Source organism: Pholcus phalangioides, unplaced genomic scaffold, assembly GCF_987345545.1.
Source record: "Pholcus phalangioides strain wild (caught in Gottingen) unplaced genomic scaffold, Ppha-v1.0 ptg000028l_1, whole genome shotgun sequence".
Classification (NCBI taxonomy): Eukaryota; Metazoa; Arthropoda; class Arachnida; order Araneae; family Pholcidae; genus Pholcus; species Pholcus phalangioides.
The window spans coordinates 12,012,367-12,156,545 of record NW_028301618.1 but is presented as its reverse complement, the minus strand read 5'-3'; the positions used below and the strand labels follow the sequence as shown (position 1 = coordinate 12,156,545).

General features: G+C 37.7%; 4 protein-coding genes across 4 annotated transcripts; 1 reads left to right on the top strand and 3 right to left on the bottom strand.

The window, feature by feature from the left end:
• Positions 1-23,393: 23,393 nt before the first annotated feature.
• Positions 23,394-24,088, bottom strand: LOC149067978 (uncharacterized). Its single transcript, XM_089252249.1, has 2 exons — positions 23,894-24,088; positions 23,394-23,771 (listed from the first exon to the last, which is right to left on the bottom strand). The coding sequence occupies exons 1-2, from the start codon at positions 23,900-23,902 to the stop codon at positions 23,409-23,411; spliced, it is 372 nt and encodes a 123-aa protein (XP_089108375.1). The 5' UTR covers positions 23,903-24,088; the 3' UTR covers positions 23,394-23,408.
• On the bottom strand, positions 24,021-26,059 carry LOC149067977 (uncharacterized). The gene is made up of 3 exons (XM_089252139.1): positions 25,667-26,059; positions 25,399-25,590; positions 24,021-24,287 (listed from the first exon to the last, which is right to left on the bottom strand). Exons 1-3 carry the CDS (start codon positions 25,868-25,870, stop codon positions 24,021-24,023), a joined length of 663 nt encoding a protein of 220 aa, XP_089108265.1. The 5' UTR covers positions 25,871-26,059.
• A 16,140-nt stretch (positions 26,060-42,199) lies between these two features.
• Positions 42,200-42,724, top strand: LOC149067976 (uncharacterized). The gene has a single exon (XM_089252138.1). It carries the CDS (start codon positions 42,200-42,202, stop codon positions 42,722-42,724), a length of 525 nt encoding a protein of 174 aa, XP_089108264.1.
• An 11,018-nt stretch (positions 42,725-53,742) lies between these two features.
• On the bottom strand, positions 53,743-131,263 carry LOC149067975 (ATP-dependent RNA helicase DDX3Y-like). Its single transcript, XM_089251994.1, has 16 exons — positions 130,783-131,263; positions 124,015-124,063; positions 119,106-119,288; positions 116,230-116,376; positions 116,030-116,126; positions 113,520-113,651; positions 91,870-91,969; positions 83,956-84,091; positions 80,174-80,253; positions 76,577-76,848; positions 71,127-71,271; positions 70,862-71,027; positions 70,497-70,678; positions 64,388-64,505; positions 63,291-63,456; positions 53,743-61,652 (listed from the first exon to the last, which is right to left on the bottom strand). Exons 1-16 carry the CDS (start codon positions 130,891-130,893, stop codon positions 61,445-61,447), a joined length of 2,292 nt encoding a protein of 763 aa, XP_089108120.1. The 5' UTR covers positions 130,894-131,263; the 3' UTR covers positions 53,743-61,444.
• Between the last annotated feature and the right edge of the window lie 12,916 nt (positions 131,264-144,179).

Below are 144,179 nucleotides of genomic sequence, written 5' to 3'. Positions count from 1 at the left end.
ATAAATCACCAGACACTACTTTACAAACTCCGTTCTTTCAATGTGTCCGAGAACTCTATCAATTGGTTCACCAGCTACTTAAATTTGAGAACATCCCAAGTAGTATTTCATAACGGAATTTCAACAAAGTATGTTAGTGGATCAGGTGTTCCCCAGGGTTCGAATCTTGGACTATTGCTGTTCTTAATATTCGTGAATGACCTTCCTCGATGCTTCAGTGCATCAAAGTGTCTGATGTATGCTGACGACGTGAAAATTTATCGCGAAGTTGGGAGTCTGGAAGATTGCATGGCTCTACAAAGAGACCTACAGTCTCTCCATGATTGGTGTGGGGCTAATTTCTTCCACCTCAATGTTCGAAAATGCCACGTCATCAGCTATACAAGAAAATTGTCATCGACCGAATTCGACTACACCATTGATGCTGTCTCGATCAGCCGTGTTTCCGTAATCCTTGGTGTTTTCTTTGACTCCAAGCTTGCATATATGATCTCACCAATAAATGCTTAAAACTGCTAGGATTTGTTGTGAGGAGCAGCAATAATTTCAAATCAATCACAACAATCGCGACACTTTCAGGACTTACGTGCTCCCGAAACTAGAGTACTGCACTATTATATGGAGTCCTCACAACAATCTAGACTCACTGATTCTAGAAAGAGTTCAGAACAGATTTCTACGTTACATGTTTTACAGGCAATTTCACGTCTACATCAATGACGTAAGTACAACTGAACTGCGACGTTTTTTCCATTTCCAATCATTGGAATGCCGAAGAAGAAGAAGTTACCTTCGCTTTTTGTATAAAATTGTCAATAATATAATTGATGACTGCTACCTTCTTCAACTTGTTGATTTTTCTGTGCCAATTGGAAATAGGCCTGTTCGGCGAACTTTTCGCCTCCCTAAACCCCCAACAAATATTTTACGACGGTCCCCTATTTTTGAGATGTGCAATATATATAATCAGTGCGATGTGAAACCCGATATGTTCAATTCAACTATAAGGGAATTTCTTAAAAGTATGTGTGAGTGTTGAATATTCATGTTAATATGCTTTTTCCGTATGTATTTCCATTGGTTTTTTTTTTTTTTTTGTAGTTTGTTGTATTTATGTTTTTGTATTTTTCTTCTCTTGTCCATCTCTGCAATTGGGCAATCCTTGCCTGTTGAGACGTAAATAAATAAATAAATTTAAGCGATTTGTAAATGCACCGCGTAGTTCATTTTAACAAAATTAGGTTTGAGGGGGGCAAGTCACATCAGATAACCTTCAGGGCCAAATTTGGTCTGCGTGTCAAGGGTTTACCATATATGGCTTAAAGGGTGGGTCGCAATCAATTTCTTAAAGAGAAATTTTGAGTTCTTACCCTTCAAATACGATTGAAATTAACAGAAATCGATTATAATAACATATAAAGGAATTTTCGAAATTTTAATTATTTTTAAAAATATTTTTTGCATTAAAAATATTTTTTTTCGTCTGGGGGGGGGGAGGCACACGAACTCCCTATGCCCCCTCCCGCGTACGTTTCTGATCCTACCAATATGCGTTAGGAGGTAGGGGGCAGTGTTGACGAAATCTTTCTGACAAGGGGGGGGGAGAGGGGTTAGAGCTTTGCTTACTTTTACTGATAAAGGAGGGAGGGGGGGTCAAAAATGGCTAAAAATGTTCTTACGTAATACTTGAACGGCCCCCTATATACAGGGTGTCCTGTAAGTCTAATGCGGCCTTTATCTCATCAACAACACATCGTATAGGTATAGTTTCAATTCAAAAAAATGCTTAAAAGGTGTTTGAATGATATTCGCTGCACAAGCTGGGCGTATCACGTCGCTAACAACAGAGAACAACAACTACGACGATAAAACTGGGAATAAAAGTGTTCAACGCCATCTGATGAACTCAATGCTTGCCTCAAATCATCAACACTCTGGCACGAAGTTAAAAAAATATTATTATCCACCAACATACGAGTTTCAACTGCAAAATTACTCAGCACTGCTATCATTTTCACATCAAATTTCGTCAAACTTGGCAATGGAAGAATTCCCATAGATCCAAGCACTGGACTGATTACGTTCCCAAATGGATTTGGATTTTGCCAGTTGTTAAACTCAGTTCAAGAACTTGCCAAACATTAAACAAAAGTACCGAAACCATATGTGGCTTTGTGAGAGAGAGATTCTGGCACCGAAAAATGACAGTGTGATCAAGATCAACGAAAAAATTATTCCAGGAGACCCCACATCTTACAAATCGGTTGACACTGTCACAGACACAGCGCAGATAGTTCTGTATCCTGCAGAATTTCTGAACTCTGGATATTCTGGGTGTGCCACCACACAACTTGACCCTCGAAGTCGGAGCACCTATAATACTTTCAAGAAATTTGGAGACCCCGAGACTCTGCACCAGACTCTAAGCGAAGAAATTGCACAATTGCATTGCGTTGCATTGAAGCAACGATTCTAATTGGATGTGCCAAAGGAGAAGAAGTCTTCATTCCACGTATCCCAATTATCACCGAAGAAATGTCATTCACTTTCAAGCGATTACAGTTCCCGGTTCGTTTAGCTTTTGCCATGACAATCAACAAAGCGCAAGGCCAGTCGTTAGCAGTGGCAGGTATCAACTTACTTGAGTCCTGTTTTTTCACACGGACAGCTTTTCGTCGCCTGTTCGCGTGTTGGTAATCCCAAAAATTTGTACATCTACACATCAGGTGAGAAAACAAAAGATATTGTGTATTCACAAGCGACTGCCTGAAGTTTTTAATTAAAATATTTAAAAATAAAAGAAATTTTTTCTAACTTGATGCAGAAATTTTTTGGATTAAGAAATAATTAATAAGCTATGCGTATATAATTTTTTACGAGGCGGGCAACGTCGCCGGGTATCAGCTAGTATGTAATATATTGAAATCTCTCCGCGAACATAATAAAATATTTATTTGCACAATTAATACTGTGGCGGTCGCCAATAACGTGTGCCGGTCGCCAATGCAGACTGGGCAGAAGGAAGATAGAGCTAGAAAACACACGCAGTTATGCTCTCCTAGTTGTCATGGTGTAAATATTTCTATATTTTAAGCGGAATAAATTTAATATGATGAAATAATCTGTTGTGTCAAAAAGGTGTGTACAATGTCTGAGACACACAAACATCAAACGACACAATTGGTGACCAGTTGAAGAAACACGCAACATTTTTCGTCGGCAACGCCTATGCATATAATACGACATAGCTGCTTCCACAGGCCAGATGGGTAAGTCTCATTTCCCTTAAAAGGCCCCTTGTAGTTTCCAACCACCCACGAAATTTATTGCCTTGTTTTTCTCCCTTATTATTCCGTCGCCCCTCTCTATCATTTGTGCGTAGTATTCCTCTCTCCCCTTTTCCCCGACCATCAGTATGGCAGACAGCTTTGGATTCTCAAACTCTGACACATATTTCAGATTTGGTTTTCCAACCTCCAACGGAGAATCCATTCACCGTTCTTAAGGATAGGTTAATTGGCGAATTCGATTTAACAGAAAATCAGAAAATAAAAACTCTTTTGCAGGATATTGAGTTGGGGGACTCCAAACCCTCATATCTTCTCAGAAGAATGAAGGAACTAGGGGGGGGGGGGATAAAATGACTGAAGATTTCATCAAAAACATTTGGCTGGGTCGCCTCCCTCCTAACATTCAGACAATCCTAGCTGTCAGTTCAGATACTTTGCCTCAGTTAGCCGTGATGGCAGATAAAATTATAGAGGTTACTGCCAGACAGCAATCTGCGCAACTGAATCCAGTCACACTTCGCGTCTCGAGCAACAAATAGCTGACCTGGCAGAAAAGCTCGAGCGTCTTAGCTGTAGCCGCTCAAGAGGTGGATATTATCGTAGACGACGATCTATCTCTTGGCAGCGAAAACACGACAGCCAGAATAAGAAATACGACGGAATTTGTTTTTATCATAGAAAATTTCAGGCAAAAGCACAAAAATGCACAAAACCGTGCACGTTTGAGGGAAACTAATTAAGCCTTCGGTCGACGCGGCGGACATCGCAAGGCCTAACAATAGTAGCCGCCTTTTCATTTTCGATCGCGCATCCAATTTGAAATTTTTGATTGATAGCGGATCGGATATTTGCGTGATACCTCCATCTCCTTCCGAGAAACGAAAAGCTCTTTCCTATCAATTAGTAGCAGCAAACAACACGAAAATTCAAACGTATGGTACAAAATTGTTGAATATAAATTTTGATCTCAGACGTTCATTCAAGTGGCTGTTCACCGTCGCAGATGTCAACAGACCCATCATCGGTGCCGATTTTCTTCACCATTTTGGCTTAGTAGTTGATATAAAAAATCGGAAATTGATAGACCCATTGACTAATATTTCAAAACAGGGAAAAATTCTTTCTTGTTCAAACTATGATATTAAAACCATTTCTCAGGAGACCGAATTTCATGCTATTTTGGAAGAATTTCCCGAAATAACGAAACCAAATTATAGGCTCGCTGATGTCAAACATGACACTCTGCATTTCATTCCCACAAATGGTCCTCCCGTTTTTGCGAAAGCTAGACGGATGCATCCACAACAGCTCCAAGCTGCTAAGGAAGAATTTAATTACATGCTTGAACAGGGCATCTGTCGTCCTTCAAAAAGCAATTGGGATAGTCCCTTACATATGGTCCCCAAAGGTACTACCGATTGGCGACCAACAGGGGATTACAGAGCTCTCAACCGAATTACTCAGATGGATAGGTACCCAATTCCTCATATTGAAGATTTTTCCCAAAATCTTTATGGTAAAAACATTTTCTCAAAACTGGATATAATTAGAGCCTATCATCATCATATACCAGTTAATCCAGATGATGTAAAGAAAACTGCCATAATAACACCTTTCGGTCTTTTTGAATTCCCATACCTTCCCTTTGGTCTGTGTGGAGCAGCACAGTTTTTCAGCGCTTTAAACATGAAGTGCTCAGAGGGCTGGACTTCTGCTTCGCCTATATCGACGACTTGTTGATCGCCAGTGCAAACATAGAGGAGCACAAAAAACACCTACGTCTTGTGTTCGACATGCTTCAAAAATATGGACTTGCTATCAATGTGGCCAAATGCAAATTCGGCCAGTCAGAAATTCCGTTCCTGGGATACGAAGTATCATCTGAGGGTATCAAGCCACTAAATGAAAAAGTGTCTGAAATCCTCAACTACAAGCAACCGCAAACGGTCAAAGAGTTGCGGCAGTTCCAGGGAATCGTCAATTTTTATCGACGTTTCGTGCCTAAAGCAGCCCATATTCAAGCACCGCTACACGAACTGTTGAAGGGAGCCGGAAATAAGAAAGATAAAGTGCCAATAACTTGGTCCACATCACTAGCTGCAGCTTTCCAACAATGCAAGCAAACTTGCCGATGTGTGTCTACTTGCACATCCGAATCCTGATGCAACACTAGCACTCATGGTCGATGCGTCCGACTTCGCCATCGGGGCAGCTTTGCATCAAACTACTTCTAAGGCTTTGCAACCATTAGCCTTCTTCTCAAAGAAACTTTCACCAGCGCAGCGTAATTATTCAGCCTACGATCGAGAACTATTGGCAATATATGAATCCATCAAGCACTTTCGGCACATGCTAGAGACACGTCCATTCACCATATATACAGATCATAAGCCATTGGAATTCGCTTTCTCCAAGAAACAAGACTCGGGATCACCTCGACAACAAAGGCAGCTAGACTACATTGGACAATTCAGCACAGATATCAGACACATCAAGGGCAGTGCAAACATACCAGCTGACTGCATGTCAAGAATATCTGCAATCCAGTGTCCATCCACCATCAATTATAACCAGATGGCCGCAGATCAACTAGAGGACGATGATTTAACTCAAACACTATCATCATCCACATCTTACAGCTAAAGAAACTGTCTCTGCCAAACACCACAGCTACTCTCTTCTGTGACACTTCTACAGGGACGATTCGTTCCTCATCCACATCGTCGGGCAGTGTTCGATGCGGTCCATGGACTCGCACATCCAGGCATCAAACAAACAGTTCAGTTAATTGGATTGGATTTTGGGTTTATTGGCGCAAGGACCAATTTGGTCAATCTGCGCCAAAACAAATATAAAAATAAGAAAAATGTCCCTTTGTGATGTCAAAAACAAAAACTGTGCATGATAAAAAAGCAACGTGAAACATAAAACAATGACATGAATTGTAAAAGCTATAATTTGTCATAAAAACCAATGGCTTTGATGAATTTAAAAATGCGAGATGCATCGCAATGGTCAGATAAAATGTCACGAAGTGAAAGATGATTCTGACCAAAAGCGGTCGTAAAATGATGACGATGATGTGAACAAGTAAAAGCATGAGCAATGGTAAATGGACTTTGACAATGAGGGCACTGCGGTTGACTCTCTCGTAGTAAAAGATACGATTGTGTGATACGACTGTGTCCTATGCGCAACCGGGCAAGCAGAACTTCCTCCTTTCGGTTAGTTCTGCAGCTCGAACGCCAATGGCCAAGTGTGGGCTTGATGGCATGCAATTTATTATTTATCTGATGGTTCCAATGATCCTGCCAGCGGTGATGCATCACTTCCCGGAGGATTGAGAAGTGGTCACTGGCAGGTACCAAAAGGTTATTGTCAATGTTAGTTGTTGTTCGAGCTGCGGTGTCTGCTTTTTCGTTGCCCGGTATTCCAACATGACCTGGTACCCAGTAAAATTTTACTGTGATACCATGATGAATGAGGTAACGCAGTTCATGAAAAATGGCATGAATGAATGGATGAGTGTGAAACGTACAGGAACACAGTGCTTGCAATGCGCTGAGAGAGTCGCTATAGATGATGCATCGTCGGTGGCGTTTGCGTCGTATATGACGTAGAGCCTGAAGGATTGCGTACAGTTCTGCCGAATATATAGTCAATGTGTCTGGAAGTTTGAAAGATGTCTCCTCACAGCAGATGTAGGCACAACCGACATGGCCAGGGCTCTTGGAGCCGTCGGTATATATGGGGAAGTACTTGTTGTACCTACCCCTGTGCCTAAAGAATATCTGTCGATATATGACATCTGCTGTGGTGGCTCTGGCGTATAACGATAATGAAAGAGAGACATCTGGCAGAGACTGCTCCCATGGTGCCAGTTGCCAAGCAACTGGGGCCACACGACTGATGTCTATTTGTATTTCTTCTACAAGTGCCCTCATACGAAGACCGTAAGATGGAACACATGAAGGGCGAGCAGCAAATAGTCTATGAAATGAGGGGTTAAAAATGACACGATGAAGTGGATGATCTGGAAAAGACTTCATCTTGATAAAATATTTCAAGGAAAGTTGCTGGCGTCTTGATGTCAGTGATGGCTCGTTGCATTCGACATACAGGCTCTCCATTGGAGACGTCCGGAAAGCTCCAGAACAAATCCGTAGGGCGAGATGGTGGACTGGGTCGAGCACACTCAGATAGCTCCGAGGTGCCGACCCGTATACAATGGAGCCGTAGTCGAGCTTCGATCTTATTAAAGCTTTATATAAGTGGAGGAGCGACTTACGGTCAGCTCCCCACGATGTAGAAGAGATGACCTTCAAGAGGTTCATCGTCTTCATGCAACGAGCTCTTAATTGCGCAATTTGAGGTTTGAAAGTGAGTTTCTTGTCAAATGTGATGCCGAGGAATTTAGTATTTTCTACAATAGGTATTAGATTGTTATTGAGAAACAATTGTGGGTCATCATGTAGGTCTCGACGCCGACAAAAGTGCATACCAACAGTCTTGTCAGCGGAGAATGAAAAGCCGTTATTATGAGCCCACTTGCTGATCTTGTTGAGAGCGGTTTGTAATTGTCTCTCGGCTGACCTCATATTCACTGATTGGTAAGATATCAACAGATCATCCACGTAGAGTGCGCCAGTGACAGACAACGGGAGTTGGTTCAACACCCCGTTGAGTCTTAAAATGAAAAGTGTTACACTTAAAATGCTACCTTGAGGTACACCTTGTTCTTGAATTTGGGGAGCTGATAACGTGCTTCCGATCCGTACCTGAAAGATGCGGCGAGCAAGAAAGTTCTTAATGAAAATGGGCAAGTTGCCCCGCAAGCCGCTATTATAGAGGTCGGAAAGAATTCCGTGCCTCCAAGTACGGTCGTAAGCCTTTTCTATGTCGAAAAATATGGCTAGCATATGCTCCCTCTTCACAAATGCTTGTCTTATTGATGTCTCAAGGCGTAACAAATTGCATGTTGTGGACCTGAACCGTCTAAAGCCGCTTTGATGTTTCGATAAAATATTGTTAACCTCAAGGTAGTGCGTAAGGCGATAGTTGACCATGCGTTCCATGAGCTTACATAGACAACTGGTCAAAGCAATAGGTCGGTAACTATTAGGTTGCTGAGGATTTTTGCCAGGCTTCGGGAATGCAAGAACAATGGCTGCTCGCCAGGTGTCAGGAAATGAATGACTGACCCAGATCCGATTAAATAATATGAGTAAATGTGAGAGTGATTCTGGTGAGAGATGCCGAATCATGGAATAATGAATGGCATCGGGCCCTACAGCTGAGTCAGGACTTCGCTGCAAGGCCGTCGTCAATTCATGAAGGGTGAACAATGAATTGTACCCCTCCGGTGTAAAAGGCCGGAAGGTGTACGATGTACGTTCGGCTGATGATTTAATGGGATGAAACGATGGGGGATAGTTCGCATCACTGGAAACAGCGGCGAAATGGGCGGCGATAGTGTCCGCAATATCCCTCACATCGCTGATGATAGTGCCATTGGTATTTAAAATGGTGATGGGATGAGACTGATAATGACCATTGATTTTTCGGATCCGGTCCCAAATGATTTTGGATGAAGTTGATGAATTGATTCCCGTCATAAACTTTTGCCAGGACTCGCGTTGAGCCTGGCGCCTGGTTCTTCTCGCTATCGCCTTTGCTTTTAAAAATGCCAACTTGTTGTCATGGGTAGGATACCGCCGGAACCTACTCCATGCTTTCTTTTGTGATTTAATCGTGAGATTACATTCGTGGTTCCACCAAGGTTTAGGAAATTTAGGAAGTTTCGAGGAGACTTTAGGTATTGTTTCATTTGCTGCAGAGATGATACAACTGGTCACAAGGTCGACACAGTGGTCGACGTCGGGTTGCGAAACCATATCCTCCGTGATTTCTGCCTTGACCGTGAAGTCTGCCCATCGGGCGGCCACAAGCTTCCACCGAGGAGGACCCTCAGGTATGCTATGGCTTCGATCAAGGCACTTAACCACTAGAGGAAAATGATTGCTCCCGTGGAGGTCCGGATCAACCGACCAGGACCAGTTGGGCAAGAGTGAAGGTGAGCATAACGATAAATCTATTGCAGTGAAACTATTGTTTGGGGCATGAAAATGAGTGAAACTGCCATCATTCATGATGGCGAGGTCCATGTCTTCTAACAGCCGTTCAACCATCTCGCCACGTGGGGTGTTGCTGTTAGAACCCCATATCATGTTATGTGCATTGAAGTCTCCAAGAAGAAAAAATGGTGGAGGTAATTGATCAATCAGATCTTCTAGATCTCTCTGTAAGATGGTGTCATTTGGTGGCAAATAAATGGAACAGATGGTAATTCTTAGGCCTGTAGAGATTTCCACCGCGATGGCTTGCAGGTTCGTGCGCAGCGTTAGAACGCGCGACGACACGTAATGTGGAACCAGCAAAGCAACACCGCGGCAGGCTCTACTCCCGTCATCGTAATCAATACGGAACAGGGAATGTCGCCTGATGTTCCATGTCTCCGAGGGCTTCGTAAAAGTTTCCTGGAGGGCCACGCAAACAGGATGATAGTGATTGATCAAATCCTTGAGATCTTCATAGTTGGATCTAAGACCACGAATGTTCCATTGGATTATGTTGGCCATAAATTAGGTAGAAGTAGACGGTTCGAGGTCTTTAAATTTATTCCGGTCTAGTTTCCGGCGAGTACCACCAGATTCTGATACATTATCAAGATCCATGTCACCAATTGACTTGTCATCAATTAGTGACACATTCTTGAGGGTGGGACATTTTATTGCTCTCTGTATCGCTTTTCTTGAATATCCGGTCTTTTTGGATTTATTTCCAGAATTAATCTTGGGTTTAGTAACAGTAGGTTTTTTGAATGTGTGCACTGTTGCTTTTCCTGCCTCTTCTTCGGAGGTAGTGGACTCCCTCCGTAATCCAGCAGAGCAACAGCAGCCACAACTATTACACGGTTGGTTAGATGATGATGTTTGAGTTGATGTATCAGCTATTGGTTCAGTCTGAGTTGTTACGGATGCTTTGGTGACATTGTTAGTCATATTAGCTGATGATGGATTTGTTACCATATTAGAATATGATCTATTACCTATTGGAGTTTGGTTAGAGGTTATACGACGGCGTGCTTCGATATATGAGATGTTATTGAGGACCTTGATCTTCTGGATCTCTTTTTCTTCATTCCATTTCGGACACTTTCTGTCAAATGCGGGGTGGTTGCCACCGCAATTGACGCACTTGAATGGTGAATTAGTGCAGTTGTCCGAAATGTGGTCCTTCTCACCGCATTTTGCGCAGGTGGGTTGACTGCGGCACGCCGTTCGTGAGTGGCCGTATTTTTGGCAGTTAAAGCATCGAACAGGGTTAGGAATGTATGGCCGGATTTTGAGGTTATAATAACCTATTTTGATATCTTTCGGCAATGTTGGTGATGAGAATGTGAGAATTATGTTTCGTGTGGGAGCTGGATTGCCATCTTTGCGGCTCATAATATGTTTGGCAGATGTTACGCCTTGAGACGCCAGCTCTTGTGTTAGTTCTTCTTCATCCATGTTAATTAAGTTAGTATCTGAAATGACACCACGTGAATAATTCAACGTGGGATGGATTTTGACTGTTATTGGAATGTCTCCGAGAGATGTGAGCTTTTGAATGAGTTCGGCTTGTTTGGATGTGTTAGTCTCGATGAGAAGGTCTCCTGAACGAAGGGCCTTCACCGATTTTAAGGTACCAACTGTGCCATAGAGAGCTTTATCTATTACAAATGGTGATACTTTGGCCAGCGGTTTTTCAGCATCTGAAGAGTGCAGAAAGAAAAATGAGACAGTTGATGAATTTGAAGCAGTTACATTGACATGTGTTTGGTTTGAAGCAGTTCTTTGACGTTTTGGTGCATTTTGATTTTTTCCCATATTTGAATGGGTATGGTTCCACTCCCACCCACCATGCCCACCATGGAGCCCTACAAGGGGACGCGCACACGTAACCGGTGAAGGTTAGTAGCAACGTCAGGTTAGGTGGGAGCTATACACCACCAAAGCAGGCGAGCAGACGCGTTCAAGATCCAAGATCGTCGTGAAGCAGCACCAACAAACCTCAACGACGTCCGGCAGGCCCGGCCCCTCTACCTGCCCAGTAGTGTAACCCCTTCAGCCACCGAGGCGACCACAGCCGATTGACCTGGACGGGGCTAATCCAAGCCTCCCGTTTCGGCTGAATCCGAGGCCAAAGCTAGCGCATCAGGCTAACCAGGATCCCCATCTCCAGCCTTACGGGTCTCCACGCACGGCAAACACGCAGGTAGACAGCGTCCCAGACAGAGCATACGCTAGAAGCAACGCCCCGTCTGGGAGGACCCCTCCCCGCCTAAGCGGGGTCCACAATGAGGGGTTGGACACAAGACATAAACATGTACAGGACAAAACAAGACGCAAGACAAGTACTGTAAGATGTGTAGAAAAAACATGTAATCTTGGCTATTGAAGGTGAAGTATATGAGCACAAAAAGCGATGACAATGACGTGTGATAGATTTGGCGTTACCCAGAGTGCACCACGAGGAGGCCTATCACATTACACCCCTTCAGTTAATTAAGCAACGATTTGTTTCGCCGGGCCTTCTGCGCGACTGTCGCCTATGGGCACAAACCTGTGTCCAGTACCAAAAATCTAAAGTTCATCGACATGTATCCAGTTTTCCCTAACGAACTCGAGGCGACCACCGATAGACAGCGCCTTCACTTCCTACCCATCTCACTAATGGCAGTAAATTGCAACATAGCGATATGGCCAGAGTTGGTGTTTGGTGAAGTAGTAGTAGAGGTACCGGCGAAATGTCGGTAACTTCGGCGATTTTGTCAGCGACCAAGGCCAACTCTGTCAGTTGATCTTTACTGACTGATAATATTTATTGCATGTTTACTGGGAGTCGTTGTAAAAACAATGATCTGAACACATCGTCAGAGACATGATCTTGTGCTAAATCTCATCTGTCGCAACAGCTGAGATTTCTTATCACCTAATTGTAAGTCTTGGAGAAGCGAACGTAATCGCGCATTTTCAGATTTTGCGTACTGGGCGATTATACGGTTTTTAATTGCGTCGTAGGCACCTTCGCTGGGGGGTTGCGTACTATATCGCTAACAGAAAGCAGTACATCATTATCGAGCACGGCGCCAATGTTGTGGAATTTAGGTTGGTCATTAGTTATACCAGTAACTTGAAATTGGGATTCAACCTGAATGAATCATAGTTCGGCGTTATTTTTCCAAAAAGGGGGTGCACGAAATGCGACTCTAGCGAGTTGAGATTGAGGCGTAATCGCTGTAGTTGAAGTTTCGGTTGGCATGACGAAAAATAAACTTAGCGGCGGCCAACAATAAGAAAAAAGCAACTCGCCCCTTAAAACGGTAAACGTGAGCGTTGAAATCCCCCAGCGAAGTGTCGTTCACCCGGTAAATGTATAGGCGTGAAGAATCAGCATCGGTGATAATCAGGCAGCACCATAGTCAGGAATGAATATCGTCGTCCATGCGATGTTGAGTTATCGTGAAGGCAGCGATGTTACAGGATTTTGGGTCACCAATGTGGCGGTAGAAAGAAGGGGGTTCGATGATGTTGACAAATATATTGAAATCTCTCCGCGTACATAATAAAATATTTATTTGCACAATTAATACAAATACAAATACAACGCCACAACAGGCAAAATGCCCAACGAGGTGGCTGATAAAAAGATGCCCATAAAAATATGGTTGTCATATGTTTCAAAAATACAGCAACCCAATTAAAAATGCAATTAACACAAATTACAAACAATATATACACATGATAAAATATTATACAATGCCCATAAAGAATACTTATGGTTGTCTTATTCTAAGAATGGATAGCTTCTCGATTTACCCCAACATGTTTATCGTATTTCTTTTTAAACGTGTCAATTGTGTTACAATTTACTACCTCCGGGGGTAAGCTATTCCATTTATTAACAACCCTATTGGAGAAAAATTCCCTGCGACACCATAACCTTGCATTGTCCCTCACCAATCGATACTGGTGTCCCCTTGTAAAAGCAGTCGATTGGCGGTGTACTAAAAGTTCATGGTCCATCCTATCCATCCCATTGAAAATTTTGAACACTTCGATCATATCTCCTCGACACCTGCGTTCATCCAATGTAAACATATTCAAAAAATGAAGTCTTTCTTCATAACTCAAGCCCTGTGTGCCAATAAGGACACGCGTAGCTCTTCTCTGCACCCCTTCAACCAAGTCTATGTCCCTCTGTAGGTATGGTCTCCAAAACCTTACAGCATACTCCAGTCCAGGACGAACTAAGCCTCGAAAAAGCGGAAGAATGACTTTAGGAGAACGCGAAGAGACCTTTTTGAAAATGAGACCAAGCATTCTATTCGCTTTTTTGACAACCGCTGAACAATGTTCAGAAAACTTAAGTCGCTCGTCAATGAGAATTCCCAAATCGGTGACTCTAGTTGCATCCGGGATAGTGACACCATTCAACTCGTAAGAGAACCGTGGGTTGTTCGAACCAAAATGAGCGACCATGCACTTATCTACGCTAAACGTCATGCTCCATTCATTTGCCCATGCTGCAATCTTGTTTAAGTTGGTCTGGAGCAACTCCCTATCGCTTTCATTTCCGATTACCCCCATTAGCTTCACATCATCTGCGAATTTGCTAGTAATTCCATCGATACCCTGATCGAGTTTGTCGATAAAAAGTGAAAAAAGTATGGGGCCAAGGACACTTCCCTGAGGAACTCCACTTGTGACGTCTGTCCAACCAGAGAATTCCCCGTTCACCATAACTCGTTGCGACCTATCTCTTAACCACGATTCTATCCAATTCAGCAAGTTGCCCCCTATTCCAATCTCGTGTAAACGCTTCAAGAGTTTGCCATGTTGGACCCGATCGAATGCCTTCTGGAAATCAAGGTAAACAACGTCGACATTTTTGCTCTTACCCAAAGCCTTAGTCACGTAATCATAGAAGCAAAGGAGGTTAGTTACACATGACTTCCCCTTCCTGAACCCATGCTGATTATCCGACAATACATTATTCTCGTCTATCCACTTCACAAACTGCCTTTTGACGATAATTTCCAAAATTTTCGAGAGGGAGCTCGTCAAACTCACTGGACGATAATTAGACACCACTTCTCTACTACCCTTCTTAAATATCGGAACAACGTTAGCCAGTTTCCAATCTCTCGGGACGATACCCTCAGCAACACTACTCCTGTATATCTGTGCGACTGGCCCCAACAATTCATTAGCACCTTCCCTGAGAACCCTGGGATAGATATCATCTGGTCCTGGTGCTTTGCTTGCACATACATTTCTTAGAAGATTTAGGACCTCCACGTCTTCCACTTGAATATCGTTGAGCGTTTTATTACCCCATGCAACACCCGTATATCGAATATCATTATCTCCATTAAAAACCGACGCGAAAAAGTCATTGAAAGCACTACACATGCCTACATTGCTCTCTACTTTTGAGCCTCCTATCGAGAGGGGGGCCAACTGTCCCCTTACATCCATTATTGACGTATCGAAAAAATGATTTTGGGTCAGAGCCAATGTTATCTGCCAACCTAGATTCAACTTGCTTTTTACTATCCCTTATCGCTTTCTTCAACCGTCTTCTTTTATCAGTAAACAATGATAGGTCACCTCGTCCACTTTTATACTCTATGAATGCTCTTTTCTTTTCAAGATAAAGGTTCCGCACGCTATCCGTGAACCATAGAGGGTGTGATGTACAAACACGCTTTTTTCGAACAAAGGGTATGACGTCGTGCAAAACAGAGGACAGCTTCGTACTAAATTCTTCCCATTGACATACCACCCCTACTGATTCCAACCGGTCTTTGAAAACTTCCGCTAACCTTCTTCGCAAAACATCAAAGTTAGTTCTCCGAAAACAAGGAACCAGTCTTTTGTTATCAACCTTACCCGAGGAAAAGTTACAGTGAAATCTGACGATACGATGATCACTGGAAGAAAACTCTTCCCCCACCGAAACATGTTCAACTAGATCCTCAGAACTAGTAAGAACTAAATCCAAAATAGCAGTACCCCTAGTGGCTTCTGATACATGCTGATACAAAATATTTTCGAGCACCAACTTAAGAAAGTCTCTTTCATACTGATTTCCAGATGAAAGGTTCTCCCAATCAATACCCGGGTAATTGAAATCCCCTAGTATGAGAACCCTCTTTCGCTTACACATGTAGGAAATTTCATCGTGCATTTTGGCGATGTAGTTTTGATCCCTATTCGGTGGATTGTAACAAACCCCAACAATAAGCTTATGACGTCTTTTGTTCTCAAGTTCAACCCATATGGTTTCAATATCACTTCTCTGCACGTTACACTCTCTAGCCTTCAAACATGATTTCACGTATATCAACACTCCACCCCCTTTCCTATCAGATCTATTTCTCAAAAACGTATCGTATCCGGAGATGTGTAAGAAAGATTCATCCCCATCGTTTGCCCAAGATTCTGTAATGGCTATAAGATCCAAGTCCTCCACAACTATCATAGTTTCTAAAAAATCTTTCTTGTTACCCAAGCTCCTGGCATTTATTAACACACATTTTAATTTGCCCGGTGGTTTGTTGTCAATCGAGAAGCCATCCAAGTCAGAGGTGGGTAATTCCCCGTCAGTACTGTTGTGATTATCATTAACTAACCCGCATTCCCGACTACGATGAAGACAAAAAAAGGGTAATGGTAATCGAGAACATACGAGCGAGCTCTGCTGGCCGTGTCAGCCACACGGTTTCATGTATAACAGTGTCTGGCTCAATTATACAGGACATTCGGCTGTCTGGGCCGAAACATGCTCTTTAGTAATAATACACTGGATCCCCACAGGGTGACCCAACTGAATTTATATATGTCCATTATGTGTTTTTTTAAAGTAGGGATTGATATGTCGCTATCCAAATTGAATTTAAATATATTGTTAGGGGTGACCAAAATGTATTTATGTGTGTGTGATTAACAGAAAAAAGACACTTTTTTTTTTACTAAAAGCAAATTTCGTTTATTTCAATACTTTTCGAAGCACCATATACATCTGAGAAGTTGAGAGATTTATCCCTTTAATAGTAGGGGAATGGTTTACGAAAACACGAACATCGTATGTTGCATTACAGCGAGTTAAATATACATTTCCACCTAGTGGTTCCGAATAGGTACAATTTTCAAATGTTTGGGATACATAGCCATAGGAGCTGTGACATAGTAATACGAATAAGATAATTAGCATCGCTCCTTTTTGCATGCGATTTATTCGTTCTCCCCCAAGTTCGTAAGATTATGGTAAATCTATGGCGGCATCTTCGTTCAGAACGTTAGCCATCGTTTCCTCAGGTGTTTGTTCTTGATTAATGTCTCGGGTATAGTCCTCAGATCACGAGAAGAGTTACGCGAACTTCCCTCTCTGGGGCTGGATTCTCCCCTTGTCCTTAGCGAGGTTTTTCTCCTTAAGCCCGCTGTTTGTCCTTAATAAAGGAAAGGAGAAAAAATTCCGTATTCTCCGCTCGCTTTTCCTTAAATCCTTAAATAAGGAAAACTTTACTTCCTTAGTTAAGGACAAAGATGGCGCTAGTGAAGGAGTGAGGAGACCCTCTCCTTGAGCTCGAGGACAACCGCATTTTCCGTAATGGCGGCGTCCATGATGTACTTGATTGAAGATGTCTTCAGAATAAAAGATTATTCTCGGGATATTCCACGCCATATATGTACCACCGATCCATTTGAAATAACCGAAAAAGAATTCGTGAACTTATTTAGGTTAACGAAGAAAACGGCCAAGCTGTTATGCGAAGAATTGCGGCCAGTGTTGCAACCCAAGTCCGAGGTGAAGACAGCACTCACTGTTGAGCGGAAGGTTAGTGAAGATTTAGTAAAAAAATTTTTGTTGTTATATTGGCGGAATACCATTGAAAATGTTATTTAACTCATTTTTGTTGCTGTAAAAATTCGTGATGAAATCGCACATTTTTTTGTGTATGCTGACTGAGTACCTAAATAACAGTTTAAAAAAATTGAACATCAATTCAGCGTAGGATACGTTCTCGGTAATTGATATGAATTTCCAATTACTTAACTTTCTAATAAATCTGATTTATCTGTCTCAGTTTAATCAAAATGATTAATAATTATAATTTTGGAAACCCTACCACCTTACTTACATGTATTTGTAAGAAATGTATTTATTTGCATGGGCAGGAAAAAAAAATTGCAGATAGATAATTGAAATTTTCATTTTTGAAAAATCGTGAGAAGTGACATTTCATTGTAAAGTTTCATTTGAAAAATACCACGACACTCGTCGAACCTTTTACTTCCAACTAATGTTAATCTCATGAAAAAATGTGAATTGAAAGTTTTTGAATTTTTTTTATTTTCTTTCATCAGCAAGGTCAGCCAAACATGGGTTAACAATTGATTTATTTTAATGATTTGACACATACATGTTTTCGATTAAATATGCCGCTGTAAATTTTCACATATTTTCAAGACCAAATTCTTTTAAAAATTTCAAAATACTACATCCAAAACAGCTCACGGTAATGATGAGATGACTTCAATGTAACTGTGCAGTATTAAAATTAAAATGACAATTCATTTCATGAAATGAATTGAACGATTTTAATTGCATTACTCGATATTTAATTTAAAATTTTAAAAAAAGGATTTTATTTTTTAGTAGCCAATCATTATGTACAGATCTGTTTTTCATGCATTATTTCTTTGCGCTGTCATGCCTGCATGGTTGAAAATTGCAGTTTTGAGAAACTACACAAAAGGTGAAAGCCATAGCCCATATTAATCCATGCGTTGAATTCAAGCAGCTGAAGAAAGAGTTTTAAATTCCAAATCAGGCGAGGTAGGACTGAGATCGGACTTCGCCGTCAAAGTGGGGGATACCCGGTTCACATCGCTACGTAGCAGTTATCGGCAAAAAAAATGTCAAAATTCTCAGTGCCCCACAAGCGATACATTAAATACACATGATAATGAACCCTTTCGCGCAATAAGTGGCCTCTCACGAACATTACCAGCGTTTTGGGTTGAAGTTTAGTGTGCGGTTTTCATTAGGTCATGTGGAAAAGTTCTATGTTTTGTGAAGGGTAATAAGAAAATTATAATGTATGAGAATTAAAAGGGTGTGAAACCCCTTGAGCCTGAGAAATTTTGTCGGTTTCGTGAGGTCATAATTCTATTGCTGCCAATGATGCTAAATGTTACCAATGCTAGAAAACACTTTAGCAATGTGTGTGCATTCTGTTACAAATTCCTCAAGCATGAGATTTTGAAGTGATAGTCGTTCCCTACTAGTTTACACTACATAATGACACTGCACATTTCTTCCCAAATTAATGGTTCTCTGCAGCAGCGTGCGGTTAAATATCTGTTATCTCATTAGCATATTTCCTTTCCTCCAGGTTCTGTGTGCACTGCGGTTTTATGCTAGCGGTGCATATCAGAGAAGAATAGGCCAAGACCTGTGTTTAGCTGTGAGCCAAGCCACAGTGAGTCGTTGCGTCGTCGACGTAACAGAGGCTATAAATGACCGTCTTCTCGACAAGTATGTGGTGTTTCCTGAGGAGTCCGAGTATTTACGTCTTCAGACTAAGTTCTATGAACGCTACAAGCTTCCAGGGGTTACCGGTGCTGTTGACTGCACACATATCGCTATTGAGGCACCCTCTAAATTTGACCCTACTTACCCAGAGGCCTACTATGTCAACAGGAAGATGTACCATTCCATAAACACGCAGTTGGTGAGTAAAATGGTTTACCTTTCACAATGAGTATCCTCACATTGACAAATCTGCAAATTAAATCAAACTAACCATAGAGTTTTGTACATGTTTTTCCAGATATGTGACTCAGATTTGCGAATAATGAATGTAAACAGCCGGTACCCTGGAAGGACGCATGACTCCTTCATATGGAGGAGTAGCAATGTCAGGACTTGTCTGGAAGACGAATACTCTGGCTCGGATCCATCTGGGTGGCTTATTGGTAGGTGTATGCCCATTTCATAGTTTTTACCATAAGTAGTTTCGCAGAAGTCAAAATAGCAAGTTCTTCAGACATTAAAAATATTCTAATAAGCTACTTTGTTTTTTTAGGTGACAGTGGTTATCCACTTGAACCTTGGCTAATGACACCGGTACTGAAACCACAGACTGCTGTGGAGAAGGCATATAACACTGCCTTCTCCTCAGCAAGATCTGTTGTAGAAAGATGTAACGGTGTCCTGAAGTCAAGGTTCAGGTGTCTCAGCAGATACAGGACATTGAAGTACAAGCCCTCGATCGCCTCAAAAATAACAAATGCATGTGTTGTTTTGCACAACATGTGCATTGACGAAAATTCACACATGCTGAGGGATCTAGAATATGAATTTGATGGCGTGATTGCACCATGTGGAAGAGTGGAAAATAACTGTTCTCTGCCACAGAGGAGAAACGCTGAAAAGATCAGGGAAAAACTAATCAGCGAGGCCTTCAGTTAGCCAGGAGCAGTAAGTTTTTCATTTTTTAATAATTACGTATATATCATGGTATATCTTGTTTAATTACGTTGTGGTCTATATATGCCAATTTCATACTTGAAACGTGGGTTTGTGTTAAGAATTCTTTGCATTTTGTGCCCTGCACAGCTATTATATTATATGTAATGCGTCTGATTATGGTTTATTCCAATGCAGATTTTCCAGAAGCACTCTTCTCAATCGAGAATGATCCGAAGTTTGCGATGATTTCGTGAAGCCTCGACATTTTTTACGCAAGGTCATGCCGCACCAAGCATATGCAGAGACACATTTATAGTTTTGCTGCCTGTGGGCAACACAAATTTTGCTGGCCTTATCTCATTCTAGTCTAATTTCCTTGCCTACTATTTCATACTGCTTCTGTCATTTGCTTATCACCACTGTTCAAACAAAAGTCACTAGGTCCACAAACTGTAGACGGACCAGCACAGTTAATTAGAATTCCCAATTAGGTAAACCATGGTATGAATGAAAGGCAGACCAATGTCCTAGACATCAGTGAATCTACTGAAAGAGTCACATATTTTTGAAGTAATCTTGACTCTTTTTGGATACAGACTCAAAAGAATTAAATTGCAAGAAATCCTAAAAATAGACATAGTGACTCTTGTTTCAATGCTGGTGTGTGATCGTTCCATTGTGCTTCACGTCACTGTTTTTTCATTAAAACAGGTTTCTTTGTCACTGAAATCACTCCTTTCATCACATTTACAAGTTCTTATATTAATGACCGAATGATTTCCCTACAGCGTATGCATTCGCAACCTCTGGGGTAGTGGTTGTACACCTTGAAACTTGACTGAGTTACGTTCCGTCATTCACACTTGTGTACATGCTCTAGGTAACTGGTTTTTTTTAATCGAAAGCCAGATAACTTTTGCTTATTGAGCCGCTGGGAAGTACATACGGAGCGCAGAGGTCTGACCAATTTTTTGTAAATGGGCACGTGTATGTGGAAATGGAAATTAACTTTGTTAAAGAAGAGTAATTTTGTAGGGCACGAAATAATCTATTTAATCTACGACAAAAAAAATTAAAATGCTGAATCTGTGTTAACATTATTTTCCACTTCCTCGATGTGGAATTTTCTGAACATTCCGGAAAACAAACCCAACTTTTTGCTCGACAGACCCTGCTAGTCTGAGGCAGATTTATACAACTTCCAGTATGAAGAAATCAATATTTTTCATTTAAATCAGATTTCTTTGATTTACATAGGTTTTCGTTTTGCTTAACATTAACCGCCTGCTTATACAAATACATACAACACAAATACAACGCCACAACAGGCAAATTGCCCAACGAGGTGGCTGACTTAAGAACATCATGGATCCCCGAGCCATTTTTTCAAGGCCCTACCTACTACTGCTGCACCCCGCCCACACCCCCCCTCCCGCGGAACCCCCAATGAATCGGTACATGCGGGATTGATTAAAATAAGCGTATTGATTAAAACAAATTTTGGTAATCAATTTAAGAATGATTTTTCCTCCTAATAGCTAATATTCAATTAAGCGATAATGAATTAACTGCAAACGAACCACAATCAAAAAAAGTGGAAACCTGAAATCTGTGTTTTTTAAATATGATAGATCAGATTGCTAACTCGTAAAGTTAATATGGGTTCATTCTTGTGAAGGAAAGTGCTGTTATTAACGAGGTCCCCCATTACAGTGAGAGTGCGAAAGGGTCATTCAGCATCCACTAAATGAAACAAATTCCATCGACAAGATTGTTTCTTGGACGGTGGTGAATGTGTTTCCTTGTTGCATGATGTAGCTTAATTGTTAACACATTGTTATTCTTCCATAAATTAAATGAGATTTGGCAAAAAATTCTGAAACTCAAGATTTTAAAACAGAAAGTTGAAAGTCCAACAATACTGATTTAATCATCCTTTGGTGGTAGTTCTTAAAAATTCCCACATTATGCTAGTGTAATGAGCAATTGAGCATATGTACAAGTGGATGTTTTGTTTCTGCAATTTCCATAAGCGTGTATGTCTTGCAGGTTTATTTTTTGCAATATATAGTCTGATCCCATTTTAACAAATTCCAATGTAGCGAAACTCTCGTTTTAACAAACACTTTTGCGATCCCCCAGATAAGCTTACATACTTAACAATGCATAAATCTTGAATTCCTTTATAACGAAATTTCATTACAGCGAAGTGATTTCTCCGGTCTCTTGGAGTTCGTTATAATAGGATTGGACTGTATATATGCTTCTTGTAATTAATTTCCCTTTGTAAATGTGCCACCGCGTGTATGTGCAGGTAATGTTTCTGCAATGTCTGTAATTGTTTGTCTTGCAAATTTTTCTGTACCAATAAGTGCTTTTCGTAATAAAAAAAAATGTACACAAGTGACATATCATTCGTTCCGGTTACTAGACTAATTACTACTTATTCATTTGATGGTATGAGAAATGGCTTTCTAGAACCCAGGAAAGTGTGACAAAGCTAAGTTTAAGGTTAATCTGATTTTCTAGCGGTGAAATTCATGCCGAAGTTTCTAGACTTTTTGGACATGTTCATGTGCAAGCCGACACTATTCAGTACAGGAGTTAATAAATTACTGTTTCTAGGCTATAATTGCTGGCAAAAAGCTTCAAAAACCAAAGCAGCCTAATATGAACATGAATGTCACACGAATCTCAGATTTGATCTAATTTTATGAAATTAAAAATTTCAGTGGTGGTATTATACACAGCCCATGTAAGCTGCGTTATGAATGAAAGTAATCATATCCACGAAGTATTTTGAGTGCGTGAATGAATTTATGGTGAATTTATATCAAATACGAAGACACACGTGAAATTAATAGCCTTTTTTCCAACTTCTCATGTTATGTGACTAGTTATGCATAAAACAATTTTTGCAATCTGGTCATGGATTCAAGGAAAGGTCAAAATATAGGTCTGAGAAGATTTTTTTGGGTTTAATATATTTCCCAACGATTTACTATCTTCATCTATAATGCACAGTTCCAATGTGATTGGTATGATACTTTTACCCTTGACATTTGATTTATCGTAGAACTAGAGGCATTCGGACAAAACCAACTGCTGATTCAGAAGCCCCCATCTACCCAACAGCCATTTCAATTAAAATTTTTTGTACAACAGTATATAATACATACCTACTTTTTCTCACCAATGTGTACACATTTTGGAAAACAAAAACTTGCCAATTCAGCCTTTTTTTTTGGCATTCATATTAAGCACCTCAAATTAGGTAGGAAATGGCTATTGTCATCTCTGAGTAGTAAATTTTTTTAAACCTTTTATTTAGTTTGACTATGGAAACATTCTCCTTTAAGTTTTTAGACTGAATTTTTTCACTAACAGAGAAATTACAAAAAAATTTTCCTTCAACTGTTGTCGCCAATTACGCCTCCATGGTGTGGAAAGCTGTTGGAATCTCTAGCATGGACTTGCAAGAAGTACACAGCAGTTAAATAACTTATCATGTAAACAGAATTTGGAAATTTTTCATTTATTTTTCTCCTTATAAATTCGTAAAAATTCAGATAAAAGGTCATTCCGTTTTTCCTCTATCTCATTTCTTTTATGAGCAAGGTCATTCCGCCTAGCTTCTTCATCCAATAGTCTGCCGCCTACATCTGCGACTTTCTCCACCACCTTGGCTGCACTTTCTACAGCAGCTGCTGTTGCTTTCTGCGCCCCCAGAAGTGCCAACATAGCTTCTTTTTTAGTAGGAGACCAGCTTTTCTGTCCTCTCGCTGGTTGCGTGGGGGTGCTGTCACACTGCATGGGGGGGACCGGCAGGCTGTGTGGGAAGAATATGTTCCTCTTCTTGTATGTCAGATTCATCTGAAGAGGAACGAATATCATCTGAAAGAAAAGAAAAAAAAAACAATGGGTATTGGTTCCGAGACGATTTCGATTTTTCTGTTCCCCTTGCAATTTCTGAAGTTTTATCATGTGGCATGTTCAGAGCATCAAAGTTCTCTTACCAAAATCATTTGCTGTCAGTGTGGTTGACAAATCCAGGACGGTCTCGACCACATTTAGGCTGCTAAGGACGTCTGCTGCTGAGGCGGAGCTAGGAACAAATGCTCCCATCACTGCAGATGACGACGGTCAACCGCTTCGCTGTGGTGTTGACGCGCCTTCAGCCTGCGTGTCAGCAACAAATGTAGCTATGACATCTTGTGGTGTTGACGCGCCTTCAGCCTGCGTGTCAGCAACAAATGTAGCTATGACATCTCCTGCTGTAGTCGTCTGACTGCATTGCCAGCTTGGCTGCGGAGTAGCTGGTAAAGAATTTCCCGCTGTCGATGCGGAAGGCAGACAGCTTGGACCTGGTGGCAGGCCTGCAGCGGTGGTTGGTGCTGACGGCGGAGGAAGCTGGAAATAAGCAACTCAGATTACCAGAAAAGTTCTAGCAAAGGACACTGGGTTTTTTTTACTGCAGTCATAAGTTTGCACTAATATTGGGTCTATTAACCTTGTAGCAATTTCTATTACTCTTGTAATGTAATGCATCATTATGTATTGAAACCGCAGGCCTGCAAACCAACAGAATGTTATTTAAAGTAATTTGACACTGTTTATCCTGCACCCATTAAGCCTCAGCAGTTTTAAGGTTACTTTATCAGCAATCCCTCTTTCAAGTCCAAGGTATTTCCGACAAATTTGTTAATGCAGTACAGCATCGATTATCAAAACAATTGGTGACTGTATATACTCTGATCACTGATTTGCCGGTTAAAATAATTAAAGGGAAAAAATTATAACAACATCATAGGAGCAATATGAAACAGTAACAGTGGTACTGAACACAAAACTGTATATCCTAGTTTGACAAGTTCAAAATGACCATTAAAGTATTCCTGGGATATAGGGAAAAAGAATTCTAAAATTATCATTTGCTGCACTGAAAGCATCAGTGCCCAACAAAATCTCTCTCCTGATGGTCTAACCCAGTGTTTCCCAAAGTGGGCGATGGAATGGTCCAAGGGGGCCATAGAACCTACTGATTTAACATTGGATCCTATGGGTTTACTTGAGTTCGGGGGCGATGAGAGGAAAAAATTTCTGATGAAGGGGGCGATGGAACAAAAAGTTTGGGAGACTATGGTGTAACCCTTTGAATACTGGTCTATCACTGCAAGGTCTCGTTAAGCACTCATTTGTTTACTCGTACTGTTTCATTACAGCGATGTTAAAAAGTAATAGAGTGCAATATGTTTTCTACCTGGAAATGAAGCGAAAAATGGTTATGAAACATTTATACACAGCATTACAGGCTCAGATGTATACGCAGGGTCTGCTTCTCCATAGTTCGGGGGCCCTTAACAGTGTTTTATGAAACAGAGGTTCTTCTATAACTAAAGGCAGAGTTATTGGCATGCACGAAACAGGTCCTGCGTGTACTTAAGCAATATATTTTCCCCTCAGTTGATGTTACGAGCAGAAAGGTGGTGGACAATCGCAGAACAAAGATAACCATACTAACCTGCTGCCTACGTATCACAGGCTCCCGCACAATGGCATCACCGTACACAGCTGTGTCGCCCATCAAAGCTATCACCTTCTCCTCCAGACGAGTTAAGGGGACTGCCAGTGATGGGCCACCCCCGGTCTTCATTGCTTCCTTCCGCCGATCAGCAGCCTTCCGCTTCACATCACTTTTGTAGTGCGTCCATGCCTGCACAAAAATAACAACAATGAGTTCCCTGAAGTCACGGGGTTCATGGAAATGTAAAAATTTACGAAATACTCACTTTTTTCCAGTCATTCGCCGATCTCTTGGGCCCAGACGGAAACGCATTTAATCGGAGGGCCAACCGCTCCCACGTGGCACGTTTTTCGGTGATCGTAAGGGAATTGGAAAATTTCCCATCGATCTTTTCCCGATTTTTCGTCAAGAAATCCACCATTACCTCATATTGCGCTTGTGTTGTTTTACTTGATCTTTTCTTTTCCATCGTAGAAAGTAATCGCGATAAAAATATGTAGAATGTAATATATATTTAAAGGAATCTTAAAAAATAATAGTCAACAAGTATAAAAAAGAAACTAAAGTAAAAGAAATTGCAACAAAAAGAAATTTCACAAATTTTAGCACAAGCTGAAATAAACACCACTAGCAGGAATGAGGAAAAAAAAATTTGCACGTGCAAAGAAACGCTAGTGTTGCCACTTAAAAGAAGTATCAATTTTTTATTCATAGTAGTTGTTGTCAACGTTTTGCAGCACGTTCATTGGTCAAACTATAAGTAGCTCACCGTAGCTTTTCGCTACTCTCGACAGACAGGTTTTTAGCTTCGCGACTCGTCACGTGATCGTAAGGACAACGGTTAAGGACAAGGGGAGAATGCCACTTCGGAATTTGTCCTCCACACCATCCACAGAGCAGCTCCTCCGTGAAGGACAAGGAATGAACGAGCGTTTCTTAAGGACAAGGGGAGTATCCAGCCCCTGGAGAGGGTCAATTTCGGCGCGGGGAAAGGATAAAAATTATCCCGGGTTGCCAGTAAAGGCTGTCTTGGCGCAAATCGGTTCTCTCTGTGTTATGCGGGTATTGTTCACGCTTGAGTGAGCTGCGCTTTTTGTGTTGGCGTTTGTCAAAAGATGTACTCGAAAATTGTTGTCATAAATTTTGGAAGTAAATTAAATTAAATTAAGTAAATTAAATTTTTTAACAAAAAATTTGAATTTTTATTAAATTTAATATTTTGAACAAAAATATTTGATACAGAAAAAAATTCGAATTGAGTAGTGTGATCATTTAGTAATAAAGGGAGTAAAATTACTTTAAATTAATAATTAAATTCCTAAAATAATAAAATATATTAATCGTTAAATTACTTTGAATTAATAATTTAATATAAAAGGAGTATTATAATAATAATAATAATAATTTATTACTACTGTAAATTACATGGCATTTTCTTCGGTTTAATTTCTATACCGCAGCAAGAAAATGCCGCCTGCTAGCAATTAGCCATTCTTCTTCTGTTTACCTTCTCTTATAGCCATATCATCGTCTTTTTTCCTTTTTTACTTTCTCGACAGAAGCTACTCATGTCTGCAGTTACGTCTATAGCCACCTTAAGGGCATGTCCCCCCCACCCCAAGGGCAGGGCTGACAGGGATCCAGCCCTGGGGTTCTGGATGATTCTAATCATTTTTTACAACTATTAATTCATTTTAGAGTGACCCGTCGAAGATTTCAACCTGAGAGCCCGGCTGCAAGATGTGGGGGGCCATGCTTAAGGGCATCGGAAGAATAGTCCTCTCATGCTGCAGCAGGGATCCTGGCTGGGATCTCTGGGATGGAAAAAAAAAGAAAATTATAAGAATTCTCCTATAGCCTGGATTTTATCAGCCCATCCTTCGTCTTCAGCTCGTCTGCCACTACGAAGATTACCATCAAGGTCCATGGGTTCCAATCCGGGCATAGAACATTCGAAGCAAGTTCTTTACCTACCGAGCCTAGGGCGACCACCGATGGATGGAGCCTTCATTTCCCACCCAACTCCACTGGTTGGAAATTACCGTATGGTGATATATGACCGGAGTTGGTGTGCGGTGTAGTAGCCCATCCTTCTGGGGGCCATGGTCGAAAATGTTTTATACGAGCAGTGTTAGGCTTCAGCTTGATGCATGGAACTGATTATTAAAAAAAGGCTGGAGTTTTCGATCCCTTCTGCGGAATAAAAAATATATTTTGTATTAAAATAATGTGCCGTAAGTGATCGAGCAGCCGGGCCGTCTTAAGAGCATCACGAGCTTTCCCGGGCCAAGTCATTTTTCTGAGGCCCTACCACGTAAATTCTGGAAAATTTCAACCAGATCTTATTTTTGTGAATCTAATGCGACAATGCCTTAAGACGACACTGTCGAACAGCCGGTGTTTACGCAACAAAAAACACTGCTATAACGACGTTATCGAGAGCACTGCCGTGGCGCTTTTAGTGAAATTTCTAGGAGGCCAAAATAGCGCTAAAGACGCCAAACGGGAAAGCACCGTTACTAATGCGCTATTATCGATGGGCAGTTGCTTTACCTAAAAGTAAATAATAGAATCGTCCGACGTGACGTAACATGACGTAGCCAGTGTTCTTCTCGTGATCGGTGGACTATAGTCACTTTTGTGACTATTGTTTGCAGTGATTCTCGTCGGCGGACATTCCCGCAAATCATGTTTCCCAGTGTAGAGAACACGGCCCGCAGAAAGTGGTGTACCCCAGTGAAAACGAGAAATGGATGTCTTTCAAAAACATTTCATTTCCAGTTACCGGTGCCGTTTATCATTTACGCCGATTTCGAGGCTATATTGCCAAAGTTCGAAGCATGCTCGCCCGATCCTGCCACCTCATACACCACACCAACGACACTCCACCGTCCGTGTGGTTTTGCTTACGTCGTCGTTGGCCCCGATGGACTGGCTGTCAGGAAACCAACAGTCTAGAAGACAGCGTCCACGTTTTTCTGCAATGCATGTTGGAAGAGGAAAAGCTTATTTCAAAAGAACTCAACAACCCGGTGCTCCTGAAGATGAGCGTTGATGAAGAAAAGAGTTTTCACAGCCAGCAATCTTGCACCATCTGCAATAAGCCTCTTGGCAGTGATCGGGTTAGAGACCATTGCCACGTTACCGGTGAATACAGATCGGCGTTGCAACTTGCAGTTAAAGATGGCGAAACACATCCCGGTGATTTTTCATAATTTGCAAAATTATGACGCCCACTTCATCATAGAAGGTCTCGGTCGAATCAAGGAGAAGCGGATAGACGTCTTCGGAAAAAACATGGAGTTGTTTATCTCTTTCAGTCTGGGCTATCTGAGGTTTCTGGATTCGTTCCAGTTTCTATCCGCTTCTCTGGACACCCTGGTGAAATCAATGAATACCAGTGATTTTGTAAATATGACAAGAGCTTTCGGGAATAACACAGCACTTCTCCTACGGAAGGGTGTATACCCTTATGAATACATGGTGTCCATGGAGAAGTTTGAGGAACCGGTGCTTCCCCCCCCCCCCCCATAGAGGCCTTTTACACCTCTTTGGGGGACGAAACTATCTCCAGTGAAGATTACGAGCATGCCAAACTGGTGGGGGCACGTTCCACATGCAGATCGTGGTAGTCACCCATGGTCTGCATGTGGAGACAGTCGTTTTATTCTGGCAGACGTCTTTGAAAATTTTCGAAGGCTCTGCTTGAAAAATTACAAGATTGATTGTGCCCACACTTACACATCGCCAGGTCTTGCTTGGCAAGCATGTCTCAAGATGACCGGTGAAAAACTAGAGCTCGTAGCGGACCCCGACATACATCTATTCTTGGAGGAAGCCGTGAGAGGCGGGGTGTCTTCGATTACTCATCGATACAGCAGAGCCAACAACCCGATGGTCCCAGGATTCAACCCCGGTGAAAGGAAAAAATGGATCATGTACTGGGATATTAACAATCTGTATGGAAAGTGTATGTTTGATCCTCTCCCGGTTTCAGACTTTAGATGGATGACGTCCGGTGAAGTACAATCAACAGACTTTCTTGTAATTCCCGATGACAGCGCCAAGGGGTACATTTTGGAGGTCGATCTCGAATACCCGGTGAAAATTCATGGGCATTGGAGGAAGGATAGAGGAATACGTTGCACCGCGCGTTCGTTGTGTTTATCGAAGGCGTCCATTCGATTTAATTTCGATTGTTTTGGATGATATTTATAATTGTTTTCGCCTGTGATCTTGTGTGTGTGTATGTGCGAATCAAGGTGGATTATTTCCGTGAGATTCATTGAAAAATACTGTCTGTTTTGTGAACATCGTGGCTCCATGTCGTTCAATGGGAAAGGATCGGTAATGTGCAATTTTTCAATCTAGTACAGCGAAAAGGTTTTCGTGGCAAACTATATTATTTCAGTGTATGAATTGTCGGCCACATTGCAAACTTTGCGATAGTAAACTTTTCTAAGAGGATTGAGTAATATTTTTCTCAGGATGGCGTTTTCAAAACTCTCAAATATTTCCCCCGAAACGCCACTATGGCGCCGTGTGTATCATCTGTATGTAACTGTTAACATTGCTAGTAACAAATTAAAATATACAATCTATTAGGGCCACTAGTACTATGTGAAAAATATATATACATACAATTAGCCAAATTTTAATATTCAAATTGTGTATTCGAACCCATTGATTGCCATGTTGTGAATTTTTGAAGGTATTGGACGCCATTACTTTGTGCATTGTGGTTCTTCCACGTTCGAATCTATATCGATAATGAGAATTTCATCATATTTAGGCCATATTGTTGTGTATTGTGCGGGACAATGTGTTTAGCGCCCATATTATTGTGCGGGGCAATATATTTTCCGGGACAGTTTTTTTTTCTTGCGACCGGGACGATATGCCCCCCCCCCCGTTGAACAAGTGTTAATACTGATATAGACTTGATACTAAATCGTCTCAACGAAAAACTTGTTTCTGCCGCCCCTCAAGATAGTAAACTACGGTCCATTTATTAAGTGAAGTGATTGTGAATGTGTGTTATGACAGATACCGAATTAATGCTCTATGAGAGTGTACTATTGTATTAAATATTTTCGATAAACGACTTTGCTTCATAAATACAGGGGCTACCAAAGATTCGTGACCGTGACTTGTGTATTACTGTGATCTATTGAGTATCATAATAAGTCCCCCACTGCCTCAAAAATCCTTCTTCTAACTCTGCAGATGACAGTGTTGAAGTTCCCATTGCCCATTGGAGACGCAAGATACTACCTTAGATCGTATGCAAATCAGCGTAACATCCAGGACTCCTTGGACCAGTATCGCAAAGATTATCTTGGCATTTTGGACTTGGCAAATAACACCGATAGTATGAGCGATTTCAATGAAATTACCATCTCCTCACCTTCGGACTCGTCTGACTTCTTCAATCAATTAGGTCTTTCGCTGCGCAGCATTAGAGAGAACACTAGTGTCACACAGGGGGGATGTGTCCGCAAAGTCTGATCTTGACTGGACACCTGTAAACGATTGCTCCGAGATAAAACAAGCCGACATTCAAAAAGAAATCCCTGGTACAAATGTTAGAGTTGACTCCCTTATCATCCAAATTTCTGACATCATATCCGGCATGGTCGGTCTCACAAGGGAATATCATTCAACGCCCAAGCGTGATAATGAGATAAATGAACTTATAATAGACATTTTTTACGAACTATCTCTAGAAGAGAAGAAGGAACTCTCAGATCTTAATGACATTTTTGCACAAAACCTGGAAGATCATAATCAGTCAAACCTGCAACGTTGACGTCCGTTCCCTCAGATGTCATTCCATCGAGATTTTTCGGTATATCTCCATTTTGCAACCCGGAAAACTTGAAGAATAATGACGAAAATCTAGTCGATGAGGATTTATGATCAGTCGATGAGAATGACTTGATTTGTGGTCCTAGGCAAGGCCAATCACCGAAGAAAGTTAATTCTGAACGATTGAATCAACGGAAGAACACCATTGAAAAAGGCCCAACCTCTTCGAGGATTAAAGGGCCTAAACAGTTTCCTCAGATCAAACAGGGAAAATTGCCAACGAGAGTCGGAAAACACTAACAAACTTTCTAAATCGAAGAATCCCAAGAAAAGCGGCAAAACTCCTGACAAACAGAAGAAAGTGGATTCTAACTTTAAATCACCTTCAAGAACAGCCAAAAGTTCTGACAATTGCATTGGCAAAGAACCATTCAACCAGGTGGCCTCCACTTCTGGAAGTAAGAAGAATCAGGATAACTCGGGCAGTCTATCTCTCCGGAATTTTACCAACAAGGCTTTTGACAATCATGGCATTATTCAGGAGATAATCCAAGTTATTCGCTACTCAACGGGTGAAGGAAAGGATTTTAAATTTGGCATCCCCACCCATCAGCGAAAAAAGGCGGAAAAGCTCCTGGAAATTGTGCATCTATGGGCCGTAGGTACTCATAACGAGACCAGGGACGTCTCAACTCAAACCCTCGTGGAAGATTTTGAAATTCCACTCACTACTCCAGAGAATCCAGAGCAGTGGATTTCGTATGCACTCCAACTTCCCCCCAAACTGCCTACGCCTCTCCCACAGCGTAAAACCAAGAAAAGTAGAGAGGAAGAAAGTATAAATAATACCAATGATGTTAGACAAACTAATACCGATTCCAGGAATAAAGAAACTCAAACTTCTCAAGCCAAATCAATTGGGTCAAGGCATGGAGGAAAGAACAACAGGAGGTGACGCCACCAGCGCAACCATGGGCTATCTGGGTTGCCAGATGAAGCCAGTGATCGCTCTATTAAAGGGACCAAGTAAGCCCAAACAAACCGTGGCTTCCCATGCTTTCCTATGAGAAACATCCCCGTTTTTAAAAATCATTTAAAAATTTACTATTCACTTTAGGAACTCGATTTTTTTTTCTCAAATTCTTTGGATATATTTATACAATTGAACGAGAGCTTTTATAATTTTAGTTGTTATTTGTTTTCGAATATTAACTTCAACAACATGGAACCTTTTGCAAAAATAACCAAAATTTACCCATATCTTGTGCCACAAAATTTCTTCTCGGCATTTTAATTTTAAAAATATTATGCCAAAACATGTAATACCTCAGTGCTGAGAGAAATACAATGTTTAAAGACACTTGAACAAGCGGTGTTTGAAAAAATCTGACTTGTTTTGCGAAAAACATTATATATGCAAAACATTAGCATATATAATGCCTTTCAGCTGTTTATATTAAAATATTGTAGAAATATTTCTCCATTCCAGGCAAAAACTCGAACACAGACACAATTTTATATTTCAAATTCAATTCGAAACTTTTTTGTGTTAAATTTTCGTACACATACCACTTTAAAAGCAAAGTAATTGGTACAAAATGAAGAGGGAAAAAAACAGCCCAGATTATTTTTACAAACACTATAGGCCAGAGAGAGATGACTTATCGCGGCTCGTAAAAAAAAGTTTTTTATTTTTTAATATTTTTTTCTCAATACATCTACATAGCGGAAAGTTCGGATGGGCGGCATGTATTTCCAGTAATACGTATTCAAGAATATGAGAACAGCCTACAGGCAGCAAAACCATAAATACACAGTGGCGGACGACGCTCGAGCACTTCCAGTACTTTGAGGCCATAGGCGGAGATTGACTTGGAAGTCTGGGGGGGCAAGGTCATTATTGTTGGGGGGGGCGCGATGATGATGATGTCAGCTCATATATACATTAGATCAGTCGACTCCACCTTTGCCCCCCCCCCGGATCTCCGCCCATGTTTGAGGCACGGGGGCGGCAAAATGCTGTTTGCCCCGGGTGCCAAAAATCCTAGCTACGGCCCTGTCAGAAGGTGCTCGAGCACATCAGGATTGATTCAGAAATCAAAATTTCTCATGTAAAGCTTAAGACGAGCGCCCACGGGCCTCAAACACTTTCGAAATGTCCCGGATCTATGATAATGATGAACGAAACAAAAAGGCAAGATAAACAGTTAAAAGAAAAAAATTATGAAATTGAATTTTATTGCAGCTTCATATTATTTTAATTAATCATATTCCCATAGACATTAATGTGATGCATCAAATTTTTAAAATGAATTGAAGGCACTGAACTAAAAACTTATGACGAGTTGAGAGTGAAAAATTATCTTCCCCTTTCGGATTGGATTGGATTTTCAATTTATTGGCGCAAGGACCAATTTGGTCAAACTGCGCCAAAGCAAGACATAAAAATGAGAAAAATGTCATTCTGTCATGTCAAAAAACTAAAACATATAAAACGGAACATGAAACGTAAAACAATGACATAAATTGTAAAAACTATAATTTGTCGTATAAACCAATGGCTTTGATGAATTTAAAAATGCGAGATGCATCGCTATTGTCATTTAAAATGTCATGAAGTGAAAGATGACTATGACCAAAAGCGGTCGTAAAATGATGACGATGATGTGAACAAGTAAAAGCATGAGCAATGGTCAATGGACTTTGACAATGAAGGCACTCTGGTTGACTCTCTCGTAATAATAAATATGATTGTGTGAGGCGACTGTGTCCTATGCGCAACCGGGCAAGCAGAACTTCCTCCTTTCGGTTAGTCCTGCAGCTCGAACGCCAGTGGCCAAGTGTGGGCTTGATGGCATGAAGTTTATTATTAACTTGATTGTTCCAATGATCCTGCCAGTGGCGATGCATCACTTCCCGGAGGATTGAGAAGTGGTCACTGGCAGGTACCAAAAGGCTATTGTCAATGTTAGTTGTTGTTCGAGCTGCGTTGTCTGCTTTTTCGTTGCCCGGTATTCCTACATGACTTGGTACCCAGTAAAATTTTACTGTGGTACCGTGATGAATGAGGTGATGCAGTTCATGAAAAATGGCATGAATAAATGGATGAATGTGAAAAGTAAAAGAACACAATGCTTGCAATGAGCTAAGAGAGTCGCTATAAATGATGCATCGTCGGTGGCGTTTGCGTCGTATATGACGTAGAGCCTGAAGGATTGCGTACAGCTCTGCCGAGTAAATAGAAAATATGTCGGGAAGTTTGAAAGATGTCTCCTCACAGCAGATGTAGGCACAACCGACATGCCCAGGGCTCTTGGAGCCGTCGGTATATATGGGGAAGTACCTGTTGTACCTACCCCTGTGCCTAAAGAATATCTGTCGATATATGACATCTGCTGTGGTGGCTCTAGAGTATGATGATAATGAAAGAGAGACATCTGGCAGAGACTGCTCCCATGGTGCCAGTTGCCAAGCAACTGGGGCCACACGACTGATGTCTATTTGTAGTTCTTCCACAAGTGCCCTCATACGAAGACCGTAAGATGGAACACATGAAGGGCGAGCAGCAAATAGTCTATGAAATGAGGGATTAAAAATGACATTATGAAGTGGATGATCTGGTAAAGACTTCATTTTGAAATAATATTTCAAGGAAAGTTGCTGGCGTCTTGATGTCAGTGATGGCTCGTTGCATTCGACATAGAGGCTTTCCATGGGAGAAGTTCGGAAAGCTCCAGAGCAAATGCGGAGAGCGAGATGATGAATTGGGTCGAGCACACTCAGATAACTCCGAGGTGCTGACCCGTATACAATGGAGCCGTAGTCAAGCTTTGATCTTATTAGAGCTTTATACAAGTGAATGAGTGACTTACGGTCTGCTCCCCATGATGTAGACGAGATGACCTTCAAGAGGTTCATCGTCTTCATGCAACGAGCTCTCAATTGTGCAATATGAGGTTTGAAAGTAAGTTTTTTATCGAATGTGATGCCGAGGACTTTTGTATTTTCTACTATTGGTATTAGACTATTGTTTAGAAACAATTGTGGGTCATCATGTAGGTCTCGACGCCGACAAAAGTGCATAGCGACAGTTTTGTCAGCGGAGAATGAGAAGCCGTTATTATGTGCCCACTTGCTGATCTTGTTGAGTGCGGTTTGCAATTGTCTCTCGGCTGTCCTCATATTCACTGATTGATATGATATCAACAGATCATCCACGTAAAGTGCGCCAGTGACAGACAACGGGAGTTGGTTCAACACCCCGTTCAGTCTTAAAATAAAAAGTGTAACACTTAAAATGCTACCTTGAGGTACACCTTGTTCTTGAATTTGGGGAGCTGATAATGTGCTTCCGATTCGTACCTGGAAGATGCGTCGAGTGAGAAAGTTCTTAATGAAAATAGGCAAGTTGCCCCGCAAGCCGCAATTATAGAGGTCGGAGAGAATTCCGTGCCTCCAAGTACGATCGTAGGCCTTTTCTATATCGAAAAATATGGCTAGCATATGCTCCCTCTTCACAAATGCTTGTCTTATTGATGTCTCAAGGCGTAACATATTGCATGTTGTGGACCTGAACCGTCTAAAGCCGCTTTGATGTTTCGATAAAATATTGTTAACCTCAAGGTAGTGCATAAGGCGATAGTTGACCATGCGTTCCATGAGCTTACACAAACAACTGGTCAAAGCAATAGGTCTGTAACTGTTAGGTTGCTGAGGATTTTTTCCAGGCTTCGGGAATGCAAGAACAATGGCTGTTCGCCAGGTGTCAGGAAATGAATGGCTGACCCAGATCCGATTGAATAAAATAAGTAAATGTGACAGTGATTCTGGTGATAGATGCCGAATCATGGAATAATGAATAGCATCGGGCCCTACAGCTGAGTCAGGACTTCGCTGCAAGGCCGTCGTCAGTTCATGAAGGGTGAACAATGAATTGTACCCCTCCGGTGTAAACGGCCGGAAGGTGTACGATGTACGTTCGGCCGATGATTTAATGGGATGAAACGATGGGGGATAGTTCGCATCGCTGGAAACAGCGGCGAAATGGGCGGCGATGGTATCCGCAATATCCCTCACATCGCTGATAATAGTGCCATTGGTATTTAAAATGGTAAGTGGATGAGACTGATAATGACCATTGATTTTTCGGATCCGGTCCCAAATGACTTTAGATGAAGTAGATGAATTGATTCCCGTGGTAAACTTTTGCCAGGACTCGCGTTGTGCCTGGTTCTTCTCGCTATCGCCTTTGCTTTTAAAAATGCCAACTTGTTGTCATGGGTAGGATACCGCCGGAACCTACTCCATGCTTTCTTTTGTGCTTTAATAGTAAGATTACATTCGTGGTTCCACCAAGGTTTAGGAAATTTAGGAAGTTTCGAGCAGACTTTGGGAATTGATTCATTTGCTGCTGAGATCATACAACTGGTCACAAGGTCGACACAGTGGTCGACGTCGGGTTGCGAAACCATATCCTCCGTGATTTCTGCCTTGACCGTGAAGTCTGCCCATCGGGCGGCCACAAGCTTCCACCGAGGAGGACCCTCAGGTATGCTATGGCTTCGATCAAGGCACTTAACCACTAGAGGAAAATGATTGCTCCCGTGGAGGTCCGGATCAACCGACCAGGACCAGTTGGGCAAGAGTGAAGGTGAGCATAACGATAAATCTATTGCAGTGAAACTATTGTTTGGGGCATGGAAATGAGTGAAACTGCCATCATTCATGATGGCAAGGTCCATGTCGTCTAACAGCCGTTCTACCATTTCCCCACAAGGGGTGTTGCTGTTAGAACCCCATATTATGTTATGTGCATTGAAGTCTCCAAGAAGAAAAAATGGCGGAGGTAATTGATCAATCAGATCTTCTAGATCTCTCTGTAAGATGGTGTCATTTGGTGGCAAATAAATGGAACAGATGGTAATTCTTAGGCCAGTAGAAATTTCCACCGCGATGGCTTGCAGGTTCGTGCGCAGCGTTAGAACGCGCGACGACACGTGATGTGGAACCAGCAGAACAACACCGCGGCAAGCTCTACTCCCGTCATCGTAATTGATACGGAACAGGGAATGTCGCCTGATGTTCCATGTCTCCGAGGGCTTCGTGAAAGTTTCCTGGAGTGCCACGCAAACAGGATGATAGTGATTGATCAAATCCTTGAGATCTTCGTAATTGTATCTAAGACCACGAATGTTCCATTGAATAATGTTGGCCGTAAATTTCAAATAGATGTAGACGGTTCAAGGTCTTTGAACTTATTTCGGTCCAATTTCCGGCGAGTAGTACCGGATTCTGTAGGATTATCGAGATCCATGTCACCAATTGATTTGTCATCAAGAAGTGACATGTTTTGTAATGTAGGCTGCTTCTTTGCTCTCTGAATGGCTTTTCTTGAATATCCGGTCTTGAATAGTTTAATTTTAGATTTATTTCCACTATTGAATTTTGGCTTAGTAGCTGTAGTTACTTTGAATGTGTTCGCTGTTGCTTTTCCTGCTTCTTCGGAGGTGGTGGACTCCTTCCGTAATCCAGCAGAGCAACAGCAGCCACAACTATTACACGATTGGTTAGATGATGTTTGAGTTGATGTATCAGCTATTGGTTCAGTCTGAGTTGTTACGGATGCTTTGGTGACTTTGTTAGTCGTATTAGCTGTTGATGGATTTGTTACCATATTAGAGTATGATCTACTAGCTATTGGAGTTTGGTTAGGGATTATACGACGACGTGCTTCAATATATGAGATGTTATTTAGGACCTTGATCTTCTGAATCTCTTTTTCTTCATTCCATTGCGGACACTTTCTGTCAAATGCGGGGTGGTCGCCACCGCAATTGACGCACTTGAATGATGTTGAAGTGCAGTTGTCCGAAATGTGGTCCTTCTCACCGCATTTCGCGCAGGTGGGTTGACTGCGGCACGCCGTTCGTGAGTGACCGTATTTTTGGCAGTTGAAGCATCGAACAGGGTTAGGAATGTATGGCCGGATTTTGAGGTTATAATAACCTATTTTGATATCTTTCGGCAATGTTGGGGATGAAAATGTCAGGATTATATTACGTGATGGAGCTAGATTGCCATCTTTGCGGCTCATAATATGTTTGGCAGATGTTACGCCTTGAGACTCTAGCTCCTGGGTTAGTTCATCTTCATCCATGTTAATTAAGTTATTATCTGAAATGACACCACGTGAATAATTCAGCGTGGGGTGGATTTTGACTGTTATGGGTATGTCCCCGAGAGATGTGAGCTTTTGAATGAGTTCGGCTTGTTTGGGAGTGTTAGTTTCGACGAGAAGGTCTCCTGAACGGAGAGCCTTCACTGATTTCAGAGTTCCAACTGCGCCATAGAGAGCTTTATCAATCAAGAATGGTGATACTTTTGACAGCTGTTTATTGGTATCAGAGCTATGCAAGAAGAAGAATGAGACAGATGATAGATTTGAAGAAGCGGTTTCTGTGACAATTGTTTCACTTAGAGTAGTTCTTTGACGTTTTGGTGCATTTTTTGTTTTTCCCATATTTGAATGGGTATTGTTCCACTCCCACCCACCATGCCCACCATGGAGCCCTACAAGGGGACGCGCACACGTAACCGGTGAAGGTTAGTAGCAACGTCAGGTTAGGTGGGAGCTATACACCACCAAAGCAGGCGAGCAGACGCGTTCAAGATCCAAGATCGTCGTGAAGCAGCACCAACAAACCTCAACGACGTCCGGCAGGCCCGGCCCCTCTACCTGCCCAGTAGTGTAACCCCTTCAGCCACCGAGGCGACCACAGCCGATTGACCTGGACGGGGCTAATCCAAGCCTCCCGTTTCGGCTGAATCCGAGGCCAAAGCTAGCGCATCAGGCTAACCAGGATCCCCATCTCCAGCCTTACGGGTCTCCACGCACGGCAAACACGCAGGTAGACAGCGTCCCAGACAGAGCATACGCTAGAAGCAACGCCCCGTCTGGGAGGACCCCTCCCCGCCTAAGCGGGGTCCACAATGAGGGGTTGGACACAAGACATAAACATGTACAGGACAAAACAAGACGCAAGACAAGTACTGCAAGATGTGTAGAAAAAACATGTAATCTGGGCTATTGAAAGTGTAGGATATGAGCACAAATAAGCGATGACAATGACGTGCGATAGATTTAGCATTACCCAGGGTGCACCACGAGGAGGCCTATCACATTACACCCCATCTTCCCCTTTCAAAAATAAATTAAAAATATAAAAACCCCTTATATAAGGATAAGATTTTATTTCCCCCCTTTATTAGATCATGTAGAATACCTGAAGACGCATTAAATGGTCATGGTGCTTAAATTTATTTAGTTATTAATATTTTAAAATAATTCGATCCGGCAAAACACATGTTAAGTATAGGGAAAAGAGCGGTTTGTTTGGGCTTACTCGTCAGCCCATAGGGTTGCCACAACGGCTTCAATTTTCGTTCCTGATGTCACCTCCTGTTATTCTTTCCTCCATGGGGTCAAGGCTTCAAGAACTTGCAGGTTATGGAATTAGCGACACCACATATGTAGTGGACAAGCCAGCGCATAATCTGAACCCTAAAACAACTGACAGATCATCTGGCAACGAATGGACTTTGGTTTCTTTCAAGAGTAGAAACAAGAAAAAACGACGGAAATTCAGAGAAACATTGAAAAATGGTCGACAACTTACAAGCGAGTTCGTTAGCTCTGGCCTCAACACAGGAAAACTTGTGAACGGAATTTCGCACAGAGGTTCACTAAGATATCCGGGTGGGCAACGGAGATATTCTCCGCGTGACTACCACATTGTTAGAGGAAAAACTGGTGCTAAGTTTTGGAACTCAAGCAACGAAATATTTTATTACGGAAATAATCAAAGATTCTATAGAGATAAGAAATATGGTGACACCAAAGATGATGCATATCAAAATCAAAATTCTCAGACTATTTTTGTTCAGCCGAATTACACTATGAATGGAATTCTTCGGAACGACTTAATTCAACAACTATGGTACGCCTTTTTGGACGACCAAATTTCGAACATAAAAATGACTTACAGAGGAATTTCTATTCTATGTAAATCAGATTCGGCTCGACAACTCATCAAGGAGGAAATCAATTGTAACTTTAAACTGAAGTTTAATTTATACGTCGGAGCGGATCACCAGTAATTGCAAACTTCTCCAATCTAACGTCACATATTTTTATTCATTTATCTTTTATTTTATTCCTGTGTACATCCTCTATTGATTCAATGGAACCACTGAAACTTTTGCAGTTTAACGCCAACAGAAGCATAGGAGCTACTGGTCTACTCAAAAAGACAGTAGAAGAACAGAGCGTACACATCATACTCATACAGGAACCTAGAGTATCACGGGGTAGTCTAAGGGGAATTCCGGGAATATGGCAAAAATGGACGTCAAAAAATTTGAAGGTTGCCATAATATTTGTTAACAAAGACATCTCTGGTGCCCTTTTCTATGTGAACGAAAACAGCGTAGCAGTTAAAATATTAACTCAATACGGTTATCTTGTCCTGACCTCAGCTTATTCGTCGCCTTACCAAAAACTAGAAGACACCTTAAGAGAGATCAACTGTATTGCAGTGAAAGCAATCAAAACGCCTCTTCTTATTGCTGCGGACTTGAATTCCCATCATACCTGTTGGGGCTACGATGATATAAATGCACGAGGACGCAAACTCCTGGATTTAATCAGTACTAAGACATCTGTCCAAGGCTAGGGATGAAAATATCGAACTACTTCGAACGATTTATAAAAGGAACAATGCTATATATTCTAAATTAATTCGAACGACTAAAAGAACAACTTGGAAGAACCTGTGTGAGACAGCTATAGACCCATACGGAACTTTCTATAAAGCCACTATCAAGCATAAATCTCTATCCCCGCAATTGTTCCAAACAACTGAGTTAGATGTTAGTCTCAGAGAACAAGCAGAGCGACAACTCCATAACATTTTCCCAGATAATGAGGTGGTGCTTGATTCGGGGGAATCTTTCAGCATGAACTTGAAAAACAATAACCAAACTAGTGACCGACTTATAGTCCCGCACGAAATCGACAGGGTGGTTAAATTTCTCACCGTCAAAAAAGCTCCAGGTATTGACAGCATTAATAACGTTCTTCTTAAAGCACTTTATGGCAAATATCCTGACTTCTTTCTAACTCTGTTTAACAAATGTTTTTTATTAGAATACATACCATCTCATTTCAAACACAGCAAAGTTTTACTTTTTCTGAAAAAGGACAAAGACTCAGCACTCCCAAAATCGTATAGGCCTATTCATCTCCTGTCTACCATCGGGAAAGTGCTGGAAAAAATAATCTGTCAGTGAATAATCTTTTATTTGGATCGAAACAACTATTTCAGTCCACTACAATGGATTCCGACATGGCCACTCCACGGAAAATGTATTAATCGAGATCAGAAATGAAATAGATAGACAAAAAGCAAAAAAACACGACATAGCAGTTATCGATATTGAGGGGGCATTTGATGCCATCAGACATGACCTATTGATGAAGAAGCCGGTAAAAATTGGGGAATCAGTTCCCCAATGAGAAGAACACTTTACATAACGGTGGCTCAAAGGATCGTTTGCCATGCAGCTGTTATACGGGGCACTAAGATGACAGAAAAAATGCGCAGACACCTGGACTCTCTGCAACGAGGTTACCTGCTCTACATTTCTAAAGCATATTCGACCACACCGACATCAGCACTTCAGGTCATAACATGTCTTTCCCCCATTGAGCCTAGTTGTAGAATTTGAAGCCAAGGCCAGTTTGCTGCTGCGAAATAAATCGCCGGTGAAATTAAATGATAATGTTACCTTATTCCCACAGCAAATCCAACAAAAGATCACGGGTTGGTCACTGCATCCGGCGATTTGGCCACTTGATCGCCAAATTGCAATCAGAAATACTTCCTGTCATCCTAAATGGCAAGATTTTCTGATTTTCACAGATGGTTCAAAGATGGAAGGTGGAGTAGCAGCAGCATTCGTCCCCGTTCAACACAACAAAGCCCTCTACAGATGGTCTTGCAAGTTGAATGAAAATAATTCGGTGTTCCAGGCGGAGCTCTTTGCCTTGCTGATGGCTAGCAATAAGGCTCTGGAATGCAACACTACTACCACATTCACCTATTCTGATTCGATGTCATCAATTATGGCAATAAAGAACCCTTTATCTGAACATGCAATGACAAGACAAATAAGGAACATTTTGCGCAATAATTCTCATGTCCACTTACGTTGGGTTCAGGCACATACCGGGAACGTAGGCAATGAGTTGGCTGATTGCCTAGCCAAAGACGCCACTAAAAGAATCGATAGTGACTTCTCGTTATTCCTTCCTAAATCATGGGCAATGAAAGAATTGGAGAAGGAACTTCTGAATCAGTGGCAGTATAGATGGATCTACCGCACAAAGACTGGAAGAAATATCTTCGAAGTGATCCGCATAGTGAAATTTAAAAATCTTAAATGGACCAAAGAGTAGGTGCAGTTCTTCTCTGAACATGGTCCCTTCCCCACATATCTACATAGATTCCACCGAAGGTCTGAGAAATGTCAATGTGGGGAAGTTGGCAACGTGTTACACCTCGCCATAGAGTGCCCAGTTACTGAACGAGTTCACCTGCATAGCCCAACAGAAGATATCATAGCTTGGAAAAAATCTATCCTCAGTAACAAAGCAATCCGAGACAAGCTATGTACCCTGATGAAATTCATCAATGACAATCAGGACAAAATAATAGTGCCAAGAGCCCAACAAGAAGTGCATAACGACAGTGACTCGTGCACCGATTCTGACTATGAACCATAAGGACCCTTATAATGTATATCTGTTGCAATGCCTTTTCTATTGAACAGTGATGTTCATCTTGAACAGAACAGAACAGAATCAAATTGTTACCCCCCATGCCCAGCTCTTGGCTGATTGTGGGGTTACGAACGGGCCCAGTAAGGCCTATGAAGAAGGGGGAAAAAAATAGACTGTCAGTTTTGTAAGATAATTAGTGTGTGTGCATGTATGTGTTTTGTGTGGGAAAGAAAGCATAGTCAAATCCAGGTCACGGTCATAGCTATACAGAATTTAGCCTAAATGCAGATAAATCACTAAGAAAATGCCACCACAACTCTTCGATGACACGTCACTGCCGGATGGAGAGAGGTCCAACCCACATATTTATCTTAGTGGTAACTGCATGCGTCAAAGTGAACTCAATCAGAATAAAAAAATGGTGGTTATAATCCAAAGCTTTAATTTATACACTCGTCAAATTAAATGCCATTCGTCCGGGTGGCTTTTTATTATTTTTTTTCCAAGTTCCAATATATGTGCCTTATAGTAATTTCCATATGTACAAGGTGTTAATTAAATACGATAATTAAATGCGGAAAAAAGTGAATAAATAGGTGCCAAATAGATAAATGCGATTAAAATAGGTGCCACATAGATAAATGCGTTTAAAATAGGTGCCAATTAGTAGAGAATAAGCGTATATATATAATATTTACAGTCCTAATTATAGCCTAGGAGGCTTCCAAGTTATTCCTGCATTATCCAATCTCCTCCCAAGGGAGGTGGAAAATCTGCTGGGGTCTCCTATACACTGTTCGAGCCGATGTTTTTGGTGTAGGTGCTGAACTATAATCAACCAAGTCTTTGATATGTTGATGGCTGGAATTTTTCATTCTCTCAAATTGATTTTTATTAATTTCTTTGATATATTTGAATATATGAGGAATGCCCAGATCTTGGCGAATATTAATATTTCTGATGAACCAAGGTGCATTCAAAAATCTCCTTAGAATTTTATTTTGTTCAGTTTGCAAGATTTTAATATTGGTTTTGCATGCATGGGCCCATGCAGGTGAGGCATAAAGCATCGTAGGGCGAAGTATTGACTTAAATAAAAGAATTTTATTTTTAATAGATAGCTTAGCCTGGGGAAATGAAATTTTGTTAAGAGCACCCATTACATTGTTTGTTTTATTACGTACATAATTAATGTGCGGTAAAAATGACATTGTTTTATTTAAAATGCATCCCAGGTATTTTATTTTTCTAACCGGACTGATCTGGTGATCACCTATACATAAATGCCTATCCGGTATACCATGTTTCCTAGTAAACCATATAAATTGTGTTTTTTCACGGTTCAATACAATGTCCGACCTCTTGCACCAGTCCATAATTCCTTCTGTGGTTTCCTGCAGATTTTCCAGGGCCTTGGAGGGGTCTCGGTTATCACATAGTATAGCCGCATCATCGGCAAACAAGGCAAGTATACCCACTTGAGGAGCTGGAAAATCATTGATGTATATTAAAAACAACTGTGGACCCAAAACACTACCCTGTGGTACTGATGCTTTGATGTTCTTAACAGATGAATTAGAGTCCCCTATTTTTACCTGGAATGTTCTGCCGTTCAAATAACTGTAGAAGAAAAGTATAAAGTGTGGGGGAAAATTGAGATCAATCATTTTGGCTAATAAAGTGGGGTGGTCACATTTATCGAAGGCCTTTTTAATATCCAAAAAGGTGGCCACCACATAATCAGAATGGTTGAATGCATCGATTATATATTCAGTCACCCTAATCAATTGAGTGACACAGGAATGTTCCTGTCTAAAGCCATGTTGTTCTTTTCGAATTATGTTATTGTCATCCAGATATTTTTGAAATCTAGGAGCTAAAATCCTCTCGAAGACTTTTGAACAATTAGATAAAAGGCTAATGGGCCTGAACGATTCAGGAAGTAACGGGTCAGTTCCTGATTTGGGTATTGTTCTAATGAGTGAATGTTTCCATATCTTTGGAAAGTGGTTAAATTTTAATGCTGCGTTAATAATGTTCGTGAATGTCAAAATAATATGACAAGGCAGATTTTTGAGAGCTTTGTTACTTATACCATCATAGCCACTAGCTTTTCTGTTGTTTAATTTGTTTATAATGTCAGTGATTTCAGCCAAGTCTGTGGGTTCAAAGCTGGAAATATTATTATTAATGTGAAAGTGTATATAACGAGCAACTCTACGACGGAGTTCAACTTGAGTCGTTAACGGTTGTACGTGATTGGGTGTAAATTGCTTTTCATAGGCGGTAGCAAAGGTTTCAGCTATTTCTTCTGCTGAAAAAACCAGACCATTGGGGCCTTGTATTTTATTGATTATACGAGTACCACCAGGTTTGCAAAGATTCCATGCTTTCCATATGTTTCCATTTTCTGAGGTAGCATTCTCTACAAATTCGGTAAACCTACCATTTACAAAATTTTGCACTTCTTCTTTAATCTCACGATTGAGACGATTTAGTGTAATTTTGTCTGAACGTCTACGAAAGCGTTGCCAATTACTACGTATTTTGTTTTTGTGTCTAATCTTTTGCATGATTTCTCTAGAAAGTCCATATTTATTTTCAGGCTGTAGCACTTCTGTAGATGAATCATTTAATGCAGCTTGTATTATTTGTGTTAAATGTGATACCGCCTCATCTATATCCTGAGCGTTGTTCAGTGTCAGCCCTGCTGTTTGATTTGTTTCCAAAATTTGTCTATACATGTCCCAATTAATACGTTTAATTGTTCTCCTGGTGCAAGAGCGAAGAAAATCCATAATAAAAAATACTGGATTGTGCGGTGAGCTGAGAATTGACTTTGTGTAAGTTTGAACGTCAAAGAGAATGTTTTTGGAGATGCCAAAATCAATTACATCAGGTTGATATCTATTTTGAGGTGGTACATGTGTTGGTGTAGTGGATGAATGTATATTTAGGAAATTATCAAGGCAGAATTTTCTTAACACTCGACCACATCTGTTGGATTTTTTACTAAAGAATAGATCGTTTTTACTATTCCAATCGCCCCCTACAAAAATTGGAAGCCCTGTTCTGAATAAGTGTTTTAGTAAGGAAATATCTATGCAATTATTGGGGGGCTTATACATTGCACAGAAAGAAATGGGTGTTCTATCTATGTAAACAGTGACAGCAGTAGCTTCCATTTGAGTGGAAGGGGGAAGTTGTAGTTCTTGAAATGGAATATCAGACTTCACAAATACAGCTACTCCTCCCCCCCTACCATGTAATCGGTCTTTTCTGACGCCAGTGTAACCATTAATTTTGATTTTTTGTGAGGACAGTGATGTTTGTGATTTCCACTGATTTCTATTATATATATGTTTAATTCTGTGGTGATCTCCATATGGATCCTTATAATGTTGTGTATCCGTTGCAGTGTCTTTTCTATATTGGACAGTGATGTTCATCTTGATTTCCACTGATTTCTGTAATATATATATATATATATATATATATACAAATACAAATACAACGCCACAACAGGCAAAATGCCCAACGAGGTGGCTGATAAAAAGATGCCCATAAAAATATGTTTAATTTTGTTGCGATCTATGCGGATACTTGTGATGTTGTGTACCCACTGCATTGTCTTTTCTCTATTGGACAGTGATGTTCATCGTGATTTCCACTGATTTCTGCTATGTATGTTTAATTCTGTGTTGATCCATGTGGGTCCTTATAATGCTGTATTCCCGTTGCTGTGTGTGTTTTTTTTTTGACTTGATTCCTCGCTGGTGTGGCGGGTGTCTGCAAGAATTGCTGCAGTTTTGTTTTTTTATCATCATCATTATTATTTTTAGATTCCCCCCCCCCCCCGCCTTTTCTTTTTCTCCAGCGTGGCTTCGTTAACCGCTTATATCCCTATCTTGGGACAGAGTGGGAGCCATGTTCTGGTTTGGTGGTGAACATTCATGACCTCCATAATGACTTCCCTTTGGCGGCTGAAAATATCCCGATCACCCGAGAAATGTACTCGAACTACATGAAGAAAACCGGTGGGCCAACGAATCCCTGTGTCAAACTCGCACCGAATTTGAACGATAAGGTCGCATACGTTATCTATTATAAAAACTTGAAACTGTACATGTCGCTGGGGATGGGAGTCAAAACCATACATCGTGTTCTTGAGTTCTCTCAGCGACCATGGCTCCGCCCGTACATTGCATTCAACACCGAGAAAAGAAAGTGAGCCACCGGTGACTTTGAAAAAAACTTTTATAAGTTGATGAACAATCCAGTGTATGGGAAGTCGCTGGAGAATCCGACCTTATTGTTCACCGACACGGATTCGTTGTGCTATGAAATTTATACCGATGACATTTACGAAGATATGCTGAGAGATTCCCACAAATTCGACACATCTAACTATCCCGGTGACCACAAATTGTACAGCGAGAGAAACAAGAAGGTCATCGGGGTGATGAAGGATGAGACAGCAGGAAACCCGATAGTCGAATTTGTGGGACTACGTCCAAAGATGTACAGTTTTATCACAAAAAAATGAGTAACTTTGCCTGGTTTTAATTTACACAAAAATTGTCACGTTTTTAAGACAAATAAATCACACTGGTCGAATGGTCGACGCGTTTCGGCTCTTCAATGGAGAGCCGTCATCAGGACCTCGTGGTCAGAACTCACACGAATGAAGAGTGATGTTTACGTCTGGTCGTCCGAAGAGTTCGCCTTTGTATTTGCTGCGTCCGAGTGGTCTTTGGATGCGAATTGGGGAGCCATCTGTTGTAAAGTGTTGAAAGTTTTTTCACGACTGAGGCTATTGCCCAACACTGCTGGCAACATTCACATCATTTTGATTTTGACAAAGCATTTGTTTTTAAAAAAGCAACACACAATTCGGAATTGAATTTTCTCGAGGGATATTTCATCAGAACATGCCAGAATTTCCTCGTTAATGATGGAAGAAACACACCACCTATTTCGTCAGCTTGGACAGGCTTTATTAACCTCAGTCGTGAAAAAACTTTCAACACTTTACAACAGATGGCTCCCCAATTCGCATCCAAAGACCACTCGGACGCAGCAAATACAAAGGCGAACTCTTCGGACGACCAGACGTAAACATCACTCTTCATTCGTGTGAGTTCTGACCACGAGGTCCTGATGACGGCTCTCCATTGAAGAGCCGAAACGCGTCGACCATTCGACCAGTGTGATTTATTTGTCTTAAAAACGTGACAATTTTTGTGTAAATGTACAGTTTTATAACCGGTGACTGTGAGAAAAAGACTGCAAAGGGTGTCGTGCGCTCAGTCGTCAAGAATATCCATCACGCAGACTATCTTCAACGTCTGCGTGAAAATTCTTTTATGAGGCACGACATGCCTAAAATTCAATCCTGGTCACATGTGCTGCGAACAATTCACCAGAGTGAAATTAGTTTGTCGGCACATGACAATAAAAGATATATTTTAGACGATGGCATAAGCACTTTAGCTTATGGTCATCACAAAATCCAGTGATTTTTTTTTCATAGTCATTTATTTGTTTTATGTATTTTTTTACATTCTCGGTGATTTATTTATTTTTATATATTTTTTACACTTTTACAATTCCGGTGATTTATTTGTTTTTTATAGCTATTTATATATTTTTTTACATTCTCGGTGATTTATTTGTTTTATATATATTTATTTTTACACTTTTTACAATTCCGGTGATTTATTTTTTTTCAATATATTTTTTTACACTCCTCAAATGAAAAGATGTCTCCTCTCCCTCTGGTCAAAGTGAATTGGTGGTATAAGTGGTCAAAGTGATGGACAGTGCTTTATGGACACTGTGTAAATAATTTTTTTTTTTTTGTATATATTTTATGGTGTTGGTTTTATATATATTTTTTTTTTTCTTTTTTGGGGGGTTAGATTTTTTTTCACGTATTAAATATATAAATTGTGTAAATATTCAATGCTTTATGTATATATATTATTTTTCCATGAATAAAGTTTTTAGTTCGTCTTTATCAAAGTTTCTGTCATTCTTTGAGTTATGTGTATGTTCAACTCGTAATTGAGAAAAGAAATATTTAGGATATTACAAAAGAAAAAAAAAAGTTTAATTTAAGAAAGATCCCTCTTACGATAATTTATGGATGACCCCTCTAAAAAAGTTTTTGACTTCAGGGGTTAGCGCGAATGAAAAAAAAATTCTAATAATAATTTGTGAAAGATCACTGGTAGAAATATTCAGTTGTGACGTCATTACAGCTGCGTTGACTTGATGTCAGACACAAAAGTTTAATTTAGGAAAGATCCCTCAAGATCACACATGAAAATGACTCAGGTGCTGGCTGGTCTTTGAGGGATGGCTGCGGATGCGGCGGGGCAGAACTGTCAAATTGCCTCTACTGATGAGAGTTTTCGCTTTTGAGACATTAATTTGAAAACGTTCGTAAGATGGTTTAAAAGTAGCAATTTGCTTACAGCACGTATATAGCATTCACTGACAAGAACCAGAATTTTCGGAGCTCATGTCATTATCGGGTATGTCTTGACAACTGAAAGAAGACTTTTTTTTCTTGTCAAAACTGCCGTCCGCGCGCATGCATTCAACAATGTCTTCTGTTTTTTTCTCTTTAACTTCGGAGAATCTATGGCAGGCTCAGGCTCATTGGGGGGGGGGGGGGGGGGGAGGCAATGTATGCGTTGTATCAGAACCCCATTCCCATTTAGTGGACCACCATACACGTAAGAAGTGAAACCAGTTGACCCCACCCCTAGCAGCTTGATGACTGATTTTCTAGTAAAAGTTTTGTTTCCGGCTCCCTCAATCGCGGGCGGTGCTCTGGTCAAGAAAAAGGAGGCTGGAAACCATAAATCTCTTCCCATTTGGAAGCTTTTTTTTTATTGGAACTATGTATAGAAACCATCTTTTTCTCTTTAAGCTTTCCCGCAGTGACGAGTTAACCGAAATTAGCGACGAGTAAACGAGGGTTTTTTAGCAGTTATCTATGAAAACTAAACTTGGACGAAGAAAAGTGACGACTTAACCGGAGTGACGACTTATTAGGGTGACGAGTTAACGAGGTTTTACTGTAATTGCGTTCGCGGATGACACGGTTCTTCTCTTTTGTGCTTCTGATTATTAACAGTATTTTGGAGAGATTGATAATGATCTCCTAATAGTAAAAAATTGGTTCAGCGCTAACCACATCCAAATTAACGTTACTAAAACCAAGTTTATTAATTTTTCTTTAATTCCTACTAACCAATCTGGCGTAAGTATTACTTTCCATGACATCAACTGCAACAATGATTTTCCTTGCACTTGTCAAGATCTAGAGCAAGTCAGTACAATAAAATATTTAGGTTTGCATATTGACCAAGATATGAAATGGAAATCGCATATTAAATATTTATTAAATAAACTTAGTAAAGTGTTAATAAAAAGGTGTTAGTTGAACATTGTTATAAATAATAAAATTTGTAAAGCATAAATCTATGCTTTTTTCCCATTCCCATCTGATGTACGGTCTTCTTGCTTGGGGCAGCGACTACTTTACTAATCTTCAACCATTTCTATTCAAAATAGAATTTTACGGGTTATTACTAATGATTATCACTCGCCTACATTTGCCCTTTATAACCGCCTACAAATATTACCCCTTCGCCATCTTTATTTTTACAGATCACTATTGCTCATTCACAAAAATCAGTTTTCCTTCAACCTTAATACCACTCGCTCGTCCTCAAGAATAAATAGTACTTACACTCTACCACTAAGAAAACACTTTACATATATTATTTCACAGTTCTACAATTCACTTCCTTTAAATTTCGACACAAATGTGTCTCTGCCTACCTACAAACATTAATTAAATCCTCTTATCTGAGACTAACATAAAAAAACGTTAAAAAGTGGTTCTTTTAAATTATGGTGTAAATATATTTAATTTGTTTTTTTCCTCTGAACTTATTTGTGTGTATATATTTTTTCTCTTCACCTTGAGCTTACACGTCCTCAGCACTTTTACCTTGTAAATTTTTCCTCCATGTTAATTACTCAAAACACCATCGTTGTCAGTGTTTAATTATATATCTTGTTTTAATCCCCTTTTTTTTCTTTCCTATAATTATTCTATTGTGTATCATTTTCACTATGTTAGACGATTTGTCTATGTATTAAATATACAGTATGGGCCGTTCCTGGCTCCTTGGGGTATAACTCCTTCAATTGTATATGTACTTTTTATGCTTGAATAAAAATAATAAATAAAAAACAAGATATATAAAAACCCATGGTTTCGGTTATTCGCGGTCAGCCCGGAACGTAACCCCCGCGAATACGGGGGACGACTATTGCGTCCCGGCATTTTATGAGACTTAAGTTCTAGGAAAATGTGTATAACGTTTGCAATGACTAATTGAAAATTCTATCCATTAACATGGTTAAATAGTGTATATAATCTGTATTTATTGGCTATTTTACTAATTATATCAAAATTTCAGTTGGAGTTTTCAAAATTTGAATTTTTTTTAGCGTCTAGACAATACACGTGACCTATCATAATAGTGAAATAAACCAATTCGTATGAATGTTTCAAGAAATGAAAGGGTAATGAATATATTCTCGTGGCACGGCGGTAGAGAAACACTGCTAGTTTATTCCCTTATAATGGTCAACTACTTTTTCAATCCTCCCAGTAATTGAAGAAAACCCAGGCAGTGCCGGCTATTATAGCTAGTAAATAAATTAGCATTATTTACATAACATTACAAATTACCAATAATACCAGAAAAATATAACTATTCTGTTTGCTACACTTACGCCGAAAAATCCCAATTAAAAAAAAAACCAATGAATTTTTATTTTAATAAAAACCCACACACACCTCAGGGCCGTCATTTCAACTTTTTCGAGGGAAGGGGCAAAGCACATGCACTCAATGTATGTATGTGTGTGTGTATATATATTTGTATATATCATAGCTGACAACTTTTGAAAATGAAAATTCGGGAGATTTTCGCGCAAACCCGTATTTTATGCTAAAACCACTCCCTAATAAATACAATAGGGATTTTTCAAATATAAAAGTTAGAGTGTAGGTAGGCTGACCATATTTCCTCGAAAGAAATAAGGGGACATTCGGATACAAAATACGGGACATAGCCAATTATCGCCAAGAACAACGCCAAAAGTGAACAATGTTGCCAAATATTGTTGAAATTACAGAAAAATCGCAATGGCGGGAAACGAAGCATTACTGCTAATTGCTGTGGATTCCACAAAATAAAAGGTTCACCAAACCAAATATGGGAGAATAATGTTATTTGTAGTTGTAATAATATAATTTATGAGTTCAAAAATTTCTTCAATCTTCGACTTCAATAAAGAATAAAACTCCAAGGCGTCATGTAAAAAACGGGAGAAACCGGGACACTTTTGTCAAAAACCGGGACTGTCCCGGGAAATACGGGACGTATGGTCACCCTAAGTGTAGGGAATAAAATACCTACTCAAAAACAGAAGTCAAATTAAAATAGGGATTTTACACACATGGAAGTTAAACCCTTGGGAATAAAATTCCTACGCAAAAAACAAGTGAAATTGGAGGCCAAAACTTAAATGATGTAAAAATAAATATTGTGTTCAATCAGAAACGCTGTGAACAAACATTCTGAGCGAATGACCCCAAAATCATCGGAAGATGAAAGAAAACGTCAATTTTTGAAGAACACTGACTTTTTGTGACACTTGCTTGATGTTTTTTTTTTTTCATTTCACGAGTGATGGCAGTCTTTCCATCGATGTTTATGTCCGTAACACAACTTGTACAAAAAGGAAAAGTCGGCCCTCTTCTGGAACGTTTGATGAAAGGAAATTCATCGGAATAAGTATCTTTAAAATTGATTAAATATGTTTTTGCTTATCAGTATTCGTGTTTTGTTACATCGCACGTTATAACAAAAGAAATTTTGACCACATGCGCATGACTATAATCTTCAATTATTATCCAGGGCTATTGGCTGTTAAGCCATTTCCCTGCACGATAAGACAAACAACTTTGTTACCATCAGAGGGTTTGTAAAACTTCCTTAAAAAGGGAATTTCCCCATTTACGACGTGTGACGTCATTTCGAAAGGGGAGAAAAGATGCCCCACAAGAAATTCCTTAGGGATTGTTTTCATAAGCGGGGATTTTTTTTAATGAAGTAGGGAATTTTAAGGGACAATTAGGGATTTTTGTGATTTTCGTAAAAATTCGGGAGATTTAAGAACTTTTCGGGATGTCGAGCGATGAAGCTAAAATTCGGGAGACTTGGCAGCTATGATATATAAACCATTTTTAGTGTATTTTCGAAAGCCGGGGGGGGGGGGGCAACGACCCCCTGCGTGACGGGCCTGACACAACCTTCTTAAATAACTTGAAAAACGATACAACTACTTTGGGAGGATCATGTTACAGTCTCCTACATTTATATTTGGAATATATATTTTTACGATTCCCACTTTTCAGCGAAAAAAAAATTCAAAGAATTCTTTGACAAAATATGATTAAAAAAGAACATTTGACGAAAAATTAAGAGCTACAAGGCAGAAGGATGTGTCCCTGCTTATTACTTGAAGTTCTTTTCACAAACTAATTAGTCCACAAAACAATTAATGTCACACACGGAACGAAATGACTAGAACATCAGTATCACCATGACAATTTTAATAAGCAACAGCAATATATATATATTATAATAAATTCCAGGGAAAAAAGGAAACTTCTCCAACCTGATTACAGTTGAGATGCAAAATGACATCTTCACGAGGACAGAGATCTTATCGAGACACAAAAAAGGAAATATTTCAAATAAAGAACAGAATGATCCACGAGAGATTACACACATATATATTAATGTACATGTATCATTCATTACATTATTTTTTTTTTGCCATCCCATGTGATGTTTTCTTCGTTAGATACAAAGCCTATGTACAAGCTTCACTCTCGACTATTTGAGATGAAATTCGGCTTTAAAAAAATTTTATGAATTCTCACGTTTTGATGAAAGTAAATCACGATGCGTTCTCAGTTATTAAAGAAAACAATTATATTTTTCTTCCCAAAAAACATTACGAACAATTTACTGACACGGATGAGCTAAAAAATTCACTTTGAAAACGACACGATGATAGATAACCAAACATCAGACGAAACAAGATGTTAACACAGTAATTGAGGAAGATCACATACAATTGCAAAATCAATGCATAATACAAAAATTTACATGAACAGCTAAAAAACTTGTCTCTGTTCCCAAATTTTTGTACTTCAATTGCCAATAAAAATAACTGAAGATGCTATTTCTAAAGGGATGTGTTAGTTTTCGTTGTCACCTCAAGAACAATTGGCATTTAAACGCACAGTCACAATAGAAAAGGATTATCTACGTCATGACTAACTGCTAGGGAATATTTTGATATCGAAAGAGTTGGACGAACACAAATGCATTTCCAAGACATGTTTTGTGCTTCGATTAATAATTTAAAATATGTATATTTATGCTCAAGAATAATCATTAAACATGGTAGGATCCATCCAACGGAACAAAAACAAGTGTGTCAGCGTTCGATGTAACAGGTCGCAAAAAAAAAAAAAGAAATGATAAACTACACAAGAAAGAAAACACATTATGCATAAAAACTTGTTCTAAAAACAATGCACCACTGATGAATCACATTTTGACAGTTGACTAAGGATTTTTTTAAGGTCATTACTAAACAAACAGTACTTTCCTTTCGAACCACTGATTGTTCCACTTGATGGTTTCCATTCAACAGGAACCTATATCAGAAGCAATTTTCCTAGGATTCCCCACAATACATTACTTAGAGATGCTTGCAATACATACCTTAAGATTTCCACCATGATGGCCGAAAACAATATACTGTTGAGATAAATGTTTTGTAATGATCGAGAACAAGCACAAGGTCAAAAAATAAATAAGTCATTCAGAGAAAAGTATGCACAATGAGAAAACTAAAATTCCATCATCCGCAAAACACTCGCTTCCCCAATCGATGGCAGAGAAATTAGACAAGACATACTCACAGAAAAAGAAAACCGCCGAGGGCGCAGTATCGTGCGGACAACTGTCATATTTACATTACTATTACTTTTTTTTCAAAAATCCTGTGGCATTAAAGGCATGATTGACACAAATGAAAGGCAAAGTGGTTTGATAACAAATAAGATAGTCTTAATGTCTGTCGATGGTAATGTAAGATGTGATATTACATAGATTCATATAGTAATTCACACCAACTCAAGTAAACTCGCATAAATTTAATGTTTAAATATATCAACAGTTTGACAGATGCCCGCCATTCACCTCATGCGAATAGCAGGTTAAAAATTCTATTATTTCATAATATTTATATATATCAATATTTATTGATTATAAAATGCAAAAGAAAAAAAAAACACGCCACAGGATTTGAAACGTTTACTCTAATTGTTATTTACGATTAACAATGTCATTTATGCAAGAAAATATAAAAAGACACGAAAAGAAAAAAGCTGTGGTGGCACATGTTAAATTTGTGCTATCACAGACGACCTTCGGTTTTAAATATATTTTACACTCATTTTTTAAATATTGTTTTACACATGGTCTGACACCCCATCACACATTCAATAAAAAAAAACAAAACAAAAACACAATGACGTACGCCACTGCCGCTAGAAAGAAAAGCACATTTCTTCAAGGCACCAACGATGTTCAGATGAGAGATGATGACAACCCATCTTCGAATGTAGAATGATATTTGGAATGCTAAATTACATAGATCTTTCACTCGCAATCAAAAACTACAATTACCATAGTCAAACTTTTCTGTCTGAACATAGAATAGGAAATAAATCAACGACATTGCAGAGACTAGTTTGTAATGCTGCAGGAACATCACAGCCATTTTCCCTTCCCACATTTTTAATACTGTTTTAGAAATTAAATTAAAATATCTGACGAGAAACGTAGACAAAGCAGATAAAAATTTTTTTAAAAAAACAGACGTTTCTCTAAAATGACCCTTACGAACTTGATGTTGACTAGTCTACGAAGCATCTGCGAATGAAGGTGAATGATGGAGAACCCTAACCAGACTCGCACATGACACACTTAAATACATCTACAAGAAATGCTGATGAAACCGAATGAACTGCAAAAGAAAATTTCAAGCTATACATAAAAACGTGCGATCAAATATTTCAGGGGAAAAAATTTACTCCAAATATCACTCGAAAACTAGAATGTGCCAGCCTCCTTCGTTACAGAGGCACAAATTTTTGAACGAAAAAATTATTTTCCACGAAACGATAAACATACAAAAAACAAGACTAGAGATAGATATACGCACACGCATGCGAGATGGGGTGCAAGTAAATATTACTCATAAATATCAAACATACCATGTGTACAATTTCAATTTTTCACAGAGCTCTCCTTGAAGCCAAGTTAAAATTCAACCGATCTGAAATCTATATTTCTTGAGATATTACGGTTAAATGTAAGTTATTTCGCACAATGCGATGGCTCTCAGACCACTTTTGGAAGATTAATCTAACTCGATTATTTACAAACGGGGGGAAAGAAAATTGTGGGGTTTTTTTTCATGATCAAATAATTTATCTTACAAAGTTTGAGATAATGCCTGTCTCCAAAACGTGTTAACAGTTCGAGAGCCATCGACGTGCATTGATAAGGGGGAAAAAATATAGAGACGATACACAGATACATACATACACGTCATACTAAAGCTCATCATGTCAGGATTTGATGGACTTTTTTTTTTGTTCGCTGTACATGAGGGAAAAAATGAACTTGCGCCAACTTTGACACATTTGTTAAATACAATTCCATTAGAAATCGGAGGAAATATATATTTTTAAAACTCAATCCAATGAGTATCTCATACCGATTCCTAAAACGCAATACTGTTCGAGGGGAAACCTTCATTTCCCGTTACATACATTAACAATAAAATAAAAATGTTTCTCGTGCCTAAGATACTATTTAATGAATTATACGGTATTTGAAAATTCAAGCTCAGTTTCCGCATTGTCAAAAAGATATTTGTGTCTATCTTCTGACTCGCCTGTTTTTCCAAGATCTCTATTAGATTAACAATTACGAGGTGCATATCGAGATTTTTCTCAACACATTATGAACACACACGTGTGTGCTTTGACTGTTAATGAGAACGGATGAAACATTCCACCGCATCAATTACAAACCGGCGAATATACAAAATAAAAATATAGGCGTGGTTACGAAACCAGTCGCACATATCACAGATTGATTTTAGTCAGGTTGGGAAATTGCATGACAGCCCGAGAGAGCCTCTGCCAGGCTAACAAAGTGGCTATCATTGTAACTACTTCTAACCATAAGCTACATGAAGTCTCCTCTTAATGGGGGTGGGAGGCATCTCTGGATTCGACATAAACCTGTGTCGAAAGAAATGGTTTCGTAAACAAATACAAAACCTGAGGTCGCGTTCGCACAATCACCGATATAGTGCAAATCTTTTTCTTTTCAATTTACTCCGTACAGGAGAACTATTCCGGACACATGCGACACAACTTCTAAACATTATGGAGGAAAGTTTGACTACTTAGAATGCATCAATACCCCCTCTGCACATACTCGATAAGGTTGCACCGCACACGTTATAGAATGGAATTGATTGCAACCATCAATCCCCAACACGTGCACATACAAATATAATCACAAGTTATATCTGAAACTGGCGCAGCTTCAGAAAAAGATCTGAATCGGCACTTGGGCAGCTTAAAACTGTTTTCTATTAGTAATAGATGTCTGTGAGATAATTCAATGCATCAGTTTCTCACAGATTTCGTGTTAGTATCCAAAAAATATTACATAATAAATGGTTTCCTTGAAAACTTAACATTTTCTAAGATACATTATTTTGTCACAAAAGAAAAACTGTCACACTCACCATACCATAGGCTTTGTCACTTGTTTTCCCGTATGAATATGAAAACAAAACAATTCAAAACCAAGCAATAAAATGATTTTACACACGCACACAACTCCATTTAAGGCAAAGTCCCCATATTTTTGGGTGTTAATAGTGCCCAAGGGACGAAAATCTTAGGAGAAATCTATGCCACTATATCACATGCACACACAATATTCCACATGCACACACTTGATACAAAGATTACAGTATACGCACTATGGTGAAACAGCGAGAACTTGCTACGATTGTGCCTCAAATGGAGCAATTTACACACAAAACAAACTATGGAAAAAAAAACTCATCCAACCCAAAGTGCCATCAATTATTTTTTGCTCTTGATTCCTATCAAATGCGATTATTAAGGGCACGTCTTTACATAGACGTTATGGGAACAGTGGCAAACTTCTAACACATATGTAAAGATTTTAAGATGCTAACCATTCTTTCTAATTTGAGAGAAAAAATTAAAACCAAAACTTTAAAGCTCAAAGCATTCTGCAGCCTTGCCCTTTCTACTTTTCTTACGATTTTCCTGCAATTCCTTTTAAAAGTTCTGATGAATCGCGGTGCACAATAAAAAATTGCTATAGGGGCACGACCAAATGCACCTTCATAGGAAACTGCAAAAGAATTTACACAAGTGCTTGGGCTAAGTCTACCATTCAGGTAAAAGCATGTCATCACATGAACTTGAATGCTTTTCCCATGTTTCTCTATCTTGTATTAATTACACAGCGATTTGGTACATAAGGCACTCTGGGTTAGAACAGCAAATATTTAAGAAATTTTCTCCTCGCTATAAGTTCTTCAACAAGCACTGTGGGACGGCAAAAAATCGAAAGAAAAAATATATATATGTATATATAATAAAAGCAACAGGTAAGCATAGCATACAAAGATTACGATTCCAGCATGTGATTATATATATGTAAACATTGGACATGCTCACACAAAAAATTGCCAACAACAAAATTACGATTACACGAAAGTCCCCCTTGCTGCTCACACTCTTGACAACCTCACCTGTTTTTTCATTAATTATATTTGCGCAACCTTTTAATGTGGTCACACAATTTAAATAAAAAATACCGATGAGCACAAGTTTTCACGATCTCTGGTGATGTAGATAAATGTCCGAGAATCTTATATCTAGGAATTCCATCCCAAAAGACGAGATAATCTTTATATTAATGCTCAAATTAATCTGTGTATACAGCTACATATACAAAAGAAATTCATTATTACCGCACTGCTCTCATAACTTGAAAAGAGTGGTGTTTTAGTTATTTATAAAAATATAACAATAAGCTATATCTGTCACTGACCTTTTTATTTTATTTCCAGCGTACAATTATACAACTTCACACACCCTCGCCCAGCAGACAGATACGAAGGGGAAAAAAAATTAAATAAATATAAAAAAAATAAAAATTTAAAAAAAAATTTCAGCTCTAGCATTAGGCAGCATTTATGATTGGCATAAGTCATCTGCTTGTCAATGAAATTGGCAAATTTCAAGTATCATGATTCAAATATGAATAATGATACATCAAGACTATGATTGCCGAATAACTGATTATTTTGTTCACGAGGTAGTTGAAAGGAAAAGAAATAAAGTTTTATATAGCATAAATACAAGGCAGAATTACGATAAAAAAAAGACAAGATTTAACAATGTTTGCAACATCATCTTGATAACTGTTCCCCAAGTGATGGACAATTATTTCTCATTGCGAAAATGGAAGAAATGGTGCAAACAGTTCTTTTTCTCTTCTAGGGTCTCAAATCTCTGCGTCCAATAATATGTCCATGGACAAAACAAATATATACACATTCATTGGAAACATATTGAGAATCAATATGATTGCAGCATTTTGATTCATGAAGTAAATACCGCAGTAGGAAATTCAATACTGTGAAGCTTGACAATTTCACAGCCATTTATGGCTAGGTAAGGGAAAGCAGAATTACGTAAATGACTCCTAGAGAGATAGAAGGGGGGAAAAAAGTCCAACCCTAACAGATGACTGAACAGAAATGAAAAAAAAAAACCTTTAGGCTGCTTAGTAATGATTGAGAATGAATCTCAACCATGACTGGTAAAGGCAAGAAACAGATTTAATATTACACATAGTGTAGAATTTTCATGGCAGTAGACGAGCTAGATGTTTTTCAATATGCGAAGTAAAAAAAATATCACATGTCAAACTTGAAATATATTTTTTAATTTACTTCTTCGTTGGCGACCCTGTTTTTCAAATGTCAGAAAGAATGTCACTAACTCAAAACGATTAAACTCGCATCTGAAAACAGATAAACATGGGCCTTTCTTTTCTTCTACTCTAGCCCCGTTTACGCAGACAAGATGGCGGGCACCATGTCATTTGTTTTTATTTTTTTGTTTGCAAACCCACTTGTCAACTTTTTTTTCGTAGGTACAAAAATTTTATTTTTCAGGAATATCTGAGGTGTCAATACCTCCCCACAGCTCTTTGTGTTGTGAATGGAGGGGAGAAGAGGGAAAACATGGAACTTGTAATGTAAACCGGTTTTAGCAAAAATCCCTATCGCCGGTAAAACGGCATCCTCATTTCCTGTGTGAACAGGACTTCTGCTCAAGATTAAAATTCGTTAAGACCGTGTTTGCTTATATCACAGTTAATTTTTTTCCACTTTGCTAAAAACTGCAATGTACTACTGAATTGAAAAATTGCACCACTAAATGCATGATGGCACAAAAGAAAATTAATTGCACAAGTTTACGTGGAAAATAAATATCCAATAAAAATAGTCTCGTCACGTATGTCGTCAAGACTGGGTAAAGAAAAAAAATGCTATCAAGACGGAAAAAAAAAACAAATTCAAGAATGCACTCAGCAGCATCGGGGACATAGGCCACAATTGTTAAATACATATCTAGAGTAGTGTTACACATTTAAAATACACAAAGTCAGTGGCAAACGTTATAAATGAACAAAACTCAAAATAGAAAGAAAAAAAAAAGCCACTGAATAATTACATCTAACTAGTTTTAAACATTTTTCTTTTATCGAAAAAAACTACACTCACCATAGATGAGAGACAAAAGAGATAAAACGACATAAATTAAAGTAAACATCGTTTCTTAAAGATGTTAAATAGGACAAAAAAAAAAAAGAAAAACTGACTGAGCCCTAGGTGCCGTTGCATTACCATTTGAATTATGATGTTAAGTTTCCGCATTCTTTTGTTACGACTGCTGCAAATGTCAAATGAATCCAACAAGCTTGAACATACTCTCTGAAAAGGCTCAGTACCGCTTGATGCTCTCCTCCTTTCCATAAATGTTGGGAGAGCAAAGAAAAGAAATTAAAGTCTTCCTCCCTAATTACCCCACCAATCAGTGGCAGCTGCGTGGTAATTTCCAGCATAGTTTCCACGGTATGGGTTGACGTACTGGTTACCACCATATGCAGCGAAGTTTGGAGACGTGAAGTTGTTAGCGCCCATCGGACGAGCCGGAGCTGTGGGGATCCTGTCTCTGCCTCCAAGCTGGCGGTAGTCACGTCCACCAAACACACCAGGACCATACCTATAAATAGAAATAACAAGCAATTAAAAAACTACAGGTAGACTATGTTTAGAGAGACACCCACAACTGTTTCACATGTGGTATGTCTCGAAAGGCATCAGGAAGCTAATATACTACTACTTAACCAAAATGCACCTTATGCACATAGTATATTTTATCTTGCACATACAAGCAATTCCTATTGCACCAGGAAATGTCATTTCTTTTGCTATATGTCAGCTTGCAAATTTGCCACACTACCAACATGCTTAAATATGTCCTAGATTAATGATGCACACACAATCATAATCTTATTCACCTTATGCTTTTCCGAGGCTTAGTTGGTACTGGACTGGAGTATGTTTTAAGGTTTCGGAGACCATACCTAAGGCGGGACAGACTTGGTTGAAAGGGGAAGAGAAGAGCTACACAAGTCTTGGGACTTGAGTTACAAAGAGACTTTTTTAATGTTTATATTGGAAAAACGCAGATGTCAGGGGATATGATAAAAGTGTTAAAAATTTTCAATCGGGTGGACCATGAATTAATACGCCGTCAATCGACGTATCTGACCAGGAGACACCAGTATCGATTAGTAAGGAACAATTCTAGGTTGTGGTGTTGAAGGGAATTTTTCTCCAATAGGGTTGTTAGTAAATGGAATAGCTCACCACGGGGGAGTAAATTCTAACGCAATGGACACGTTTAAAAAGAAATACGATAAACATGTTGGGGTAAAATCGAGAAGATATTTATACTTAGAGAATAAGACATTTTTTATGGCCATTGCAGGGTCGGTAAAAAAACGGTTTTTGGTTTAAATAGCATTAACATTAAAAACAAAATTTCTGAAAAATTATTCCAACTTCTAATTAAAATAAAATGTTTGTTAATGTGTAATTAACACTATTCCCATATTAAATAATCTATAAATATTTCTTACATTTCAACAATTTTAATGTTGCCAACTTTTGCAATTTAATTATTTTTTTGCTTAACACCAGGAATTACAAAGTTTGAAAATTCTTAATGCTATCATTAACCATTATAATATAAAGGTATTTTCTCCAGTTGCTTTCAGTATGCTTAATTAGGAAGCTATTTTGCAAAAACTGATAAAAATGTATTTAATGAAGTCTAAACAATGCAGATTAATTAGTGATGATTTACAACATACAGGGTGATTATACCTGAAGTTCTGATTTCACAGTTTTGTTTTTGCACTGTATTTAGGGATTAAGTTCAAGTCTGTATTTATCCTAAAGATAATCTATACTTCTTTTAATCAAAATCTTTACCACATATCAGCATGCATACCAAACCAGTTTACTTTTACTTTGAAATCATAGAAGTTATGTAAAGAAAAAACAATTTAAATTTGATTTAAATCAGTGATTCCTAACATCAGCATTAACACCCCTGGGAGAGCGATGGAATGTTCTAGGGGGCAGTAGAAGCTACGGGTATAACATAGGATTCAATGGGTCAGATTACGTTCGGGGTGATGGGACAAAAAAGGATGGGGAACTATGATTTAAATCATGATTTAAACCACACTGATTTAAATTGGCATACCCTACTCCAGCTTATTTATTAAAAACAAATACTGATAAATTGTTAGTAAATACTGTTCCCTAAAATATTAGGGAAAAAACTGACCGTTTGTTGTTGAATTTCCTCTGATTGTTGACACGATGTTCAGCCTGTACTTCCTTGGCCAAAGCAGACAACCAGTCTGGAATATCCTGGTGGGTTTCAGTGATCAACTCGACCAGATCTACGGCCATGTTACGGTTTTTCTCATTGAAAAAAGATGTTGCAAGACCTGGAAAGGAGAAAAACTGATTTTATCTATGCTAAAGAATTGACTATAAAAATAGTGTTCCTCTCCCTTAAAACAAGGTTCAAGTTGAGAGACCTGTACAGAGATTGGTTCAGGTTTGATGGTAATGTCTTTTTTCACACGTGTTAGAGTTAATTGAACCATGAATCTACATTACATAAGGAGCGCACTAACAACCTGAGCTATTATGTCCTGATGTAACATGGAGACATTCCATAGATTTGGTATCTATGGGAATCTGATATAGATTCTGCATCTTTCTGAAAAAAAAAAATACTGCTTACATTAAATCAAAATAAAATGTTCAAATATAATTGTCTTTTTATTTCGAAGGCCTCCAGTCTTTGGCCATGGGCAATTTACTACCAATGTGTTGTGAATAGGGTGTGAACCCAGGTATTCATGATGAGAGTCCATTACAGAAACCAGGGCATATGTAGCCCGATGTAGCAGTGTATCATAGTATTTCCAGGACATCTTTCCAAAAATATATCTTCGCAGCAGCCAGTTGTTAAAACCTTCGTAGGTAAAGTTCCTCCTCAAAGAAGAGATGCCCACAGCAGAAAAGCACCAGAGACATGTTTTTCTCTCTAAAAAAGTGACCTGGGCCTGAAAATACTCAAATTACAAGATCCAATGTAAATAAGTTGAGGTGAACCGGATGGTTTTACTACATTGCCCATCCCCTTCTTAAAAAGGATCCATTTACATTTTTCTTGTTAATTGGAACAGGATTAGTGAGTGGAAGCTAAACTTTTTAGCAGTTGAAAATAAGGGTGACCCTATTGTACATACAGGGTTTGACATAGCAAACACTTGGAATATATAAGCATTCTTAGCTGCCAGAGTATTACACACACATTAGAAATGTACAAGGAAAAAAAAAATTGATATATATCTTCACAAAACCTACCCAAGTTTCCGACTCTTCCAGTTCTACCGATTCTATGCACATATTCTTCTATGTCACTAGGAAGATCAAAATTTATTACGTGCTTGACATTTGGTATGTCAAGTCCTCTTGCAGCAACCTGCAAAAAGAGAAAATCAGATTTACTGGGGAGACACACGCAAAGAAAACTCTGAATAACAAGACACTATAGAACTATAGTGATTCTAGTGCTGCCAAGGGGTAGTAAGGGTATAGGAGTAGAATCCACCAATTCAATATAGGCCTGAAAGACATTTGCTCCTCACTTGGGATCACGTTCTTGGAGCTTCCCGCATTTACCGATAGGTGGCTTCGTTTGGATGGGATCCACAGGGCTCCCACTCAAAAAATAAGAAAAAGTAGGAAAACGCAGGACTAAACAGTAGGATGGGGGAAGGTAACCCCCTTAGACAACATAATCATAGCATAATGGAAAAAAATTCCTAAAAATAATATTTTTGTTGCAAAAAAAATTTAAATTAAAAAAAAAATTAATTTTAAATTAACTTTTTTTCCCCCTAGCACTATTTCAGTCAAGCAAAAACAAAATGACAAATGACTTGGTTACAAAACCAATTTTTGGCCAAAACAGTGCACTAGCAACCACAGATAATTCTTTGCTGTCTCTCCTCATATATATTACATTTTTTGGAGTCTTCCAAAGTGAAGAGCTTGTCAACTCTCTTCGACAAGGCACAGCAAATTTCGAAGACGTACATTTTTTAAGAATGACACACCTTTGAGACCACTTTCGAAAGCACAATGCAAAATGTGTAAATTACAAGATCCGACATATATAAGGCAAGATGAACCAGATAGTTTTACTGTGTTGCTCATCATTTTTTAAATTTTACTGTTTTGTTCACATTTCACTGTTCAATGCCAGTGTAATCATTTTTGACAAATGAAGCACTTCCATTTCTAGCTCTTTGCTGAGCATTGTAAATATTGTTTATGCCTCTTCATGCCTTAAAAATACAGAAGACAACTGAATGCTATTGGGTAGCATCAGAATCACCAAACCTAGAATAGACCTATGTATCCAACTGCTTTGAAATGCAAACTGTTGTTTTACCTATTTGCACCATAATTTTCAATGATGAAAGTTACTGTCCAAAAGACCACAAAGTAATAAATACAAAATTATTTTTCCAACCAGACAGAAGTTTTCAATGACTACTATACTTGTTGAACCCTCAAACTAAGCAAATGAAAAATTAATCAATCAAATGGTCCACATAGCCCCCCCCCCCCCTAAATTACCTTAAAAAGATACAATTTCAGCTTTGGCAGAATCATTAATTGCATTCTCTAACATTTGTAATATTTGGCAATATATAGTTTCCTGCTCAATTAAAATCAATTACACAAATTTTATTGATAGGATTTGGTAAAAAAACTAGGAAAAGTAGGACAAAAACTAGAAAGTAAGACAAAGGTAGGACATTTTACCAAAAAGTAGGAAAAGTAGGATGAGTGGGAGCCCTGGATCCATCTAAATAAGATGGGGGGGGGGGGGAGTCTGGGAGGTTTACAATAGTCTTAGGTCAGGTTTTTTTACTCCCAGACCATGCAGTCGGGAATGCGGGTTAGTTAATGATAATCACAACAGTACTGATGGGGAATTACCCACTTCTGACTTGAATGGCTTCTCGCTTGACACTAAATCACCGGGCAAATTAAAATGTGTGTTAATAAATGCCAGGAGCTTGGGTAATAAGAAAGTTTTTTTAGAAACTAAGATAGTTGTGGAGGGCCTGAACCTTATAGCCATTACAGAATCTTGGGCAAACGATGGGGATGAATCTTCCTTACACATCTCAGAATACCATACTTTTTTGAGAAATAGATCTGATAGGAAAGGGGTGGAGTGTTGATATACGTGAAATCCTGTTTGAAGGCTAGAGAGTGTAACATGCAGAGAAGTGATATTGAAACGATATGGGTTGAACTTGAGAACAAAAGATGTAAAACTAACTGTTGGGGTTTGTTACAATCCACCGAATAGGGATTCAAACTACATCACCAAATTGCATGATGAAATTTCCTACATGTGTAAGCGAAAGAGGGTTATCATACTTGGGGATTTGAATTATCCAGGTATTGACTGGGAGAACCTTTCATCTAGAGATCAGTATGAAAGACTAAGTTGGTGGTCAAAATTTTTTTCTATCAGCATGTATCAGAAGCCACTAGGGGTACTGCTATTTTGAATTTAGTTCTTACTAGTTCCGAGGATCTTGTTGAACATGTTTCGGTGGGGGAAGAGTTTTCTTCCAGTGATCATCGTATAGTCAGACTTCACTAACTTTTCTTCGGGTAAGGTTGATAACAAAAGACTGGTTTGTTTTCATTGTCCTTGTTTTCGAAGAACTATCTTTGATGTTTTGAGAGGAAGGTTAGAGGAAGTTTTCAAAGACCGGTTGGAATCAGTAGTGTTGGTAAGTCAATGGGAAGAATTTAGTTCGAAGTTGTCCTCTGTTTTGCACGACGGCATACCCTTTGTTCGAAAAAAGCGTGTTTGTACATCGCACCCTCTATAGTTCACAGATAGCGTGCGTAATCTCTATCTTGAAAAGAAAAGAGCATTCAGAGAGTATAAAAGTGGACGAGGTAACCTATCATTGTTTACTGATAAAAGAGTGTTGAAGAAAGCGATAAGGGATAGTAAAAAGGAAGTTGAATCTCGGTTGGCAGATAACATTGGCTGTGACCCAAAACCATTTTTTCGATACGTCAATAATGGATGTAAGGGGATAGTTGGCCCCTTCTCGATAGAAGGCTCCAGGTTAGAGAGCAATGTTGGCACGTGTAATGCTTTCAATGACTTTTTCTCGTCGGTTTTTAAAGGAGATAATGATATTCGGTATATGGGTGTTGCATGGAGTAATAAAACCCTCAATGATATTCAAGTAGAAGTGGAAGTCTTAAATCTTCTTTAAAATGTATATGCAAGCAAAGCACCAGGAGATATGTCCCAAGGTTCTCAGGGAATGTGCTAATTGTTGGGGACCCAGTCGCACAGATATACAGGAGTAGCGTTGCTGAGGGTATCGTTTCAAAGGACTGGAAACTTAATGTTGTACCAATATTTAAAAAGGGTAGTAGAGAAGCTGCATCGAATTACCACGCAGTTAGTTTGACGAACTCCCTCTCGAAAATTTTGGAAATCATTATCAAAAGGCAGTTGGTGAAGTGGATAGACGAAAATAATGTATTGTCGGATAATCAGCATGGGTTCAGGAAAGGGAAGTCATGTATGACTAACCTTCTTTGCTTCTATGATCACGTGACGAAAAATTTGGGTAAGGGCAAAAATGTAGATGTTTACCTTGATTTCCAGAAGGCATTCGACCGTGTCCAACATGGTAAACTCTTGAAGCGTTTACACGAGCTTGGAATTGGGAGGAACTTGCTGAATTGGATAGAATCATGGTTAAGAGATAGGTCGCAAAGAGTTATGGTGAACGGACAATTCTCTGGTTGGACAGACGGCAACTGCCCCGGGTGGCAATTTTTAGGTGAACACTGTTATAAAATTATCGAATTCCGAATTGGTGGGGGCGGCAAGACAATACAAGAATCCTAGTTATGGCCATGTGTCATCATACTCCTTCTAGTAATATAAGCGCAATGGATTTCAGCACTGATTCACCCATTGAAGCACAGCTGGCATTTGGCGGCATTTTTGTCTGGCACACTCAGCAACCAATCTTGATAGAAGGGATTTTTCAGCCACAAGTAATTAAAAGTACACACACTTGCTACTCATTTTTTGTTTTCTTTCTTTAAAGAACCTTGTACAAGCACTTCACATCACTCCTAAATAAATATTCTCTTGACAGCATGGGCGGAGATACAAGGTGAGGTTGACTGATCTAATGTATATATGCATATATGAATTGACATTGTGCCCCCCCCCCAGACTTCCAAGTCAATCTCCGCCTATGATTGACAGTAATCAGAGGAAGCTTCGCTCACTTACGGACCGAAAGGTTGAAATTATTTAGGCAAAAATTAGGAAATTTTTTCCCTAAGATATTGATTTCTCAAGTCCTCCAGGAAAAATACCTAGTACAAAAGTTTAATGACTTCCAACGACTCCAAATACGTCTACATACGATCACAGGATACATGCTACCATAAAGCCGGGTTTTCCTAGAAGTGGGTTGTTGGGGACCAGAGCGTGCAGACTGAGCTGAAGGAAAAAAACGATCGAAGTTCATTTTGAACTCTAGCTTTTATTCCATAAAAGTTGCAAGGAAAAAAAACAAGATCATTTATAATCATAAAAAAAAAATAATAAAACGGCCGACAAATAACAACCGGCAATCTCAGGGAGAAAAAAAACAATCCCGACATACAGGCGGAAGAAAACCAGCCTACAGTATAAAGCCGAGCTCAAGTGAGGGTGAGAGCACACCGCCCGCGATTTACATATTGTGTCGGGCCCAGCGGTTCCACGTGCACGGAGAATAAAAAGGGAAAAAACATTCCAACATAGGTTTTTGGCACCGCATGAACCGAACTGGATCATTTCACGTCGACAGAAATGTGTTACATAATCACACTACGCGTTTGTGTATTTCTACCGAGGCGCATCAGCTACTCTGTCATTTGCATACTCTGGTTTGAAGGGAAGCATCGAGCTCGATGAAGGGAAGTGAAAGAAAACAAAAATGAGAAGATTGGTAAAATGAGTGGCGCACAACGCATTTGACTCCTCCAGAAGCAGTCGGCCAATCACACCCGACATAAACACTGCCGTGAGGCTTGTTGCGCTCCCTAGGAAAACAGTCAAACTTGTATTATTGGTGAGTGGACGGCGTGTCACGCTGGGTGATTCACTTTGCACACGGCACAGAAAACCTGCTCCTACGAAAACCCGGCTTAGGAATAATGGGAAAAAACGTGCTTTAAATCCAATTATCCAGGGTTATTGGCTGCTAAGGCTTTTTCCCTGTGCTTTGCACTTTTTTAAGGACGTCTACTAAGGAGTAAAGAAAAAAAAGTGGTGAAAACTATTTTGGAAAAAACAAATTTTTCAAGGACTCTCACAGAATTCTTAAAATTTTTTTTTTTTCAAGGACTCTTATGGATTTTCAAGTACTTTCAAGGCCTTGAAAATGAACTTTTTTTCGAAGGACTTTTCAAGGTTTTCAAGGACCGTACGAACCATGTGAATGGAGCATGACGTTTAGCGTTGATAAGTGCATGGTCGCTCATTTTGGTTCGAACAACCCACGGTTCTCTTACGGGTTGAATGGTATCACTATCCTGGATGCAACTAGTGTCACCTATTTGGGAATTCTCATTGACGAGCAGCTTAGGTTCTCTGTTCAGCGGTGGTCCAAAAAGTGAATAGAATGCTTGGTCTCATTACGTTCTTCTAAAGTCATTCTTCCGCTTCTTCGAGGCTTAGTTTACCCTGGACTGGAGTATGCTGTAAGGTTTTGGAGACCATACCTACAGAGGGACATAGACTTGGTTGAAGGGGTGCAGAGAAGAGCTAAGCGTGTCTTTATTGGCACACGAGGCTTGAGTTATGAAGAGAGAGACTTCATTTTTTGAATATGTTTACATTGGATGAATGCAGATGTCAAGGAGATATGATCAAGTGTTCAAAATTTTCAATGGGATGGATAGGATGGACCATGAACTTTTAGTACACCACCAATCGACTGCTTTTACAAGGGGACACCAGTATCGATTGGTGAGGGACAATGCAAGGCTATGGTGGCGCAGGGAATTTTTCTCTAATAGGGTTGTTAATAAATAGAACAGCTTACCCCCGGAGGTAGTAAATTGTAACACAATTGACATGTTTAAAAAGAAATATGATAAACATGTTGGGGTAAATCGAGAAGCTATCCATACTTAGAATAAGACAACCATAAGTATTCTTTATGGGCATTGTATAATATTTCATCATGTGTTTATATTGTTTGTAATTTGTGTTAATTGCATTTTTAATTGGGTTGCTGTATTTCTGAAACATATGACAACCATATTTTTATGGGCATCTTTTTCTCAGCCACCTCGTTGGGCATTTTGCCTGTTGTGGCATTGTATTTGTAACTATAAAACTTACCGCAGTAGCAACGAGGATTGGTGTCCTTCCACTTCTAAAAGACCACAGAGCCTCTTCCCGCTCTTTCTGGGAACGATCGCCATGGATACTGGTGACAGGATAACCTTCTTTGGAGAGGAATCCTTCGAGTGCATCTGCTCCTTTCTTGGTCTCAACGAAAGTCAATGTGAGCGACTCGCGAGCTATATTGAAAGTAAGCAATGAAAAATTCCTTATTATTTAGATAGCAAGGTGCTATATAACTATTGGATATTGAATAGATCAAAACAAAATAAATGATAGAATCCTAATAACATGAATTGTGAAAGTGATAAATTACCACTTACAGAGAACAAAAACTTTATGTAAGATTTAAAACTACTAACTGTTCACTGCATTTTTCAGACCAGCAGCATTTAGAAGATCCAGCAGGAATGAGCGCTTGTCATGTTCGTCAACCCACACAACTTTCTGAGTAATGTTTTCAGATGTGCTACCCACTCTTCCTACTGCGAGGAAAATATAATTCTCAAGGAAATTACGAGCCAATTCCTACAAAAAACACAAAATAAGTATGAATTATTCACAGAAATAACATTTTCTCCCTCATGATTCATTCCAGAATGGAGGTAATGAACAAAATGGACTGACCTGTACTTTCTTTGGGAATGTTGCCGAAAACATCAGAGTTTGACGTTTGCCCAACGGGGGCATAGAGTCTTCCAATACAATTCTACGAATCTGGGGTTCGAAACCCATATCCAACATTCTGTCTGCCTCATCGAGAACCAAGTACCTAAAAGGACACGATGGATTGCCATCTATATAGTCATGTTACTTCAATATTTACGGTTATAATCAACTGAGAAAGCCTAAAAAACAAAGTAGTCAAACTATTGTGATGGATATTTCTAAAGAGACACCGCAAAACATGGTAAAATTTCTCAAAGTATGGCCAAACAGACTGGAGAGTTTTTATCCCCAATTTCACAGCTTGGCAAATCAACAGAATATTTAAACACTAGACAAGTTTATTAGGAGTTAAGCATGGTTTTTTTTCAAGAAAAACACTTTTATATACATATATTTTAATATATAAAAAGACAACAAAAGATGCACTGCAGCGAAATCAGAAAATTTTATATCATCCTTACACTCTAATTAAAGACACCATTCAGAAAACTTTTAGATGACAATACCAATTTTGTAGTCACCAGTGACTTAAAACTAAAATTTAAGACATGGTAGGGTACCCCCCCCCCCCACTAGACAAAAAAAATTTAAAAATTTTTAATTAAATTTTTTCTCATAGCATTATTTCAACATCCAGTAAGATTGACTTGAGACAAAGTAAAATGAAAAATGTTTACAAGAACTATTTTTGGCCAAAACAGTACCAGCAACCAGATAATTCTTTTGTCTCTGCTCGCAATAAAATTATTTTTTGGAGTCTTCTACTGTGCAGTCTGTAACTAACAATTCACAGCAAATTATGAAGATGTAAATTTTTCAAGAATGATGCTCTTTCAAGACCACTTCCAAAAGCACACTGCAAAATGTATAAACAAGAAAGGTCCAATGTAAATAAGTCAGGGTGAACCAGATTGTTTTACTGTGTTGTCTATCCTCTTTTCCAAAGGATTTATTTCCATTTTTCTGCCCAATGCCAGCATAATCGTTTCTAAAAATTGAAGCACTTTCATTACTAGCTCTTTGCAGAGCATTGTAAATATTGTTTATGCCTCTGCATGGCCTAAAAATACAGAAGACAATTGATTGCTACAAACCTAAAATAGGCTTACGTATCCAACTGTTTTTTTTATACAAACTGTTTCACCTATACATAATGTGGAGAATAATTTTAAATAATGACTTACTGTCCAAGATCAAGTAATAAATACAAAATTATTTTTTTCATCCAGACAGAAGTTTTTAATGACAACTACTGATTGAACCTTCAAACTAAGCAAATGAAAAATTAATAAACCAAAGGGCTGGTTTACATCCCCAAATAACCTTAAAACGACAATTTCTGCTTTGATAGAATCATTAATTGCAATCTACAACATTTGTGGTAATTCGCAATATATCAATGATTTCCTCCTCAATTAAAATCAATTACACAAATTTTGTTGATAGGACTTGGTAAAAAGTAGGACAAAACTGAGAAAGTAGGGCATTTTACTGAGAAAGTAGAGCAAGTGTAAACCAATTATTAAATATTACTTTTAGGGGGCTAGCTCATGAACAGGAGCCAACAATTGAAGAGATTGTGTTCCCTGGGGAAGACCATGAGACTGGAGGTGAATGAGAACATTCACGAACTAGTGGAAGAACATGGCCAAGAGTTTGCCACTGATGAACTAATGGATCACCATTGCGCACAACAGTAAGAACTAATGGATGGTATCCCATCTGAGGAAGACAGTAGTCTCACACTTCAAATGAGAGATATGAATATAATGTGGGAATCTGTTCAAAAATTTAGTAGAAAGGAACTACTAAATAAAGCTGTAGCATTGTGCAAGCAATGAATCTGGCCAACAATACAGTTTTTCATTTCCAAGAAATACTAAAAAAAACAGATACAAGTGTCATCAGATAAATTCTTTAGTCACACAAACAAAATAAGTTCAGATGCTGCGAGTGAATAAGTAATCCAAAATGATTGTACTACTCTGAGCAACAAGAGAAGGAGAGGAAGTTAATATATAAACATTAATTCTATTGTGCGTTCCTTTATGGAATAATTGTATTTATATATTTAAAATTGATTTTCTGCGTGTGTGTTCTCTATACAAATCCACATCTGTTCTGCATACAATTTTAGATAGATCTTTGATAAATTTTACATACTAAATAGAACCAGACACGAACGATGGGCTACTTTAAAAGTTCATCAGAGCTGGGCAAATTCGAAAAATGGGCGAAAAACCATTGGGCAACAATGACTTTTGGAATGTTTACTTTGGTTGCAGTGTTTTCAAAACACAGCGTTTCAGACATGGTTATTCCCCCTTCTTTAATGTTGACAAGACAAGTGTATGGAGAAAAACCGGGCAGAGTTGGGTATTATAGCTGAGCGACAAGGAAGTTGCCCAGCACCTGGGCTGGCAACAAGCAGCGGCTCACCCAAGCCAAAAAGTCAGCAGTGACAAGGAAGTGGCCCAGCACCTGGGCTGGCCATAATGAACAAATGAGGGTCCACCGAGACAACTACACCAGCAGCAGTGATCAAACACAAAACCTGTGGAAGCTGCACCCCGCTGGGGCATATGTCGCGTGGGCAGCCACGAAACAGCATGTACGTTCAATGGCACAAATGTATATAGTGTCATCAAAATAAAAACATCCAGGGGAATTCTGGGGTCGGGTCTTGGGGGTTTGGGTGGGGCGCTCTTGGCCGCCGATCGGGTTTGTGTGGATGGGGGGGGGGGGGACCTGCTGCTGCCGCAGATAGAAGGAAGAAAACCCTAAAGACCAGGCCTCGCGCTTGCAGCTAGGGTCTTAGAGGGTCGAAGTGCCGGGAGGGGGCGCCTTCCGGATTATCTCTGGTGGGCCCAGCACAATCCAACCCACACGGGTAAAAGGCTTATATCTCGGGAGGGACAGCCTGGGTCGTGTCTGGTCTGACGGGTATTATAGCTGGTTACATTACAAGATTATTATATTGTGTGCGAATATTATTTATTACATTGTTGTATTATTGATTGAATGCCATTTTTATTGGTAATTTTCGTATGAGTAATTCTGGAATGAATTATTCGAGTTTTGATTATTTTTTATAGGGAAGTTATATTGGATGCAAGTGATTTGGATGACAAGCTCATTTATGGAGTGAATTGAGCTAGTTAACCAAAGCTAAACTGTAAAGGATTCCCTGCAAAATTGGCTTGATCATTTCCCTGACGAAAACTCTCAAATTTCCCTGATTTTCCTCGAACTAAACCCAGGAAGAAATGTTATTTAAAATTTCAACCTTCTATAAATGAATTTTCTTAATTTATTTTCCTTCACAGCACTTCTCTATGACTAAGGGTTGGTAAACAACCCTGTTTTTTTTGGTTTACACCAGGTTTTTTTTGTTTTAAATAGCATTAACATTAAAAACAATAAAATTTCTGAAAAATCATTCAAACTTCCAATAATTAACTAAAATAAAATGCTTATTAATTTTAATTAACACTATTCCCATGCTAATTAATTAATAAATATTTATTACATTTTAACAAAAACCAACTTTTGCAATTTAATTATTTTTTGCTTAACTCAATGGATTTCTGTGTGTTTGAAAATTCTTTTAATATTATTATTCATATAATATATAAAGGTTTTTCTCTAGTTACTTTCAGTATACTTAATTAGGAAGCTATTTCGCAAAAAGTAATAAAAATTAGGTGAATATAATGTATTTAATGAAGCATAAATAATGCAGATAAATTAGCGATGATTTACTATATAAAGGGTGATTATAACTAAGGTTTGGATTTCAAAACACTGTAAAAACAGAATGATTGTCAGAATGACTTGAAAATTAACATGAATGTTCCTGAAAAAATGGAATTTTATTTGGTAAAGGGGGAAAAGATAATTAAAAATGTAAAATTAATGACATCATCCACCACTTGGGAAATTTGCTTGCAGAATGGAAACGATAGCCAGTCATGGCAAAATGATAACTTAATTATAGCATTTCACGATTTCATAATTCATGGAAACATCACAAAAAACGAAGTAATTGAACAAATAACTACAACTTACTTAAGAAATGTAAAATATGTTGTCCACCGCGTGTTCTGGCTACGAGGTTGAAAGCACAAAAATTCTTGTTCAACAACGAAATCAGTATGCCATGGTCATAATGTGGATATTCTTGCAATTCAGCTTTATTAAACCACTTAATCTGACCACTGTTTATAACATTTTGAGGTACCCCCACAGCCAGAAGTTGCAAGGGTTAAGGTGCATCCTGTCAAAATGGGTCTTCAGCAGCTGCTTTGCTGGTATTGCAATGTGCATCTTGTTAGAAGTTCTATCCACACACTGATGCTGTGGAAGTGCCGAAATGATGTGATTGCACAAAATAGATTATACTGCGGGCCAAGTACAGCATCATCTACTTGCCCATTTTGCACTTTTTTCTTTTGCGAAAGAAACTTCCATTGCTTCAGGAGTATCCATGCAAATTTTCAAGTCATTCTGATCAGTACTTATTGTATAGTTTTGGAATCAAAGCTTAAATTATAATCACCCTGTATATAGCTGATTATTTTTCAAAAATCTGTTACTACTATACAGTAGAACCTTGATTAACTGGGCTTAACAGTGTGTGTGAAAGTATAAAAAAAAAACACTGGGAGATATACAGTAGGAGATGTGCTACTTTTTATGGGAAAGAAAATGAAAATGTATGTGAGGTAATGTAACAACTAGTACACTAGTCTTTGTCCTTTAAGGACAGCTGGTGTCTTTATTGGATTATAGGACCACCTGCCCCTAGCATGATGGTGTCACTACTGTAGCTGCTTCTTTGTGAAGGGAAAAAAAACCGTGTGAGATAATACACCATTACATTTAGATGTGTGATGCAATCCTTATTCATGAATTTGCTAAAGATAGAGCATCAGAATGTAGCCAAAGGTTAGAAGATGTTGTAAGAATGAGAAATTATGTCTTTTATATATAACTTTAAATGACTAAGATACTTCATATGAAAAAAATATATATATTCTGGCCACTTTTATGAGTGTTTTTGAAAAAAACCACTTATAAAATCTTATGTCATTTAAAGATATACCATCAGAATGTACCCCAAGGATATAAAATGTGGTAAAAATGAAACATTTTGGCTAATAATGAACCAATATGATATTTTGCAAGGAAAAAAACGATATTTAGGCAACTTTTATTTGATTTGTTGAAAAAAGCTGAAGGTTAAGACCTTTAAAACCAAGGTTTAAACCAAACAACCCTGCTATGACTTAACAAATATTTTATTCTGCCAAATATTTAAAATTTCCCCCCGACATTCCAGGTTGCTGGGAATCCTGGTATAACCTGACAAGACTCGGTAAAATGTAAAGCATACAAAAAACACTTACCTGACTATCTCCAGGCTGATTTTCCCCCTCTCGATCATGTCAACTAATCTACCGGGAGTAGCAACAAGGAGGTGGCACCCTCTGTCGAGGTCCTTCATCTGCTGGACCGGATCAGCACCGCCGTAGACAACACAAGGGCGTACACGAGAACGGTACGAGAATTTGCATGCTTCATCGTAAATTTGGCAGGCAAGTTCTCTAGTTGGAGAAAGGATGAGTGCGAGCGGGTACTGCTTCATACGTCCCGGGTAACGAGGTTGCACCTGAATTTGCTGAAAAATACAAACTCTATTTTCAAAGTGTATAACATTTTGGAATCAAAGTTGATTGTAAATCAGAAGTAAAATTTAAAATAGAACCTCTATACCTCAAAAATAAATCGTGGTGATGAATGCCTTCATCTGGCTGACGATTATAACAGGTCAATTTTCGGGGTTGGGATTATATTACGAGCATCTTGAAAAATCAAGCTAAGGCTTATTTTTTGGTTAGGTCTTATATTTGGAGAAAACCTATACTTTTTGTTCTGTTTCACTTGGTGTTCGTTACCAATGTTCAATTCAAGAGAATTCCACAAAGTTATTTTTTCGTTATGAGCTAATGTTATTTTTGTCTATTGATATTTCAGTTATGAAAGTCTGATGTACCTGTATAAAACGTATAAAAATGTAATGCAAAAACATGTAAATATTTTTTAAATGAAAATTCAGTTTACATACATTGGTTTACTTCTTCCCAGAGCTTTCAATTTATTTATAGAAGGATTTGTGTGTGTAAGAAAAATCTATTATAAACAAGCAATAATTTCTTTGGATATGTTTATTACATATAATACATGCATTACATATCTAAGTTCACTGTTACATTTTCTCTTTGCGGTTTCTTGTAACATTTTAATATGTGCATCTCGCATGTAAATGCTCACATAAAAAAAGGTAGTCAGAACAATTATAAAAAAGACTGATTCCAAGAAATTACTCAACACATTTTTGCTCCCAAAAAAATCTTAAAAATACTTCAAAATACGCATATTCTAAACACTGCACTATGCAGCAATTTTTGGAACACATAAATTAACCTGGAAGCAACATTTTCTTCGAACACGATTTTCCTAAAAACCCCCATTACTCCCCCCCCCCCTCCCGAAAAAAAAACCTGGCCAGATCCAGGAGGGGAATGGTATCTACCCGGGGACCTAATTCGACAACCCTGGTTGAGAGTACCCTTTACAGTGCTTGGATGGCCCCTCACCACGTACCCAAAAGCAGAACATTTTGCATTGTTCTGCAACGAGCCCTCTGCTGTTGTCCAGAAATACTCTGCAGCAAAAAAAAAAATATTCCCATAACAGTGTTTTCCATACTTCTTGAAATTCCTCCATATTGTTCTTCAGCAGCACTGATTGTTCTCTGCAACATACGTAACAGTTTTCAGCATCTTCTGCTTTGGGGACCAAGTGCTCCTGTACGTTCATAACACTCCAATGAACCAGATTTACTCTATACATATACAGACGTGCCAACTTTTGAAATCCAGAGATTCTCCCGAGGGGAGTACCCCCCCCCCCCCGACACACATAGATTCGATCAAAACAAAAATTATTATTTTTTAATCAATTAAGAAAAAGTTACATGCAGAATAGAGAAATCACATCTACATGCTGTTCATAAAGTATAAGTGTTTCCTTTCGTGGATGCTATCAGTGATTGATAATCTTGGGTATATGAATTCTTAAAAGCTTTATATTTAGCTGTATATAGCTTAAAGTTTTATATTTTCTTTCTGAAGATGTTTAATTGGAAGAAACGATTTTAAAAGGATGAAAAAACGTGTTTACCGCATGGCTGTTAATGGAATACAATAACGATTATACAGGAATTTCGGCAACCAAGGCCATGCCCCTGATAAATGATTGCTGATAAACGCTACAAAAACGAAGTCACGTCTTTGCCAGTTCCTTAAATGCGGTCACCAAGACTTTTTCACAGCTGCTCAATGGAAATGACTACGGCTGTCCTCTATGGGTGTTTTCCCTAACGACGACGGTAATCATTGATGCCACGAAAACATGAAAGCTCGCGTAAAATCTAATTTTCTGCGAAAATCCAGAGAGCGGGAGGAAGGATGAAAAATCCAGAGTCTCCCGGATAAATCGGGAGAGTTGGCAGGTCTGAATGTATTTTTATTACGTGAATAACCTTCAACCAGAATATTGATATTTCTTTTAAAATCTGGTGGGCCATGGAAGCCACCAACATGTGATGTTGAAATTCAGAAATTAATGCTTCTGGTTTTGCACAACTAATCATGTGGAATCCTCTTGGTCATTGGCACAATATGAACCTGGGTATCAAATGCGACCGATTTGTAATTATTAGGGTCTCCGTAGCCTAGTTGGAAGTTAAGTATTTAAGTGTCACTGTGCATCGTCATAAGCTTTGAAAAGGTTTGCTACAATCTCACTTGAAAATCTTGCTGAAATCATATATGTATTCAGATATAAATACAGAGACTAATGTACAATTTGCCACAAGAAAGGTAAGGAAAAAATACCAATATCAGACTTTGAAATCACTTTTTGTGTTCAAAGAGGCAGTGTACGTATGAACACATTGTAAATTATCTTCATTACTAGAAATAATGAATGTTAAATAGTCTGTTAATCAGAAAGTCTGTTGAAACCAATTACCTAAAATAATCAAATTCAATTTAATACAGTATTTTCTTTTCATCTGGGGCTGCATAAAATCACCATGCTGGCCAACTATTAGTCCGCCTTACACAGACGAATATAAAAGGAATTTTTAAAAACAAGTCACCCAGATTTGACGGGTACACAATTTTTTATAGAAGAGTGGATCCACTTTGCCCAAGAATATTTAGAAGACACCAACGAATAAGGCAAATACACAAAAAATAATAAAAGTCCTAATGCATTTCAACACCAATGGGTGCCGTCTTCAGAGGAAAAATTTAACCACTAGTTTCGCTGACCGAGTTTCCCATTTGGGTTGAATACCAAATCGGTTGCTCAGCGGAAGAAGTACGTCTGTTCACTTCAAACGTCGTGGACAGAATGAAGCTGTGAGCCTGCGTGAGATACTAATGCAGCGTCCTGTTTTTCACAAAGTCAAGTCCACAGTTGATCTAGATTTCTACGAAGGCACATATATTCGGGCCTTCAAAAATATACTAGTGAGCGATAATAAATCTACACCCCCGATCGCAACACCATGGCTTAAATTCATTTTGAGCTGGAATTACAAGAAAATTCGAATGGACCAATCGGATAGCACTATTCCGCAAAGGTCCAATCAGGATGCTGCATAGTATCTCACGCAGGCTCACAGCTTCATTCTGACCACGACGTTTGAAGTGAACAGACGTACTTCTTCCGCTGAGCAACCGATTTGGTATTCAACCCAAATGGGAAACTCGGTCAGCGAAACTAGTGGTTAAATTTTTCCTCTGAAGACAGCACCCATTGGTGTTGAAATGCATTAGGACTTTTATTTTTTGTGTATTTGCCTTATTCGTTGGTGTCTTCTAAATACACAATTTTTTGTAATAACTTAGAAATAATAAAATAAAACTTACAACAGGCACATTCTTTGGGGGCCCATCCTCAAATATCCTGTTAAGAATTGGCATCAGGAATGCAGCTGTCTTACCAGAACCTAAAAGAAATTCTTTTGTGAGCATAAACATATAAACATATGCTAAATTCAGAGTTGAATTTTCAAAATGAAATCGACCTCAAATTATAGCCACTGACTTGAAGTTTAATATTTAAATATTTCACTTATTTTGTAGCAATATTTTACTTTTTGACTTGAAATTTGTGGATTTTGTCCACTGTTATGAAAACAAATCACTAAAAAAAATTATTTCTGCTGTTTTTATCTAAAAATAAGAAATTGGCTTATTTATTACACGTTAAAATTTTATATATTTTTTTTCTGTCATTTTGATGGTTTTCCATGATTATTTTGAAGTAGCACATAGAAAAGTTTATTTTTCACATATATAGTAAAATCTCTTAACTGCCACTAATGGGGCTGAAAATGTAACCGTTATTGGGAGAGGTAGTTTTATTCCTGGAAAAAAATTTACAATCCCCATACATAGCATGTGAAATGACAATCCATTCTGCTACTGATTATGATAGTTATATAATTGATTATATTAAAATATATGATTATATTATAATATTATAATTAATTATTAATCGATCTACAGCACTATTATGACATTCTAAAATTTAGGCTTGCAGTGCTCAGGTACAACACAAGTAAGAAAAACTGATACGGACTAAGATGTATCAGCAACCCCAGATCTTCAACTAGACCAGTGTTTCCCAAAGTGGGCAATAACCCCGGGGGGAAGGCAATGGCATGATTCGGGAGTAGAAGCTATGGGTTCAGTATAGAATCCTATGAGTTGGGGGTGATGAGGACAAAAAAATATTAAAGGGGAAGATAAAACAAAAAGTTTGGGGTAGACCTTTCTAGGACGTTCCCAAGTCCAATCCGATAGCTGAAGACATAGGCGCTGACATACGTTCTAGTTAAAAAAAATTGACACATCCACATCCCACTTAAAAAAAAAATACCCTGCACATTTCTATTCCGATTTGTCAGTACCATTTCTTTTAGATGGAGCCATCCCTTGGACAAGGGAGTGCAGTAAACTTGCATATCCCTCTAGTCATGCTGACAACAGGTCTCTTCTGTTGTCCCCTATATTATCTCAAGATTTTTTTATCCCACTGCCTTCAATATACTCATTTGTACAAAAGAAAAGAAAGCATACATAATCTTCCCCCTATAAAATTCAGGGAGCGGAAAAATCCCTTCAAATTATTTTTTTCATAGCAATATGCATATTTTTCCCGAACTATGACCAAAATAACAATTATATGGAAATTGATGTTCCGAGGTTTCTTGTAAAGTTAAGTCTATGGGGTGCGTTTGGTTCTAACAAAATATGGCCGTTATTCGGGAGATTACTGTTGTTAGGAGGTGGCCATTACAAGAGGTTTTTACTGTATTTAACTACTTAAAATCGAAACTTTTCATTTCTGACAGACAATGGGTTGGTTATTAATAATTTAACATCTTAGTTTTAACTGTTCTTAAAATTCTCTGCCTGTGAATTACAAAAGTGCTCCCTGTAATGGAGTGGACATCATTGTCACAGTGTACATAAATGTTTAACTGAGAGAAGGATATCTCAAATATTCTAAATAGGCCATGCAAAGCAAACACTTATTTTCTCAAAACTATACAAAATAAGTGACCCAGAAACTCTTATAACCTTCGGAAAACATCTGCCCCATGACCTAATTCTAAAAACGCCCCCCTCCCCCACTTTGAATTTTGGTCAGGTAAAATTATTCAAATCTGGTCAAAGTGTACATGGACTTTCTCAGCTGTATATTGTATCAGGATGATTTTTTTCGTTAATATTGAATAATTGATGTTGGTATAAATCTCGTGTTTATGCCTCTCGCATTAGTGATCCAGAGTGGAATGGGGGGGGGGGGGGGGAGTAGAGACTGGAAACAAAAATAATATAGGAAGATAATGGTTGTGTCCCATAAAATACAGAATGTATTGTCATATAACAACCTTTACTCATACTAAAATGCCCCTTTTATGACATCTCCCTGGATCTGTGATTTCAATGATCTGTACTACTTTACTTTTGTATTTAATGAAAAAATAACATGGAGAATGTAATATAAAGGGTTGAAATTGAATAAATAACTTATGAAATTCAATTTAAGCCTTCAAAACCTTTTAACTCAGAAAAATTTACTTTAAATCATAGTTTCAATTCTGTTGCGTTGCTTGAGTTTTTGGAAGACGTAAAAGTGGACAAATTAGCCTAAATTATTTTTTTCTTTATACATTTAAATGATTGATGAATTTTTTTTTATTTTGAAGCATATCTCTATGTCCTATAACTTGTTGAACTAGATGAAAAAACAATCTTAATTATTTATGATAATGACGTAACAGTACACATCGGACAGAAAAATTGGATACTAAAGACATAAAACGTGAATATTAAGTCATTTTCCAGAAGTCTAATCCAAAATTGTTGATCAAGCATTAAAAGTAAACCTTTCAATGAGCTAAAAGTGTTTAATTTAATCAAACACTTTTGAGTTAATTAAAACACTTTGTTAACCATACTTATGGTATAAAAATATATTTCCCAAACGAAACGTAACAGAGTGGACATTTTAAAATGGGAAAAATTGAGACAAGCAAAAAAATTTTCATAAAAATGAATGAATTTTTAATAAGAATATTTTTCATAAAAAAAAAAATTTGAAATTTTATTATCAGTTCTATTTATCTGAATGATTCGAAATTTCTTGAAAAAAAAAAAAAATTCAGATTTGCACGAAGTCTAACACTTTTTTGAAGCTGGGACAGCCAAATCGAGATTTTACTACAATGATTTTTGAAAAAAAATTAGATACCTGAAACAAATTTAAAAATGCCATATAACAGAATTAAATGAAGAACTAGAAAAAAATTTAAATTACTACCAGTGCTCTGAAATTTTGTAAAATACATTACAAAGTCTCGGAGAGAAACTATTTTTTATTTTTTTTTTGGGAATGACCCATAAACAGTCGAAACACTGATTTAACAAATTAGAAAAACAGACATGTTCCCTTAATTGAAGAAAACTTATCAGCAGTGATGGTATTTCCATCTAGCAAAACCATCTCTTCTAACTGTTTGCTACTCACGGGACATGTGTCTCAAGCAGGCCCCCATAACCAGAAAATTTATTCAGGTGGGGGGAGGGGGGGGGGAGAGAAAAGAAAGAGGACCAAGAGGAATGTTTTCATGTCTGTGTTATGCATTCTTCAAGCACTTCAAGGCTTGACAAATCCAAAAAAATAAAAAATTTGCACGAGGCAAATTTCTTAAGAGCTCAGTAACAGCCTTACTTTGCCAAAGCTTAGTGACTTTCCATCACATTGGTAGATACGCTGTCATGAAGTCAAAATTCTATACAATACTCAGATTCCAATTCAATAATTACATACAAAATATTTTAGACACCAAAATATATATTTTTTTCACCACAGCAACCTGAGATTTATAATGCCCCTTACTACAGCAACTGTAACGCAAGTTTATGATGTTCATGCCAATTAGTTGTGTTTTAATGTTTCAGGCGATAAAAAATTTTATACTTCATAACTTAAACAAAATTGGTAATTTCTTTCCTACAGAAAAAAGGTTATTTTCAATAGCATATTTTCAATCTTGCAGGCATTTGGTATTTTGATTTATTAAAACGACAAAGGTTGCATCACAATATTACGAAATGAATCTGTTTTCCAAATTTACCTGTTTGAGCACAAGCCATCAGATCTCTCTTGTTTAGAATAATCGGCATAGCATGCTTCTGGACAGGAGTTGGATTCTTGTAACGAGCAAGATCTATGTTGAATCGCACGATTTCTGTCAGAGGCATGTCAACAAACTGGATTGGAAACACCAACCTCACATTAATCTCAAATAAATTTGTTAAAAAAAATAACAATGCTATAATGATCAGGGTTGGGTATTTTTCTGGGAAAAAATATTTTCACTGGGACAGTGACAAAAACTAATGGAAACCAAGGCAAAAATGACAAAAATAAACATTGTTTTACTTTAAAAAAAACATTTGCCTCAATGTGTATTTACATGTAACAGAATTGAAATCATTACCATAATCAACTTTATACACTTTATTGTGAAGTCATCTGGTAGAAAATACATTTGTAAATAAACACAGTGAAACCTAAAACAGACACTGTACGAGATAGAAACCTGTCTTAAATAGAACAAATATTTAGTCTAGATTATTACCTAGTTACTGTGATAAATCCCTCTAACAATATTTTTAGGAGATTTTCAAAACCGCTATAAAAAATTATATTTTGCTCAAAATCATTTTGAATTTAATTTCAACTTCATCACTTGTTTTTCTTCTTCGGAAGGACAAGTTTTTTAGTACAAAATATTGATAACAAGAATATTTTGCACTAAAAAAAAAATCACAAAGCTAAAGAAAGTTATTTGTATCACTACTTTCAGTGTAAGACACAAAAATGCAATGCAGTAAACGTTTTTACAGGAGCAAAGCATCTTTGTGAAGTTTTATAAATTATACAATTTTTGTGACAAATAAATACATAAAAGCATATTTTCTGATGGTATTAACAATGCAGATATAGAAAAAATGAAAAAAACAGCATAAATTTAATAATGTGTAAGGATAATTTTGCTTCTCAATATAATAACCTGTCTACAATGATATTTTTTTTGGTCTGCAGAATATTGTTATATCAAGGTTTTACTGTATTAAAAAAATTTCCATTTTTTACAAAAATAAGTTCATTCTATTGCTATTCAGGAGAATACGCTTCAATGCTGAAGTTCAATTATTAAGACATTAAATATAAAATTTCAAATGTTAAGCTATTTGAAACAGCAATTAAAATATTCTAAATAATATGCACGTTTCTTTAACACTCATTGGTTTATAGAAGTTAGGGTGAGGTTCTCAAAACTTAAGTTTCATAAACAATAGAAATAAATCACTGCATATATTTTTTATATGCACCTGTATAAAACGGAAACCTGTCTAGAATGAAAAATAATTAATCTTTTGACCTTGTTTTATACAGGTTTCACTGCAAATAAAGATACAGTTGATGCTTATTATAATGACCCCACGTTATAGCGATCATTCCATTCCAATGACGTTATTTTGAAACTACATTTGCATAATAAATGAAAAAAAAAACATAACAATGCCTTGTATGCATAGAGTTTACTGTATGCAGGGTTGGGTTTTTCATGTCAAAAACTAGTTTAAACTGTCAAAAATCATCAAAAACCTAAATGAACGCCTTTTGATAATGTTTTGAACACAATAGGTATACAACATGATGAAAAACTTTTTTGCATATTACAATGTTTTATTTTTAAACATTTATTACAATAATTAAAACAAAATATTAATTAAAATTTGTAATTTTGAATTCAACATAAGAGCCTAGAACATATAAAATATAATTTTATGGTTTATTTATCCAAGCTACTTATTACCAGTGTTCAATTTGCTAAGTGGAATAGAGCTGCTTATTTAAAATATGTATGATAGGGTATCAGGGTTAGGTTTTTGACCCCAGAAACTAACTCGGTATTAAAACTATCAAAATCTTACTGCCAATGATCAAATAGTTTTTGTTAACTTGATATGTTAAATAACAAAACACTTTTATTTAGATTAAAGGGTTTTATATTCAGAATGATAATTACCGAGGTAAAATATCTATTTCAATATTTTAAATTTTCTGATACGCCAAAAATTTTATTCCATATAAAAATTCTCACGCAGCATCTGTTAATGCACTAATTAAACTCATTTATTTTCACCTAAAAGTTTCTCAGACCAGGGTATATAAATTCACAGAGCTTTAAAGAGTATTTTCAACCAAAGCAGAGCTGACAAGACTTGATACCCAAAGCATTTGTTTTGCACGTTTGAATGCAGCTTCAATTGAAAAACCATTGCATTATAAATGCTAGTAAATGTAACATAGTGCAAAAGAAAGAATAACTAAGTTTGACATATACAAGCTAGCATTGCCAAATTAAATGTCATTTTAATCCTACAATTTAGTATTTTGATTGCTAGATATATTTCAATGTTATGCGCAATAAGAGTATCGTTTTAAGCATAAGTGGTTATCTAGATAACATAACAGAAATCAACATTACATACATTTAATCAACTTTTTTAAACACTTATCTGTTGTAAAAACACGACAGCAGACGGTTTATATCAACGAAAACATATAAGCAGTTGAAGAAATTTTGAAAGGTCAAGAATCATCTTGAATCAAAGAATGTCAAATCGTTCCAGTTTTCCCTTCAATGTTCATGTTATGCTTTATTCAAATTTTATAAGAAAAAAAACCATATATATTGTCCAAAATAATTCTGTCGAGAGTAGAAAATTATTTTAGAATCATATTAACTATTTATTCTTTGCATAACAGTCACTTTAAACATTACATGCGATTAACGTGTGCATTTCCAATGGGAATTTTTATATCAAAAAGCAATATTTGAGTTTTTGACAAAGGCTTTTGATGGAGGGTTTTTGACGTGACAGTTTAAACTGCGGTTAAAACAGTCAAAAACTGCCACGTGTCAAAAATCTGACAACCCTGACTATGTGAGGATGAAAACTTTAAAGGGAGTTTAGAACGGAATCTTAAGGTTTGTTTGATGTGTGTCATTTTTCACAGAAGAGGTAACTGAAGTCCAACGTAAAGTTTAAAAAATAATGTTAAATGTATTGCTGTTTGATGACAATACACCTGGTCTCTGCAACTTTTAATAAACTTCGACTTATGGCTGAAATTTGTTTCCTTGTCCCCAATCCATTGGTCAAGGTGTTCTCAAAACATTCAAAGTACTAACACACAACTTTATATTTGCACTTCAAAATCTAAAAAAAAACAGACCGGATTGCAGTCACAACATAAAATTTACGAAGCCCAATAGAAAAATACCATAGCATTATAGTTAGAGTAAGAGAGAAAAGTAGTGTTCTCTATAGAATTTGCACCCCCCCCCCTCCCAAATTAACTAATATCTATATGTATGTTTACAGAAAACTGCTGAGGTTGATGCTGGTGTCATCTATAGCATAGCTTCAGGGCATTACTGTGTTGCTTTTATTTTTAAAAAGAAATAGTTTACTTTGGACTGAATTTACTATTTTCATTGCAAACAATTGTGTGAATGGTAGGGTATTAGATGCTTTAAACGCTTTTGTAAAACACTTTCTGCTCATTCTGTGGTAAAATTAAACATATATATCATAACAATTCTTAAACCAGACTGTTTCAAACAATTTTTTTGTGTTCTATTTTTTCTGAAATGATATTAGGTATAAATGTGCGAGTAACAATTTTTAATGATTGGGAAAACCTATTATTGTCAGAACATTTTCTACTGCAGTTTTTTCCATCGATGGCAAAAACTCAACTAAAGATTGTTTTAATTTTTATAGCAAATTGTGTTAAAAACCATCTTATTCACATTAAAAAAAATTAAAAGTGCAATAATGTCTCACAAATGAAGTGGATAGACAAGAATGTATTGTTGGATAATCGGCATGGGTTCAGGAAGGGGAAGTCAGAAGCAAAGGAGGTTAGATACACACGATCACATGACTAAGGCTTTGGGTAAGGGCAAAAACACAGATGTTTACCTTGATTTCCAGAAAGAATTTAATAGGGTCACGCATGGTAAACTCTTGAAGTGTTTACAGAAGATTGGGGCAACTTGCTAAATTGGATAGAATCGTGGTTAAGAGATAAATCACAACAGGTTATGGTGAGCAGGGAATTCTGTGATTGGACAGGCATCACAAGTGGAGTTCCTTAAGGAAGTGTCCTTGGTCCCATACATTGTTTCACTTTTATTAATAAACTCGATCAGGGGTATCGATGGAACTGTCAGCTATTTCACAGATGTGAATTAATTAATGTTGTTAATAAATGGAATAGCTTACCCCCGGAGGTAGTAAATTGTAACACAATTGACACGTTTAAAAAGAAATACGATAAACATGTTGGGGTAAATCGAGAAGCTATCCATTCTTAGAATAAGACAACCATAAGTATTCTTTATGGGCATTGTATAATATTTTATCATGTGTGTATATTGTTTGTAATTTGTGTTAATTGCATTTTTAATTGGGTTGCTGTATTTTTGAAACATATGACATCCATATTTTTATGGGCATCTTTTTATCAGCCACCTCGTTGGGCATTTTGCCTGTTGTGGCGTTGTATTTGTATAATGAGGATAATCGGGAATCAAAGCAGTAGGGAGTTCCTCCAGACCAACTTAAATAGGATTGGTGCATGAAGTTTAGCGATGACATGTGCATGCACTCATTTTGGTTCGGGAAACTCACGGTTCTCTTACAAATTCAATGGTGTCGGTATCCCAGATGCAACTAGGGTCACCGATTTGGAAATTCTCAATGACAAGTGGATTGGGTTTACTGGACATTGTTTAGTAGTGGTCAAAAAAGATGAATAGAATGCCGGTTTTATTTTCAAAAAGGTCTCAGTGTTCTCCTAAAGTCATTCTTCCGCTTATCCGAGGCTTAGTTCATCCTGGACTGGAGTATGCTGTAAGGTTTTGGAGACCATACCTAAGAGGGACAGACTTGGGTGAAGAAAAGACCCATGAGTGCTCTTATTGGCACATAGGACTTGAGTTATTAAGAGAGACTTCATTTTTTGAAAATGGTTAGATTGAAAGAAAGCAGGTCAGGGTGATGTGTGTAACATGACAACCTGGGATCTCTTACCAATCTCAATTATTCATCTTAATCTTATTTAGGGTCCAGGGTTTGTTAGCTTTTTTTTTTTTTTTTTAAACCGAGCACAACTCAGGTCTATTGCCATAGGCAATTTACTACCTAGTGAGTTGTGCCGGAAGTGTAAGTGCGTGTACCTAACAGTCTGAGTGCATATCTAGTGTTGTGTATGATTTTTCAGTGCTGCCATCTATATCTCAGAAGTGAAGTGAGTGATGTGTAGTGACTGAATGTACTGTTTGTAGGACTGTTGCTCTCTGTGGCGAGACTTTTCAACGGGGAGATCGGCTCGCATTTGCGCCTTGAAGTTGGGAACCACAGAAAACCAACTTCAGCCGACCACCACTGTGGTGACGGTGGGGCTCGAACCCGGGTCCCCGCGATGTGAGTCCGTCATTATGACCACTCGACCACCACAGCGGCAGGGTTTGTTAGCTACCAGAAACCACCCGAGGCACCTGCTGGTGATCTAGTTCGGGCCGGTTAGTTCACTCCGTCTGACAGTCGGGGTGGGGTCTTCTGGCTGTCGGACGAGAGCAGGACCAGAGGTCTGGCTGTAGACGTCCCATATAAATTCTAGCTTACATCCGTGTCGGGGATCCCAATAGCTTGCCTTGTTACCTCCTTTTTCCTTGTGGTGGGGGAACCTCGCTGAGTCATCGTCAAACTCAAATATTGAATTATTGTGTTGAGAAATGACTTACGTGTGCAATATGAAATACTAGTGTGAGAACTAATAGTGTTTTGTAACATATTATATATTTGTGCAATATAATGTAAATGGTTTGCAAAGTGTTATATAAATATAAATGTGCAATAACTTTTACCTTCACACCGTCTGTGGGTCCTTCTCCGAGACCGTCCATCCCCTTGGGAAAGAGCGCAAACCATCCCAAGAAGGTCTCTCTGGACAATCAGCGGTCATGTCTGTCTGTGGGTCCTAGGACCATCTCACGGTCAATAATATTGAGTTATACAATGTGCAACAGGTCTGAGAATTACGGATCCTAGCCAGATCTCTAATTTCTTGTATTTGTTGCCAGATTCTGTGATATATTTTTCAACATTATTTCTCTCATGAAGATATGTAAATCTGATACCGGTTCAGTACTACCCCCTCTACCTTGTGATTGGTTCTGTCATGAGGCAATGTGGGAACGCTCTTGTATAAATATCAGATGTACACACTCACTTCCGACTGCTTTCTGCGTCTTCGAAACAATTACTTATTTTAGGGCGCCTCGCCAGGTGGTCTCTCAATCATAAAAATATACTAATTCTAGAAAGGTGTGCTTTCGGCGCCTCTCGTCTCATCACCTGTTCTCATGTGATGGTCAAAAGTTGTCATGATCGCGTCGGTTGTGTGGATTGATTGGCAGCCAGACCCGCTGCCTCTCTCGACGTCCACCCCCTGCTGTCTCCTGCACAGTGGCTGGCCTGTGGTTTCAATGGACACTTCAGGATGCAAACCTGTGTGAACTCTGCTCCAGGGTTTTCTCAGATTGTGGTGCATAAAAGACCAATGCTTAATTGTGATACCTTGGACTTATTTGTGGGCGATGTGAACTAGCACATGAATTTATGAACAAAGCGGTGAGAGGGTTCTTTTACTGTAGAATATAATGTTTTGAGAGAGAAAGCTGTGATGATTTCTTGTAAAAATGTTAAATTCTAATAGTTAACAGAATATTTGTTATTTAACCAATGACGAATTCCTTTCATTGTTGTCATCCATTCAATGATCACACTGGATTTAATTTAATAATGAACCAGGAAATGCAAGATAAACATTGCATTTAAATCTGGAGGCTCGACCGGGGATCATTCATTGATCGATCTAGTGCTATAAACATTGCATATGATTGAAGTGTTAAAAATTTTCAACGGGATGGATAGGATGAACCATGAATTACTAGTACACCATCAATCGACTGCTTTTACAAAGAGACACCAGTATCGATTGGTAAGAAACAATTCAAGGTTATGGTGTCGCAGGGAATTTTCCTCTCATAAGGTTGTTAATAAATGGAATAGCTTACCCCCAAAGTAATAAATTCTACCACAACTGACTTGTTTAAAAATAAAAATGATAAACATGTTGGGGTAAATCGAGAAGCTATTCATACTCAGAATATATATATGACAACCATAAATATTTTATATGGGCATTCTACAATATTTTATCATGTATATATAGATTTTAGCTTTTATAATTGTATTTTTGAGTTTGCTGAATTTAAAAATATATATATAAATATTTATTTGTTACGGGCATCTTTTTTTTAACCACCTCGTTGGGCATTTTACCTGTTGTGACCTCGTATTTGTATAATTTACATTTAGGAGAGGATAATCGCCCCTCTCTCTGTATCTGCACCTTTCACATGCCACCCTTCCTTACAAGATAAAAATATCAATTCAACTCAGATTTTGGAAAAAACTTGTGTCACCAAGTTCTTTCGAAGACTGGTCTGGAATGTTCCTACTGTAATGGGTCAGGATTGGATCCTTCTTTGTTAGTATTGTTTCTTTATAGATTATGAGAGATCATGCTAGTACTTCAGATCCCTGGAACCTCCCAGCTACAGAGAACAACCACTGACCTTGCTAGCATACTGTCGCTGACTAGTTCATTTGGTTAGTCTTCCAGTCATTAGACGAGGATGAGACAGGGTGGAATGCTGGTGTCCTATCTAAATTTCTCAATAATAGTCCAATAGCTTTCATTCGAAGAATTTCTCTAGGTGAAGCGTTCTTTGCAGTTTTGTATTTTATTAATTTATTAAAATATTGGAATGGCATGTATAATGCTGAATAACTGCTACAAAGACGGAGATGTCATTATTACAAAAAATACTTACGCTCGAAATCTGTTCTGGGCAATTGTCTCCAGTTGCTTCCACAGGTATGTCTTCATATTTTTCAAAATTTATGCCAGTGTGGCCTTGGCCAAAGAGTTGTCTGGAAAAAAAAAGGATGGTGAGACACTACCAATTTAGATTGCAATAAAAAATATACACTGAAGAACGTAAATAGCAATAGATATGATGGAATTACATGGTTATGAACCGAGGAACATTCTTGAGTGTAACTGATTATTCATCTTAGATGCATAACAGTATTTTTGCAGAATTTTATCTGCCTCACAATATTTTTACTTCTGCTGACTTCTCTTCTGTACACAAATACATAATCACTTCAATGAACTTTTAGAGAATGTCAAGAAAGTAAACTCCACGTAAAAAGATTGTTTTATAGAACATTCTATATTTCAGAAGCAAAAATTGCTATGACTAGCAAAATAAGTACTTGCCAACTACTGTGAAATGTCAGTAGTTTCTACAGATCTCTACCATCAAATATGGAATTATAAAAAATGGTGAAAAACTGCAGTTTTTTTAATACCTGCTTCTGATTGAGGATTTAATTCTATAATCGTATCAATACAAAATGATACCACAAAACTGAAAATGGTTGATGATTTATTTGGATTTGTAATCTCCTGAATTTTTCTATTTCACTCCGTTTGATGTTTTTGCCATCCAGTTGACTCCAGCCATTATATATCAAACAGAATTTGAAGTGAAGCAATCACGTTAATAGTTTTGCTTAGATGTTTTGAAGTTAAATCCTCATGTAGGCTGCTTATACCAAAAAATTTTAATTGCTGAATTTAAAAAAGAAAGAGCAGAAGTTTAATAATTTATCAAGTTTTCTTTGTAACATATTTCCCATAGGGAATTTTTTAATAAAGAAAGAAGAGGGATGATGGCAACAGTTACATCATGTTAAAAAATTAAAAAAATTGAAGAACTTGGTGAAAAATATTCACAGCAACGGCCGTCTCAGAAAAATAAGAGATAAAGGTTATGCAGATTGTACTGTTTGCTTTGATTTTTCGGTAGTGCATGGTAGTCATGATTGTCTACGTATGATAGTCTACGTATCGAGTAAGAAGCACAGTGAAAAAAGGTGGTCCACCAACAATAGAGTAAGGTTTTTGCAAAAAAATACTTAATTCGTGGTGAATGTTACTTTCAAAGGTTCATAGCAAAACAATATACCACTGACATACCACTAGCTGTGGCTGATCATGCTGCTCTATTGTTTTTTTTTACTAAAATGACAGCACATGAATTTGTAAACAAAGGGTTCTTTTACTGTTCCAATATAATGTTGAAATTTATTACACACACACATATTACAACATATAATACAGACGCAATATACAAAAAAAAAAAAACAAAAAAAACATATATATTACCATTTATATATTAGCCCAAGGGATTACATAATCCGTCCAGGGCATATTGATAGTGTAGTATATATTGGGGTTGACAACAGACCAATGGTGTATATAATTAAAATATAATATTGTCTTCACATTACATTCGTAAAGAGAGAAAAAAAGATGCATGTATATGGGATTAATATTCAATTGTGTTGATTTTGTTTATGAGTAGTTTTCTGAATTTGTGCAGTGATTTTTCCGTCTTTATTTCGTTATTCAATCTATTATATTCTTTAGGTGCTATGTATATGAATTGTTTTTGTATTATGGTTTTGTTTGGTTTAATTATGGCGTATTGAATTCCGTGTTGTCTTGTTTGTCTCTGCTGGTGTTTAATTCTGAACCAATCAGGATTTTTCTGAATAAAGAATAATATTTTGTAAAGATAGAGTTTATTGATGTTAAATCTATAATCATTGTGACAGTCTTGGATTATATTTATTTTTTCAGATACATTATTCACAACTTTTCTCAGAGTGTTTCTTATTATATTTATATTTGAGTCATAATCACCGCCCCATACCGATATACCATATTGTATGACTGGTAAAATCCATGCGAAGTAAATAGTACGAAGAAATTTAGGGGATATAATATTTTTCAAGCAGTAAATCCTGGTATTGATGTATTTTAGTTTATTGCTTACTGTCACCGCTTGAGTTTTCCATTTAAGGTTTTTATTAAAAACGATTCCAAGATAGTTTATTTCATCGGACTCCTTAATTTCAGTACAGCGACACTCATTGCGTGAGCAATGACCTACATGATATTGTATTGTTATTGGTTCTATATTTCTGTTATTATATAATTGAAAATGCATAAATTTAGTTTTATTTAAATTAAGGGTCAATTTATTATATTTTAGCCATTGTGAAATTATTGTCATATCATTTTCCGCTTTATATTTAAGGTTTAGGTTATCATTATCGGAAATGAAGAGCACTGTGTCATCTGCATAACTAATAATATTTCCATTCATTTGTAGGTGTTGTATATCATTTACATAAATCAAAAAGAGTATCGCTCCGAGTACCGATCCTTGTGGGACACCGCTTACTATTTGCTTAAAAGATCCTATTTCATTTTTAATTTTAATTGCCTGTTTTCTGTTCGTTAAGTAGCTTTTAAACCAGTCGTGTATTTTTCCTCTTATACCAGCCTTATTAATTTTGTCCAGAAGTATTTTATGGTCAACGCTGTCAAATGCTTTACGTAAATCCAAAAAAACAGCAAGGGTTTTTTTATTGTTATTGACATTCTTGTAAATGTATTCAGTGAGTTTTAGAACTGCCATTTCTGTGTTTTTATTTTCAAGAAATCCAAATTGGTTTTTTGCAAAGTAAGAGTTAGAGTTGAGGAAATCCATAATTTTCATTTTCATAACCCGTTCTATGACTTTAGACATAATTGGAAGTATCGATATTGGGCGATAATTATTAATATTTCCAGTTTTGTGAATTGGTCTAACAATGGCATATTTAAGTTTTTCAATAAAAGTACCTTCAGTAATTGAAGTATTGATTATATATGTTATGAACCGCAGATGATGTTTACAGACTATTTTTAGCATTCTAGCATTAATGCCATCATATCCAATTGCTTTGTTATTATTTGATTTCATAACTATGTATTTAACATTTTTCTTCCACTGGAGTAAAAACCATAGAATTAATTTGGTTATAAGACATTTGAATTGGACAATGATCGTTATCAGTATGTCTCATTTGATTCATTGCTGACTACATTAATAAAATAGTCATTCATTTTTTCTACCACAATACCGAGATCTTCATCAGTGGGTATCTTTATTATTTTCTCATTTTTATTTATTAGGTTGTTAATGATTTTCCATTGCTTTTTTGTATCGTTTCCACAAGCATTAAATTTATTGTAAAAATATTCCTCTTTGGTATATCTAATCTTTTTTTTCAGCATTTTTTCATAATTTTTGTATTCTAACCTGGCTTCTTGATTATGTGTGTTTCGCTTGAATTTTTTATATAATTTCTCTTTAATATCAATCATTTTTTTTAGTTCAACCGTTATCCATTCATTTTTCTTTCCATTTTTATTATTTTTAATACTTTTCATCCAGAAACAACGGTGTTTGTAGATGATATCAATAAATATTTCGTATAATATATTCACATTTTTCTCCGAGAAAACATTTTCATTCACTTTATAATTTTTTATGCAGGTCTCAAAGCTTACATAATCAACCCTATCAATGTTGTTCTGCTCATGAGTTTCAGATTTTGTAATTTTCGTTTTTTCAGCATTATAACCATTTAAAAGTAATGGCCAGTGATCAGTTATATGAATTTTGGCTATTGCAGTTTCATACTGCCAGTTAAATTTTGCATTTCTTATATATATATGATCGATGCACGATGTTGATCGGGTAGGCGTATTAGTATAAGACAAAAATCCATTTTTCGCCATCATGCCTGTTAATTCCTCCGATTCATAGTTTATTTTTAAGATATCAATATTGAAATCTCCCATACAAATTACATTGATATTTTATATTGCTAATAATGGATTCAAATTCGATTACGAATTGCATTGGTTGGAAATCATGTGCTCTATAAATCAGTATTATACACAACTCGAGATTAGAATCATATGAACAAGTTATTTCTGCTGTAGTCATATGCAAATCGATTTTCTGTGCAGCATGAACATTTTTTATGTATGCTATTACTCCTCCGGATTTATTCCTAGTTCTTGTCTCACAAATAATATAATACCCGGGTATTTGATATAAATCTATTTCATCATTTTTTATCCAAATTTCACTTAATAAGATATAATAGTCGAATGAGTAATTTATTTTTTTTAAATATATCAATTGATTGAAATTTTCCCGCATACTTCTGACATTTACATGTATAATATTAATTTTACTTTCATTTGAAAATTCATTTATAATATCAATTGAGTCAAGATAAAGTGACGTCGGACCTACCTCGTATTCATTCACTTGATGATTCACTGCTTTTAATGTTTATTTTGTCCAGATCTTTGATATTTCTAATGTGATGTACTCTATCACCGTCACCTTTTCGCAATAGTATTTTCCCATTCCTAATCCAAGCGTAGTTGTATGAATTGGCTTTTTTTAAATTGTCTCACTTCATAAAACAGATTCTTTAAGATTTTTGTAAGATATTCATTCACAAACAGCGTAGTCGAAGGGTACTTATCGTCTAGTTCACTAGCCAACAAACCCTTACGAATTTTCGCGGCTTGAATCCATTTATCTCTGATCGAAGAGTCACGAAATTTCACAATGACAGGACGAGCTTTATTCTTGTTGACCGAATTTACACGATGCATCTTAACGATTTCTTCACAGTGATATACCTCTAGTAGGGACCCGATTTTAGTAACTAAATTTTGGAGGTTCTCCCCCTTGTCTTCTGGCATTCCCTGTATTTCGATGTTCGATGACTTCAATCGTAATTCCATGTCATCCAGCATTGTGTAAGCATTCTCAACTTTTTGTGTCAACGATTGATTTTCCTTTTGCAGTCTGTAGTTGACATTTTTTATTTCCTTTAGCTCATCTTTCATCTCCTCCAATTCGGTTTTCAAATCCCTTATTGCATTGTCGTTAAATTCCAATGATTTTTTTAGCTCGGAAATCTCAGCTTTAAGTTCTTTACATTCGGATGTTAGTTTCTTTGTGATCTCGGATGTCATTTTTTTCATCTCGGATCTGATCATCTCCAGAATTTTTTGTTCTTGATTTCCCAATGACTCTTTGCATGATTCACAATTCCAGTTTTGTTTGTCCTTCCTTTTTCTGAAGTTCGCTTCAGAGACGCCAACACACATCGGGTGGTATAGATTTTCACACTCACAGCACCTGAAAACTTCCACGAGGTCGAAAATTTGTCACTTACAAATCTTGCAGTATATATTCATATCGTCGTCAAATCAATGCAGTTTCGTCGATTTCAATAGCTGTACATCACCATACACAAATTCAAAAAAAAAATAATAAATAAATATTGCTTATAATTTAACTCTCCTTGTTTCTCATAATTACATTTACCCTTTTTGTAGTTTAATATTAATGAAGTTTAAAATACGTATTCATGGCCTAGTTAAATCGAAAAATCAACAATAGCTTCAGAACCAAACAAGTACTTAAACGAAAAAAACAAAAAAAAATCAGAGCTACTAAGAAACGTGTGTGCGCTTCATTCCGTGGCTGTTGCCACCCTTTGTGTGAGAGAGAAAGCTGTGATAATTTCTTGTAAAAATGTTAAACTCTAATAGTTAACAGAATATTTATTATTTAACAAATACAAATCCACAACAGGCAAATTGCCCAACGAGGTGGCCGACCTAAGAACATCATGGATCCCCGAGCCATTTTTTGGAGGCCCTACCTACTACTACTACACCACACATGCACCCCCCCACGCACCCCCCCCGCGGAACCCCACAAAGAATCGGTACATGCGGCGGGAAGGTGCGTATACGTGTAGTGAAACCTAACGTGAAATTTGTTTTTTCTCTGTAATGCTTGGCATGTGTAGTGCTGCCATCTGCCACTAGTTTTTCTAACTATGAGTGAAGTGTTATGATTGAATGATTTATCGTTGTAGGACTGTTGCTCTCTGTGGCGAGACTTTTTAACGGGGAGATCGGCGACGGGGGATCGATCGGGAAAATGACGAATTCCTTTCATTGTTGTCATCCATTCAATGATCACACTGGATTTAATTTAATAATGAACCAGGAAATGCAAGATAAACGCTGCATTTAAATCTGGGGGCTCGACCGGGGATCATTCATTGATTGATCTAGTGCTATAAACATTGCATATGATCGAAGTGTTAAAAATGACAGCCAGAAGGTTGAGAGAACAAGGAGCAGTGCCAAATTTTCTTTGGTAACTGAATTTTAGAGATATCTCTATCTAGAAGGGAACACTGACGGCGTTACAGGTAGTCACTTACTTTACATTGATAGTTGATAACTGATAAAGCACAAAGAATACAGTTGCATTTAATAACGTGCTACAAGATACAGAACTTCCATATCGGCTGCAGAAAACTCATGCATCCTTGCTCTATTACAAATAATTCCCACAACAAAGAGAAGGGAATTGTTTCCTTCCTTATCTTTGAGTGAAGACCATATGGCACAGTTTGTCCAATTGTTGCTAGTGATCAGGGGATGGTCTTGGCTGCCGAAAGTCCTGTATAATTGTGTATTGTATATGACAGCAGGGAGGCGATGGAAACAGCATTCGACAGGGTAAAAACTGGTTTTGGACCCGACTGTGTAAGTAAAAATTCTTTTCAATTAGTGTACTTATCTCTCGCCTGTGTGTTGACTTGCTAGAGAGAAAGTGTCTCTCTCTCGGATAAAGTGAAACTTAATGATGATAGAGATGTGGGTGGCTTCATAGTATGGTAAATTGGCAAGCAGAGTGTCAACAATTTTTACAAATTGTTTTGCAATCATTCAGCACGAAAGCAATGGCATGAGTATTAACAGAAAAAGATTTACACAATGTTCACATGAAGACATTGATTACATTTGAAAATGGGCAAGGAGATGATTCACTCTCACATTGCTCACTAAACACTGCTATAAAGAGCTTTCATGTAATTTCTCATCATCTTCAGCTAATTTTTCATAAATGCGATCCAAAATAAATTTCCTAAGACCTGCTGATCATTATCTATGCTAGCCATGGATCCCACCGATAAAAAGAATACAAATTTTAGACGTACAGCTAATCTGAGGTAGTCTAACAATTTCATTTATTATGACCATTTTTCTTATGTAATCACTGTTACATGGGGATTGGTGATCAGCAACTAGAGGAAAATGTTAATAGTTATAAATAAACTACGTTTGATTAACTGGAATGTATGTAGTAAGAGAATGACTATTTCAAAAAGAGAAAAAGAAAAACAATATTCCTAGACCCATTCTGAATGAAAATCCTTTTCGAAAAACTTTGGTCAATTCAATGTTTATCTGATATATTTGTTTGTTTTAATTGTTAATTTTCGTTGGAGAGTGACAATCCTAAATCTCAAATAACTTTTGCAATGTAGATACTGCAAGAAACAATTTAATAGCGATTAAAGATCACTGCCCTATCGTCAGCACTTTGTTTTCAAAGAAAAGTTCAAACAAAAATACATACTTGAAATAAGATATCATTAGTAATAAATTTAATTTCCAAATCTAAATAAAACTCCAGAGGCACCCAAATTCCCATGGATCAATATCATGAAATCACCTTGTGTGATAAGTGTCTGGGTGTCTTTTGACAATGTAGATGGCTAATAGAAATTTGTATGTGTGACGTACACGGCACTGCGGTTTATAGGCAAGAAATTAGTAGTTTTACATTATTTTCTGCAATGGTTTTTTAGATAAACCATAATGTCTCAAAAAAAAAGTAAAGTAAATCTACAGCCTGATAACATTATGATCGAGTGGAGGGAACTGAAAGCGAAATATTAATGTTGTGCTATAATACAGTGCAAAGGATTTTCAACAAATGGTTTGGTCGGGCATTTAAAGGGGAAACATAGTGAGAAGTCCAGCAAAGCAAAAGAGGGAAAAACAGAGACAGTGACAATCTTACCTCATAGGTTGATACCAACAAGTTTTAATAGTACTAAATCTTCCCATTATCCTTGTCTTACTGGCGTTTCTCAGGGGTCCATTTTAGGCCCTTTGCTTTTTATTTTGTTCATCAATGATTTGAAAAATCACGTAGATTCCAATTACTTGATACATGCTGATGTTAAAATCTTCCAAGTCATAAATAATACAGATGACGATGAGACACTACAAAATTCTGTCAAACGACTCAGTTCATGCTGTAACACCAATAAGTTAAATCTGAATATTGCCAAGTGCAAATGTTTGTCTTTCAGTAAGAAGCATAGTCCCATCCTGTACAATTTTTTTTTTTTTTTCAAACCGAGCACAAGTCAGGTCTATCGCCATAGGCAATTTACTACCTAGGAAGTTGTGCCGGAAGTGTAAGTGCGTGTACCTAACTGTTTGAGTGCGTATCTAGTGCCGTGTATGATTTTTCAGTGCTGCCATCTATATCTCAGAAGTGAAGTGAGTGATGTGTAGTGACAATATTTATACTGTTTGTAGGACTGTTGCTCTCTGTGGTGAGACTTTAACTGTGAGATCGGCTCGCATTTGCGCCTCAAAGTTGGGAACCACAGAAAACCAACTTCAGCCGACCACCACCATCCTGTATAATTACAATATTGATGGTCAAACACTCGAAAGAGACATGAAGGACTTAAGTGTCACTTTTGATAAGAGACTAAATTTCCACTGGCATATTAATGACATAGTTCAAAAGCATCAAGAAATGCCAGTTTCATAATCCGCAACAGCAAATTTTTTCAAAATACAGAAACCGTGCAGCGTCTTTACAATTCTTACATAAGATTAGTTAAACAATATTGTTCAATAATCTGGAATCTGTATTACTTGTACAATAACATGAGGATTGAACGCACATAAACTGGACTTTTGTGCTTTGTTTACTTCAAGAATTTTCAAATGTTTGATATTCGAATTCCTATACAGACATATAAGATATACTTTTCACTATGAATCATTAAGTCCGCCGTCAGAATGCATCAATCTTTTTTTGTGAAAATTCTGCACTTAGACTTGTATGTACCAGACATTTTAGCGCAAATCAGTTTTCACTGTAATAGCATAAATCTTTGTAATCCCTTGTATGTCTCATCATACCGAACTAACGTGTTGGAAAATTCTCTTTTCCGCTTCCTCAGGTGTGGAAGTTCTCATGTACTTCTTTTTTTGTACATACATATGGCATATATATCTGTATTATATTTATTTGCATTATTATTATTGTGCTGTTATTATTTGTATTATTCTTTGCCTTTCTGTAGTGCAACATGTTTTTTTTAATTTTTCTTCACTTCACTGTAATTGGGCATATGCCTGTTGTGAGAGTTGAATAAAATATAAATAAATAAAATGAATGTAAATTAAAAGTTTTCTTACTTTAATGTCACTGCAAGATTTTCTGTAAGATTGATGGGGTTGTGATTGAAGTTTGTCCACATTTTCAATAACTCAGGGAGTTTAAATAGTCAAATGTAAATAAATTCATACAGTAATACGACAAACTTTTCTAGATACTTCAAGTTGCTTGTACAGATAATAAAAATTCACACATATGTATTGTGCTTTATACTGTGGACATTACAACTGTTGGTATATTTTTCCTTTTTCAACAAATATCAAATCTAAAGCTTAGTTTTCCAAATTTTTTGTTCCATTTCCAGAAATCTCAACCCCCCCTTTTCTTCAGAAATTTTTTTTCTCTCATCACCCCTCCCTAACTTAAGCGAACACATAGGATTCTATGTTATACCTGTAGCTTCAAAACATCCCTGGGCCATTCCATCACCTACCAAGGAAACAATATTGCCCAATTGGAAAACACTGGCCCAGAGCTTTCCAACAGCAACAGATCCATTTTGTGACTAATCGATCCTCAAAACGCCTGACTATATGTGCAGGCTATTCGTTCCTCGTGCAACATATCGCCCTAGGGGCTTGCATGTTCCATTAACGCTAAGTGGTCCCCCAGGGAGAAGGCCCGGTCAAGGCACATGATTTTATATCTTATTTTCTTATTTATGCAGTCATTTTGTGTTGGAACAGTGCAATATTACAAGTGCAGGTGGCTACAGAGATCGATGTTATACCCAGTGTCGTCTGTAATTTGTGGAAACATTTTCAGGACATTGGATCCATATCGAGAAGACCAAGACGACCAATGAGGATCATTATTTGGTACTTTCAGCGCTGCGCCACAGGACTGCTACAGCATCACAGCTCTCACGCGAGCTGCCACTGGAACGAGTTTCATAATTTACTGTTGCCCGAAGGCTTCATGAAAGAGGGTTTTATGCCAGAATACCAGCTGTTTGCATCCCGCAAACTGCAGCACACAAGAGAGCACGTTTAGCATGGTGCAGACATCAGCAGTCTTAGATGCCAAGTGCTAAAATAAGACAAGTCGTGCTAACCAAACCACAGAGCAAAAAGTTGAAAAAAAAGACTAGAGTTGATATGCCACAGTCCAAGAACAGTTGCACTTTGTAAAAAAATGGCTACTGATTTAGGGATTCTAATTTCTGGTAAGAGTATAATAGAAAGTGGTAAGAAAGGAATATCAGCTGAAAATAAAAGGTTGAAGAATTTTATCATAGAGATGATATTTCTCGACAACTTCTGGGGAAAAAAGATGTAAAATTAGAGACCCAGTAACTAAGGAGAAAGATTTTGGCAAGACGTCTTTTCATGTTCAATTTGAAGGTAGTGTATGAATTATTCAAAATCCTGATGTTTCAATAGGTGTTTCTAAATTGCCAATTCAGACTAATGGAAGCAAATAGTCAGTTTTACAGATCATGAAGTTTGTTGTTGCCCTTATTGTGAAAATATATTTTCTGATACATTCATGTGGATGGGTAAATCCCAATATTAAATCTGTGAATGATCTTTTGGCCATGATCGTATGTGATAAAGTCTGCTGATTGCATGAAAGCAGAATGTGAAACATGTTCACAGTTTTTCGAGGCAAATTCTAACTATGGAACTTAAACCTGAAGGTGTGTGTGAGCAGCAGTGGAATGGATGTAAATTAGAAGTAAAAATTCCCCCCCCCCAGTTTGTTTACTTCAGAGTTAGCAAAACAGACTGAAAATTGCAGAACATGAGTACAACATAACTTCACAAGAGAAAGCAGAAATAATTTTCTGTCAAATGAGATCCAACTTGACAGATTTTGCTCAAAACTATAAATAAAACAACAAAACAAAGTGATGGCAGCTCACTAGAAAAGTGATAAGGACCCAACTACACTGGTGAAATAAATTAAGAGAATTTGCATATTTTATAGAATTTCATGAAAAGAACTGAATGGAATGAAAAACCACTGCTTCTATAGGCGGAGCCAGTAGAGAAACAGGCTTTATAAGCGCGTGTAAGTTGAGACTAATTTCGTTCGCTAGCACACCTCGGCGAATTTCTTGGTGTTATTTTGCTACAATCAGTTCATTTCAAATTATAACAGTAAAAATAAGTAACCACCAACGTTTAGATGATGGAATGAGGTGGCGAATGGTGGGGAGGCTAGAAGCAGGCCAATCTCAAGTCCAGATTTGTAGAGAGTTCAATTTAACACCCAGCGTCGTGTGTAACTTATGGAAACAGTTCCAGGATACCGGATCCATAGAGAGAAAGCCTGGGCAAGGTCGTACAAGAGCCACGACGGCCAGAGAAGATCGCCATTTGTTGATTATAGCGAGGCGTAACAGGAGTGCTACAGCTTCTCAGCTCTCTCGTGACTTGTATGCAGCCACAGGAACCCGTGTATCAAGGGTGACTGTTTCCAAAAGACTTCATTAGAGAGGGTTGTTTGCAAGAAGACCTGCTGTTTGCGTCCCGCTCCCTTCTACGGACAGGAGAATCCGTTTATCATGGTGCATAGAGATTGGAGTATGGATCAATGGGCGACCGTTCTCTTCACTGATGAGTTCTGGTTCAGCCTAAGCACAGATTCTCGCTGTACGTTCATATGGAGAGAACCAGGGACCCGCTACCTACCCTCCAATGTCCGCGAAATCGACCATTATGGCGGAGGAGGTTTAATGGTCTGGGCAGCAGGCATCATGTTGGATGGCCACACACCTCTCCATGTCTTTGAAAGAGGCACTGTGACTGGTGTGAGGTATAGGGATGAGGTCTTGGAGCTCTATGTTACCCTTTTCAGGGGTGCAGTTGGCCCTGAGTTCATTTTAATGAACGATAACGCGAGGCCACATAGAGCTCTTCTGCTCGACGATTTTCTAGAGAGTGAGGATATTCGCTGGATGGATTGGCCAGCCAGATCTCCAGACCTTAACCCTATAGAGCATGTCTGGAACAATGACATCTTCCAAGGAATGATATAGACCACTGACGTCATACTAGCGCCGGTATTAGAGGACGCGGGGCAAAAAATATCTAGTACAAAAGTTTAATGACTTCCAACGACTCCAAATACGTCTACATACGATCACAGGATACATGCTGCCATAAAGCCGGGTTTTCCTAGAGAAGTGGGTTGTTGCAATACCTTCTAGAGCAGAAGGACTTCTACTCTAGGAGGAGGTATTGGTTGTTGGGGGCCAGAGCGTGCCGACTGAGCTGAAGAAAAAAAACAACGATCGGAAGTTCATTTTGAACTCTAGCTTTTATTCCATAAAAGTTACAAGGAAAAAAAAACAAGATCATTTACGATCATAAAAAAATAAATAAAATGGCTGACAAACAACTGGCAATCTCAGGGAGAAAAAAAACAATCCCGACATACACACACGGAAAAAAACCAGCCTACAGTATAAAGCCGAGCTCCCGTGATGGTGAGAGCACGCCGCCGGCGATTTACATATTGCGTCGGGCCAAGCGGTTCCACGTGCACAGAGAATAAACAGGGAAAAAACATTCCAACATAGGTTTTTGGCGCCGCATGAACCAAACTGGATCATTTCGCGTCGAGAGAAATACATAATCACACTACGCGCTTATGTATTCCTACCGTGGTGCATCAGCTCTCTCACGGCCCTGGCATCAGCTACTCTGTCATCTGCATGCTCCGGTTTGAAGGGAAGCATCGAGCTTGATAAAGGGAAGTGAAAGAAAACAAAAATGAAGAGAAGATCGGTAAAACGAGTGGCGCACAACGCATTTGACTCCTCCAGAAGCAGTCAGCCAATCATGCCCCACACTGCCGTGAGGCTTGTGGGGAATCAGTCGAACTTGTTTTCTTATTATTGGTGAGTGGACGGCATGTCACGCTGGGTGATTCACTTTGCACGCCGCACAGAAAACCTGCTCCTACGAAAACCCAGCTTAAGAATAATGGGAAAAAACGTGATTTAAATCCAATTATCCAGGGTTATTGGCTGCTAAGGCTTTTTCCCTGTGCTTTGCACTTTTTTAAGGACGTCACTTACGGAGTAAAGAAAAAAAAGTGGAGAAAACTATTTCGGAAAAAACAAATTTTTCAAGGACTCTCACAGAAGTCTTAAAAATTTCGGACTCTTATGGAAAATTGACTTTTTTTTTAAAGGACTTTTCAAGGTCTGTACGAACCATGTTTAAGAAAATCTTTGTTCACGATTTTATTTGTGATTTTCAGAAACAAATGGCAGCTGCATTTGGATAGGATTTTAAATTTATTGGTGCAAGGACCAATTTGGTCAAACTGCGCCAAAACAAATATAAAAATAAAAAAAAAATGTCCTTTTGTCATGTCAAAAACTAAAACTGTGCATGATAAAAAAGCAACATGAAACATAAAACAATAACAAACTGTAAAAACTATAATTTGTCATATAAACCAATGGCTTTGATGAATTTAAAAATGTGAGATGCATCGCAATGGTCAGATAAATGTCACGAAGTGAAAGATGATTCTGACCAAAAGCTGTCGTAAAATGATGACGATTGTGCGAACAAGTAAAAGCATGAGCAATGGTAAATGGACTTTGACAATGAAGGCACTCTGGTTGACTCTCTCGTAATAATAAATATGATTGAGTGAGGCGACTGTGTCCCATCCGTAACCGAGCAAGCAGAACTTCCTCCTTTCGGTTAGTTCTACAGCTCGAACGCCAGTGGCCAAGTGTGGGCTTGATGGCATGAAGTTTATTAGTAGTTTGATTGTTCCAATGATCCTGCCAGCAGCGATGCATCACTTCCCGGAGGATTGAGAAGTGGTCTGGTCACTGGCAGGTACCAAAAGGCTATTATCAATGTTAGTTGTTATTCGAGCGGCGTTGTCCGCTTTTTCGTTGTACCATGATGAATGAGGTAATGCAGTTCATGAAAAATGGCATGAATAAATGGATGAATGTGAAAAGTAAAAGAACACAGTGCTTGCAATGAGTTGAGAGAGTCGCTAGAAATGATGCATCATCGGTGGCGTTTGCGTCGTATGTGACGTAGAGCCTGAACGATTGCGTACAGTTCAGCCGAATAAATAGAGAATGTGTCAGGAAGTTTGAACGATGTCTCCTCCCAGCAGATGTAGGCACAACCGACATGCCCAGGGCTCTTTGAGCCGTCGGTATATATGGGGAAGTACCTATTGTACCTACCCCTGTGCCTGAAAAATATCTGTCGATATATGACATCTGCTGTCGTGGCTCTAGAGTATGATGATAATGAAAGAGACATCTGACAGAGACTGCTCCCATGGTGCCAGTTGCCAAGCAATTGGGGCCATGCGACTGATGTCTAATTCTAGTTCTTCCACTAGACCATACGAAGACCGTAAGATGGAACACATGAAGGTCAAGCAGCAAAAAGTCTATGAAACGAGGGATTAAAAACGACACGATGAAGAGGATGATCTGGAAAAGACTTCATGTTGATAAAATATTTCAAGGAAAGTCGCTGGCGTCTTGATATCAGTGTGTGCGCCAGTGACAGACAACGGGAGTTGGTTCAACACACCGTTGAGTCTTAAAATAAACAGTGTAACACTTAAAATACTACCTTGAGGTACACCTTGTTCTTGGATTTGGGGAGCTGATAATGTACTTCGGATCCGTACCCGGAAGATGCGGCGAGCCAGAAAGTTCTTAATAAAAATGGGCAAGTTGCCCCTCAAGCCATAATTATAGAGGTCGGAAAGAATTCTTTGCCTCCAAGTAAGGTCGTAGGCCTTTTCTATGTCAAAAAATATGGCTATCATGTGCTCCCTCTTTACAAATGCTTGTCTAATTGATGTCTCAAGATGTAACAGATTGCAGGTTGTGGGCCTGAACCGTCTAAAGCCGCTTTGATGTTTAGATAAAATATTGTTAACCTCAAGATAGTGCACAAGGCGATAGTTGACCATGCGTTCCACGAGCTTACATAGACAACTGGTCAACGCAATAGGTCGGTAACTGTTAGGTTGCTGAGGATTTTTGCCAGGCTTCGGGAATGCAAGAACAATGGCTGCTCGCCAGGTGTCAGGAAATGAGTGACTGACCCAGATCCCATTAAATAAAATGAGTAAATGTGACAGTGATTCTGGTGAGAGATGTCTTATCATGGAATAATGAATGGCGTCGGGCCCTACAGCTGAGTCAGAACTTCGCTGCAAGGCCGTTGTCAGTTCATGAAGGGTGAACAATGAATTGTACCCCTCCGGTGTAGAAGGCCGGAAGGTATACGATGTGCGTACCGCTGATGATTTAATGCGATGAAACGATGGGGGATAATTCGCATCGCTGGAAACAGCGGCGAAATGGGCGGCGATGGTGTCCACAATATCCCTCACATCGCTGATGATAGTGCCATTGATATTTAAAATGGTGATAGGATGAGACTGATAATGACCATTGATTTTTCGGTTCTGGTCCCAAATGATTTTGGATGAAGTTGATGAATTGATTCCCGTCGTGAACTTTTGCCAGGACTCGCGTTGAGCCTGGCGCCTGGTCCTTCTTGCTATCGCCTTTGCTTTTAAAAATGCCAACTTGTTCTCATGGGTAGGATACCGCCGGAACCTACTCCATGCTTTCTTTTGAGCTTTAATAGTGAGATTACATTCGTGGTTCCACCAAGGTTTAGGAAATATAGGAAGTTTTGAGGAGACTTTGGGTATTGTTTCATTTGCTGCAGAGATGATACAACTAGTCACAAGGTCGACACAGTGGTCGACGTCGGGTTGCGAAACCATATCCTCCGTGATTTCTGCCTAGACCGTGAACTCGGCCCATCGGGCTGCCACAAGCTTCCACCGAGGAGGTCACTCGGGTATGCTATGACGTCGATCAAGGCACTTGACCACTAGAGGGAAATGATTGCTCCCGTGGAGGTCTGGATCAACCGACCAGGACCAGTTGGGCAAGAGTGTGGGTGAACATAACGATAAATCTATTGCAGTGAAACTATTGTTTGGGGCATGGAAATGAGTGAAACTGCCATCATTCATGATGGTAAGGTCCATGTCATCTAACAGTCGTTCAACCATTTCCCCACGAGGGGTGTTGCTGTTAGAACCCCAAATCATGTTATTTGCATTGAAGTCTCCAAGAAGAAAAAATGGTGGTGGTAATTGATCAATCAGATCTTCTAGATCTCTGTAAGATGGTGTCATTTGGTGGCAAATAAATGGAACAGATGGTAACTCTTAGGCCTGTAGAGATTTCCACCACGATGGCTCGCAGGTTCGTGCGAAGCGTTAGAACGCGCAATGACACGTGATGTGGAACCAGCAGAGCAACACCGCGACAGGCTCTACTCCCGTCATCGTAGTCAATACGAAACAGGGAATGCCGCCTGATGTTCCATGTCTCCGAGGGCTTCGTGAAAGTTTCCTGGAGTGCCACGCAAACAGGATGATAGCGATTGATCAAATCCTTGAGATCTTCATAATTAGATCTAAGACCACGAATGTTCCATTAAATTATGTTGGCCATAAATTTCAAATAGATGTAGACGGTTCAAGGTCCTTGAACTTATTTCGGTCTAATTTCCGGCGAGTACCACCGGATTCTGGCGGATTATCGAGATCCATGTCACCAACTGATTTGTCATCAAACAGTGACATGTTTTGTAATGTAGGGTTCTTCTTTGCTCTCTGAATGGCTTTTCTCGAATATCCAGTCTTGAATAGTTTTATTTTAGATTTATTTCCAGCATTGATTTTTGGCTTAGTACCTGTAGTTACTTTGAATGTGTTCGCTGTTGCTTTTCCCGCTCCTTCGGAGGTGGTGGACTCCTTCCGTAATCCAGCAGAGCAACAGCAGCCACAACTATTACATGGTTGGTTAGATGATGTTTGAGTGGATGTATCAGCTATGGGTTCGGTCTGAGTTGTTACAGCTGCTTTGGCGATATTGTTAGTCGTATTAGCTGTTGATGGATTTGTTACCATATTAGAGTATGATCTACTAGCTATTGGAGTTTGTTTAGGGATTATACGACGGCGTGCTTCAATATATGAAATGTTATTAAGGACCTTGATCTTCTGGATCTCTTTTTCTTCATTCCATTTCGGACATTTTCTGTCAAATGCGGGGTGATTGCCACTGCAATTGACGCACTTGAATGATGTTGAAGTGCAATTGTCCGAAATGTGGTCCCTCTCACCGCACTTTTCGCAGGTGAGTGACCGAATTTTTGGCAGTTGAAGCATCTTACAGGGTTAGGTATGTATGGCCGGATATGGAGGTTATAATAACCGATTTTGACATCTTTCGGCAATGTTGGGGATGAAAATATCAATTATATTTCGTGATGGAGCTAGATCGCCATCTTTGTGGCTCATGATATGTTTGGCAGATGTTACGCCTTGAGACGCTAGCTCCTGGGTTAGTTCATCTTCATCCATGTTAATTAAGTTAGGGTCTGAGATGACGCCACGTGAATAATTCAGCGTGGGATGGATTTCGACTGTTATGGGAATGTCTCCGAGAGATGTGAGCTTTTGAATGAGTTCGGCTTGTCTGTGAGTGTTGGTTTCGATGAGAAGGTCTCCTGAACGAAGAGCCTTCACTGATTTTAAAGTTCCAACTGTGCCATAGAGAGCTTTATCTATCAAGAATGGTGATACTTTTGACAGCTGTTTATCGTTATCAGAACTGTGCAAGAAAAAGAATGAGACAGTAGATAGATTTGAAGAAGCAATTTCTGTGACAATTGTTTCACTAAGTGCAGTTCTTTGACGTTTTGGTGCATTTTTTGTTTTTCCCATATTTGAATGGGTATTGTTCCACTCTCACCCACCATGGAGCCCTACGAGGGGACGCGGCCACGTAACTGGTGAAGGTTAGTAGCAACGTCAGGTTAGGTGAGAGCTATACACCACCGAAACAGGCTAGCAGACGCGTTCAAGATCCAAGATCGTCGTGAAGCAGCACCAACAAACCTCAACGACGTCCAGCAGGCCCGACCCCTCTACCTGCCCAGTAGTGTAACCCCTTCCAGCCACCAAGGCGACCACAGCCGATTGACCTGGACGGGGCTAATCCAAGCCTTCCGTTTCAGCTGAATCCGAGGCCAAAGCTAGCGCATCAGGCTAACCAGGATCCCCATCTGCAGCCTTACGGGTCTCCACGCACAGCAAACACACAGGTAGACAGCGTCCCGGATGGAGCATATGCTAGAAGCAATGCCCCATCCAGGAGGACCCCTCCTCGCTTGAACGGGGCCCACAATGAGGGGTTGGACACAAAAGACATAAACAAGTACAGGACAAAACGAGACGCAAGACATGTACTGCAAGATGCGTAGAAATAAACATGTAATTTGGGCTATTGAAGGTGAAGTATATGAGCATAAAAAGCGATGACAATGACGTGTGATAGATTTCGCGTTACCGAGTGCACCACGAGGAGGCCTATCACATTACACCCCAGCTGCATTTGGAGTGAAAAACGAAACATTAAACACCTTCAATTTTGTTTCATGCAATGAATTTATATATTGAAGACAGTGTCACCTCCTGAAGAATGCCTGTATGTAATGTCTCATTTTATAAAAAACAAAGCAACAAAACAAATTTCAAGGAGCCGTTGAAATATTGCAACCCATAATTGAATGCTTCTGTCAGTATATTAATGAGTTCTATAAAAAAATATCCCTTGCAAAATTGTCTGTTGAGACACAAAAATAATGAAGCAAGTGCATTTCTCAAACAAGAGCCAAAAAATCCACAGGAAAAAAATCTCCCCAAGCGATGTTTTGGAAGATTCTGGAGAACGATACAAACATATGGACCACTTATTCCAATTTCATGAGGTTATTATGATATACTATCACCTGCATCAACAGCACCTGTTCAGAAGTTTTTTTTGCAAATGAGCCTGCACACACTGAATTGAAATTGATGCCAGACCCTTTTTGACAAACATCTTTGGATCACACTCAATGGAGCCAACAAACTTAGATAGCGAATGCCACTCTATCACTGAGAATTTTGAATCAACTGGAAATAAAACTACAGGGTGTCCATAAATTAATAACTTCATAAGGAAGTGTTTTAGCTCAGTTTTATTGTCGTGAGTGGCAACAATAGAAACTTGTTTGTACTTCTATTTACAGACAAAATGGTATTGCCCAGTGAAAAAAAGTGATGTGCTTTCCTTAGCTATTGGAAACAAAATCCCTAAAGACAGTTAAGAGGTCAACTCCCTCCCATAAAAACAATATATGCTGTTTATAATTTGCATATTGTAAGGAGAGACAAGAATGGTAAAAACTTGCTAGACAAGAAATCAATGGTTGTAATGAGTGGATGTTGATACTTTTTGCTCTAACAAATTATCTTGAAATAAATTATGCGACTTGAAATAATTATCATTATTATATTAATCTTTTGGTGGAGATGCCGGGTAACCCAGAATTATAAAAAACTTGGTAAGAAGAAGCAAGAGACTGCAAATTCTGAGTATGCACCTCTGCCTGACATCGGCATTAGTCTTGGTCCTATTGCTATGGCGTCAATAGCCATCGCTATCAGATGAAGCGGGAGAGGTCCAATTTCCAGCCCAATATAATATAATAAGAGAAAAGGGGACTTGAGCCATTTAAATTGTAAAAAACATGCTCTTTCGCCTCCATCAACACTCCTTAATGTTATGGCCACTTACTTAAAGGGCCCCTTCAAAGTTTGCGTAATAGCCGCTTCGTATTCTTTTCTCTCTCCCCCCTATATACTGAAGCCTATTGACCATTGTATTGCCACCTGCTGGCAATTGACTTTATTTCTGACTTTCTTGCTTCCTCTCTACTTTTCTTTTCCTTCTTTTTTGTACAACTTCCCCCCCCCCCCCACAGAAAACGTCTTCCTCCCATATGCTTCGAAAGATCGTAGGGGGTGAACCTTGACCAATGATGTCAATTTTAATACTATTTGTACCTACGTAATCCTCATCACCCAATGGAAGGATCTTTCTTTGAAGCCGGACTACCAATTTGAAATAGGGGGTTGGTACCCCTCAAAACTTTACTTTTTGGAATCATTGAAAAATTAAAGCAGATTGATTAGTGCAAACTAGAAATCAAGTTGAAAAAAATGTAGTTTTTTTGTTTATACACATTTTTCAAAAAGAAGCATCAGGAGCGGCAATCATCCGTGATGAAAGGGATGGAGGAAAAGGTAGGAAAGAAAATCTTACCACAATTTTAGTAAATTATAGACGTTTAGTTAAGATCTAAATTAGGAGGAATTTACTGGGGGCAGAGATGGTGAAATTAGGTATAAAAAGTGATTAAAAGAGATATTCCAACATCAAGTTAAAATTATTATAACTAAACATACAGTATTTTGTTTATGTATTATGCAGAATTTGATATCGTGGAAATGGATTTTTCTAATTGACTTTTATTTTGTGTAAATATAACTCGTTCTTTTCATATGATCATTTGATTAAATATTAAATGCTAATGAAATTTAACTGATTCCTTCTTTTCATGAGTCATCGTTTTATTCTAAATGTATATTGGACCACAGGGGCCTGGGTTAATCTAGATAATATTATATATATATATATATATATATATATATATATATATATATATATATATACATATATTCTTCCAGTGGTTCGATATAACACTATGATAAGGGTTCAGACCAAAGAACTGCACATCTTAATGGAGAAGATATGTAACAAGAAACAACAATAGTAAAGACAATTCACCAGACTAAGATTAATGGTTATATAAGGCATATATTCTCTTTTCTACAGTCCGAGATAGATAAAGGGCCCCGTAAGTGATTTGTAAATGTGCTACGAGTCACTAAGTGATCTGAGAATATGCCACTTAGTTGATTTTTGCAAAATTAAGTTTGAGATCACTGGCCACATCAGATGATTCAGATGGTTATTTTTGGCCAATGTTATGATAAGTTTACACGAACACGGAATTCAATGCCACAAAATGCAATAAAAATAACCACATCTCCACATAATAGCATTCAAGATTTTCAAGATTCAAGATTCAACCATGTCAATTTTTTTTAAAAGCAAAGACAGTTGAAGACAAACAAAAACACTATTGTCAATTGAAATACTCCTCTGGCCAATACAGAAGACAAATTTTAAATGATGCACATGTTTATATTCAAAATGGACAAAAAAAAAGTTACATGATAATGTTCATTAATGCACTTACCTTTCCATTCTTTCATCACGTGGCAGAGGACTTGACCAATCGTCGTCATCATCAGGTTTCATCATCCCATTCTTTCGCTCCCAGCGAATGTTGGGATCGTATTTGTTGGCATCTTGATCCCTCCAGTTTCGGCTGAAATATATAGTGAATATTCATTTACTTCATAGTCTCCCACATGATTTTGTACTGCAAGATTCAACTGCAATTAGTTTGAAATGCTACATGAGAAGTGAATAAAAATAATCCTCCGGATTGAAGCAGAATACGAAATTTTAAATACCACTTTAAAGTTATATCTGGTCTTCAAAGCAGAAGGCTCTGAATTGCTCTGCAATGAGCCCTTAGCCAAATAAAAATGTTTTGTGGTAAAAATTCCCCCCATCTGTTTTCTATACAAAAGTGTTTTCTTAAAATTGCCACCAGAATTGTTCCGCAACATGTCACAATTTTCGGCATATTCTGCTTTGGGGCATTTGGTCCCCACAGACTAGAGCTTGACAAATTCAAACAATAACATAGGTGCCAATAATTTTTTCAATAAAAACTGTCCAAAGTAATTATTTTTCACTGGTATGGATTTATTGATAAACTCCATCTGGGTATGCACTGGATTGTCAGTAAATTCGCAGATGTCGTGAAACTAATGGAAGGGTAGTCTGGAATCAAAGCAATCCAGACCAACCTAAACAGGATTGCAGTGTGAGCAAATGAATGGAGCACGTCTTTTACCTTTGCCAGGGCATGGTCGCTTATTTTGATCCGAACAACCCACGGTTTTCTTACAAGTTGAATGGTGTCACTATCCTGGATAGAACCAAGATCACTAAGGGAATTCTCATTAATGATTATTAAAAGTCAATTAGTGAAGTGGATAGATAAGAATAATGTTTTGTCGGATAATCAACATGTGTTCAGGAAGGGGAAGTCTTGTGTAACTAATCTCTTGCATCTGTGACCACGTGACTAAAGCTTTGGGTAAAGGCAAAAATGTAGATGTTTACCTTGATTTCCAGAAGGCATTTAATCTGGTCAAACATGGAAGTTACTTTAAAGGCTGAGGCCTAATTCATCCTGGCCTAGAGTAGATTATGCTGTGCAGTTTTGGAGACCCTATCTTCAGAAGACTTGGTTCAAGGGGTGCAAAGAAACACTGTCAGGTATACCAGGCTTGAGATATGAAGAAAGACTCGATTGTTAAATGTTTTCTATGGAACAATGTAATTGCCATCGAGATAAGATTGATCACGAAATATTGTTATGCCGGCTTTCAAATGCTTTGACTCAGGAACGCCAATTGTGATTAATTAGGGATAATTCTAAATTGTGTTGCAGGGAATTTTTCTCCAACAGGACTGTAAATGCATGGAATAGCTTATGCACTGATGTCGTGAATTCCCCAAGATAGACATGTTCAAGAGTAAATATGATGGATGGGAGTAATCGAGAAGCTATCTATATTTAAAGAATGACAACCATATTTAGATTACATCAACCATAATTTTTTGGGGATTTTTGTATATAATATTTTTCTTCTCCCTTTTACTTTTTTCCAGCCACCTTGTTCAGTGATTTGCTTTTTGTGGTTTTGAATCTTGTATTTGTATAAAGAAACTTTTACAATATCTACATGTAAACAGAAAACCAATTCACAGACCCCAACAAAGCTTTCTCTCTATTTCATATAATCATAAGAGATAAACTTAGGAATGATCATATTTTATTTGTGTTAAAAACATGTTATTTGTGATGTCACTTTGTCAGCCAAAACACCAAATGTAATCAGTTTTAAATTTTTTACACCATCGTTCATTCATGGACATAAAACACACAAATTACTTAAAACACTGTCAAAGGTTGGATATTAAGTAAGAATAGATGCAGTTTTACACAGATTAAGTTCAGCTATCTCATTAAACAAAAGGAAAAATCAAACAATTAGATAAATACAAGGTGGGCGAAAAGTCCAGGACACATTTTAAAAGTAATTAATAAAACAATGACATAAAAAGGTACAGTTTGTAGTGTCACGTTTTTCTTCCAAACAATAAATTCAAACTAATGCTTACAGATGGCGTAGCAATATGAGAAACCTGACACACATGAAAGGTGACTAACAGTACAATTATTGATAATTGATTTTTCTCTGCATAAAACTACCTTATTTAAATATGAGCCCACCCTCCTTTAACTCCGGCTACATGTAAACAAGTGAAAAAGTACTCAATTTAAATTGGGAGTTTTATGTAACGCATAAATCTTAATTATGTAGTTTTTTTGTTTTTTTTGCATTGTGTTATGCCCAGTTTCTTGTGACAGTGTCATCTGTGAGCAAAATTTTGTATTATTTATCATTAAAAAACTGCCTTGGTAAAAGGATGAGGTTTGCACGGGAATCCTTATGTTTAGTCTATTTTTTCAAAGTGTATCCAGAACTTCTGGCCCACACAGTATATTCCAGATTCCTTAACTCCAGGTAACAACCAAAATATCAATGCAAGCAAAATTCTCACTTCTCAGGCTTCCGTTGGACAATCCCATTCGGTCTGAATGTATCGACGTTCAGTTTTTTGTTGCGGTTGTTGTAATTGACAAAATTCTTCACGTTTGCTAAAACAAAAACGTCAATTCGTTAGGCAATTCCACAGAGTGTAAAAATGAAGTTCAAGTTTTTCAATATGATATAGAAATAAAATGAACATTCAAAACAAACCTCCAGCATGCCCATCAACTTGACCGGCTATGTAGTTGTGCTGGTCATGCTGTTCAACCTGGGCAGGGTTCACATAGGAATCAGCACGGACAGCGTGATGGTTATAGTTCATGGCTGCATTCATGCTGTTGTCTTTAACATATGGACCTATAATAAAAGAAAAGACCAGAAACTATTTTCCATGGGAAAAAATATCCAACACATATATAGGAGTCAACTACTTCATAATTTTTGATCGAAATGTCTTAGGTATCTAAGGACCCTACAATCTTGCAGCCAAAGCAGAATAGTAGTCTATGTAGAGTGCCTTTGGCTAAAATGTTATTCAAATTCATTATTAAAATCAAGACCAATTTCTTTCGCAGTCCTGCCCAGGAACAAATATTTTCCTTAATCCAGCCCCGATGGTTTTGATACAAACAGAATGAGAGCTAAAAATGAAGAGATGTCCAAACATGCCACAAAAGCAACAGGGTGACAAACAGCACAACAAATCGATGTGAGAGCCACAACCCAAATTCTGCTATTATTAAAAGCATATATGTATTTAAATAGTATAGGCCAGGCCAATTTTTCTAAGAACTTGCCTGTATAAAAGCCCTTACTTATCTTCTCATACATCTATTGTCCACTGTGATAGTGAATTCTTAAAGCATCTCAACCTCTGTCAAGTGGATCAGAGGCTGAAAATGTTGGAGACAAGGAGTGGTGTTTATCAAAATCTATTCTAGTTTTCTTATCACTAATTTCAAGTCAGCAGGGCAGTGTTTCTCAAAGTGTGCATTGTGGCTCCTAGGAATGTTGCCAAGCTTTTGTGAGGGGCATCACGATGAGCTGGAAATATTGATGTGTGCCTATTTATTCTTTGAAGTGGTTCTTTAATGGATGTACAATATCTATACTAAACTATTTTGAGAGCTACAGATGATCCCCACAAGGGAAAAGCTGACAGGGCACCAGCCCTAGGGATGATTCTTAATTTGTTTTTTCATGCATAAATTCATAAGGCCCCATGAAAATCTGCTGGGGACCTGCAAGAGATCCTAGCTACCCTACTCCAGGATGTGGGGGGGACTATGGCCACGAGTGACAAAAGTTTGAGAACCACTGCAGTTGGATGTGGAAGATAGAATTCACATTAAATCCATAATTTAAAAAAAAAATTCTTTCAGTTTTACCGATATTTAATTACTTCTTTGATGGAAACTTATTTTCTTGGTGTGCATATGTTTTGCTAGAAAAAGTGTGGAAGGATCGAACTTCAGCAATCTTAGTTCTAAAAATCATTTGAAATTGTAAGTTAATTAACAATAACAGTGATGTGCAAATACAATATTTAGTTGTCTTTTAAGACTGATTCATTCAAAATCTAATGGGTCAGATGTACAGTACATCTGAATTTAAACATTCATTGAGTGTTTCACCTAAAAATGTCCAAAAATAAAATTTTATGGTCCATTCTAGGGCACTAGTAACTAGAATATGAAACAATCAGGTTGAAAATATTGGAGACAAGGAGCAGTTTTTGTTTATCAAAGTGTATTCTAGTTTTCTTATCACTAATTTTAAGTCGGCAGGGCAGTCTTTCTCAAAGTGTGTGTTGTGGCTCCTAGGGGTGTTGCCAACCTTTTGTGAGGGACATCACAAGCTGGAAATATTGATGTGTGTGTGCGCCTATCAGAGTTTAAGCTGGATAAAAAATTCCTTTCGCAAAAAAGCGAAAATGGGGGGGGGGGACTCGGGAAGCTTTAACAAAATACTGCAATGCTAATGTAATGATTGATGGTTGGACGTCTCGTTGCGTACCTCCTGTACGCATTTTTGCAAAAGTGGCTGCTACTTTTTTCGCATTCTACGATTTTCTTGTCGCATTTTTAAAAATGCGACTGTAGCTTAAACCCTGTGTGTGGTACCTATTGCATAGAAAAATAACTTTTGATGCTAGGTCAATGAAACAAACTTTGACCCCAAAGAAAACATGTTACCTTACTAAACAATCTGAAGTTAAAGAACAAGAAAATGTTTGCCATTAATAATTTTAATTATGTAGCTTAGTTTGCTTCAGAAATAGATAGTTTTCGGTGAAAAAAATCAGATTAATTTGAAAATACAGTAATAAAGCGCGAAGTTCAGTGTCTTGATTTTCCTTTCCAGTCTTGCAACCTTGGAAGATCAGTTCCTTTGTTGTAGACAATGAGTTGGGGAAATGCACAACAGACCTTTCAATAGATTACAAAAGCTTTCGCTGCGAAGAAGATGTAAATTTTTACAACAGAAAACTTGCCACCAGTGACGAAGTATTGGTGGACTTACAGTATAAACCTATATATTTGATTCCTCCTTGAGTGCTGCCATGGGATCTGGGCCAAAGATTGTTGGTAAGGCTTTTGTATTCTCTCCTAATGGATCAGAAAGAGATATATGGGAAAAAAGAAGACCAACCACACTGGAATGGGAATTAATTTCTCCAACTTTCCCCGATTTTCCAGGTTGCTGGGAACCCTGCATTGATAACTTATTCAGGAAAAATATGGTCCAATATTGGCTTATTATCCCAGAAAGAAGTCAAAATAGATATTCTTGACCAATTTGGACTTGAACATACCGATTTCCAGAAACATCAGGAAATATACCAGAGCTCTACAACACTGTAAGTAAAAATTTGATTGAATTTCAGCAAATTAAGTTTTCATCATCTCAATAACATTTCGTTACATTAATGGCATTAGCTTGGAATCTGCAGCGAGAAACGTTTCCCCTACACAGTCAGAATGAACTGAGGTGGTCATAAATTACCTTCATGAAATAATTATACAAAAATTCAATTTAAAAACCGCAAAGAAACTATTGCTTAAAATAAACATGAATCATTTTACCTCTCTGCTTGAACTGGTTCTTGTGTTCCCAGTCCTGCACCTGACCAGTCCAGTCGCTCCTCTTCTGCTCCTGGCCATACTGATTCATCTGATTCATCCCCCACTGTCCTGTATTCATCATATTCTGGTCAGCAGTTGGTTGCGTCCCTGGACGACCCCTCATATGTGGATTCATATATCTTCCTGTAAAAAAACACCATGCAAAACTATACTTACAACTAGGGATCACATTTTTATGACCTACAAATCTCAAAATATGCAAGGATTATGAGCTAAAAACATGACCTTACAATTTTCCTATTATTTTCACTTCTTTCAGCTATTGTTTATCTTAAGTTAAAAATAAATTTAAAAAACATCTATTTGCCATTTCAATTTAATTTCTCTGACCAAATTCAAATGAAAATGCCTATCTTATGTGCAATAACTATTGTTGAGTGCGTTTGAAAATCACACTGAAACAGATTTAGTTTCTTCTAAGGAATATTTGAAGAAACTATGTGGCAAAGGTTTTGCAAAAAATTTGGGAAAAATTACCAGATGAAGCAATATTTGAAAGACTTATAAAATAGTCATCTAGTTTCTGCAATCTAAATGATTGCTTCCCAAGCTGAGAAAGGGTTGTTTAAAAAAAAACTTTATTTAAACCAGGTTTTTTTTAGTTGCATTTACATTAAGAACAAATTTCTCGAATTTTTCCTAGATTTTTTTTCTTGGAATTTGGATTCAAACACATAGAGGTTAGAGAGACAAGAGAAAGGCAATAGAATTTATGTTAAACGTAGCATCTTTCTTTCGTAAATATTATTGGTTGTTGATCTCGTTGTACTCGTATGTGAATATATATTTCTCAATTTTTTATTTTCAATATTGAAAATATAGACAGCTTTCTTTCTCTCAGCCTATGATAAAGAAAACACATGGCTTATATTCTGGATATTATGCTGAGGTGAACTCAGAAAGAAGTCGTCTCATCTTCACCGGGACTCGAACCCAGGCCTTCTTGCATACAGGACAAGCATGCTACCATTTACATCACTGGAGACACTACCCTGCCTTCTTTCACACACTGTGGTGCTAAAGTAAAGGCATTAATAGCCTCTTAACTTCAGGAAATTGGCCCTAAGGTGGGACAGTAGAGACAGCTTTTTTCTAAAGTTCATTTCCAATCCAATGACTTGCAGCAGAGTAACATCAGTGGATAATATGTTTATTTCTTGGATAAAGTGCACAAGATAAGCAAGATAATAATACTAATGAAAATAGCCAGCCTATTGAACCTCCTAACTCTCCAATATACACAACCAGCAACTGATCTATGGATTTGCTATGAAAAAGAAAATTTCCCAGAATCCCCTGAGCTTGCACCGATTGGAAGATGAGTGATGTCATATAATTGCTAATTTACATATACTTATGACACTTTCTAAAAATGTATACATGGGAATTCTCTTCAAACGCAAATTATACAAATATTATGATAATTACAGGGCTCCCACTCAAAAAATTAAAAAAAGTAGAGGTAAAACGTAAGGCAGGGAAGGTACCCCCGAGACAACATAATCATGGCATGTCTACTTGTTGAACCCTCAACAAGTAGAGCTAACAAATTAAGCAAAAGAAAAATTAATAAACCAAATAGTCCACATACAACTGTCAAATTACATTAAAAACCGATACAATTTCTTCTTTGGCAGAATCATTAATTGCAATCTACTACATTTGTATTATTTAATATATATAAATAATTCCCTTTCCAATTAAAATCAATTACACAAATTTTGTTGATAGGACTTGGTAAAAAAAGTAAGACATTTTACCAAAAAGTAAAAAAAATAAGACTAATGGGAGCCCTGTAATTACACAAACTATAATCAAATATAATATATAATTCTTTCAATCTAACATTTTTTCTCAGCCCAAGAAAAGCTATATTCTCTGGATATTATGCTGAGGTGAACTCTGAAAAAAAAATGTCATCTTGTCTTCATTGGAACTCAAACACAGGTCCGCTTGAATACCCTCAGCATGTTTGCCCAATATGCATGAGGGCATGGGTTCGAGTCCAAGCAGAGAGATGACATTTCTTTCAGAGTTCAGTTCAGCATATATTTCCTTAAATATTAAAATTTTTTTCATTTTTGACAAGAGTTTCATTTTATTGCTATTCAACAGAATGTTTAGCATTGAAGTTTATCTATTCCATTTAATGTAGGTTTCACTGAATTATAAGATCAGAGATGCTGCTGGAGTGCTATAGCACACATCTGATACCTGGAATTTCAGAAAAGAAACTATAAAAATTTGATTTACGTGCCCCATGGAATGTGTTCTCTACTAGTAGCAGGGTTGGCAAGTTTTCGCCATAGTGGAATTGCGATTATCAACAATCACAATTTAAATTCAAACTTTCACAATTCAACACAACTTTGAATATGTTTAAACATTAAAGGGCAACTAAAAATGAAAAAAAAATTTCTGTTAAGGGGAATGAGATTGTTAAAAACCATGCCCGCACAGTTTTGCTCGGAATACACACTAGAGATACGAGGTGAGCATATTCTCCTGAATGCGAGAATTGAGAATATTCATTTTTCTTTTAAATAAATTTTTTTACTAATTTTGTTTATATTATGAAATATAAATCAGTTTTCATTGCCTGAAATATTTAAAACAAAACAATTTTTGACACAATCACCCCCCCCCCCAATGACAACTTTTAGTTTGAGAATATTCTGTCATAATAGAGGTCAAAATTTGAAATTTGGTTATGAAGATTTTAGAAGCCCCTGAAGATCTTAAATTATTTTAAAATTATATTTAGATACATTTTTTCAGAAATAAGTTCAAAACAAAAAAATTTAAGCAAAGTTGATCGATAAAGGAAGCATTTTCATATAATCACCTTCATTCTAAAAATATACAGAACTATCTTCAATGTACATACACATATAAATTCGGTACCAATTATATTTCTTTAAAATTTATGCAATTCAGCCCTGTTGGTTTAATTTTCTGGCTTTCAAACTTTAATATTATAGACTAAAAACTTCAATATTCCAATCTTCTTGACGAGAACAGAGACAGAATATTCTCTCAAAGGACTATTATAAATTACTAGAGAATATTCTTATCAAAAATAAGAATTATTTAAGTTATTTATAAAGATTCATTACGGTATCTCAGACATGTCAACTTTTGAAATCCAGAAATCCGGAGATTCTCCCGAGGGGATACCCCCCCCCCTCCCCCAGACTCCAAAAAAATTTCGATTTTTTTTTTTTTTAAATCAATTGGGGGAAAAGTTCAATTTCCCCCCCCCCCCTCCTGGGACAGGTTCTGCATTGCCCGAGCAGAATATAATTCCATGCATAACAGAGAAATCACACCTACATACTGTTCATAAAATAAGTTTCCTCTCGTGGATGCTATCAGTGATTTTATCTTGGATATATGAACTCTTAAAAGCTTTATATATAATAGCTTAAAGTTTTATATTTTCTTTCTGAAGACGTTTAATCAAAGGAAACAATTTTTTTTTTTTCAAATTCAAATTACAAAGCTGCCGACCAAAAAATGTGTTTACCGCATGGCTGTTAATGGAATACAATAACAATTATACAGGAATTTCGGCAACCAAGTTTATGCCCCTGATGAATGATTACCTATAAACGCTATGAAAACGAAGTAACATCTTTGCCAGTGGCTTAAATACGGTCACAGACTTTTTTTAAGGCTGCTCAATGGAAATGACCACGGCTGTCCTCTGGGTGTTTTCCCTAACGACGACACAGGACCATCATTTAGGGGGGCCGTTGCCTCCTTGGCCCCAAAGCAGAATGTGCCAAAATCTGCGACATACGTCGCAGAACAATTAGCGCTACTGCAGAACAATTTGGAAGAATTTAAGAAAAAGTGCAAAAAACACTATTACATGTATGGGAATTTTTACCGCAGAACAATTCCAGTCAGAAGGACTTGTCGCAGAACAGTGCTAAACATTCTGCTTTGGGACTCCCTGGCTTTTCAAAATACACTAAAAATGGTATACAAATATATACATACATTGAGTACATGTGTTTTGTCCCCCTCCCCCCTGGAAAAAGTTGAAATGACAATCCTGCGACAACGGAAATCATTGACGCCACACGATAACGTGAAAGCTAGCGTAGAATCTAAAATTCAAATTTCTGCCAAAATCTGGAGAAATTTGGACAAATCCAGAGAGCGGGGAAAAGGATGAAAAATCTGGAGTCTCCCGATTGAGTTGGCAGGTCTGTTTATATATTCCAAGTGAGGAATCTAGCTGTGCAGAGTTTGGGCAGTCTTGATATTACACCTTGTATAACTCTAATATATGACAACCATATTTTTATGGGCATCTTTTGATCAGCCACCTCGATGGGCATTTTGTCTGTTGTGGCGTTGTATTTGTATATTATAAATACCATGAGAATATTGTCATCAAGAATTTTTTCAAGTTACTTATAATAGTCCTTCCTGATGAGAATTCTTTAAGATTATTTGAGAATTTTACATCCCTACACACCACCTTAGATGTAAAGCTCCCGTAATTGATACTATTAATATTATTGATTGGAAGGCTAATTGTATTTATCAGGTTTTTACCACTACCACTTAACCACGCACTTTGTACACATTCCTCCACAGAATTTCTAATGAATCGGTACATGCCAGTATATGTGTAGCCCTACCATATTTGTTACAGAGTTACGCTTATGGAAAGAAACTATAGCCAAGTACAACTATGTAACGCATCAGCATCAAGTCTGCAAAAATCAAAATTGTGGTACAAAACAAACCGCACTTCATTACATACGCACAGGTACACACAAAATCAGATACCTGAATACCACTAGCAAAAAGAACAAATACCAAACAGACTCACCATTGCCTTGCTTTCCATTTTGTTGGCCACTTATGTCCAGCCCAGCAAACTGAAATCGCACAAAAAAATAAATGAACGAACAGGAGGAAATTACAAAATTATAAAGCAAGAACTTATGGGGGGGGGGGGGGAAACTCATTCAAAACACGGAGATATATAAATCTGAAACACAGGATGACGCTAATTAAAACCATCAGTAGCTCGATCAAACAATCGTAATGCCATGAAATTTCGTTCAGGACTGTGCATTTAAGATTTAAATTTTCGAGCATTCCGAAAAGAATGTTGTGCAGAGGATGCAAAGTGTGATCTGCAAAAAGTCACATTAGGGGTGGTCATATCCGGAGAAATGAATGATGAAAATTGCAATATAACATCCTGCTTCATTAATCTTCCTTATTAGTTTCTTCGACTCCATTTTATGAGCGCCACATTTTCTCCCATCAGTGAATTTTGCTGCAGAATACTCTTCCCATGTCATCATTAGCTCATCCCCACCACAAAGTCTAGTGTCATTCCTGATGATAGATCGAGGCATAAATAGCCATCAGTTCAATTAAAAAAACACCTTGTATATTTACTGTAGTTATTGAGCATACATAAGGTGGAACCCCCCCCCCCCAGAACTGAAATCGGTCACTGCACAAGCACATATACCAGTGGTTCTCAACTTCGGACTACAACATAGCTCGCTTCGCTTTCCTAGAATATTCTAAAAGGGACTATGCATGAAAATCAAGTGGAGGCAGAGCCATGATAAGTGGGTTAAAGGAAAACCCATTGAGAAGTTTGAAAACAAAAAAAAAAATTAGATGCAAAGAAAAAAAGACTTAAGTGAAAAATTACAGGGAAGGCACGACTACTCTAGGAATCTGACTGAACTGCCATAGAATCAGGACCATTTTAACACGTAGGCTCATTCTAGATTTGCCTAGAAGGGGAGGTTATTTCCATAAGGAACCTGGGTCATTCCATGTGAAATCAACACAATTTTTATATAAATTTTAACTCACCATCTCAGATTTTGATGAAACTTGGCACAGAGGTAGCCTACATGTAGATAAAGAAAACTACCTAATTTCATTAAAATACGTCAACCCATTTTGAAAATATGGCGATGTGAAGTTGTCAAAATTCACCAAAAAACACCTCACTGCCATAATTTCAAATTGCTGTTGCAACTCCCCTAATTAAGCTAAAATGATGGGACAGGTGTCATTTTGCAGCATTTTTTATTGGCTTTCCTATGATATACAACATAACATGGGTTTGAGATAAAATGTTTTTTTTTAATTAAAATTAAAATTTTGAATTTATCAAAAAGCACATCTTCAAAAATTTTCAAAAAATTATATACAACACTTCACATTATTGTTAACTAATTCCCTAAGTATGAAAGTGGGACTGTCATGGGTTTACTACTTTATAAAATTTCAAAAATACATATTTCACTAAAAAAATTGACATTTTCGTCAAATTTATAGATTTAAGTGGAAATATACATAACTTACCCATAAATATATTTTCACTTTTTTTCATAAATTTATTTTTAATGTGTTTAAAATACAACTAGTGACTATGATGGGTGATTATTTTATGGTTTAACTGGTTTAAACCAATTTAAACCAGTCCAACTGGTTCCAACTGCCTGTGGGCATAGACAGACTGATCAGTCTTCATACTGATTCATTGGCAGTTGGATATGAATGTTGGTGATTAATGTGATGGTAATAAGTTTCTTTTTTAAATGTTAATATTTTGTGAGGTGTTGGTATTAATGAAAAAAAAATATTATTTCAGTATATTTTCTTAGTGTTCTCTTCAGAAACTTTTTTCTATATTTTAATTGAGATCTGTGTGATATTATACAATGGAGAAAGAAAGATATCAGACACTACAATGTTGCAATCCTTTAAAAGAACATAATCATTCTGTGAAAAACATAAGGAGACTAAGAAATGTGCCTCAATGGATGTGTGGTATGTTTCCTGATATGCCAAAGATATCAAAAATTTGTAATAATTGTAGGAAGCAGATTGGTTCATTGAAAAATATGCAAGGAAAAAATGATTGCAGAAAACTTTTGGATGATGAAACAAGCTATGTTCCTCCACCTTCAGCTGTTGTGCAGACACTAAATATGTCTCTCCAGGAATTAGGAGAGTCCCCTGTGCGTAGTACAAAACTTCAGATGAAGAAGTATTCAACCAAAAAATTTAAAAGCATTGGGTTAGCACTTAAAAAAAAACTATTTGCTAATGCAGAGGATTCCTCAGAAAATAAATGAGTCACTGGAACAATCTGTTATAGCTAATCTGAAAGCTATCTTTTCCTCTAGTAGTAGGAAGAAGAAAGTAATGCTACTGACTTGTTTGCCTGAATCTTGGAGTATAAGAAATATAATGCGCGAATTCAATGCTCCTAACTACATGGTACGCCAGGCAAAATGGCTTTTGAAGGAAAGAGGTATATTAGAAAGTCCTGACCAAAAACCGGGAAAGAATTTGTCACAAGTTGTGCAAACAGTACTTTCTTTTTATGAAAATGATGAAATAAGTAGAGTAATGCCAGGAAAGAAAGACTAACTGTGAAGGGGGAGAATGGAGATAAAACAGTAATATCTAAAAGACTTATTTTGTGCAATTTAAAAGAAGCATATAAAATTTTCAAAGATAAATTTCAAGAAATAAAGATAGGGTTTTCTAAATTTGCAGAACTGCGCCCAAAACACTGCATTTTAACAGGACATAGTGGAACACACTCAGTATGTGTTTGCACTACACATCAAAATGTCAAACTTATGATAGAAAATACTCGGTATGTTAACCATTGGAGAATTGGCCTCTTATAAACACTGTTTGGCAAAAATGCTGTGCAACCCAGCATCAATTCATTGCATTATGGGAAACTGTAGTTCTTGCCCAGGAAGTGACCCAATAAAAAGTACACTACAAAATTCATTTGATAATAATATGGTTGAGAATATCACTTTTCGACAATGGGTTTCAGTAGACAGATGTAACTTAGAAACCATACAAAAGACCTCATCGGAGTTTATCGAATTATTTTCTGAGAAATTGACCACACTGATACTCCATGATTAAGCTAAGCAGCAAAGCTCTTTTGTAAATGAAGTCAAGGAAAACTTGAATGAGGGTGAATATGTTGTTACATGTGACTTCTCTGAGAATTACACTTTTGTGATCCAAGATGAGGTCCTGAGTTATCATTGGTCAAGTGACCATGCAACAGTGCACCCCTTTGTAATGTATTACAAAGGAGTAATGTATAATGGAGTTACAAAGGTTGTAATGTATTACAAAGGAGAGAAGAAAACAGAGCATATGAGATATGTCATAATTTCTAATTGTCTAGAGCATAACACTATAGCAGTTTACTGTTTTCAAAAAAAGCTAATTCAATTTTTAAAAACCAAATTTCAAACTGTACAGAAAATATATTACTTTTCGGATGGCAGTGCAGCCCAGTACAAGAATGAAGAGAATTTTATAAACTTATGTTTCCACAAAGAATATTTTAGCATCGATACAGAATGACATTTTTTTGCCTCTGCACATGGAAAAGGACCTTGCGATGGTGTCGATGGCACTGTTAAGAGATTAGCAACAAAAGCAAGTCTGCAGAGGCCATATGAGAACCAAATTCTTACTCCACAACAACTTTTTGATCGGGTAGTTGAAAACATTACATCTGTACACTTCGAATTTTCAACACAAGAAGAGTACATTGAAACTGAAATATTTCTAGAACAACGCTTTAGTCAATCTGTTACCATCAAAGGAACACAGAGGTTACATGCCTTTATACCGATAGCATCAAGTACATCAAAAATATTAGTAAAAACTTTTTCAGGTACAACAGAATCTGCTGTTGAAACAGTCACAAAATCTCCGGAAAAACTGGCTTTAAAAGATATTCATGGATATGTTACTGCCATCTACGACAGGAAATGGTGACTAGCTTATGTTTTAACAAAAGACGAAGGTCTTGATGAAGTTAAAGCTACTTTCCTTCACCCAGCTGGCCCATCACTGTCTTATGCATATCCTACAAAACCTTTTATTCTATGGGTACCTGTAAATGATGTTCTTTGTAAAGTAAACCCAGTAACACCAACAAGAAGAATATATCAAATTCCTGGGGATGATACTGTAAAAACAAATGAAGCGTTCAAAAAGACAGTGTAAATCTTAAAAAATATACTGTTTGTATCAGGTTTGGCAAGTGACATTTGAATGTATGTGTTAAGAGTAAATTTCAATGTGTACATAGATATATTAAGAATAAAGACTAAAGATTTATTTATGGGTAAGTTATGTATATTTCCACTTAAATCTATAAATTTGACGAAAATGTCAATTTTTTTAGTGAAATATGTATTTTTGAAATTTTATAAAGTAGTAAACCCATGACAGTCCCACTTTCATACTTAGGGAATTAGTTAACAATGATGTGAAGTGTTGTATATAATTTTTTGAAAATTTTTGAAGATGTGCTTTTTGATAAATTCAAAATTTTAATTTTAATTAAAAAAAAACATTTTATCTCAAACCCATGTTATGTTGTATATCATAGGAAAGCCCATAAAAAATGTTGCAAAATGACACCTGTCCCATCATTTTAGCTTAATTAGGAGAGTTGCAACAGCAATTTGAAATTATGGCAGTGAGGTGTTTTTTGGTGAATTTTGACAACTTCACATCGCCATATTTTCAAAATGGGTTGACGTATTTTAATGAAATTGGGTAGTTTTCTTTATCTACATATAGGCTACCTCTGTGCCAAATTTCATCAAAATCTGAGATGGGGAGTAAAATCACTGTGTTGACTTGACACGGAATGACCCACCTACACAATGAGCACTGAGAGAGGGTACTAAGGATACTCGAGAATAAATACTATGTAAAGCCAGAGGCCTGTTTGCCATGGGCAAGTAATTTTTGAGACCTCTTATTATATATAATGTTCTTTGAAGCAGAGATGTGGGGACGGCCATGCCTATAACACAAAAGCTAGCAGATTCGGCCCTGAGAATATGTGGGCCCTTTAACAGTCCACGGCTGTTTTCCCATGACAGTAATATGTCCCAGGAAACCCCTCTACTGCTTATCTTTACATGCAACTCCAACACATTGCCCTACATTATTTCGAACAAATCTATACATAACGTAATGAGTGTTCTGAGAGATCCGTAACATACTGATGTTGTCAGAGTTGTCTTAGATATTTCGAAGTGAAGATAATAAATGTTTGAATTTTTGTTTGGTTTCATGGCCTGCCTGCTCTCGGCAGAAATACTTTCTCAAATAAGAGACCAGCTGACATTTGCGCCTTGATGTTGGAAGAAAACCAACTTCAGCCAACCACCACTGTGCTGCCAACAGAATTTGAAAGCAAGTCCTCCTGATGAGAATGTAGCACAATGGCTGCACAACCACACAGTGACCTCCATTAAGGACCTACATGATGAGAACAAGTATTATGTACAACAAGGACCTGTTTATCAAAAGTTCAGGCCATGGGCAAATATAAATTTTTGACACCCCTTATGTATCATGTTCTTTGAGACAGGCATGGAGAAGGAAGGGGGGAGATCATGCCTAATATTAAAGGCAACCAATTCAAGCCCTTGGAAGGTTCCCATCTACCCATGCAAGAAATAGACCTTATAATATGTACTACTATCACGATTACTTGAGAATATGTATAAATAGAAAGGTACTTTCAGTGAAGTACAGATCCCCCCCCCCCCAGCCAAAGTCACAGCAGTGGACATGGACGATTATGGTCTTTTTTTCCCCATGCTATAAATTCATTACAGAGGACCCCTATTCCTGGATGTGGGAGCGATGGGCCCCAGATCACTTCGCCCAGGTAAGGTCCATAATTTTGATACATCCCTGTAGAGAATCATAAGAGCGTGAGTGGAGCTCTAGCTAATTTATAAAACTTTCATTCACTATAAATATATTCGGGAAAAATAAATTCAATCAATAGAAAGGGATTCAATCAGTAGAAAGGGTCTAGATTTTTTTTATAGAAGATGGAGGAAGGGCACGAGATGAAGCATCAGAGGTCAGTTTTTGTGAAAATGTTCCTTATTTTTATGAAAAGGATCCATAATTTTTGAAATGCAAGTCATTCAATGGGAAGTGAAATAATCGAGTTAATTTGTCGCAAAGCAAATGACATGTCAAATTCATGGTTTCATTTATTTCTATTTTGTGAGGGATGAGTTTTTCAGATCAACATTTTTGTGAAGGGTCCGGAAAATGGACAAATTTTGGGTGGCAGACCGTGAATATGGTCAAACAGGGCCCACGGGCGAAACCTTAAAGAGAGAACATACTATACAAAAAACACGAACTTTACTTTCCGAAATTAATCCACACACGCAAATAGAAACATCACCGATCCGCACCTCCCATAAAATAAAAACTAATCGCCTCGGTGAATAAATAGAATGAGAAACCCCCCAAACAGGAAAATAGGCCTAATGCATAACCTAATTTTTCCTCAACTCGCGAGACAAACCCTCCCGAACTCCATTTTTAAAAAATAAACGTAATTAATAATTAGGTTATGTTAACAAACTACCATTTCCACGAGAAAACTTCGACTACGGGCATTTAATAAAAACCCTTTAACAATAGCCGGATCCATTAGCACGTAACGAAACGATCTCTGGATCAACGATTGATGGTTTATCTCTAATTGAAATAATTGTTCCATAATTAAGATACTCACCTGATTGTAGAGTACCCAACACGCCATATCGACGGGTACGGGCCTGCCCCACATGACAGGCATGCCGGTATTTTTATCCCAAGCAGGGTTAGCACTACTCAGATGCGCCATCTTGGATTATCGACTTCACTATTATTACACACAAAGACGGTACGTACTTAATGCAGACGAGATACAAACTTGCTGCTACAGAGAGTATTCGTGGCTGATCAGGGGGAAAAAACAAAACTTGTTGCTCTTAATTGGTTTGAAACGCTTATCTTAATTAATTAATAATACTGTTTCAATCTGCCGTGTTGGACTCATTTAACATTTTTCGTTCTCTTTTTAAATTTCCCTTTGCGTTCAGAGAACGAGAGAGAGGAAAAATTAAAAAAAGGGGCAGCAGCGGAACAAGCAACGGCACCTCGCTCGTGTCGAAATGGCGAGCAACAGTGAGGAAGGGAAAGGAGAGAGAGGGAATGACGGTGGTAGAAAGAACAGCAGCATTCGGACAGCTGTTCTTACTTCCTGCAAATTTCTACTGACTTCCCTACGTGAATCGTCATTCATCTCGTGTGATTCGCCACGAAAATTCACAATGATCTACTAGTCAATATTTTCGGATGATTATGTGAGATTAAGTGTATATATGACTCTAATGACCATATGTCCCGTATTGTTACGTGATTTTGACTATACTGACTTTTTTGTAGAAATGCTCCGTTTTTTCACGTATTTTCAATGGGACAAACTTGAATTTTTATTCTTTTTCTGAAGTTGTAACCCCTTAAAATAAACATACAATACACAATAATTTTATAAATTCAACTATTCTAAACTACCAGAGAGAGAGACAGAGAGGAGGACTATATTTTTTTAGGGCACTGCTACGACTTTACTTGGATGGTTCGTTTGTACAATTTTTTTTTCTGCTTTTCTCATCTTTCTAATCTCCCTTTGAGCGAGCAACTCCTCCTAATTTCTCTCTTCCTCAGACGCCAACCAATCTATAGGCTCTTATACGCAATGGAGATCCATCGTTTGTCGCCAACTCATGGTTATGTTCCTCCACTAGTTCTTGAAAATCGTCCTTATTTACTTCTAGCCCCATGGTTTTTCCCAAGGACACTACCTCTTTGACACCTGAATGTTCATGAGCTAACCCCTAAAAAAGTCACTTTCAATAATACCACCAGCTCACAGGCTTTCTCCAAGCAGAATCAAGGGTTCTAATGGTGACTCCCCCTCCCAGGGTAGGAATCCCCCTATATTGATGATTTTGATGCAGTGCACGATGTTGAAATTATTTTTCAAAAACTTTCGGAGGGTAAGGTATGTATGTTCCCTCTGTCATCTCGTAGCATTGCTAAAATAGTGCTTCGATGCAAAGCTTTTTGAAGTTGGAAATTACATATTGGTGATTGCAGATCGGAAATTTCTGGAGACTGAGGGGGAGAATATTACCTACATTTCCACAAGACACGTGTAGATGAAAACAGAATACCAACGGCCCAGTTGTGATAAAGTGAAACTAAATAAGCGAAGTGCACAATTTTTGCTCGTAATACAAATCATCGCTCGTTAATCGAATCAAAATTTTCTTCAAAATTTTTGCTATTTATGTGAATTACTCGTTAATCGAATCGCTCATTAACATCAAGTTCCACTGTACATACATAATACAGTCAACCATAACCCTCGGTTTATGAACATCTCGGTTTACGAGCAACAAAAAATGTTTCGGTTTACAAACTAATCTTGGTTTATGAATATACAAAAACGGTTTAAATCCTGAAACACAAGTGTATGTGTTAGACGTCTCAATTAAAATTTCTTTTTCGATAGAATTTGATTGAAGAATTAAATTTTAGCAGAGTAAAGTTCCCGCCACCAAATACAGCGCCTCTTCTTCAACCCGTAGATCAGCGGGTCATTTCAATCTTTATCCCTATCGACGGCTCAGGGTCGAACACAAAACCTCTTCAAAAAAAGCTACTTATTTTCACAAAATCTTTTCAAAATGACCACAGGGTCACGTGATTCTAGAATGCTTTCCCCCCAGTATGTGACAATGCGTAATTGGCATGTATGATAAGCCGTCGAGAGGGGGCTGAACCGAAGTGACAGGCTGGTAACGCCCGGTGATTGACCCTTTCTTCCCAGAAATGTACTTTCTCCTTTCATTCTCCAAAGTTTTTCTATTTTCCGAACTAAATAAAAAACACATAAAGGCGGGATATACGCAAAATTTTGAACGAAATTATTGTTGCGTGTTTATAAATGCTAAGCATTCTATGGTAAATAACTCTATCAATATAGATTAGCTTTAACAGGCAATAAAATTTACTTGCTTTCGCTTTTGAAATATTGATACGATTAACTTAGTAACGAAATGTCAGAGCGTACTAAAAAGAAATTACTAATCCATCCACTAGGTATTTAAAAATGTCCCAATATTTTCAAGTTGAACACTATAAATATTCTGAATCTCGAGAAGCATTCTATATATATGCCCCTTAATATTTTAATTGTATTTTTTAAATTTGCAAGTGTTGAAGTATGTTCTCGCGATTTTGAGGTTCACCTAAAATGTGAATTATTTTTGAAAATCGAAAAGCTTTTTCGTAAATAATGTGCGTTGATTAAATCAGTGTTGTTGGAATTACTACTATTCGAGGCAAGGCATTGTAACAACTGATATTTGTCAGTTGATACAAATCTATTCGATCAAAACTACAGCTACTTCCTAACCTTGGAACATCATTAAATAATTAATTTATCAAAACTTTCGGGTATAAAACTGCTTCTCAATGCTTTACTCACATTCTTTTTGAATATTCATTTCTTTTTTTCATGATATCTTATGATCGTGGAGTTAATTTCAAAAATAAGCGTAGGTTTAGTGAGATTGAATACGCATATTAGATATACAGTCATTTGCATCGGAATATAATAAAAGAATTCTCTCTGAAATATATAAATTTGGTGCTTTAAATCATATTACAAAAAAAGAAAAAAAAAAAACCATGAAAACACACAAGTAACATACTGAGAAAAAGTTTAAATACACAAATACTCGAAGTAAATAAAGTCGCTGGAATTCAAAACGTGAAAGAAAGTTGTAACTAGAGCCCGGATTAGACGCTAAAACATGCATTAAAAATAAAGATGAATCTGCATTTTTAAAAATGTCGAAATATACCATGAAAATACCCGATCTTTTTCAAAAAATTAGAACACCCTAGAAATTTACGAGAGCAGTTCATAAAGAGCTCAAGTTGGAAAGCTCAAATTAAGGGTACGGTTGTAATTTACATTTTCATCTTTCAACCTATGTGACTTGCTGCAACAATTAAGTAATAGCTTAGAAAGAGTCAAGATCATGATAGAAAATGCAATTTATTTCTCCATACCATACGTCTTCAACTTCTGGAATCAAAAGGTAGAGAGCCTAACGTTCACACCTCCATCCAGAGATGCCTTCTAATCCATTGGCCTCTATTTTTTGTTTCTACTGAAGACTTCGTTTGAAGATGAAAAACGCAGATAGTATCAAGAATTCGCCAATGTGTATCAAACTTCATCGATATTTCGATGGTTTCGTGATATCTGATGATTGTACCTGATACTAATCTTATCAAGAGATTGCGGACTCGAGATAAAATAAATACATTAATAAAAACTGATCAATTGCAAACCGCTATAGGGGAGCCGATAACGAAGATGGCATTTATAGCTGAGGCCCGATTCGCGTCTGTGCCGGACACTCATAAATTGAATGTCTTGATGCATAAAATCCATGGCCAAGACCAAAGATGGCCACAGTACAATGTATTCGTACGATATCAGCACGCGTCCCCCCCCCCCCCCACACACACAGTGTCCTAGCAAATACATGCGTAATTCTGCGTTTTTCAAAAATTCCCCGTTTTTCTACCCGTATTGCGAACATTGAATGATTGTAGGTTTGCATACATAACGAGGGAAGACATGAAACACTTATTCGATCAAGTTGATGTAAATTTGCATGAAAATATTCATGCAATACAGTAATAGGTTTTAAGCCAAATGTTCTAATTTTCTCAAACAGCTTTCGGAGTGTTCCAATTTTTTGAAACAAAGAGGAAAAAATTAATTTGTTATTTTACGACGCATTTAATCTACTTTATGAAAATTTTTTGCCACCGATATGCTCAAGATATGAAAGCTCGTATGATATGATCATGATAGAAAAGGAAAATGCAAATTACAACTGTACTTGCGCTACAACCTTGAACTGCGCTTTCCAACTTAAATATTTCATGAACTGCTCTCGTAAATTTCTGGGTGTTCTAATTTTTTTGGAAAGGATGTATATATGCGAAAAATTGAAACCATTGTCGAATAATCCCGAATTATGGCATCAAAAATGAAAAATGCACGCAAAATTGAAAAAAAAATTATATATGCATTTGAAAGAGATAAAAAATGAATTGGAATGTTCCAACAAATCAAAAAAAGAAGCAAAAACACTCATATTATAATGCGGAAATATGCATAAAATATAAAAATATGTGCCTTAAAAATGCGTTAATATGCCTGCCCTAAAGGCTCAGAATATGTAGGTGGGGGGGGGGAGTATTGAAAAATATACGTATAATTAAAATATATATATTTATTTATTTATATATGTATTTAAAGTGCGAAAATTTCCCTAAAGAGAAAATACTCCCAGGAAAAAAAGAAAAAATCGTCCATTTCGGAATTCAGAAATAAGTCAGAAATGAAAAATATGCTAACAAAAGAAAACGCATTTATAGTGCAAAAATATGCATTTAAAAATTTCCAGAAATATACCTTAAAATGAACAATAGTCAATGTTGAAATACTTTATTTAAAAAAAAATTAAGTTATCTGATTATATCGAGCTAAAAACTGAATGGGGGAAGTCATTTTACTCGAGAATCGAGTAATAGTTTGGTATTTTTTATTTTTGTGAAAAATGGCATGGAATCCAAGGAAATGACTGAATTCGAATTTAAAAAACAGCAGATCACATGGGCGGCGATACGGGGGGTGGTATGGGGTGCACTGTGTCCCCCCCCCCGTCCCCCCCCCCCCAACGTGAAAGGTTAAGTCGACTAGTCCAATGTATTTGTGTATAGATATCATCATCACCTTGCTCCCACAGCAATACTGACCGTGCCTCCCAGACTTCCAAGTTTATCTCCGTCTAAGGCAGATAATCTTATCGCAAGAGAGATTTCTGCACATTTTCCAGGAAGTTTACATTCCTCAACCTTTTTTTGGGGATCGCGAATCTTTACAAAGAAAACTATTAGTAACATCACAAAGGAGAAAAAACAGGACATTTCATCTTTGCATCAACCATTTTGACAAAAAAAAAGGGGTTTGCCAACTTGGCTCGGCATTTATTTGATACAATAGAAGTTCCTCTTCTGAGAAAAAGCGTTCACTAGTTCTCTCTCTCTCTCATTTAGGATTTATTTTTGTTGCACCATGGTCATTTTGTGCACACTTATCTGTTGTACCTACTGTGGGTACTAGAAGAATGGCCAGTTTTAAGAAGTCCGATAAAACAGCTGTTGTATTGGTACACAATAGACAATTGAAAGTACAACAGAGGTGAGATTTTTTTAAACTCAAGCACCTGTTATTTTTCTGTATTTACGAGTCTGGATTTACTGGTTCGCAAGTAAAATGACATGCACCCTGTATAAGAATATCTTAATACTAGGGGGCTTACCCCTAGTATCCCCCCCCCCTTCTCTTCACAACATATCTTGTTTATGTCGTCCCACTTCATCAGAGTGCTATGGAGAGGGACACGTGAAAGCACCATCTTACTGAAGAAGCGAATTTTACAATAATAAAGCGACAAAAAACAAATGTGATTCATCAAGTAACCCCACAAAACTTCTCCACGAGGGTCCTCAGACTCCAATTCGCTGAATTTTAGTGAGGGACCCAGATTGGATTCATCTCGGGTTTCCACTGTCGAATAATGATATTCATCCATGGGCCCCAAAATTAATCATGTCAATTTCCACATGGAACCCCCCGACCTGGAAGCTTGTCGGTCATCCCCCGCTGCGAGTGCTATGAGATATTTTCATTTGTATTCATTTTACCAACGAATAAAACCCATCGCCCCCAACAAAATACGTTTACAAAATACATTTATCTCGGGCTTCAGCTGTTGCAAGTTCCACAATGTTAAACAAAAGACAACAATGAGATTCATCCAGGGCCCCCAAAATGAAACCTATCAATTTCCACATGGGCCCCTGACAGGCTCGTCATTGGGGGTTATATATATACACACATTGAGTACATGTTCTTTGCCCCCCCCCCCCCCGGAAAAAGTTGAAATGACGGACCTGGTCTCCGACCTCGAAGCTTTTCCTTTTCCGACGTCCACAGCTGCGAGTGCCACGAAAAATTTTCATTTGTATTCATTTTACCAACGAATAAAACCCATCGCCCCCAACAAAATACGCCGGACCCAGAAAAGAATAAGATTCATCCCGGGCCCCCAAAATGAAACGGGGTCCCCGACTCGGAAGCTTATCGGGTATACCCCTGTGAGGGCCATTGCAAATATTCATTTATATCCATTTTACCAACGAATAAAATCCAGCGTCCCACGCAATCACTCCGGACCGAATTGGCAGATTTTTATGGGTGGGGGGGGGGGGAACTGGAAATATCTTGGGCTTCCGCTATCGGAAATTTTTCAGTTTTAAAGCAGTAAGAAAACAATGAGGTCCATCAAGGGCCTCTGGAAATTAAACCTTTTAACTTCCCCATGAAGGTATATGTGCAATGCCACCCCCAGGTACCAAGACCCCCGTGTGTTGGAAGCACTGGTGATTTATGTATATTATACAATGTCGGCATAACACCCACAAGGGCAGGGCTGACAGGGGCTGGAACGGTTCTTATCACTTTTTGATTTTTCACACTATAAATTAACCACAGAGGGGGCTCGTGTAAAAGCTGGTTTGGGGCCCCTGCTGTGGGAGCCTCTCGGTACATACACAAAACTTAGTCCCGATTGGGGATATGCAAGAGTTGGTCCCGATATGCAACGCCCCCCCCCCCGCCCCCCGCGACCCTCCAAATGACGGGCCTGCCCAAGAGGTTAACGTAGCCATGCTGGAAATTTTTTTTCCATGAGATGCTTCAATAATTTGGTGGTAATTTCAGTAGAACATTAAATTACACAAGAATCATAGTACATAAAACAAATGGTATATAGAACATTCGTTAAAAAATATACACGAAGATACCCTAACCCAGCGGTTCTTAAAATTTTTTTCACTCGCGGAGCCCCGCGCGCGCGTGGGTCTTTCATTTTAATTGATTTATCATATTTTGTTTATTCATTTCATTTTACTCGACCGGTCGCAGAGCACTGGAAAATGCATACGGAGCACAGTTGAGAACAAACCTCAGAACAGTTGTTAAATTTCATAGGTTTGAATATATATTAACAGATACGAATAATAAATATTTTTGTCAAATAAATTAACAATCTCTAATTTACTGGTAAAAACTTTCCTTTTCTTTCTTTTTTTTCAACTACAACGTGGGTATTTGTGCCCTTTTCAAACCAAGTAATCCTTCTTTTCTCAATAAGCTATTCTTCTTTTCAAACATTGATAAGTTTGGGGAGGAGAGGTCTGTATTGTTGCAGGAAGGGGCAGTTTGACGACACTGTGTACCTGCCACTAACCGTACAATGAGATGGGGGAAGGAACTGGTTCCTGGCGACCGCATTTATGAGTTCGAGCCGAAATGACGGTAGTTGTCTTCGGACTCATATATGAGTTCACGCCGAAATGACGGTAGTTGTCTACGGACTCATATATGAGTCTTCACCGTTTAGAAGGTTATGGAACTCCGAGAAAAGAATTTTTTTCGAAGTTGTTTTGTAATAATATCTGACATAGAACTAGCAGTCAGTAATTTCTGGAAACATTATTTTATCATCCTGCATTTCATAGTTCTTATTTACAAAGCTTAGCAGCAACTGTCTTACAGAACTATCGATTTAGCTCGGATACATTTGTGGCCAGATAGTGTTGAAAGCGAAGATTTTGAGGGTTTTGACAACGAGATTATAAATTATACATTCTGTATTCACGAAACCAGACTTTTCCTTGGCAACGTTTTTTTTCATTCCGTTTGCATTTGATCTTTTTCGAATTATGGTAATTTTTTCAGTGTTGGTTTACTGATAACTCTTGGTTTTGCGCAACAGCTGTTGTAAAAGTTGACACTAGAAATCTTTAGAATCCCAGTAACGGATTACAGTCGATCCCGATTATAACGTTCCCATTTATAACGTTTCCCCGCTAAGTGCGACTTATTTTCGGAGTCTCGACTCTAAGTACCGTATATACTCGTGTATAAGCCGAGTTTTTTTGTGCAAAAATTCGTTCCCCAAGTGGGGGGGGGGGCGGCGGCTTATACTCGGGTCAGTTTTTGATGAGAAAATATCGACCCCCGCAATCAGTACTCATTTTCGTAGCAGTGTTTTAGAAACCGGCATTATTGGTATAGGATATGTTCAACCCCAACGGAACCGATAATGTCAAAGCCGAGGTAAACAAATCGAAAACATCATAGACTTTGATACCAGGTGGGCTAACGTCGATTGCACAGCCTTTAGATGTGAGCATCGACAAGCCTCTCAAAGACTATTTGAGAAATTTGTGGATCAAATGGATGAGTTCCGATGATAAAGAAACTACAAAAAATGGTGCCTTGAAGAAACCTGACATTGACCTAGTGTGCCAATGAGTACATGAGGCGTGGAATTCTGTTTCCACCGAAATTATCATCCGATCATTCAAAAAGTGTTGCATCCACAGAGTAATAATACTATAGAGTGCGCGCGAGGGGTTACAATGTGAAGCAAAGATCCGGAGTCACGTGACTCCAGTCGAAAGGCTGGTCAGGGAATCTCGCTGGCAATGCTTTCCTTATGGCTACTCGTATGACGATCTACACGCGCTGTCTTATTTTTGATTAGAATGGCCAACGCTTGCGCAGCTTTCGGACGTTCTGAGCGGTTTAGGAAAGGGGGACCAGTATCCTTTCACAAGGGAATACTTTTTTGCTTATTCCCCTTCTTATAAATTAAAAATTGGAATATTAAATTGACGATGCAATGGATTTCTGACGTAATCTCAGTTTTTAACGACTCCATTTTGGATTTAATTCAATTAAAGTTCCAAGTTTTGGTAAAATTCAAATGTCATGAATCATTATTAAATGTTTTAATAGAATTTTTGGCAATAAATGATTGAAATTGTGAGTTTTATGAAGTTTTAACTGAAATATACGTCTCCGCAAGATTTGGCGAGATTTGGCGAGCTAGTGAGTTCATTCGACTTTTGCTCAACTTGGAAGAAAATATGCTTTTCAGGAGGAGAAATTTATGAAAAATATTCTATTTAAATAGAATGTGAGGAAAACTCCCCCCCCCCCCCCCTCTAGACAATTGCAGTTTTGCATAAAAGTGCATAACTACCTCTAAAAATAATAGTATTTTTACCCCTCTTCACACCTGAGATAAAACTATTACAGAAAAGAAATTTTTTTATTCATTAATTTATGTTTGTTGTATGTGAAATTGCCGCTTCAAACAAGAAAATTAATTATTCAATTGATTTTTTGAGTCAATATCTGTACTAAGACCTGAAGTCATATATTGTGTACCTCAGATGTTATCTTGAAAAAGAATCATTCTAAAAACGATTTAATACTTCAAATTAAGATTAACATATGCATACTTTTGGAGCGAAGAGATTACATATGTCATATATATATATATATATATATATATGTGACGTGTGTAAATATTATATTATATATATGAAATATTATATCCTAAAATATTATATATATATATATATATATATATATATATATATATATATATATATATATACACACACTTTAAATTATTACATATATACTCTACATGGAATTTTAATTCTTATAATTTAGAGAAATTGATGATGAGATTCTGTAATTTTCTTGAGTAAAATCTATTTTAATCCTGAAATATTATGTAAGTGTTTACAGTTTTGTGTGATGAGGTTATAAAAGGTTTTTCAGGAATGTTAGAAATGAAACTTTTTCTTATTGTTTGAATATTATTTCATGACTGAATATGGTATGAGTGTGAATGTGTTACATTACATAACATAATATGATGCATTATAATTAATTATACATTAATTATGAGTATATAGAGTAATTGTAATGTTCTGGAAAGATATATTTTTGTTTTAATAACCCCTCGTATAAATAAATTTTCGAAATTAAAAGCGACAAAGTGAATGAAGAGAATATTTAAAAATATAAATGAATTAGGCTTTACAACATATACGTTGTTCCGTTTTCCAATATTTGTTTATTTTATGGAATTTATTTTTTCAAATCTGATACTCCCTAAATATTTCACATAAAAATGAGTGAAATTCATTGAAAAAATGAAGGAAAGTTTTCATCAACTTGATCGAATTGAGTCAAATTTCGTTACAGCAACATCCTAGCTTCTGCGAAAACGCGCCAAATGTAATAGCGCAGAACCTGTTCTTCCCCCGACAATACTGCTCATCTTTTCTTCACGTTCGACAAGTTTTATGAATAGCGTGCGCGGTCTATTTATATCTTAAGTCTATGGTTGCATCAGCAGTGCGATGGACAGAACTGAAGATGATTCCTCTTTGAAAATGGCAATGACAGCCCAGATGAAGATGAAAACGAAGATGCCGCATCCCCTATGATGATCTGATGGACTACCGTGAGATTGGAGACTTAAAAGAAACAGATTAAAAAGTTTGAATCATTTTCTATTGTAAATTTCCGCAAGAGCTATTCATTTTACATGAAAATATAATAGTTTTTTTCTCTGAAATGCACGGATCTTTTTGGGGGTCGGCTTATACACGGGTTTTCAATTTATTGAGGTTTTAGTGGTCCTGAAGTGTAGGGGTCGGCTTATATACGAGTCGGCTTATACACGAGTATATACGGTAATTCTCATCAAGATTTCCCGTTTAAAGCGCTTTCCCGCTTACAACGTTTCATCATGCCAGTTTTTTGAAAAAGTTATAAGCGGGATCCACTGTAATTAATTTTATATTTATTAGATATGTTTCGATGTATTCTTGTTGGTATATGTTTTGAATAAAATTCAGAAACAAGCATAGGCGGAGATTACGAAAATTTAATAACTCTGTAAGTTTTGTCTTACGAATAAAGTATGACATTGTGTTTTGGAACTATCTATTACTATTTAAGATTTTATTCTGTTATATATATTGTGTAATTTCAGAATATTCTCGTAATGTACTCCTCCGCAGGCACTATAATTAATAATTGAATCTCACAAATTTCTCATGGAAATAAATAAACTTTTCGGTGAGATAATAGATCTAAGAATAACAACGTAAGTAATCTTCATCTAAAAAGTAAACACAAAATGCGATTTAAATAAAACAGACGCGTTTCAGAACTGTATAAAGTTCCTTCTTTAGTTGCTAACTAAAGGCAGAATCAAAAAAAAACCGGCGGAAGACCTCAAACCGTGGAGATTATTTGCTGTTCAGGCACGTTGCGTCCTGAAAAAAAAATGATTTTCAAATTTTAAAAATCTAAAAATTTTAAATTTCATTTTAATTAAGATAGTGTCAATGACGTCTCAAATCTTTTTGATTGGATTGGATTGGATTTTAAATTTTCTGGCGCAAGGACCAATTTGGTCAAACTGCGCAAAAACAAATTATAAAAATAAGAAAAATCATCCTTTTGTCATGTCAAAATACCAAAATCATGCATGATAAAAAGCAACGTAAAGCATAAACCAATGACATGAATTGTAAAAATCTATAATTTGTTATAAAAACCAATGGCTTTGATGAATTTAAAAATGCGAGATGCATCGCTATGGTCATTTAAAATGTCATGAAGTGAAAGATGACTTTGACCAAAAGCGGTCGTAAAATGATGACGATGATATGAACAAGTAAAAGCATGAGCAATGGTTAATGGACTTTGACAATGTGGGCACTGTGGCTGACTCTCTCGTAATAAAAGATATGATTGTGTGATACGACTGTGTCCTATGCGCAACCGGGCAAGCAGAACTTCTTCCTTTCGGTTAGTTCTGCAGCTCGAACGCCAATGGCCAAGTGTGGGCTTGATGGCATGAAGTTTATTATTTATCTGATGGTTCCAATGATCCTGCCAGCGGTGATGCATCACTTCCCGGAGGATTGAGAAGTGGTCACTGGCAGGTACCAAAAGGTTATTGTCAATGTTAGTTGTTGTTCGAGCTGCGGTGTCTGCTTTTTCGTTGCCCGGTATTCCAACATGACCTGGTACCCAGTAAAATTTTACTGTGGTACCATGATGAATGAGGTAATGCAGTTCATGAAAAATGGCATGAATGAATGGATGAGTGTGAAACGTACAGGAACACAGTGCTTGTAATGCGCTGAGAGAGTCGCTATAGATGATGCATCGTCGGTGGCGTTTGCGTCGTATATGACGTAGAGCCTGAAGGATAAATCTTTTTGATCATTTTTTCGAACTGAACAGTTTCCTTTATATGTTGTATATATTGAATCAATTTTTAGTCAATGCCCGTATCTCCGCCCATGTTTGGCTCTTTGGTAATTTTTTTTTCTCTCCTTTTTTTCTCTGTATTCCACATTTCTCACAAATAATAAAGTATAGTATTATTTTTACTTTCCTGACACTGCGGTACAACAGAAACGGCGACATCACCACAGAAAAAATTGCTACCGTAGGGAGTCCCCCCATCGAGGAGTTAGCGCACCAACCTCTCGATGAGTATGAAAACAAGCCTGCCGTTCGGAATCGGCAATAAATTGTAGGTCCCGGTCTAATTAGCCCTCGTGACCAGAAAATGGCCGTGGTGCGACAAAAATGATCAAAAATGATTATTTTAACTTTACTTAAAAAAAAATTAAATATGTGAAACTTTATACTGGCATAGGTTAACATATACGATCAAGAATATGTGTAAAAAAATTTGATATAAATCAGTGGTTATATATATAACTAGTATTTTCAATGATATTTCTATTAGAGCATATAGTTTTTCACTATGCTAAAAAGTATGAGAGCCCTTAACCTCTTTGCGATCATGAGCGTAATATTAAGTCCGAACACCAGTGGAATAAATTCAAACAAGTTCTCTGTGCTTTCTTTCCTCTCCCTTCTCCGTCACGATTCTTTATAGCAACCCTATTATCACGATTGTCTATTATCTAAGGAAGTTGCTTTTCATTCCCTCCTTTCTTGTAACGTATCTTTGTACTATATACAGGTAAGAGCGAAAAAGAACACGTAGGTGAGGGTGAAAAGAG

Bases quoted from the DNA above. Each gene is read 5' to 3' on its own strand.
- LOC149067975 (XM_089251994.1), bottom strand. From the start codon at position 130,893: ATGGCGCATCTGAGTAGTGCTAACCCTGCTTGGGATAAAAATACCGGC. The intron at 113,652-116,029 runs GTGAGAATTTTG...TATATATTTCAG, and splicing joins GTCCAACGGAAGCCTGAGAA to CCGAAACTGGAGGGATCAAG. The intron at 61,653-63,290 runs GTCAGTTTTTTC...TTCTATTTATAG, and splicing joins AGGAAATTCAACAACAAACG to GTATGGTCCTGGTGTGTTTG.
- LOC149067976 (XM_089252138.1), top strand. From the start codon at position 42,200: ATGGAAGGTGGAGTAGCAGCAGCATTCGTCCCCGTTCAACACAACAAA.
- LOC149067977 (XM_089252139.1), bottom strand. From the start codon at position 25,870: ATGGAAAAGAAAAGATCAAGTAAAACAACACAAGCGCAATATGAGGTA. The intron at 25,591-25,666 runs GTGAGTATTTCG...ATTTTTGTGCAG, and splicing joins CGGCGAATGACTGGAAAAAA to GCATGGACGCACTACAAAAG. The intron at 24,288-25,398 runs GTTAGTATGGTT...GCTTATTTCCAG, and splicing joins CTGTGATACGTAGGCAGCAG to CTTCCTCCGCCGTCAGCACC.